The 144,179-nt window shown below is 39.8% G+C and overlaps 1 protein-coding gene across 2 annotated transcripts; it reads right to left on the minus strand.

Annotated features, from left to right (window-relative positions):
* Positions 1–3,660: 3,660 nt before the first annotated feature.
* Positions 3,661–67,078, minus strand: pcdh17 (protocadherin 17). 2 transcript variants are annotated; one of them, XM_075447689.1, is made up of 5 exons: positions 66,359–67,078; positions 62,795–65,591; positions 40,748–40,806; positions 40,137–40,306; positions 3,661–7,612 (listed from the first exon to the last, which is right to left on the minus strand). In XM_075447689.1, exons 2-5 carry the CDS (start codon positions 65,288–65,290, stop codon positions 6,915–6,917), a joined length of 3,423 nt encoding a protein of 1,140 aa, XP_075303804.1. In that variant the 5' UTR covers positions 65,291–65,591; positions 66,359–67,078; the 3' UTR covers positions 3,661–6,914. The 2 variants fall into 2 exon arrangements, with proteins under 2 accessions (XP_075303804.1, XP_075303734.1); XM_075447619.1 differs by having other exon boundaries at positions 40,137–40,309.
* Between the last annotated feature and the right edge of the window lie 77,101 nt (positions 67,079–144,179).

Genomic DNA, 144,179 nt, shown 5'->3' on the forward strand with positions numbered 1-144,179 from the left:
ATGCATTTTAGGTTGATTGATGATTCCAAATGGACCTTATGAGTGAGTGTGAGCGTGCATGGCCATTTGTCTCTGTGTGGCCCTGTGACGGACTGGCGATCTGTCCAGGGTGTACTCTGCCTCTCGCCCGATGGCAGCTGGGATAGACTCCAGCACCAACACGCCCCTGAATTAGAATAAGCGTTATAGAAAATGGACGGTTGGATGGAAAAATCACCAGAAAATACTTTATTTTTTTGTGCATCCCTGTTGTTGTTGAAAAAATTATGTTCCTATAGAACTAAATCAAAAAAGTCTATTTAGGTTTAAAACCATTCATCCAAAAAATATCTGATCTTGCAGAAAAAATATCTAGCAGGACAAACTACAGCATTATCAAACTAACTTTTTATGGTTATATTTAGGCATTTAAAGCACAATGTTAAGGAACAATTTGATACAGAAAACTCCACAATGACTTGATACATCTAGCATTTATTTACAATGAATTAAAAGCACAGTCTTGTCATAACCAACCACATTCTTTGCATGCTAACTCCAGCCTGTCCTGCGCTCTGTACACCTGCCATCCAACCCAACCAACCACTGATAGTTGACTTCAACGCAGCTCATTTATCTGCTTGGCTGAGCCTATAGGGAAAGCAATTTAGTTATATAGGAACATAAAAAGGTTGGGTTGCAAGACTTACATTGAAATTTCCAGTAGCTCTCATGTCTCTTTCATGCAACCACACACACACACACACACACTCATACTTGCTGTTACAGTCATACAGCACGTATTCTAATTTGCTGTACCTTCCTGAACATTATCACAAATGAAAGGAGGATCCTTGTCCTTTAACATTAGAGTATGATGAATACCTTCTTTTCTTCATGTTGAAAAGATCTCTCCCATTTGCCCTTTTTGCCAGCTCAATGCAGAACAGTACTTGATTAAATCCCATCAGTGCAGCTATTTGGATCAAGGACCTTGATTAAAAGGCAGAAATATGTTTTTCTGATCTACTGTTCAGTGGCAGACTTCACCTCAGCTTTGCTGAATCTAAACAACTAAATGAGGGGTAAACTTATTTAGTTGTTTGTACGCCAAAACTTAAAGCATAAAGTTTTGTGCCTCGTTAATAAACATGTACAGTGCACATGATGTTATCATAATTACAGCAATTTCTGTTTCATGTATTGGTGGGATACATGCTCTGAAAATGAATGTGTTGTAAGAAATACACAGTAAAAATTTATGTCTTAACACGTTGGTTGTATTTCACCTTTTGCTGCTACCTAGCATGCAGTCCACCACATCATCTATATTTCACACATTCTTGCAGTTTCAGTAACATGTGGTGCAATCTGTAGAGAACTTGATTGAAGGTATTTGACACGAACAAGGAGATGGACTGTTATTTGCTTGAAGGTATGCTGTGGGTTTAAAGAAATCTCGGACCATTTGGCTGAATGAGACAGGCCGGCATGAACTGGCTTTAGTCCTAGAAGAGGTGTTTTAATGTAAGGCCGCGTCTGCTGTCTATCTAATTAATATCTGCCTCCAGGCAACTAGTCATATTCAAACAGAAAAAGCCCTGGTGCATACCAATGCTCCGTAAATCCAATGTGGGGAGAAAAAACATTCTATCTGGGTTCAAAATGAAAATTCATCTGATTTAGCTCTCTTCAAATGATGAATAATTCCATGAATAAATGAGTTGTTTTGCACTGAATATTTGTACACATAAAGCATTAAGTTGACCGTAGCAGTTAGTTTCAGTACATTTTGCAATTATTCCATAACTAATGTGATATGTATTGAAATAAAAGTCATAATCAGTGATGTTTTTTTAAAAATTGTTTAAATCATTTCAATTTGCCACCTTTAGGTTGAGGAAAGTGTCAGGATGTGATGATTCTGTAAATATTTAGCAGGACTGCAGTCTTTGTAATTACTAACTTTAATATGTAGACAGGAGATTGATGCGTGGAGTCACAATGGGAAACAACCAGATGTACTTCTGCAATTAGGCAGACATGATGGAATAGTTTCTTCAGAAAAATGTATCATTAGCTTCCACTGTCTGTCATTTTGTGTTGGGAAACACTAAAAAAGACATTAAAAACCCATTCAATAGCACCCGTACTTAAAGCACCAGTCAAAGCTAAAGCTGGTCTGTTTTTCGTCTTGGGGAAACTAACCAATTCAAGGAAGGTCACACTTCTAGTGTGTTCCGCTCCCAAGCATCTACCGTCTAACAGGCATAAATTAAGATTCAAGTAAACCAGATTTAAGTGAGCAAATGGGAAGCATATAGTCTATCACTCTAACCAGAGGCGAGTGTTGAGAAGACTTCAAATTGGCCTTTGAATGCAAATATAGCTAAAGGGTACAAAGCAAAATCTTATCTCAGAAGCATTAGTACAGATAATTTCAAGCGCCAATTTATTTGCCTCTAAGCAATTAGGGAAAAAAAAAAAAAAGCATGAGCAGTAATCTTGTGTGGCGAAAATCTGAACTAATGTGATGAATGGAGAATCATAAGCCCAAAGCAACTGAGTGTGTGTGTGTGTGTGTGTGCATACTCAGGCTGGATGTGCTTGCACATGTGCATTTAATTGCTACTGAAAATATTTTGCAATTCATTTTTATCTTTTGCGAAAGTTAGCTGGCACTCGGAAAGTAAACAATGCAATCCTATTTGACAAGGAAAAATTGGTCGCGTGGATGCTTGAGGGAACAGAAGTATCAAGTGTGTATGGTTATCTTTTGGGAGGAGCGAAATTAAATCAGAACCATGACTAACCATCCCTCAACCAACTCATACAAGGACAACAGCAAACATTATTAGTAATTGCTTTTTTATTTGATCTTTTTATTTTTTTTTTCAGATAGATCACAATGAACACAGCCTTTAGACAATAGCAGTTGAAATAATCCATACAAATGAATGTCTCTGGTCTTTTCACCAGCTGCCCATTGTAGCGTGGAGCCCTATGCTATCAGTGTGGGCCTGGGGATGAGGGGACAACACTGACAAACACAGGGTGCTTCTTTTAACTAACCAAAAGGGCATATTGTTTCTATGTGTGTGTGAAGCAGTGACTTTCTGAGTCTGTGTGCACTTGCATCAGTGTGAGTAATAGACCAGAGGTGGTTAGCCACATTCAACAAGGCCCTTTTCTAATCACTTGGTAAAACCAACAGTCTCAAGTGGGCAAAAATATCCCACTCTAGGCTGGAGTAATGCAGTGCCAACGGCGTATGATGCCAGCGTATAATTAGACAGTAACGAGAGGCCTCACATAATGCTCCATCTCTAAACTTCTGAGGCCAAAACTATGTGTTGGCCTCAACAGCAACGTCTGCTCTATTAAACAGCAAATAGCCTGAGAAAGGGGCCATGGCTTTAGAGAATTCCTTCTTTCCACTGGACCCAGCTCATTTCCTTACCCTCAGTTTGTGAGTGTGCAGACGGTGGCCTGGCCCAGGGAACACCATTAGAGGGGACAGGACTTTGAATTGTGACAGTGACCGTTTGCGGCAGCCGGGCTTGGAGTAAAATGACTAAATCCTGGGATAACCTCTGCACTTTTTTTTTGGTAATTAATGGCAAAATAAAGGAAAGACCACAGCAATAGAGGTTTAATGTGAGTTGGATTTAAATATATGGGAAAAATAAACTGAGGAATAAAATAATTGTTTTGTAAAACAATGAGGGCATGAGAGGGAATCGAGCACACACACACACACACACACACACACGCAACCACACACACTCACACCAATGTGGAACATGCCTGTTGTAGCATGAAGACTGAGCAAAATGAAATAAAAAGAAAATAAACCATGAAGACAAGTGTGGAAGACTCACATTTGTCTCGGTAGTGTTTTGCCCTCTCTTTCAGCTTTTATTTTCAGGGGTTATGAATTTCAATGGAAGGCAGTGTGCTGCTGAAGTGCCTTGGTGTTTTAGTGAGTGTGTGCAACGACATTCCTGTTAGGATCAAAGCTGCAGTGCACTTCGAGCAGCATATTTCAACTGTTTGTACTGTTGTGTGTGATGTGAATGTGAGGTTTGCTTGATTCATGTAGATATTTGAGACATAATGGGGAAAAAAAGAAAAGGAAATCTCATTCAAAAAGAACCATAAATATTTTCCTGCTTCATCAAAACCTCCAAGCCACCTCTAAAAACAGCCTCTGTCATCTCTTAGGAAAAGAGCGAGGGTAAACCTAAACCAAATACTTTTCAGAAGAAAGAGAGGAGAAAAGGCAACAGTTACTTTGCCCCTCACAGGCGAGGAAGCAAACAGTCGAAGATGAGAAAAACAAGCAAATGAACAGCAAACTATAAAAAAGAAGGCAGAAGACAGAATGAAAGATTGACAGGAAAATGTTCAAACATGCACCTCAACCAGAAAACGGAGGAAAGAACAGAATGTCTGCAGGAACGGATGTGATAACACGTGCCGGTTCAGCCCTGTGTGGCAGCCGCATGGACGATAAGTCACTGTTCCCTCTTATGGCTGCGTGTTACATACATTTGGTGATTGTGGTCACATTTTCCAAAACACATCTAGTCTAGTAGCCTACTGTTCTGCGTATTCTATTGTTTATTAGAAAAATCACCTCCTGCTATTATTTCAGAGTGGCCGAAATGTGCCAAAATTTTCAAAAATAAATGTCTGTATATTTTTTCTTAAGAAAGCCTGGATGTGAAGACACTTGGTTATATAAACCATGTACCTAAACAGCGAAGACATCAAATCCAATGGATAGAATTTCTGATGCCAAGTCTCTCTGCAAAGTATGAGAATTCTAACATGTATTGAGAAGGAGTATATACATAAACAACACAGACTGCGTAGAAAGAACCTCTTTTGGTCCTTTATAGAAAATGCACATTCTGGTGGACCAGGGCTTTATAAGCAGTCACAAAGCTCCACAGATACAACAAGCTCTCTGCAGAGACAGTAAGGCAGTTTACGATCACCAAGGAAACCACTCCGCTTTCCATATGGCAGGTTTCTTTCATTCTTTTCTTCTTTTTTTTTTTGTTTTTGGAAAGGAAGTAAAAACATAATGAACAGAAAATACTCAGACTAGTTATTGTTAAAGAAAATAGCTGCCCTGTAAAAATCTGCTCAGTAAAAATATTTCTAACTTGTGGTTGTTGCTTTTTGTTATTGGTTTGAATTGTATTCCAGATCAGCTGGCTCATTAAGCTTTCAACAGTTATTGTATTTGATCCAGCTGGATCTCAGGGTAAAAAGAGGCGACATCTCAAAAGCACTGAAGCCAGCCTGCAAAGATGCAGAGAAGAGATGAAAAAAAGAAAACACCAACAAAAACCCAAACTAAAGCAAACTCACAGAGTTCGACAGCTACTAAGGCAACTTTTGCCAAATACAATATAAGCCCATGTATATTGCAACACAACAATATATTAATTTAATAAAATACACAATATAGCTTTTGTACACATAACAATTTGGCTCAAATGCACAGAAATTGCAGTAAAATCAATAAAAATATGTCAGTTTTTTCATGTAAACACATCTAAATTGGATACATATACACATATAATGATATTATGTATAGTGATAATGTGAAGGGACATTTTCTTGTTTATTCATATTTTTGGATATTTGTCTTCAAAACAATGGCAGTGTCCTTTGCAGTTCTTTGAGTTTGTACCCCGCACTGGACCTTAACTCCAGGACACTCTTTGTTGAGATTCCTCATTTCTTTTTTTTCTTACAAAATGTATAAATATTCTGTTAATATTTGGACACTATACATGGATTCATACATACAGTCATCTATATAATTATATAGATATAATTTTTTCACAGTTGAGGAAAAATGTCCCTTTTTATACAACTTGCCGTGATTGCCTTAAGGCATAGTCACACACATGATAATTCACTGTACACAAGGGACTAAAAGCTGATGATGTACATGTATAAAGACAATTCCACAGATGGATTAATTGTGTGTAAGCATTCTTGTGTGTGTTTGTGTGTGGTGGGGCATCAGTGCATGTGAGTGTGTCAGCATATGTATCCGCAAAGTGTAGCGCACATGTGTGAAGTTGGTGCGTGCAACTGCACTGCTCGGCAACATGAACATTTAAATAGAGGTGTGAGACAGACACAGCGTACACACGTAGCTACATATGACAGGTGAAACATGGTTACACTGGTAATAATTCTCCTTCAGTGGAGCACTAAAGCAGCTCCAACTCAAGGTCCATTACAATCCCCTGCAAACACCACCATGATTAACCAATCTCTTCTGATACAAGTCCGGTCTGTCACACGCAGAACACCTACAGTATATTAAATTCAAAAAAGATAAGCTTGTATTGTCTATTTTGGCCTTTCACTGGCCCACACAGATGAGCGTTTTTCTCTGTTTCTGCATCGATTGTCGTGTCTGACCATAAATAGTCCTTTTTTTGTTCAATTTCAATGTCCATCACACACAACAAAAAAATCCACCTACACACGTTTAAGAATGCAGGATTTCACGAGAGACCATGAACACATATATGAGCTGGTGGGCACTTAGATAAGAGCTTGCAAGGTGTCAGAGGGATAAGCCTCTGCAGTTTGCTTAGGAATAAAAAAAAAAAAAAGAAAGAAAAGAAAAGTTTATAAATTCAGAAGAAGTCAGACGTCAGTTCCTGTTTGTTGGTAGGAGTCTAAACATCAAAACTGGTGCCACGTGTCTGACAAAATAAATGTTTGTCTGTCCAGTGTATGTACTTTTCTACAACAGATACAGTGAAAAGAGCCCCAGTCATAAGAGCCATTTAACCTTTTCAAATTGTTTTGGTAACAGTTTTGTCATGAGAGTTTTTGGAATAGCATCCCATTCCTGTCTCTACCTTCCAATTTCTTTTTGTTCCAGCCCTTCTGTGTCACTTTCTGAGTGTGCCAGTCGCCTCACTTCCTCTGCAGTCCTTCAAAAGTTTGTCGATATCCCTCACCACCTGGTCAGCGTCCATTCCATCGTGGTTTGCGTCAGGCTCCACCTGCTCCAGGACACACTCCATTTCACCTGCTGCCTCCTGACTGATCCTGGAGCGAGCTTCTGCAAGCACCTTTGCCACGGGGTCTGAGGAGGACAAGGACGGGTAGATCCCCTGGTCTCTGGTTTGTTTGGTTGGTGACAGGTATTGACCATTAGGAGGTCCGTAGTGACCAGAGCAGGAAGCAGGGGGAGGTATGCCCTCTGCCCCATCAGCTGGGCTTTTGACCGAGGAGCAGGGAGACATAGTGGAGCAGCCCTTGGTAGGGCTGCTAGAAGCTGAGGGTACCTCTTGGAGTAGTGGGCTGAGGGCACGTTTCGCTTTCAAGTAGGGCTTGACGTTGGCAACCAGGATGGTGTGGTCACGCCTTTCTTTGCCAAAGGTACAGAATGTTTTCTTGCCATTGGGGTTGACAGTTTCATAGGTCTCTGTGTCAGGCACAGTCTCCATCCCGGCTGGCACAAACATATTGTTGCGGTAGTCAATGCCCTCCGCCTGGTTTCCACCGGCAGTGAACTGAGGCATCCAGCAGCGATCAGAATGACCCAGTACTCTGCACTCGTCTGTACAATTCAGACAGTCCTCATCTGCAAAAGAAAAAGAGGGAGGGGGTGGATGGAGGAAAGGGTTACTCACGTCAGTTGTGCGCATAAAATAGAGTAAAGGTACACAGTGAGAGGGTAATTGAATCATATTTCTATTATAAAGCTGAACTGAAGTGTATAAGGAGTTGGAGCTTTAAGTTAGGAAAGAAGCAAAGCCTTAAAAATAATGTGAAAAAGGAACAGCCTGCTGAGGATGTCCTATTCTTAACACACGTACAAAATTATGCACATGTGCACACACACATGTACACAGCTTACCAAGGGGACTGGGGGACACCTGCTTGCATTTTTCAGAGCCCAGATCAAGGGGATGGCAGAGCATACAGAAAGATGGGGAGGGAGCGAGAGAAAAACAACAACGGTTGAGGTTTGGCAAAGGCATAGTGCCGTTATCATAAATTCATGTCAGTGGGCTTTGAAGCCCTCCCCAGATAGAGAGGCAATGCCAAATGGCTTGTGCTTCTTTCCCGTGTGTTTGTGCCTATTTATTTGTGCACGCCTTGTTGTTGTCGTGTGTGCGCTGTGCACATGTGTGTGAGAGCCTGTGTTCTCTTCTTTCATCTCCATTCAGAGGGATGCACACTGGCTGATTATGGGAGTATTCATGCCTGTGTCAAATGGTTCCAGAACTTGGTTAAAAAAATCCTAATAACAAAAAAAAAAGAAGCTTATTTAGCACTCTTGAAAATGAGGAGAAAAAAATGTGGGGCAAAAAAAAAGAAAGAGAAAAAAGAAAAGTATTTGTTGCCCGATAAATGGATCTTTTCTGCTCAGGATGGGTAGAACGAAATCAAGAGAGGATACACATAAAGACATGATTTTAACTGTTGTGACTATAAAAATGAAAGCACTGACACTGGTTTCTTTCTTCTCATCCTCATCAATAGATCTGACAGTGGAGACTCCCCTCCCCAAAAAACAAACCTATGGTACATATGCTCATGCAGGCAATAATGATCTTTAATTACAACGACGACTTGATCCACGGCGGAAACCCCAGCTTCATCTGCACAGCTATCGTCGCCGCCTGCTAGCTATTATCTTTGCCTATTGACCTCCATCTCTGCTTGCGAGCCTCCACTTCTGCCTTCTAGCCACCGTCTGTGCCTACAGGCCACTGCTGACTTTCCATTACAAGCTGCCATTTTGCCTGTTGGACATTGGCTCTGTATGCTAACTATCATCTTTGCCTGCTGGACACCATCCTAGCTTGCTACGTTGTCACGACTTTCCTGAACTCCAAGAAAAGTGAAAAGAGGACATGACTCATGGTCAGATAAGTACAATGAGACTCGCTCTGATATTGTTCTTGGGTGTTTGCACCTTTGAAAGTGTACCGGGGTCTTCTGAGGGCTCATGCAACAACTTGGCTTACTCCTTTGGGAATTGCTCCAGATCTGTGACCCTCAACGAGACAATTTGCACCCTTTCAGATTTTATTATTTACTGGCGCTATTTTAACCAAAAACCAATTGAAAATTTAGTTTGTTTAATGTGCTTGTCTGTCCTAAGGAGCTGTTTTGTGTTAAATGAATCATCTCTCTCACATCTTGCTCAGGCAAGGAAAATTGGATTAGGATCAAATACAAATGGTAAAGGGAAAAGACTTATTCTACTTTTACTTTTAATATCAGGTAATGTACAACCGAACCCAGGTCCAATTACAAACAACATTAACACACCAGAGGAATTCAAAACCAGAACAGGTCTTGGTATAATACATATTAACACTCGCAGTTTATTCCCTAAGATAGACCTGGTTAAAATCTGGATTGAGACTACTAATACGGATGTTTTAGTCTTGTCTGAAACATGGCTAAAAAATTCCATTACAAATAAAAATATTTCCTTGGAAGGTTATAATATTTTTCGTTGTGATCGAGTTGGGAAAGGTGGTGGTGTTGCCATCTATGTAAGGAATAACTTCCATGTTACACTTATATCGTCTGTATCCATTCCTAAACAATTCGAATTACTAGCCTTGAAAATTGAATTTGCTAAGGACCAGCATATCACAGTTATAGGGTCTTATCGACCACCTTCTGCTGTCAGTGATGCACTGCCAAATTTGTCCAAATATTTAATTGACCTAAACAAAAATGAATTTGTGTTGTTAGGAGATTTAAATCTAGACTGGTTGAAAGCATCCTCAGATAGCCTAAAAACTGTCTGTGACTCTTTAAATATTACCCAGTTAATAAATTATCCCACCCGACTTAACAACAAATGCCCTCAAAATTCATCACTTCTTGATTTAATTATGACAAATGCTCCGAATAAATATACAGGAATAGGAGTTTTTGCAAATGACCTTAGTGATCATTGTGCTGTAGGCACAGTTAGAAATCTCAAGTTACCTAAACCTAAACCACGTATCTTAACCATAAGAGATTTAAAACGCTTAAATGATCAAGCTTTTGTTCATGACTTGCAATTTTTTAACTGGAATAGAATCTCTCTTTTTGACAATGTTGACCTTGCCTGGCAGTATTTCTATGAAGAGTTTTTAAGACTAATAAATAAACATGCTCCCATACGTAAAATCAGGGTGAAGGGACAAAATAATCCATGGTTTTCCCCAGATATTGGGGCACTCCTTAAACAAAGAAATGCAGCTTGGGCTACAGCAAGGAAATACAATACTGAGGAGAGCTGGCTCTGTTTCAGGAAATTGCGGAATAGGTGTACATCATTAATTAAGAAAGCAAAGTCAAACTATTTTCTTGCAGAAATGACAAAAAATTTAAATGATCCAAAGAAATTTTGGAAAACAGTGAAATTGGCTACTGAACAAGCGCCTCAGAGTGATTTTCCAAATTTTGTTTGGGACAAAAGTAAAATGGTGTCTGATAAATTAGCAATTTTAAATTATTTTAATGATCATTTTATCTCTGTTGGTTCTCTATTCGATGATTTAAATTCATCTGGTGTGAATATAAATACTGATGAACAGTTTTTGAAAAATCATTGTAACGTCACCACTTTCGATTTTTCCCCTATTTGTGCAGCCGAGGTTCTCAGAGAATTGAAAAATTTAGACATAAAGAAATCAGCAGGGCCAGACAATCTGGATCCTTTTTTTCTAAAATTAGCTGCTGAATTTATAGCGGAGCCATTGTCTCATATTTATAATTTAAGTCTAAACTCAAATAAAATCCCTAATGTCTGGAAATCAGCATTTGTTGTGCCTCTATTTAAAGGATAAGACCGGTTTTTTGACATTGGGCCCTTGATTTCACATTATAACATGATGTTCTACTCACCCCTGCTTGTTGTTGAACATTTGGAGCTGTTCCGAAGATATTCGCGAGGCGTCTGGCTGCTCTCTTGAGATATTCGGCCATGAAACGGTTTCCTATGGGCAAGCTTATACAGGCACAAACTATGCTGTTTATAATTTATTAATTACTCTACACTAGCACTGATAACGTGGAGGTGCGTCGCTTACTTAAAAAAATCCGGGTTACTAATTTTGAATTTTAGCCGAATGAATAAATAGGCAGCAGGTCTGTGGGCTGTCTGTGGCAGTAGCACGATGAGGACGTCAGTAACACCCACTTTACGACAAAAAAATCAAAATTACAACAACCCGGATTTTTTTAAGTAAGCGACGCACCTCCACGTTATCAGTGCTAGTGTAGAGTAATTAATAAATTATAAACAGCATAGTTTGTGCCTGTATAAGCTTGCCCATAGGAAACCGTTTCATGGCCGAATATCTCAAGAGAGCAGCCAGACGCCTCGCGAATATCTTCGGAACAGCTCCAAATGTTCAACAACAAGCAGGGGTGAGTAGAACATCATGTTATAATGTGAAATCAAGGGCCCAATGTAAAAAAACCGATCTTATCCTTTAAAGGTGGAGAATCATCACAGGCAAACAATTACAGACCAATTTCTAAACTGTGTATCCTTGCTAAAATTCTTGAGAAATTAGTTGCAGATCAATTAAAGACTTTTTTAGATTGCAATTGTGTTTTACAAACTGCACAATCTGGATTTTGGAAAAAACATAGTACTGTTACTGCCACTTTAAAGGTTATAAATGACTTAATTCAGGCTCTTGATAACAAAAAGCATTGCGTCGCTCTATTTATTGATTAATCAAAGGCATTTGACACAGTAAATCACACGCTTTTAATTGATATTTTACACAAAATCGGGCTCTCACATCAAGCTATCATGTGGGTTGCTGATTACCTGTCAAATAGAACCCAGAAAGTTCAACTGGGCGGCTTCAATTCTTCTATTTGTACGATTTTAAATGGTGTCCCACAGGGCTCAGTTCTTGGGCCACTTTTATTCTCTATTTATATAAATAACTTGTGTGAAAATCTGTCAAATGCTTTTTATCATTTTTATGCCGACGACATGGTAATTTACTGCTATGCTACATCACTGGCACAGGCAATTCAGTATTTGCAGTCTGCATTTAATGTAGTTCAAACCCGCTTACAAACGCTGAAGTTGGTCCTGAATGTGGAAAAAACAAAAGCAATGTTTTTTTCACATTCTAAAAAAATAACAGATGTTCCCCCATTGCTCACCACTACAGCAGGAACACAAATTGAGTTTGTCAGTAATTATAAATATCTTGGCTTTATTTTAGATAAAGAGCTTTCTTTTAAAAGTCATATAGCAAATTTGTGTCGTACACTGAAGATGAAGATTGGGTTTTATTACCGAAATGGGTCCTGTTTTTCTCTTAAAGCTAGAAGTAAATTGGTAGCTGCAACATTTCTGCCGCTCCTGGACTACGGCGATGTTTTATATATGAATGCTTCGACCAAATGTCTTCAATCATTAAATACTGTTTATCATTGTGCTTTAAGATTTGTAACCGGTTGTAGACGTCTCACACATCATTGTGATTTGTATGCTAAAGCTGAATGGCCTCCTCTAAGTGTACGGAGAAACAATCATTTGTTGATCCTGATTTATAAATCTCTGCTTGGCTTGGCACCAGCATACTTACACTCTCTTTTAACTAGATCTGTTAATTCCCATTCTTTACGTTCCAATAACATCTTTCGTTTGCATGTTCCACGCTTCCGAACTGAGAAAGGGAAGCAAGCTTTCAGTGTGATGGCTCCCACTGTCTGGAATCAGCTACAGTCTGAAATCAAGATGACTGAATGGATTTCACTCGATTTATTTCGAGCGATTCTAAAAAACAGGCAACGAGATTCTTTTAAACAGTGTCATTGTTTTTAAATTGTTTTATACTGTTTTATCTCTGTGTATATGTATGTATTAATTTGAATTTTTGTAACCAGGTTGATATGTCCTGCAGATTACTGCCCAGGTCCCCCTTGAAAATGAGATTTCGATCTCAATGGGGTTCACCTGGTTAATTAAAATATGAAAAATTACATTATAAGAATACGTGACCTCTAGTGGTCATCAGTGCAGCTGCATGTAAAGTGAGAAACAGGCTTCAAAATCAAAAGCTTTTTGAGTACAAACAATATCTTTTAGCTGTGACGTCCTTTTGTTCGAACCAAGAAGTTTTGATTTCAAACCCCTAAGCAAGTCATTTTCTTGGCTAAACCCAACCATGAAGTCGGGTTTGGTTGTTTTGACTGGAGGACTTGTTGAACAGTGAATACAAATAAAAGACGATTACAACAAACTTTGACTGAGAAGATATTAAAGCAATGACTGCACCACATTTCAAATTTCTTGTAGCAATGCAAAATATGATAGTAAAAAAGTAGTTCCAGTCACAGAGATTTTATTTCTGTTGACTCAGTCCGTTACCTGTTGGTAGATCAGGGGTCCGTTTCACAAAGCAGGTTCAACCAACTCTGAGTCTATTCCTGATCTCTGAGTTGATCTACTCTGAGATAGAAAACTCTGAGTTTTCGGTTCCAGAAACGCTGATTTGAGTGAGGTTAATCAACTCTGAGTAGGTTCACCTTGAGTTTAGCGCATGCACCACAACTTTAAAAAGCCAGCATCAATGGAGCCCCGATTCGACGAGTCACCTTGGCAACGGGAAAGAGGAGGGGCTACGTTTTTCACCAACCTCGAATTGGAAATCTTAATGCGCTCATACGGCGAGTTTCAATACGTTTTTAGAAATAAGTGCAACACCGCTGCAGCAGCAAAAGTGTAAGTTTAAATGTAGCCTTCTGCAATCACAATAATATTACAGGGAAACTGCTTGAATGGTAGCCCATTCATTTATTTAATTTAGGTGCAATCTCGCGGGGGAGAAGCGCACTTGGCAGCAGTTTAAGATGAAATATAAAAAACATTGTTCAAACAGGTGAGACCTCGGCATGGAGGCTCATTTTGATCATGTTTTACACTGTAAAATAAATATTAAGTGGCTATTTGACTGTGCAGTTATTTTATTCCCAACATAATGCTGTTTTCACACACATAAACTATGTCTTCTCATCTATATCATCCATCCATCCATTATCTATACCGCTGAATCCGTCAGTCGGGTCGCGGGGGGGCTGGAGCCTATCCCAGCGGTCAATGGGCAAGAGGCGGGGTACACCCTGGACAGACCGCCAGTCCATCACAGAGCCACATAGAGACAAACGAGACAAACAACCATACACACTCACAGTCACTCCGAAGGACAATTTAGAGTCATCATCTATATCATGTTCTGTTAAATAATTAAGCCTATTTAAACTAACACAGACTTCTACTGAGCCAACAGAAAGAAGGCAGATGCCCGTAAAACCGGTGCTGCCCAGCACCGCCACCTCTGACGGGAGGGCAGTGGCTGAGGGAGTCCACCCCCAAGACACGACCGCCTTTATAAAATATAATAGGCCTATATATGTCTTTTTTAAGCATATTCATACAAATATTTATTTGTCTTTTATGTCTTTTTTTTCTTTTGTCCCAACACATTCTGATAGTGCCGCTCAAAAAGATAATTGTCTGTAAATGCAAAAATCTATGCGCGGTCTGATAACCATCTCCGACGAATATTTATTTCTCCGCACAATAATGCTGCACCTTCATCCACGGGATCGTTGTCAAAAGGACATGCCATGTTCGTGAAAAAAGTCGCCTCTTACAGTGCCTAAAGGACTTATAGAAGTAGAAAAACTCGCTCTGCTGACTGAATGAATGAGGAAATCAAATGGTGTGTGTGGCTGAAAGAGGGCGGAGACAGAAAGAAACTCGAGGTTTCTTGAATAAAACCTGGTCCCGACCAGGTTAGGTTCAGAGAGTCTGTTACTACGGTAACTGACCGAGAGGTTAAGTTACCTCTCTTTGTGAAACAGGCTAGAGTTACCCCTCTTTCTCGGGGTTGAGTTACCTCCCTTTGTGAAACGGAAAACTCAGGGTTTCCCTCATTTCAGGGTTAACCTACTCAGAGTTTTCACTAAACCTGCTACGTGAAACGGACCTCAGGACTCCAACAACAAAAACATTGTCGCATCCGTATGTCTTTACCATGGTCATTACAGCTTGTTGTCACTTCTTTCACCTCTCCTGCTGAATCCTAGTGATGACTTTTAAAACTTGTCATCCACATGTGCAATCAAAGCGCATTTTAAATCAGTCACCTGTAACAAGCTTGAACAAGCTGGTTGTGGTTGGAAAGAAAAATCTGAAGGTGTAATTTTGGGGGATTTTTCTAACAGGAAGCTTCGAGCTGTTTTCTTCCACCTTGTTTTTAAGGCAACTTTTAATGGAGTTAGAATGAGGCTATTCAGGGCGGTGCATTTCCACTACTATGCTCAACTAAATATGAGAGGACAACATTACTGTTAGAAGCTGTAAAGCTACCCCATCAATTCCATTATGTAATGCACGAACCTCTACAGAACGGTGAGAGTGCTGCTTTAAAGACCACAAACTTAGGGCTAACACAATCTTTCTTTGATGCGAATGAGAAGGCAGAGTGGATGTGCTTGAGTGCACTGGGCTTGGCTGTCTTTGCTGTGTTGCAGGTCAGCAGCCTAGATTCCTGAGAGACTGCCCTCCTAAGCTGTAGAGATGAGCTTAACACTTGTCTGAAGAAGCCAAACTGCCTTGGCTCGGAGAGCCTGACATTTCCCATGTCGAGGCAGTCATCTGAAGAGGAAATAAGGTGAGCTGGAAAGCACAGGCAAGACCAATATGAAACGGACAACATTTAAATGGTGTCGGGGCGAGGTAATGCATCTGCACACAGAGAGGCATCTGTGTATGTGTGTGCAAAAGTGGTTTGAGATTTAAAGCAAGAAAACATGCACAATACGTCAAACCGCAAAGATCGATGATCAAGTCAAAAGGCTGCACATAAAAAATAGAAACCCGACTACAATTTCCAACCTGAACTCACTATTACTGCGAGCCATCACTCAGGCTCAAAGTACAGAGACGATGTCTAACCATGCCTACTGTACCAGCTGACAATTACCACCCAGCTTGCACGAATTTCATACGCAAACAATCAACTGCTCTCAAAGGCAACCTGTGCATATTAAAGAATAAATAATCCATGCAGACATATTTTCTTCTATTTAGTTGGAGGAAACCTCAGATTGATTATTCATGTCTCTGCTGCACGTACAACCTTGAGGCATTCTCCTCATATCTATGGCTAACAATATGACATATGAGAGCAGGGGTGACATTCATCTCCCTCTCTGTTTCTTCGCTGTGGCTCTACCATCTCTCTGGGCTGGGCAGCAGAGGCCTTCACCAAGGACACATTTGCCTAAGATGATTTGGCTACCAGACGGATGCTCTATCTCTCCCCTTTTCAGTTTCCCTCACCACTGCGTATAGTCCAAGATAAATTAAGTTAATAGATCAACTAAAACGTGCAATCATTTGTCATAATTTGATTCACCTCTCGGCCAATGATCCGGTGCAGTACAATGTTAAATCAGACTAATAATCGGCACAATTATCTTTAATACATAGCAAATCATTGATGAAAAGAATCCCATGATCATCTTGACTTCTTTGTTTGAGTGTTTCTGGATTTTGTGTTTAAAAAAACTCATATTAAAAGTTTTGGTGAGGGGAGTCTTCTGGTCATTTCTTATTCTCTTTACTCACACAGAGTGCAGCTGCTGTGTCAGTAACAAACCATAAAAACAACACCGTGCATGTGCAACAAGCTCATACGTGCTGCTCATTCCTCTCTGCCAGTGACCGTACAGAGTAGCAGCAGAGAGGTGTTTCGCTACATTTGTCACAGGGCGTTTTTTACATTTTTTTTATTTTTATTTTAAAAAAGCAGCCTGAAAAGACTAAGCTGCTAAGTTGGCAACAGTGAGCCAACTGAAGCGTGATGTTCACTGTTCATTGTTGAGTTAGAGGGACATCAACCAGGCAAACCAGGATGGTAAATATTTCAAGATTTTTTAAAAGCAATATTCAACACTAAAAACCAAATATCTATTTAGCAAAAAAACAATATTAAAATAGCCAAATGCTAGGTTCGGTCCATCACTGTAGGTCCTCTTTTTGCTGCCCAATCAACTTTGTGATTTTTACATCTATTCTTGAGCTGAAATTCTGTAAAGCTGAAATCTCATGATAGCTATAATATACACAAAGAATTTTCTTCGTTCAGTTTTCACTCATCATGAAAGGTGAAATATTTGGCAGTAATATTATATGGCTAGAAAAAATTGTCTTTTAACTTTACAGACAAGCTTTGAAAATTACACCACACCTTAAAGCAATGGCAGTTATCAAAACTTCTCAGAGATCAGACACACAAGAAGAGGCAAGAAGAGGCCTCTCCTTTAAGAAGAATGTCACGGAAACTTCGATAGAATTGAGGGATCGAGACTCAAGAACAGCTGATGCTTCTATCATTGCAGCTTTGAAGACACTTGACCGGAATCTCTGATTGAAATCTAGTATTACACCTCCAGTGTCAACAAAAAGGCTTAATTAAACTCCACAGACTCTTGAGCACTTCTGGATGCGTTCTTAAATGCGATCAGCACGAGCTATCTTACTACCTCTGGCAGGGTTAATTGCCTTGCTTTAGGGCAGATTTTCAAGACTGGGTAACAATGCCTGAGATAGGACGGCTCTTCAGCTGCCTGTTATCTTTAATGCTAAAAGCACATGAAACCGATATTAAAGTAGCGGTAGGAAATCTTTGAGCACTAGTGAAAAAACACAAAGTGTCAAAGGAATCTTAACCAATTCAGAAAGTAATCTAAATTTGCTTCACCGCAAAAAAGAGTGAGCCTAAGTAAATAATCATGGTTTGCTGTAGTTGTCAACATTAAATATTGCTGTGCCTTGTAAAAAAAAAACCCAGCGTGAGATAGTTCAGTGACAATAAATGAAGTATTACTTACTAAGTACTTAGTCCCAACATCTTTAAAAGGAAGCAGATCTTGCAGAATAAATTATAATCAAGCTGAATAAATCATTTCAGTGTCAATTTCTTTTTAAAAGCAGAGCATCTAAAACAACGTCTGCACAATGTTTTACCATGAGAGGATAGCAAGGACACAGCTAAGAATGGCCTCTATACTAGAGTGAAACTACATATAAAAAGGCTCCACTTGTATGTGTCTGAAAGCATGATAGCGAATGTTAGGGTTCATCTAGCCAGTCACCAATAAACAAAACAAAAAACAACAACACATTTCACAAAGGAGATTTACAACTCATCTGCTCTCGGTTGATTGAGCCAATCTCGAGGGCTTAAAGCACTCAGTCTTTGTTGTGTGTTTTTGGTGGATTTACCAACATGAAAAAAACCAAAACCTTCTAACAATTCTTGATGAGCAGCACGCCGTAACAGATTGGCAAGAAAAAAACACAAAGAAATCAGGAAATTATGTCAAGATGGAATAAACAATCATTTAACAGTCCAAAGTTAATTACCTTTTTTCTATCCAGAATAAGTTGTTTCGAAAATTAACAATTTGTAAATGGAAGGGTAGACCACATGACATCAAGTGTAAGTGGGGGGAAAGGCCCAGCGCTGACCAAAACCAGCAAGCAGCTGGTCACATTTACTGAAATTATGAGCTGTTTTCTTTCAGTCTTGCTTTTGCAGGGTGAAAGTTTACCCTGTCTGGTGTGTGTGAAGTGTGTGCATTGAAACCTCTAAGTGAAAAAGTGCTCTTGTGTATCTGTGTGCGTCATAAAGCATGGCGTGATTTCCCTAAACAGTCTTTTCTCCCTCCTGACGCCTGCCCCCCCCCCCGTGGCCCTTACATGCCCATCCCTCCTCGCTTTATTACCCAGCCCTGTGATTAATGTCCTGCTGTCACATGCTGTGGTTCCCAAGGAGGGAGGGATGAGCCATAAGAGAGCTGTACTCACTGGCTAATGCTAAAAAACAACAGAAGTATAGTTGAACACTGGGCAAACCCATGAAAAGGTAAAATGGTACCTAAGTTAGAAAAGGAGGTAAAAGCTCCAAACAGATAACAGTGGTGACGAACCATCTCACCATGATGCACACCTGGGTAGTCATTAGACAGCTCGGTGAGCTACTAAAGAAGCCTTTGAGGCTGGAGATGATCTGAGATAATGTGTGTGAGTACTGAGGTTGCGCTGTGCTGAATATCCCCCAGCTCACCCAAGGTGGACAGGAGGAGTGGCAGCTGATGAATTGAGCAGAGCATCTGTGACAGACCACGACTGCACCTGTTCACCTGAGGGAGCTCACAGTGTGTGTTTGTGTGCACATAAGTGTGTGTGCATTATTTTGTTTTTAATCTTCTCTCCTACTGCTATCCGGCCCAGCTGATCCCCCACCCTCCTTGCTTTTTTCCTCAGCCAATCAGGTTAACTAAATACGTGAACTGCACAAATGAGAGAGTCTCCACTCTGACTGAACCAAATGTTTATATCATAATATCTTGTGACTTGTCAGGTGGTCGTGCCTTTTCACACTTTGGAAAGCAGTGAAAAGACTAAGCATCAGAAACGGAATATTTCCTTTCTAAAGAGCTCATGTTTACTGTCGTATTATAATCGGGTTTATTTTAGAGGATGCTTAGAATAAGTTTACATTCTTTTGTGTAAAAAAAACAAACAAACATTTATTTATTTTTTTTATATATACTGTTTAGAGCCCCCTCCCATAAAGTCCCAACCCGCTTTGTTCTTCAGCTAATTGGTAAGAAATTGTAAAACACAAGACAGCTGCTCCTCTTCTTGAGCAGAGGAGCAACTGGATAGAAATTATGCAAATGTTTTTTAAGATATCATTCAGTAAAGCAAGAGAAAGCCCCAACTCCAAATGAGAATATATAATTATTTATATATAAATTAGAATGTAGTTCATTATTGCATAAGGAGGACATAATTGTTGAGTTCCTGCATGAGACGTAAAAAGCAGAGCTGTGTTGAGTAAGACGGCTTTTCTTTAGAGTTGAATAGTCAGTTTTGCCAGCATTGTTTTAAGAGGCTGCAATTAAATGGTATTACAATGAAACTGCTGTTTGCCGCACAGTTTGCTGCGGGACCTGGATTCTGTGCCGGTGTGCTGCGCTGCTCCAACCAACAAACAACAGTAAATTGAGCCCATGATGTGATTTAAAACAGTAATTTGAAGCACTGCAGTTCGAATGCACTTGTCCGCTCATTATTTAAACTCCTTTTAATCGGAGGTCTAAGGCTTGACATCCCATCAATTCTCAAACAATACACATTATTGATTAACATACAATTATTCATCTTACGTTTTGCTATCAGTGTAGCCGTGAGTTGAGGGATTGGGCCAGGATTTTTTATTTTTTGGGCAGTAGTAGGCAGTAGGCTTAGCTGAGTGAATGAGAAGTATAGTTCTCTCCAGGAAAATTGATTTTATCACAGTGGGGGGCAGGAGAATACCGATGCTTAGCAGGAACTGCTTGGCAGCAGCGGGTGCACCGGCGGCTGGCAATGCACAGGATGAATCAAGGGCACATATCTTAGCTCAAACACTTCCCCTCTTTAGGTATTTTCCCACAAACTGCAGGTCCCCCTCTGCAGCTAATGCCCTTAGTTGCAAAAAGAACACCCTGAGGAGAGAGTGTTCATGCATAGGAGAGAGAAGGACCAAAACCTTGCAGGAGCATTAGCTCATATTCAAACAAAAACAAACACACAAAGCCTGATCAATGATGAGCAAGCATAGCTGTGTGCTGTGGGCGGAAGGAGGAGGGGTCTGTGGGTTACAGAGACAAGGGTCATCTGGACAGCCAAGTCGATGTTCTCAAACAGCCCTTTCCTGTTAACACAAAGCAGCAGCAAGGTCCTTAAAATGCAGGATGTGCTCTTAAAAAACACATTTATTTGCAAATTACCTGGCTGGTTCTATAAGAACTGGGGCAGGTGACTGCATGGTCACTTGGACTTTCCCAACGTCAGTTTATCTGTAGTTTAAGGGAATATTAGTTGTATTTTTTAATTAACCCTTTATGCACAAATTTATTTCAAACAATAATAGCTGTCCTTATAATTCAGTATGATTTTACATGCTTTATACTTTCACTGCTGAGGCATCATCTCAATAATGAATGATTTCTATCAGCTACAACTGACAACTGTGGGAAAAAGATCTCAACGCTTCCCCCCTTATTTGCTGACAGTCTGACCTGATACTGGGAAAAAAAACCCAACAAACAAGTTCAACGGTAATGAACGGCCATGGGAACCGATCCAAGGCCAAAACGTGCTGAGAACAGGTAAACTGATGTTTATCTGTAACCACATTTGTCATGTGTTACAACATTCCCACTGCTGTTTGAGCAACCTACTCAGCCACCATCAGTTTATCTCTTTGGGATATTTTCATTGCATGAGATAGAAGAACAAAGCTATGAAAAACAAACTGGAGAAGAAACTTTCTCTTTCATTGTGCATTCAGCAGCTCTGAGTCTTCACTGTTGACAGCAGTCAGAGGCTCTCAATAAATATTGCAAGGTCAGTTGCGGGAGATCCTTCCTACAGCCAGTCAAAATACCCGAGCTTCTTTTCCAACCTGTGACTCAAGACCTTCTATAATTCACATTTCCTCTAGGTATGGATTGCTCTTTCTTTCACCCTTAAAGTGTTTTAATGGTGGAGCATTTGCAAGGAAGCAGCCACGGGCAAGCCATTAGATATAGATGTCTGAGAGCAACAAGGCCTTACATCATTCCTGCTGGCATCAAGCTATTTATACTAAGCAAACAGTTAGAAGCTCAAACACAGCATAAAATAAACACTCATAGTTTGGAAGTATATATTATATGATACCCTGTGAATATATTACCTTTGCTTATGGTGTAGGAGTCAAAAGTTTGGACATAGCTACCCAGTCCCAATAAAGATAGATAGACAGACAGAAAGATTAAGCATTGTGGTGAACTTTGGGCAGTTCTGTAAATATAGTCTCAATTGCTTCTGTCTTTTCATTTAATCCCAGACTTGTGTAACAATGTTGAGATCACAGCTCTGTGGGGTCCATGACATCTGTTGCAGGCCTCATTGTTCTTCTCATTGCTAAGGATAGTCCTCTTTGGCTCTGGCTGTGCATTTGGGGCTCACTGTTATGGCGCAGATTGAATCTGGGACCAATTAGATGCTGACCTGACGGTTAATGCAAAATGAAAAAAAGAAACAAAGCGTTTTAAATTTCAAAAACGGCACAGCAGGGTAAATCAAGTTTCGCTGTGTTTTCAGTGCTTTCACAGATGCAGAGATAGACCTCAGAGGAACAAATGCAAACAGAAACAAACTCACGTAAGTATGTGATCCTACATGATACTGATGCAAAAACTCGGTCCAAATGCTGAGTATAAAATGATGAGGAAAGCAAACGAAACAAGTCTGCTTCACAGTCTGCTTTTACAAAGTGATTAGCTGTTGTTGTCTGAGGCACATGTCTTAGCAAATAGGTACAAAAAGAGGCAGAAAGTCACAGGCTGGTGGTATCTTACTACATTTACCTGGAGAGAGACATGGAAGGTGGCACAAAGGCCGACAAGGAAACAAGGAGGGGACTTATTAGAAGATGAGGCGAGAAGCATGGTGAATCGGTGGCTAATCCTCCGTTTCCTCTAAGCCTGTGTAATTAGGACATGGGGGATTGCACCGTGGCAGAGGATGCTTCTGGACTGGCTTTTTTCCCCGCTCTCCTTTGTTTATTTCTTCCCCCTTCAGCCTGGGTTTGTGGCACTTTGTCATCCAAATATAGCAAGCTTATGTGCTCTCTGTCTTTATTGTGTGTGCATCGCAGCTTGTGCACTCATAAGCAACACAAACAGACACAGCATGCTTGCACCATGTTTTACTTCTACTCACTACAACATACTGTGTACAGATGTGGGGAGAATGTACTCTCTATTGCTGCTTTGGTTGCCACATGATGTGCTTAAATCATGTTTGGTCATATTTGTGGAAATTAGATGGGATGTTTCATTCAAACAGCACTTCTCCCCACCACAAAAACAAACAAACACATTGTGTTTGAAGGATGCTGAAGAGCCTTAGGAGAAAGAGAGTCCACAATATGGCCCAGACATTAGATCAGAGACCAGAGAGGCTGATCAGCATCCTTCTGCCTGTTAATAGCCTTAATCTACTTCCTTCCCCCTGTAGATGGCAAAGGAAGTTGCCTTGGCCCATTTAGAGAGACAAGTGAGCTCAATAAATGAAGTAAGAAAGAGAGAGAGAGGGAGAAAAAAAAGGGAGGAGGCAGGGAATTTTTTTTAAATTAAGCCGATAAAATCTATGACTCACCAGCTCATTACGGAAATCCTGGTACTATCCAAGGAGAAAACAGGTTTAAAACAGCCTATTAAAGAAGGAATGAAGGGAAACCTTTTGTTGCTAATTCAGTGAGGGCTGACTTCTGAAGCACTTCACTCCACCAATTTTTTACATTTTAATCATCCTACATTAATAACATTTCTAAAACTTTACAACTGAGGGACCGTTTGTTAGACTGACTAGATTCAGTGCATGGAGCAAGGCGAAACGTGGATGTTTTCTGTACACACCACACATTCATTTCTGTCACATTTATGGAATAAAATCACTTTTATTCTATTGTTTCCCTTTCTCTGTTGCTCTTTTTCAAACAAAGGGGTTTGAACAACTCAGGGTGTCATGGCTTTGTGCAAGTAATCATTCTCATGTGCACTGCTTTAGCAGGATTAGGCAAAGTGCTTCAGATTCTCTCTCTCTCAACAGAGCCCTCTCTGCAATATAACATTATGAATACAGCATGCATACAGCATGCAGTAGAACAGAACTGTCCTTTAGAGTTCTGTGGTTTCAAATTTCCTTGATCATTTCAGCACTAGGGTTGTGCGCTGAAGGAAGCTCTGCTCTGAGCGAAAGGGTGCAATGGAAAAACTGGATATTTAATGTATATTTGACAGCTCGCCTCCACGAGCTATACTTTTGCCTTAGTGTCTGAAATAGCTCAAACTCAATAAAGAGCCAGTAGGTAGACGATATTTTCTGAGAAGACTGACAATCAAGCCTAAAGGAATCTAAGTTTGCAAATCAAACAAAAACAGAAACATTTGAACATATTTTTAAATGATAGGGCTACACAAGTCTGCATAAGTATTTTATAACTTGGAAATCAAAATTGCAGAAAAATATAAGAAATGAAAAAAATATTACTGCAACTCTCCGCGAGAAACGTAGCTTTTCGAATGGTAAGATAGAAACCCCTGTTAGCTTGTTACTTATTTCTGCACAGATAAAGTTCTGCATGGTGGGATGGCAACAGAATTTTTCTTCTCAGTAAGATTTATAGAGATCTGTTGTTTACCTCGCCTGCATTATATCCTGCGTCAAACTAGCAGCACCAATACCTCTGTGGAAATATTATGACTTCAGGCCCGTACCTGATATGACTTCAAACAGCCTAATCTGACAGACCAATTCTGCTTACTAGTGTGTGCAATATGTTTGAATTTTCCTTCTAATTTGACTCAAAAGAGCATATGAAGTCAGACATTTTCCCTGCGTACAATATCTCCGCATTATGAAAGTTCTTTTATATATTTCAAAAATACGCAGAATTTGGTTATGGCTGACACCTTCGTCAATGCACAACATGCACTAAAGTTATTTCACTTTAAGTCATACATGACAGGGACATTCATTTCCAAAACGTAAGTAGCATCATGATCTACTGCGATAAAATGGGCATTTTTTTGCCAAACTGCCTGCTAAACAGTGTGATAGAGCTGCCAAAAGAGGAAGCTGAGCTCCATCTCTACAGCATGCCACCCCTCTACTTTAAATTCATCTTCCTGCACATGTTCTCATGAGACTAATAAGTACAATGAGAAAAATGTACACTTTAGGATGAAGGCATTTGATCAATCGTGCCAATGAGCAACAGTGTAACTCCCCCAAGGATATTGGCGGGTGTTGAACAGAGGCTAAGTGGAAAGGTGGAGTGAGGTGGGTTGAGTCGATGGTGTTGGCTTTCTCAGCCCCGGGGCCTAACACATTTAGAGAGCTAACTGACACACTTTGGATGTAATAGCCACAGTGAGCTCTGCCAGCCTCTCCTCTGCTGCACCACATCCTCCTCCTATCGCCGTCTGTCTGCTACTACAATATCTCCCACCATGCAAAACTCAAGAACAGGCCTAGTGTTTCAGCAGCATTGCTTTAGCATTGATGTTCCTCTGTGCCCCAGCCAAATGGGTGTTTGCCGTCTAGACACTGGTTGCTTATGTCTCTGTATGGATAAATTGGCACACGCAGTAACACTATCACTCATCTGTTTATAAGTATGATTAGATTAAAAGAAACTGACGGAAATGCAATAACAGTCTATTAGTATGGCCGTCGGGGGGGGATAATTATTTCAAATAGAAATGCGTTTTCCATCTCACTATCTAATTTATATTTTTCTTTGCCTCTCCATCTGTTTCCCTCCTGAGACTGCTGTGTTATGAGCACAGGGATTTAAAACAGGCTGGGTTCAAGTCCAGGCTCCGACAATAAAACAAAAACAAATAGAAAAATATATAGCAATAGGCACCTCTCAGACTCCGCTCCAGAGACGGAAAACCCAAAGGCTAGAGGACCCCAGCACTCTGCGACAAATGTATGCATTGAATTTGAAGGTGAGAAAAACAGGTCTCCTCAGTCCATGCTGCCCCATTCTATTCAGCAGTTTAAGATTAGGGTCAAAGATTAGAGGGTTTACACGAGATAAGAATGGGATTAAAAGAGCTCAGAGATGTAAAATTACAGATCAGAGAACTGGTAAAAACACACCTGAATTGTAAACAAACTCATAACACAGCAGCCACCTGTCCTGCTGGACAGCACTGGCGTCATGGGGAGAACACAACAATGCATTCCTGACGAGGAAAAGGCAAGTGAAGCTGCATCCCATATTCCAGAGAGGGATTCAGCACACATCAAAGGCTGCCTCTGCAGCGTGTATGTTAGATTTGGGATTAATGGACTCCAGAGGGGCCTGGACACACACTAACACACACACACACATACGCATGCACACACATAGAAAATCCACCACCTCAACTCTGCCTGATAAGATTCACAACTCAGCTTGCAAAGCACTGCAGTGCAGAGTGAGTATCTATCCCAGTAACTCTCCACAGAAGCCTCTCTACTGCAGTATGATACAGTGTAACAACAAGTCGTAAGTCAGTGAAGGCAGTTTGTGTAATTTCTTAACATTGCAGTCCAGGTCTGGGTCTAGGTAATCAGAGAGCAAGATTTCTGTGGCAGGTTTTTCCAGCCATGTTTATTAGCTTGTTTGGACGATTTTGCTTGTCAAATAACAAAGCACATGCCCAGACACACAAGCAGGCCTGCATGCACACGTGCACAGACAACCGTAAGCTGCCTCCAAGCTCCAATGAGTTCATGCAAACTACATTATGCAAATACTGGTGGTGCGGCTCAGCTGTCCTGTGATGCATTTTGAGAAAACCACAGCAAACGGGGGGAAACGCACTATGAATCTATGTCCTTTAATCTCGACAGACAGAAGGACAGCGTAATCCCAACTCTGACTCCCTTTCCACCCCAGCGCCCAGCTTCTCCCCATTACGCCACCCCCTTCTTGCATCCTATGCCCTCTGGGTTAAAACCACAGGTGCAGGCAAATGCAAACCACTGGGTGGAAAATGCTCGTTGACAGCGTTCTGGTGTGTTTGCGATTGGTCAGTGAACAATGAGGGAGTTTCCCAAATCACTTGTCGTGCTGATGGAACAGCTGGATGCCAACACCAGACACAGATCAGGGTGGGAAGAGATCATGTGGAACAACAGCGAATTTAAGACGAAAATGAGATTGAGTGGAGCTTAAGCTCACTGTCATTACACAAACTATGACTTGGAAAGGAGGAAAAAAAACAACAAACACAAGCGGAACTATGTCACAGTTATTTGGAAGAACTTTCTGAGCTTTGATCATGTGTTGCACTGCAAATGCTTTTCAAGTAAACAGGGTGTAGTTAATGAAACAGTAGTGAACAAAGTAAGCTTACCCAATGAAGGAGGCTGGCTTTTTCAACATATTTAAAGATTTTAACACATGATCGCCAATTTATTCCAGTACGGTTGCATCAGCAAAGAAAGAGGGGGGCATTTTAATGTAAAAAGAAGAAACTAGAAGTCTAGTTTGAATTTTGAGTTGTTCCAGATTAAAAAAAAGCCTTTGCTGTCCAAGAACAAAACAAAACATTGGAATAATATTAGAAGTGGTCAGTAAACATTAAGACAGAGACCAGTCCTTTGATCGAATCAAAGACAAGAGCTGTTTGGCCACAGTAACAGATATTTGGTGCAGAAATTCAGACCAAGGCGCAGTGGAAATGTTCTAGTTTGGGGTTGCATCGCTGCCTCTGGGACTGGGCAGCTTGCAGTCACTGATTCAACTGTGAATTCTGCATCGTATCAAAGAGTGCTTGAAGATAATGCAAGGCCATCTGCCTGAAAGTTGAAATTGAAGTGGGAGTGGGTCTTTCAACAGTATAATGATCCTCTGCACACTAGCAAATCCACCAAGGAATGACTCAAAAAGACGAAATGGAAGTTATGGAAAAGCCAAGTCGCATCCCAGCTTTGAACCACATTGAAATGTTGCAGCAGTATGTGCAAGCAAACCCTCAAACATCTAGCAACTGGAAGAATTTTACACAAGAGATGGGGCAAAATGTTCATTGAGCTAATGTCAGAGACTGACGGACAGTTGTGGAAAAAAAACGAAAAGAAGTTATTTCCACCAACTTTTTAGGTAGGAGGTTTACTCACTTTTTCCAAAGAGATGTATTAAAACTATCGATATTTTTCCTCAACAAATGACAAAAAGGATTACATATCCCCTGCTCTGTTTTTCGTGTTAACCAAATGATCCTGTCTTCGCTTGTCAAAATATGCATAAAGAACTCATAGCGTATGATTTACTGTTTTACATTCATTCCGAGTCATATTTTATCATTTCAAAGCTGAGAGAAAATATAGCAGCAAGCACCTGTTGATAAAAAAATAAGGATTCTGATGTGGATGCCTGGATACAGCTACACAGGGTGTCTTTTCCCTTAGCTTACAGTAGGTGTACTAATCCAAAGGCTCACTCTGATATTGTCTGCCTTTTCTCTCTCGAGCACCAAAGTACATGTGATGTGTGAGCACAAAAAACACCATGATGAGCACGCCCCGACCAGCTCTCATCCACATGATCATCCTGAGCAGCATTATCACAATCTAGGGAACTAGATTATCCCCTGGCTCAAAACTTCATCCTCTTTGATCCTCACTTGGGAGTGGATGAGAGGCGGCACAGGAAAGCATCACCCAGATTTCCCACTTGTTAATCAAGACAGCTTTTGTTCACCTTCAGGGACAGATGGACAACTGTTTTCAAAACATCGCCGCCGAATGGGCGCTTTGTTTTCAAATGAAACTTCGTCCAGCAACAACAGCCCACTAATTCAGCAAAGATCCTGTAATACTCTCAGGACCGCATATTTACGACTGCGTTGTCACTTAAAACATTCAGATAAAAAAAAAACAACAACAACAAAGAATTACTTTATTCTAAAATGATTCCCAATAATATGACACGAAAACATCACTGTATCTGTGAGCAGAATTGGTAAGCTGGTCTTTGACAGACACCTGTAACACATCCATCCGTCTGCATTTCAATGTAGAGTGAGTTTCTGAACCTAAAGAGGAGGAGTAAACACCCCTGCACACGGGAAGAAAATCCATCACACTTAGCTGTTTCACCACAAGCCCTCCAAATCTCCATAATAGATCTTTGTTGTGGTTTGGGGTGGAATGGTGAGGTCAGCTGTTAATTGGAAGTTGGTAATTACAGATGCATCTTAGGCTTGCTGACATTGTCCACAGGGCTTTGCAGACCCTTGCAACTAATTCACCACACAAACAACTACAACGTATGGAAAATGACACAACTCTCATTAATGCAAGCTGAAGCAGCAAAGAAAACTCCTCGTGTTAAGTCTACTCTGGTGTTGAACCCGTCTCGGAGCAACTGTAGGCATTGCATATTAGGCTTATAATACATTAAGTGGCTCATATTTAGATAGATTGGGTGAGAGTTTTTTCACACATTAAAGATAAGATTACCCTGTATTTGCCCTACTGTTATTCATTCTATAGTTCAAATGTGTCATTCTTAAGCTCTTTTATCCTTCACCAGTAGCCATGAGAGCATATTCCCCCTCTGTGGGGCTGCTTCTCGCAGAAGGGAGGCAAAGCAGGGACAATGGCAGCCACCCAATTAAAGCTGTGTTGGCCTCGCAATTCCTCAAGGTATTGCCATGTGACAGTTTAATTAACCAAGGCCGTTATCTTAATTTAGCAGGATCAAAAAGTAACAAACTGAGGTTATCGGGGAAAAACAGTCCCATTCGCCATTCTCACATACTCACGCTTTATATCTCTGCCAGTATGGGAAAGCTTCAGTCTCACATGTGCAACTGTGCCAGCATGGACTGGCACCTACAAAGATACCACAAATAACCATTCACGGGAAAAAAATACATCAGCACATATTTATTACGAATATCTCCAGGAGTTGGCCCCATTACAGCCTTTTTAGCAAAGCCTGCAGGTATGTCCCCTCTGACTGTGACTGGTCTCAGGCATGTCTGAGTACGGTATGTGTCTTCTTTGACGGATTTTTCTTTGGGATTTGTACTGGTGGCTTGCCGACTGTTGGGTGCCAGGCACCATGCTACTTAAACCAGCCTCCCGTGGAGCCTGCCTGCTGTCCTGCCCATCTTCATCCATCCGTCCGTCCGTGCATCGATGAGCTCTTTTTTCTTGTCATGTGACACTATTTTTGAGGTTTTTCAGTCCACTTCTGAAGCTGGATGCATCTCATGAATACAAAAACACCAGTCCCACAGCTATACACTCTTCCAAACATCCCCCTCTCTTTCCCTCCTCTGACATCTCTGATCATTCCATCGACTGTCATCTTATAAACCATATCTGCTGTCTTAGTTTTGAGCATTTCCTCTTCTTCAAATACTCCATTATCTGTAGCACTGCAGGCAGTGAATGAAAGGACATTACTAGTTATGGTTGAACAGAGAAGAAGTCCTGATGCCTTGGACAGGCCAGGGCCATTTGTCTCTAAGGTTCCTGATGCAGTGTAACATGGGGAAACAATGCCCCGGGGCACCACAAATATTCACCCTCATCATCCATGAAAATAGCTCAGACAGATAGACCCTTCTTTTGTATCTTAGTCATTGAAAGTTGTGCTGAATTCACTGTCTAGGGGAATTTTTTACCAGGAAGTTCATTTCCACAAAATCAAAGCTGGGCAATTTCCTCACTTTGTGGCCGACTGCACAGAATTGATCAAGCAATCTGTCATTTGGTGTTATTGTAATTAATAATGTTATGCAATTCAATATAGAACAACTCAGCACAAAATATCATCATATATCACATAAATCAAACTACGGGACTATGAGATCCAAATAAATATGAAAAAAAAATATGAATATGTCAGCTGATTTGGGTCTGCCCCAAGAAATCCATACAAAACCATGACAGAAACACAGCATGTTTATAGATGTTACCTCTGAGCTGCGTCTCAGTTTGAACATAGTCGGACACAAAAATAATGCTGTGCACCAATCAGTTTGCAAAGTCAAATGAGCCACTTAGGTAGAGGAAAAGAGTAATCCACTGCTTCGTCTGTCAATTACTGCAGAAGCTTCAGTGAAAACGACTGCAGCAATGTCTGCAGTGAAATGTGCGAGATAAGAAATAGAGTCACGTGGGAAAAAAAAGATCCCTGCAACCCGTCACCTTGCCTCCCGCTGTACTGTTGCTAGCTGGCTACAGAGTGAGCACATGGGAACTTGAAACGGATGTGAGTTTGTCCTATGTAATACACCACTGCTGCGGTAGTTCATTCGATATCATGCTTTTAGGAGTAAAGTTAAAGTGTAACATAATCATCAGCCCAACGTGGAAAATAATAAAACTCGAGTAGTGATGTGGTTTTAGAATTGTGAAATGAAGATAGAATCTATGTTCATTCCCAATTCAAAGAGATTCCACCGAGCCGAGGTTTTCTCATTTTATCACTGCTCTCTTTATCATTAACTTCATCACAAATATTTGTTTTCTATTTAACGCATAGAAAAATGGCTCCTCACTAAGCTACACCTGCAGATTCTGCAGTGCTACTTCACTACTTTATCATTCTGTGCATTCACAAAGCACTTAGCATTACCCGAAGGTGCTGCTACAGGTCACAGACTCTGACGGGTCACAGAGCTGCTGAAACGTATGTTGAGCAGCGTCGCTCTCCTGATGAAGGTCTTTAATGAAGGGCAAGGGACTTGTCATCCCTTTACGTGCTACAAATTTTATACTTTGGTAAAAATGAATCTACACTATGGAACATTTATGTTAAGGCAGTTCAACATCGGCAGTCAGTCAGTCTTTAAATGAGGCGTCAGAGCTCAACAGCTTTTATTTTACTAAAGTGAAAGTCTATCCAAACGTAAAGGTGAAATGGAAAGACAAAAGGCTGTGAATGGTGCCTCTGCTTTGGTAGAAATCTAAAATGGCTGTAAAGCTGAAATTTTCTCATTGAATGCCAATAAAATACTGCTCACCGTGATCAGTATTATTCAGCCGGGTAATTTATTATCAATTGAATTTACTGTATAGCGATTCGTAGAGGAGCAAAACGAGTTGCTCTTTGCCTATCAGCAGTAAGTATTTGGTGTTTTGTTTTATTGAGATTTCGATTTATTCTCACTTTGAAACCAACACAAAGAAAGGAGCACTGAAAGGAGGATGTGCATGTGAAGATGGGGAGGAAGTAAAAGAGGCTATCAAAGCATATGTAAAAGAGTGTGGTTCGTGTCTAGAATTACATCTGACGTGCACACCCGGGCACACACACACGTACACAAATGCCCGGCTGTCCATGGACAGAGGACAGATGGCTGTGGAGTGGCTCTGATCCAGGGAGTGACGATGTTCTGTATCATTATAATCTGCGCTGTCGTATCCTCCCTACTGCTGTGCGGGACAACATGTTTCACCCACTGAGAGCAGACGCTGGAACAATTCTTCTGCTGCTACTCAACACACACTCCTCGAGAGGTCCGGTGACAACAGACTAACTCTTGTTGTGACTGCTCCTTTGTTGAACTCTTGGACAGTTGGGGGAATATGGGTCATTTCACGCCAAGAATTTCCAATTTCCCTTTGATCCAATACTTTCTTGATGTAGAAAAGAAACAAAGACACTCCGAATGTAACACAGTGGGTGTTCTAACACTCACCAGCCCAGCCGTGCTCACCAGAGTTTCTGCTTTCATTCTGTCCGTTTATCTGACAGACACGGAAAGAGCAACGCGCTGACTGTCCATTAAGCTTTTTTGTTGTTTTCAGTGAAGCCTCACTGGGTGCTACTCATACGCTGAAAAACTGCAGCACAGCATCTCTGCTCTCTGAATTAATTTCCAGAGCTTCTATCTTTAAAATATCTCTGCATCTAAAGTTGAGATAACATCCTAATGGCTTGTGCTGGATTCACCACATTAACAATGTTTGCAGTAAGAGGTTAATTCCTTAAAAAAAAAAAAGGAAGCTGCACTGCCACAGGGTTCTGCCACACCATGTTAATTAATTTCACTTGTAGCACAGACAATGCATCTACGAGCTCGTTGATCATGTGATTACAGAGAACAACTGGGAGCAGAAACATGTCTATGATGATGGCGCCGATAAACACACTGGATTGTCTCTCCTGCTGCTCCGTAGTGGGAATATACTGTATGTCTGTGTAGAAACAAGTTTGGCAGGTCCCCCCCTTTTTTTTGTCAACTCAGCAGAGTGAAACCATACACTGTGGATGATAATGTAGGTTACTAGTGTGTTTACAGTAAGCAAGCTTGTGTGCATGTAGAAACTGTAAACATGAAATATGCAAACTAATCAAACCGCCTCACTTTCCGAGTTCTATTACGCGCAGATGAGGCATTAAAACAAACACATTCAAATGCGTCCACTGGGTGAGGCCAGAACAGTGGCAAAAGCATCTGCAGCAACAGCGTTCAGCACACTGTAGTGGGTTTATAAACCTTCTCACTGAATGGGACTGGAAAAAAACATTTTATAAAATGTAAATAAAAAAAAAAAAAAAAAAAAAAATCATATCACTGGGGTTTAACAGGACCTGACAGTGGATAAAGCTTTAACAGTATGGTCAAAGAGTGATTACCTTTTAATCTCCGTGACTATGGATTAATCCTCATACTCAACGCACATACAGTTTTCAGTGGGCTTTGAGTAACATCTCTACAGTGTTATAGTGGTTTTATGTCTTTTTTTTTGTTTTTTTCAGTGTAGTATAAGGGAATACACAATGTAATAAATCCCAGCCCTGGTCTTATTACAGCAAGCATTGTGTTAGGACAGCAACTTGGGCGTTCGTAACCATCAAGGGTCAGCAGCGCTTGCTCCTGAAAGGCATTCTTATGCAGACTTCTGAAGATGAAAAGTCAAATGATTCAGTCAATTGAGAGGCTATAATGGTGAAATAAGACATGTTCTTACCCACTACTTCCATAAACATGCTGTAATTACTCACATCAGCTGCCGGGGTGAAGGGATAATGTCTGAGATTTACCACCCAAGTGGTAAGAGTCAAAAATATTCATCAATCCTCTCCAACACTGTGGTGCCATAGTGCTGGAGATAGTCTGCACTAGCGGAATGAGGATCAGGAGGTGATCAGCCATGCAGGCGGGCTAAAATCGAACCCCATGTTACACATACCGCCAGCCCAGCCCAAAATTACACACAGCAAGCACAAGAGGAGGGACATGAGTATGGACATTACCCTTCACGAACCACAGTGATAACAATGGAATTTAATAAAACTTTGTGTGGTACAGAAAATAGACTAATCCCTTTAAATCTTCCATAATGAGAGAGAAGAAATCCTCAGACTGTGATAGTTCCCCTCCCTTCACTCCATAAGATTTTAGGCTTTCCACAGGATTCCACGAGCTTAGCCGCAAATCGCCTCACTGCTGTGTGATACGGCCACATCCTCTAAGAATGGGGTGAAACACACGATCTGGCACATGTGTATGTGCACAAAAACACTCACAAATCTTATTTGACTTTGAGTGATGCATCCTGGAGAAATCCAGATTGCTGATGGTTTTTATTTTCCCCACAAGGAGAGTAAGCTGGTGATGTTGCCATGAATCAGGCTATCAGTCCGGCCAGGGACAGGCCATGGGAAGCCGAGGAGATGAGGGGCACGAAAAGATGAAAGTCTCAGAGACAAATCCTCTCTGCCCAATAGCTCGCACAAACAGTACGAAGAAGCATGAGAATATGGCTGTTGTCTTCAAAGGATGCTTGTTTTTCTAATCTACTCCCTAAGGCCATGCTGCAGACTTTTAGATAGATTCTTAAGTAGCTTGATATTAAATCACATAAGGTGACTGATCTCGATTTTTATTTCAATGCTTACTGATGAGCAAAGTTAGCAGGCAAACAGGAGCTCTGCGACACATCTAATCCTGCTCATGCCGGTATGCGAGAGCTCAACGGAATGACGCACTTACCTATCTCCACTAGAGCGACGGATGTAAACCGATGGCCTAAATTACTCATGTTTAAACAGACGGATGTGATGGCATCTCATGAAACCATGACTCCTCCATATGCTACCTGTTTAGAGCAATGTTGGTAAACTCACTAATTACAGTGCCCTCAGATGCAGCTTCTCTCTGAGCAGCTGTTTGTCCATTAACCTGCAGAACAATTACTTTACCATCATGTGAAGTATCACATATTAACATTGCCCTCTCTGCAATAGGGAGTACAACCTTGCAGAGACTTCACACTACTGAAGGCTTTGCTTTTAGTGTTGAAAAACGTATTTTATGCTCAAACATATGGGTTAACTTTGTCTATCATTGCTTTTTAATTTGACAGTTTTATTTAAGTCGGTGACAAATTATTGTTGGTGTAAAAAATTACCTTTATTGCCATATAGCAATAAAGCCACTTGATCCCATGGCAAAAAACGTATGAGAGAAATGATTAAGACATTCCATAATACATATAGGTTTAAGGTTGTATTAATAGTAATAAGAAACAGAAGGTGTCTTAACAAATGTCACCATGCCATCACTTTCCAGATCCTCATAGCAGGGACAGCTATTGCTTTTTAGGTTTTCATCTGATGAGTGAATGCCAAAAAAAAATCAGCTTTCCTGTCCACATGATACGACTGAGTCACACTCTGGCAGTGCCAGGGCTCTAACACAACTCCACTTTTGGATTCAAAGCCCACTGGAAATGTTTCAGATGATGTGCGTCTTCAAGCAGCCTGTCATACAGCAGCCAGATTGCGTGTTGCTTTGTTCGTTTGTCTATTTTTTCTCTTTTAAACCCTTGCGCAGTGTTTTCTTCTTTGCTCAGAATGCCTCTTTGATTGTTTTGCTTGAACTGAAACTTTTATTGTAAACAACAATTTTCGCACAAAAGGAAACCCAAGTAAATTAATCAGAAAGATATGAACTCAGTCATCGTAAATCATTGTTTATCCATCGTAAATTCAATGATTTCCACTGTTTATGCAAATACATGAATAAATGCTGCACTAGTAATGCTTATACCTATGATATGTGTACAGTTTTACCCATATCAATATGATGGCAGAGCCATAATGAAAGCTCTTTATTTCAGTCAGATTATTATGATTCTAAATATAAATACTTGCAAATTACATAGACATGCATTATTAGCTACAGTCAGTATTGCACTTTGTAGTATGCGAAATGCACTATTAGTATAAAAAAAATGGTGTGTCAGTAATGAACCAAAAATATTCTGATCGTGGTGCCTTTTTAATACAAATTCAGAAGCATTCAAATTATAGATGTAAAACACATCTGCTCACCCTGAGAAAATGTGTTTGCATTTATCTTTCCATGAAATATGAATGATGTTGAATGGAATGCCCTTTTCAAACAGTCTGATAAAGGTTTATTGAAGGCCAGAGTGAGCAGGATAGAGGTTACCATGGCTACAAGTGTGAAAAGGGCATCTGATCTGACTTCTGACCAGTCAATTAATCTTACAACTGCAATTTTTTTTTTTTAATCAAAGGTTCGCCCATAATTCAAAATTAACTGCTTCAAAAAAAAGGAAAGACAGAAATTGTGTGCAGTAATGCTGGAGTCTTAAGATTAAGTCTGCCACAAGGGAGGAGGGGTTAATATTTAAGATGGATTAAATTCTGAATATTTGTTTGGTCTCAGTGTGGACTGAAATAGAAAACCTTTCATTCAACAAAGGGACCTCTGACGAATTTTCTCATAATTTTACACATGAACAAATGTAATGTCATGTTCTCCTTTGGCTCAGAAATGTCACATTTGCACGATGAAGACTCAACAAGTCATGAGATGAAATCCTATTTTGTACAAGACATTGTGCTTGTTGTTTCTGGCTACTATCCACGTGAAAATGGTAATGATGAAATAAGTACTAATGTGTGTAAAGGGATAAATGAGAATGCACAGTGTGGTTAAAAAGAAAAGAAAGTCACGACCTGGATTTAACTAAACAAACGATGTGGGGTTGCTTCATGTGGTCAGGTCTAGCTTAATTAAAGTCATGTTCCCAAAAAAGGGGACTTGAGCTAACTTCTCCCCGTAGCTTAAAGGACTTGTCATTTAATTGGTTCCTCAAAGCTTGTAAAAAAATATATGAAGAACTACACTAAACATGTTACAGAGATATCCTCAGTTTTTCATTTTTTATTTTGCAATACTCATTTAATCTGTTAAACAGAGGGCTTAACAGTAGGCAAGATTACATATTTATTAGATGTACTTGGTATAATAAATTACTTAACACCAACAGAGAAGGCAGTCATTGTTAAAATATAGGGCTTCGTGAGTACTAAATATAACACCAACATCATCTTTCATATATGAACTACACCATGTATGTCTTTAAGTGCACACTATCATTGTCACGGTGTGCCTGCGTGTTTGAGAACAATTGACCAAGTATGACATTTCCCTTATTTAGGCTAATCATAAACTGTCTGATAACGCAGGGGCAGGGATTTCTTTCCAGAGCACATCTCATGCTGTCTCCTCAAGTATCCACACTGTCCTTGTAGTATCACATTATCCTTCCACCTCCCCCTCCTCAGTCCCACTCATCCATCCTTTTCTAAAACAAGGCAGGAGGCAGTTTGATCATCATAATCCAGTTGCAGCTAATTAGAATAGGTCAGGTGGTACAGCCAAACACTCTCCATCCCACTCCATGCTTTTCCTCCATCATCTCTCTCTTCCATTTGCTTGGACAGCCCTATCAGTGGGTAACATCTCCCTTCACCACTGCCGCCTGTCTGTTCATGATAGCGACTGTGGCAGTCATCAGCGCAGAGGCGAGCGATGTGTTGCCAGCCACTCCGGCAGAGCCAGACAAGACCGCATTAATGTCTGCTGCAGGCACGTTGGAGCATCAATTAATCGCTGTTTAAAACTGCCGAAAAAAATGCATGTGATATACTTAAGCTTAATTAATATATTGCTTGCAATTTTGCAAGGCTAATTAATCAAATATGGGACTGATCTGTGGTGCTGAGATTTCCCAATTATGTAGTCTGGAAGGAAACCACATTGTACGAGATTCTAGAAGGCAATTTAAGTCACGCCTAACACTGGAGGAGAGCACAAATACAGAAAGTGAGGAGAAGGGAGGGTATTAATAAAGACAAAGCAATGATAAAATAAGAAAGAAAAAAGAGAAAAACACATAACTGTGTAACAACTGTAGGCTATAACCAAGTGACTTTAAAGCTAAGAACTGAGACAGGGCTGGGGATTGATTAGGACTTGAACAACATGCTTTGTGCACTTGTAGTTCTGTTTATACTGAGCCAGTGAAAGAGGCCGCAGTGTTCTGGCAGGAAAGCAGAGAGCTACAAAGTAATTGGGAGGGCTATGCTTAGAGGGAAACAGAGGACTTAAGATAGGATGAAGGAGGGAATGTGGGGGAAAGGAGTGTGGTAGAGAAAGACCTATGAAGTAGATGCTTAGAGCTGAGATGTGAAGAAATTGAGCCTTTAGGAAAAAGAACTCTAGGGACAGTGACCAATGACAAGGTTTCTTTTGCCTTTTTTCAACAGATAAAAGACTGACCAGAGGGTTTATGTGTCCAGTGTTAAGTCCAAGTATGTGCACAGAGGCCAAACCTTCATGTAAAGCAGTACTTTTAGCCATATTTCCCTTAACGGCTCCTTTTATTTTCTGTTTACTAGGCCTTGTTGATAGCTCATATAACAATTCTATTACCTGCACCGGAGTGGGTCAGTTCAAAGAAAGCAGCAGAAGGGGACTATCTGAGATTACTGGCCACAAAGAACCCATCTTACGATTCATCTTAAACAGCAGAAGGACATAAAAATGACCGAAGATAAATTGTCGTTTTCTCTGCCATGTTCTTTTTCAGCTATCATTTTCTCATGTAAAATCTGACTGTGAGACCTTTGAGCATTCAACTAGTATTTTTGCAAGTTAATAAAGATGCATTGGAGTGCCACAGTGACATTCACCACCCCTCATTCCTCATCACCTCTTTTGCACACTGCCCTGGCCTCCTGCTCCTGCCCTCCCCCACAGTTTAGCTAAGCCCACATGTTATTGGCCACTCACATCAGTCGATTTCCACAAAGAACAAGGAGAGGTAGAGAAGTGGAACGAAAGTCATGAAGTGGGGCTGGAAAAAACTTAAAGGCAGATTACAGCCTTTCACTGAGTCTGCAGCACCTCCGTACTTGTCTGCATGCATGTGTGTGAACAATTTCTTGTTCAAGACCTAAATGATACTGCCGCGGGACCACACACAGAGACGTAGATAGACAGCCTGTAGCTGGCACTCGAGCCGGCAGCAGCAAATAACCAACAACGATACTATTTTGGTACAGTTTTAACCAACTGACTGCTGCCCAACACACCCGGAGCTCCATTTGTCATGTGTCTTACTTGTGTAAATGTGATCCTTTTGGTCCCTCATGGACAATTAAATGAGAACATTTTCAAAATGACAAACATATGGAGCTTTTTAATTGGCCAATTTCTCTTGGCAACGTGTGTGGCTTTTTTTCATTCTAAAAACCAATGAAAAGGAAAAAAAAAATGCTATCTAGTCAGACATGCATATTGCAGCACATAGTGTTGCACAAATTGTTGTTGTCCTTCCGCAAGTAGTAAAACAGCCCTTCTGTTCCCTGGATTAATAGCACCATCACAGAGAATCCATGTTCAGCACACGAGGCCATTCTTCTCAGTGAGATGCAAACTTTTAAGTGCAGGTATTTTTGTAAATTTGTGTTTCTGTGGGAATATCTGTTTGCTAAGCAGGTAATGAAGCACTTATCTGGTTGAAGATACATGGAGAGATTTTCCATATCTGCTATATGATGACTTTTCTTGACTCTGTTGCCTCCCCTGACCGTGCACTAATGATGTGAGGTGGCTGGGGGTGACTGCAACAACTCATATCTGGGGAGTTATTGTTCTACACATGTCATGTGTAATCTGCCCGACCCACAGCGCTTGGAATAATTATTCATATTTAATCACCACACTACGAGGCTACATCGTCTGCCGCTCACTAAGTCATTTTCCATGTTCCATTATCAAAGTTTCAGAGACGGGTGCTCAGGGAAGGGGGACTAAATGGAAAGGCTGAAGTAGTTGGGCTTATAAAAACATAATGGGCTTGTCTGCTTTGATAAACTGAGGACGTGTACAGAATGCACACACACCCACACCCTCCAATACAAACACTGCATGCACTTTAAATGAGAAAAGTGCAGAGAACAAAGCAGGGGAAAATAAAGTTGCAGAGTGTAAGTTCAGATTGTGAGCATTCAGGCAAGTAAAAAATGCTCATCATTAATACGAGTAACTGCAGCGCACAAAACAAACTGTGTCATGTGGTCAAAGTGCGCTGGCTCGCACGGCATCTTTAATTTCTTATCCACTCAGATTTGTGAGCGAGGGCTCACCTTGCTCCAAAGGTGGTGGTTTTACGCCCACAGCCTTCAACTTGAGGGCTTCTTTTGCAGACATATCACAGCAGGAGCCTTTGTTGGTGTCTTGGTCGCTGTCAGCCTGGTCGCTGTCGCCATGACCACTGTCTCTGAGGCTGGCTCGCTCCGGGTCTTTGAATGTTGAACTACTAAACAAACAAAAAGACAAATAACCAAGGGTATCAGTCCGCAGTGTGTTGCTGAGAATTTAACCCTTTTTCTTCGACACTTTGTAGAACATCAGGATTAAGATGAATCACTGATAGGCATCCTTCAATACTAAACAAGGAAAAAATAAATTAGGACATGGAATGTTACAGCAAGATCTTATTAAAAACACTGTACCATCCTCGCTTTTTGCTACAAATGAAAGAATGCAGCATCTAGTGGATAATCATACATCTTTGTCATTATAAAGAATGCTGTTTGTAAGTAATTAAATGTGCACGCTCTTTTTCTACTTGTTATAACTCAGTACAAATAACTGTCAGTATAGTTACTGTTGTTATCCGACTGTGCGGGGTGTATTGAAGAATAGGAAACAAAGGTCTGAGATGTAGTGACTGGTTATAGATTCCAACTCTCACCTTTGAACAAACTGTTGTCTGCTACCCATATAATTAGACTCAGTGGGGAAATTGTCCGTCTGTGGAAAAGGGAGAAGAAAGAATGCAGTAAGCTGTACAGAAACGATTCCTGCTGTGCAACAAGAATTCCTAGTGACATATGATTAATTATGCAGAAAAAATGAGCAGAGGACAGATTAGGGGTAAAAATAAATAAAATACTGAAATACTGTGTTCTACATCACCGAGGTTTGAGCATTTCATTAACTACATGAAGCAGGATAATTAGCCACTGGAGAGTAAACCACAGACTTAAACATCATATCAGACAGACATCAGATAATCAATGACTCCGAAGACAGTAGCCTTGATGAAAATAGAAAACTTTGCAATTGCTGTGCCAATCTGTTGGAAAGACCCCTAGAAACCAAATTACAGCAGGATTTGTGCAGAAATTAAAACGCAATTTGCTCCTTGTTCCCGTCAGAAACGGCTGACTCTGAAATTCAACAGCTTTTTTTTCCATTTTTACACACACAAATACTACTTTTAGCAGCTGGGCGGTGCACGTGTTGAACTGGTGAACTGGGCTGGCTGGTGATACAGAAGGGGGCGTCATCATGTCAATAGGACAAAAACATGCACGAAGATGCATTATATTAGTAGTATATATACACTGACATAAAGAAACATGATGTGTGAAAAAAGTAAAGCAGTGTGTTGGAAAAGTGGCACGAAACCCCCTGCATAAACAGCACAAACACTCAGTCCTCAACGCCACCTTACAGACTGGATCAATCGCATCGGCAATGAAGCACTCTGTCTTTCTCCCAGTTGGTCTCATTCTCTTGGTAATTATATCAGTGCACGGTGCACTGGAGGTTTTGATCATGTTAAAGAAGTTAAAAGGTAAAAAAGATCCCAGTGTACTTTCTGGCATGTGCAGAAATACAATACACTATTCTAAATGTTAAATGTAAATCTGAACAGAATTTAATGATCAGGGGGGGATGGCTTTGTAGCTAACAGCACAGAAATAAAGATACTAAACATAAGCTGTGTTTGCTTAGTTAAAAATATTACAGGAATATAAAACATTTCTCTGCCGCACAAAGGCAGGAATGATGGAAACTAATGTCTTAAAGAGAAATTGCTTCCATGCTGTTGTAGCAGTATTCATCACAGCAACACAAATGATTACCCTGTGTTCTGCACAACTCTGTCTTGAGTCTGCAGTGCTAAAATGTCATGTTTAGTGAGTAATGTCTCCTTGTGCCAGGCTTTTTCACATGCACAGCTTGACTCCCAGTCAATAGAGTATTTCAATGTCTTCTATGCACTGCGGTGGCTCAGTATGAAAAAGGGTGTGTGAAGGTCAGACAGGCCACCTCGGTACTTTGACCTTCCGTGCTTTTGCAAACACCTTTAGCTTCGCCTAAACACTTTATTCCACTCCAGCCTTCAACAATATTAAACGAAAACACCCACAGAACATAGCAAAGGCTGGAATCTGACCATAACGCAAGAGAAGAAAGAATGTTTGAAATCGTTTGGCAATGAAATGATAACAGCCACTGACAACAGAGTTTTTACAGCAAAAATGGAGAAGAAAGAAAAGAAATGGAAGTTTTTCAATTGCTGTGCCCCTTCTGTGCTTTTAAGACCAGGGAACCAACCTTGGTCATACTTTTCAATCAACTGCTCATTTAGCTGCCGAGGCTGATCAAGAGAAAGGCCCATTGACAGAAGGTTTATTCTTTATTTTTTATTTATTGTTACATGGCTTAATTAAATCTCTGTACTGACGCAGAGGCAACGTCTTTTTATTACAACAGGTTTAAAAAACAAACACATTTGTTACCCACTGAAGTGTATACTTTAGATGAAATACGCCAAAGTGATACGGTTCTACTGCATGTAAAAAGCTGCTTTTGTAGTGTGTTAAATGGTAAGACACACATCTCATACAAAAGTGTTTGTCTTGTTTATTTTTTCAAAGTACATGTCACACTTTAAGAAGCATGCCTTTTACCCCCCATCCGCCAATAAAAACACATTACACCACTTCATAGAAACCTCTTTCCTGCCAATTAAGAGTCCAGGCTGATCTTAAGCCTCCATCTCTTCCTGTCTGTCTATGCTGCCCAGCCCTTTCACTACAATGGGCCACTTTCCAATTAATGGGTCGATAACGGGCAGTATGAACTGCTTTGTACTGAGCCAGTCAGAGCCCACAATGAATACAGGATCATTTGCGAGAGGGTGATGAACAGTATCATACAGGGCATAAATTCATTTAGTAATATCTGTATCAGATTTTATCCTGCGCTACTTCCTTTCACAAAATAGGATTTATTAATCTGAGCTGAAATGGACTATATGGACTTAACTGAAATGACCAAAAACTGGTTTAAAAATAAGACTCACCGATTGACTGGAGATATGAACCTTCGACCTTAAAGTTTCAGAGAAGTGCTGACCCTATTCAACAGAAGATAAACCCAGCGTTTCTGTGTCAGTCCACCTTGTGTAAGTGTCAGTGGAGGTTCTGTTGTTTGGTGGTGTGGATGGAATTTCCAAAAGCATGTTGCTGAAGTGCACTAAATGATGTGTTGTATCTAGTTCATGAAGCAAGGCCACAAAGGTCACAGAGATACTGAGTACAGTGAGGCCGAGTAAGTGTAAAAAGCTGCACTCTATTTTGAATTCCCGTTGAGGCCCCTAAGACTGACCGCTCAGACAGCAGGCCGATTGAGACAAATGGGACCAGAATATCCGAGTGCTATTCTACTCTCAGGGCATGTTAGTGCATTTTGGGGCAACGTTCATTTCTATAGGGCTACGTTTGTGTATTGTTGCCTTTGTGTGTGTGTGTGTGTTTGATATCTTATGTAGGGATAGTATACGAGGACAAATTGCAGCTTCTCTTTCACCCATCATTGGACAGCTCTCTTGTATTTACAGGAATAAGAGTGCATACGCTTCCTTTGCCCATTCCAGTAGATATGATACATGCATTTGTCCTTTACTATCTTCCAGAAAACATACATAACTCTAATTCTGTTTGTATGAGTGTGAGTGCATTGCTTTAAATGAGATGGTGTGAGCATTTCCAAATAAGCCAGAATCGTGCCACTAAGCCAAACAGATCTGGACATCAGTTCTTAATGCAATAATCCCTGTCTTTGTTAGTGAGAGGCATTACCCACAAAGGGAGGTCTGGAAAGGGATTTTATTTTTTAGTTAAGTTTTAACTGCCTTGAGATGACATTTGTTGTGATTTGGCTCCCTATAAATACAACTGAATATAATTGAATTGAAAACTCTTAATAAAGGAGAAATGGAGAGTTAAGAAGAATGAAAACATGTCGGTGAGGAGAAAGGAAATGAAACAAATGTCACGAGTGATGGGGAATACAAAAAAGGGGGGAAACAGCAGTGAGGGAATGAAAGAGTTAGGAAAAGGGGTAGAAAAACAAGACAATAATTAGACTACATTGATTATCTGGTGGCTGAGGAGCAATTGTAAGTGATCAGATCTAATTAGCATTGAAACATCTTCCTGGAGATAAGAGACTATTGAATCAATGAGCTTAAGTGAACTTAAAGCCAATATACTTCCTCCTAAGTATCTTCCACTATCTTTCAAATAACGTAGAAGATATCTGGTCCAAAGGAATTTTTGACAAGTAAGGCAGTGTTGCTGATAACAGTGAACGAAGACAATATAGATTTCAACTGCACTCAGGTCTTACCGTTCCTGATGGACAACAACGCTAATGATTCTAGACAATACTTAATCAGAGTCTCACTGTTCTGTTTAAAGCACTTTTTCAGACATTAAATGCTTAACATTCATGGCTTCATCATTCTTTTAAAACACACAAACGTCATTTTCCAAACAGCTTCATTGAGACATACCCTCCAAACTTATGTACAGAAACGGTGTGCACACACAATATTTGTCATTTGTGTGAGACTGGGTTATGGTTTAATTTAACTTGCATGAGCATAGCTGTCGGCTGGCAACTTAATCTAGGAACACGGCAGCGATAGCTATGAATAAAAAAAAGTGCAACACCCAAATGAAGGTCTGAAAGACCACTGAGTAATAAAGCTTGGACACTGCTTTTATTTACTGCTGTTTATCACTGAATGTTACATACCGGATTCCTCTGAAATCAATTTAAGACCCACTGCTACCACGTATTGTGTCTGCATGCATTTCAGATGCACATGTTGAAAGTGATGCATTAATGCTGCTGAGTCTGACCCGGTAACACTGCCATCGCTAGTTGATATGGGAAAAACACCACAATGCTCATTCAGACGTGACTCTGACATGTTCAGTTGCTGTCAGATTAAGGAATAGCAGTGTATGTCTCAAAAGAGCTGTGGATACAGGTAAGACTGAAGTGGTTACAGCCATGATCTGAGGACATCAGAACCAAAGCATCAGTGGCCATCCTCATGCCACCGATTCCTTTTAGCCAGCATGTTATTTCAAATCATATATTGGAACGGCACTATGGTGCAATTGTTTGGTTAGTGCAAATAAAGTAAAGACTAAAGGTTAGCATGGGCAGCATAAATAAGACGTCTTCCTGGAGTTATTATTGTGCAATCTAACTGTGAAGGGGAACACAGAGGACATTCTGTACGTGTATGTATGACTAATTCTAGATTATTCATGTTTGCCACTGTCTTTATTCTTTCAAACAATTAAAGCTATTGAAAAGCCAGCAAAAAGAGAAGTGCATCATTTGCAATTATTGTTGCGACAAAAAAGGAAATGCTCTCTGTGATATTCTCTGCTGATTTAAATTCTACTTCATGTCAGCAACACACAAATAAACTCTTATACCACAATTCCAAGGTGCCTGGGTGAGCTGTGTTGTCGACAAAGGTTTAAAATAGCAGTTAAGTTGTATCCCCCAAGTACGAACAAGTGCAGATGCAGAAGACAAGAGGTACAAGAGGCTTGAACCGAGGACACATGCTCAGCAAACCTGAGAAAAGTTAAGAAAAAGCTTAAAAAGATTTTTTTTGTGGTGCTGGGAATCACCAACAAGGGAGCTTTTCACACGAGTTCGATGGGTTCGTCATCTGAACCACAACGCTCACACTGCAACCCTGAAAATCTGTCAGTCTGTCCATTTTGTTAATAATTTCAAAGTAAGATTTACTGGACACAAGTCAATGTTAAGTGCTTTCCAAATTATTACTTATTGCTCTCAGTATCCGAATACGCAATGCTGAGATGCAGGCTCCATCATTCCCTGTTGCTTGGTATCTTTGAGATATATCATTCACTCGCAGTCTCGACCCCATATGCTTTTTTTCCCCCTGGATATACGACAGCATATAGATAAGCAGGCCCTTGCAGCAGGGCTTTCTACAGAAAGATTTGCTGCAGTGAGTCAAAAGCAGAGCTGATTTTTCTCCATACCACAATGTGTTTGTCCCACACTGTGCAATGAGTCATGTGAAGGATCTTTCTTAATGACAGTCTTTTCTCTGCCCCCATCTCTAATTGTAGTGAATTTGACTTGAGTACAAGACATCCAATGCAACCCAGGCTGAATAAGGTTAACATTATGCATGTTAGTGTTGCTGCTGCCTTGAAATAACTTCATTGTGTTTTTAATAAAATTACAACTGGGCTTTTTATAAAATTGCGGGTTTATTATGAAGCAGAAGAATCACACTTTAAAACAACTCAATAATCTCATTTTGTTAACCATCATTTCATAATTCAAACCGACTTGCATAGCTTTTGTGTTTTTTTTAATTTTTCTTTTTTGTGTGTGTGACCGTTCATGTTCTCTTGTTACCAAACGAGTCTCTTTCCTTCATTAAACAGGGGTAAGTGGCACTATGGAGGCTTTCATATAGAATTGTCTCAATAGCACACCCTCTCTATTGCTTATTCATTACTCACCAGCAAAGATTCAATATAAATGATTAATATGCTACCACCCTCATTGATTGACTTGTATTTTGGTTGGCCACAACGTGCCATGATAGCTGTCCATCAGCAGACCGGAGGAAAACTCTAAGACGTCTTAGCAGCATAACTATTATCGAGTTTAGTCTCGAAAAGGAAATGCTTCAAATGGAAAAGAAAAAAAAAAAGATTATAAAAAGAAAAATACCATGAAAAAAGTTGACTTGTTTTTTTATCCACACTATGAAACAGAATAAATCTATAAAAGGTGAAAAAGTAAAACGGATCCCAGGCAGCCTGCGTGGTTACTGATAATCTATTGTTCCATTTGAAAAAGAGCCTGAGCAAGCACAGATATAATTTTCTTCTCCGTCTACAAATTACTACTTTGGTCTCATTTCTGAGGTAGTTTTCTTACGTGCAAGTGAGATAGCTGCATTTTGCCTTTAACTTTGAGAGTCTGCCGGATTTAAGAACTCCTTTTGTGAAGCACATTCATCTATTGGCAATAATGTTTGTCATTTAAACCCGGAGACTAAATTACGTTCAAAGAGCGTGAAAAGAACACTCCGAGGAATAAACACACCCTGAGTCGAAGAGATGGTCAACAGAGCATTGCTAAACGTCTTCTTGAACCTGTCATTATCATCTTGAGATTCAACTCACATAGGATGTAATAAAATGCAAACCCCAAGAGATGGTGAATATACTTGAACTTGCACAAACAGCCCATTCACATAGTATTTCAGGTGATCTTAAGGCCTGGCCTAGTTTATAATGTATGAAAAATCCAGTGATAGGGTAAACTAAATGCAGCCTCAATAAAAGGGCTCAGAAATCTTGTCTTAATGAGCATTTAGTAATACAAGATAATCTGTTTACCACTAATTTAAAAAAGGGAAAAAATTGTTATCTTTATTGCATGTAACTAATTTATTAATGGGCTGATTCATTTGTAATTGAATGAATCATCCTTATCTAACTAAAAAAGAACATTACTCATAAATCATAATGTTGACCAGCATCCCCTCGGGTAAAGATTACAATAAGCTGCCACATTGGAAACTGTCGACATTTTTATTTATTTTTTCTAAATGGAACCAAACAAAAGCAATTTTACTGTGACCCATTTGACAACAAACCTGCTGTTTGAAATTAAATAAATTGTAAACGAATGCTTCAGTCAATAAATCTTAACCTTTGTAACAGAAGAAAAGAAAAAAATGTATTTTGCTGAAAAACAGATTGATTTAATCTTGAGCTCCTTTCAAAGACACACCACTTTACCTTCAATGTGGGGGCATCAGAACATGCTGAATTTTTAACTGAATGTGCACCTTGGTAGCTTCACTGTAAAAGGGTTGACGCCTATCTCAGTCTGTGCTGCATGCAATCACATTGATGGATTAGAGCAACACGAGTAAGAATGGAGTTAATTTGGTGCTTTTAAAAAGATTCATAAAAGACAGGTCGTTAAACTAATTGATAGAGGTGCTGTCCGGTTGTTTTTGACAGCACATGAGCCAAACAAAAAAGGACGAGCTCTACAGAACTTTCTCTAAGACATCTCGATCTCATTTATTTTTGAGTTTCAGCTTCTCCGCTCAGATAGCAAAAAGGCAATGGACACCTTAAAGCCAAGACTTTTTTTTTTTTCTATCAATTACAACCATCACACTGGCTCACTGTAAATGTAAAAAAAAAATGTTAAGGTTTATTACAACAACAGTTAAACAAGTTTAAACACACTGAAAAGGTAAATTTGATGCATGTATGTTTTACTCAACTTCAATGTGCAGATCGGGCAAATATCAGTTCTCACAGCAATATAATAAGTTAAAAAGGTGACCTCATGCATCATGCATATATCAGTTTACGCATTGATCAATCTTGCATGAATGGCAAATATTTCACACATACGATGGCTCGCTCTGTCACCATCGTGGTTGCCTGATTGGGAGCATTATAGTACAAGAAAGCTAACAGAATGCAGTCACTTTAACAGGCTGATTAAGCAACCAATGCTGCAAATTTCAAGCTGAAAAAGTAATAATTTGTAGTGCAGATTTAATGAAATGCCAATCATTACTTATGAACACTGATCAAACTTCAGCATGTCTGAGAGATCCAGAGATCACGGACATAGAGGCATTCTTCAAGGCTGTTCAAGGCTGCAACCCTTTTGTGTTGGCAGTATGTAGTACAGATGTGACGTTTTCACCTTCTTATTCTGCCATTTTCTTTCCATAGCAATGAGGGCTTTGAAGAAAAAAAAAAAATTCCAAATTTTGCCTGATTTTTACAGTTTTGTTTAAGGCCATCTATTCACGTTTTCCGATTTCTGATTTACGTTCAAAAAAAAAAAAAAGACCTAGGGATGCAATTTTGTCAATTTGCACTGCATTACAAGCTGCTGTGCGTTTGTCTTTAGGCAAGCAGACCATGGGATCACCAAAATGCCATGTGATTGTGATAGTCAAGCAGAAAAATTAATTCCAGTTTCATCTGGGTGGCACTGGCACAATGCATAGCCTAACAAGCTGCAAACTAAATTCAAATTGAGTGAATTCATATGACTGACCCTGGGGTTTTGGAGCTGAGTGAGAAGTCTGCCATAATCCTCTTCTGCCAGACCAGGGAATTGGTGTCTACATGTGTGAGAGAATCTCTATATGTGTGTGTGTGTGTGTGTGTGTGTGTGTGTGTGTGTGTGTGGGAGCACGAGCGTGTGTGCATGTTTGGACTTGTATTATTCATACTGTGGAGACATAAATCTGTTTACACAGTCTCATTGTGAGGACCAGCCTTTCTTTTGGGAACAAATGGCTAGTAAACAAAATAAAAATCATTATAGTATCGGATGAAGACGTCTTTAAAGGATGGGCCATGGGGTAGCTTCAATTGAAGGTTAGGGTGTAGGTACTGATATAGACCTGTGGCGGTTAGGGCAAGCACAGGTCTTCGGTAAGACCTATGCAGTAAATATAGCCAGGGTGTGCGGAAGTGTGAATGTCGAGTGGCAGGTGTGCCCTGAATTGACTTCCAAACCAATTGACTTCCTGGATCTACTTCCAAGAAGCCAAATTACTCTCAACAAACCATTCATTTTTACCAGTGAAACATAGTCGAATACAGGACGCATTAATACTTCATTGCATAAAGATGCAAAATGAACGCACCGGTGACTGAGAATGTGCATGTGTTACTCCTGAGCTTGTATTCTGAGCTACTTGCATATCTGTGTGCGGTTCAATAAAAAAAGACAGCATCTTCAAGTCTTGGCAGTAAATGACAACAAACTAAACATTTATTAGACTGGACCAGGACTTCAAATACAAAAGAGCTAAATCACAGTTCTCAATGTAAAGACCGAAAGATGCTGTGATGCATGTTTCTGTAAAAAAAAGTTCTCAAGTTCAACCGGCTGGAAACATTCCTCATTCTAATTTTGCTAAAGAAATAAAAGCTTTGGTAAATTCGCTATGCTATTCATGTTAATGCATATTAATGTTGAATGCTGTCAGTTCCTACCAGCATTATTTTTCGTAAATGCCACAAGACTGGCAACAGTTTCATAGCAAAGTAAATATCAGCTGTCATGTTTGGAGCTTGCTCAGAGGACACTTTTCTGCTCAGTTAAGGAGGGTCGACACTGCACAGCGTGTTTCTAACTCCTATCAGCCCAATAAACATCTGCCGCAGTTTAACCCCAGGTGTAAAAGTGTAGCCGGTGGCACAGATGTTTATTCATCATAACAAACACACACACAGTCACACACACTCCTGAAGAAAAAAACATTTTTTGTTAATTTTATATCGACACATATCATCTTCTGTTTTGTGATTATTTATAAAGCAGAAAGATGTACAATTTTGGGAAAATAGGTGGAGGACTAGGTGTGACGCTAAACTTTGGGGAAAGCATTGAAAAAAGAGAAGGTGACGCAAGTGATCTAGGTGCATGCTAATCATTCACTACTTGCTCATCAATAGTTACAGCTTTGCGGTGAACTGAAGTCTCGTGTCAGCATCGACCTTGCCTCACCCTCATTAATCCAAAGCCAACTCAGCCCAAAAATTCAAAGCTGTTACAGAGGTACATTGCGCCGGTCGTTGCTCAGAAAGAGCTTCTGCCGAATGGAAAGTTGGTGGTTTGATTTCCAGCGTTGCCAGGCACATGTCTAAGGGCCCTTTGGCAAGACACTGAACAACACGCTGGCTTTGATGCAAACTCATAACGACAAAAAAAGCTCTACGTGGCCTATCAAATTGTAGAAACTAAGCAGCGCTGTGAGTGTGCTTTGAGTGGTTAACAAGACGGGAAAAAAAATAATGTCTGCAGTCATCGTACACTAACAGAAGAGATCACCTATGTAAACAGAAGTCTCCAGTTTCAGCTTGGTAAACATGCCTGTTTTCGGTCTTTTTGAGAGTTAGTTTGAATTATAGAAACCACTTCATAGACTGTAAGTAGGAAACTTACACAAAGAGAAATAGAGGTCCCATTTTTGTACACAAAGGTATAGTTGTTGAAAAGGTCTCCTCCTTAGAGTAAATCCTTGGGACCTCCGTTTAATTTCAACGAAAACAAAATCATCACAGGCAACTCAGGGCACATAATTGTACCTTTAACAACCTTAAAGTACAGGCAAATAGATACGCTCAACTTATCTTACTCTGAGATTTTTTAACATCTTCTATTAAACCTAATGGCAGGATTTTTCTCTGTTGTAAAGTGAGTTTGTTAATTCAATCGCTGTGAGATAGTTAAATGTTTTCACTTGTTATCGTACTTACTCCCCATTTTACTTTCTGAATTTTCTAAAAAGCATTTTGACAATTACATTGCTGGGCTCTGTTGGCATTCTTTCTGTTCCTTAATTTTTATTTTTTTTAATTATTTTATTATATACTTATTATACACTTATTTATCCAGTGTTTTTCCTCATGGGGATCTTCCACACCGGGGACTATGCCCACTCGGTCTGTGGGGTCATTACTGTGGGGATCGCCCTGGTTCGGGGTGGCTGGGGGATCCTGCACTGCAGCCCTGGCTGTGGTGTGGATGCCAGCCTGCCCTGATCCGGGCGGGTCCCCGTGGTGGCGGCCTCTGTGGTCATTGGTGGGCTGGCTCCCGGTGTGGACAGATCCCCAAGATACCATTTCCTCACTTCAGCGTCAAGCCAGATTTTAATGTTGATTGTTGTTGATATTAGCCCCTTTCACACTGCGACCCGCTACCTTAGCGGGTCCAAATTGCACCTTCGACCCGCGTCGAGCAATGTGAACGCTTGGCGTGTTGGTGACCCGTGATGCCTGAAGCCGAGTTCAGGGGGCGTTGCCTAGTGGCAGAGCGTCACACGAAACACATAAAATGCTGGGCGTGTACAATGACGTAGGCACAAGCCATGCGTCAGAGGTAGGGTTAAATATACCTTGAGGACTCGTTTTTGCAATTGTATATGCAGTTCATGGAGATGTTATTTTACGGGGTGTGGATGGTTACAACGTGGGATTCCGCCGAAGAACATATGCGGAGAATACAAGAGCACTATACTCCCCGAAATGTGGCGGTAAATAACGTCCCCTGCTCGGAGGCTGAGGAGCTCACGGACCTCCTTGTCTCCCCAGTTGGCCATCTTCAAAAATGTCTCGAACTTGATGTAGGCTAAAACAGAGTGAAACTTGTCCTCACCTGTCACTGTTGTTCTGAATCAGCTGTCCATTCTGTCTTTTACACTCCTCACGTCACGCCACGCCCACGTCTGACCCGTGTCGATTGCGTTCACACCAAACTCGGCTCGGCAAAAAGACTAGGGTCCGACGCGGGTCGAAAGGCGAGTCGAGTTGACGCGGCAGCCCGGGTCGGCAGTGTGAACGCAACAGCGGACACGCTAAATTCGTGGATTAAACACGGGTTATTCGTCAGTGTGAAAGGGGCTATTGATGTTGCTCATGTTGGGGGTGGTGGGGGGGTGTATGTGCAGTGTGGTTGTCGGTGTGATGTTGTGTGTGAGTTTATGCATGAATTGATTTCATTATTGATTTTATTATGTAAAGCACTTTGTGCTGCTTTTTTAGTATGAAAGGTGCTATATAAATAAAGTTTGATTTGATTTGATTATTGTTTTTCTTTTAGTTCTATCTGCCCGTGCAGGGCTGCACCTCACAGCAAAGAGGTGTCTGATTTGAAACTTTCTGTGTGGAATTTTCACGTTGTCCCTGTATCTGAGTGGGTTTTCTCTGTGTTTCCTTCTTTGATTCAGGTCTGTAAATTTAAGGATATTTTTTTTTTTTCTTTCTTTCTTTTTTCCTCTTAAAAGGTTTATTTTTGTACTAGTCACTAGGGATAGAGAATTATTCCTTCACAGGTAGACAAGAAGTTACAAAATGTACTCATTTTGCAGGTGCGAACAAAGTACCACACAAGGGTAGAGCTGGAAAGACAAAGCATCTACCGTTTTGGGACCATTCGTGCACTTTGATATTGTAATGACTATGGTAAAAACAAGTTTCCACTAGATGGGTGGAATTTCTCCATTTTAATTGTTTTGTTTTGTGAACACAACCAGAATGGAACTTTTGTTTGCAGTCTTAATGCTAAGCTAAGCTTAGCTATGAGTCTTTGGATTTGCAGCAAGAAGTGTTGTGAAAGGGGTGCATCTGAAAAAAAAAAACCTGAGGACTTCATTTGTGTGCATTTGGTAACTTATCTGTCACTCAAAAATGTAGCGCTCCATAAATGCATCATTTTAAGTCTTGATATTTAAAAAAGTAATCTTATGGGCAGCTGTCAGGTGTTAAAGTAATTAGTTACAGAGACAAAACACATTTTATTTGTTTATTATTGCTGTAATGTTCATCATCTTAGCAATTAGGTCTATGAGAATTGACTCTTTTAAGGACAGCGTTAACTGGTCAATCAAAGAACTGCACCTTTTCTCACTTCTGATTTGGTTTGTGTTTCACCTATCGCAATCGTAGCTTATCTTTCTACTATTGTCTAGAAATTAAATAGGCACATTTTCCCAAATCAGCAATGACTTCTATCAAGTTACTGATGAAACAAATAACCTTATATGATAAAACCTACCTAAAAAGATTAGCCTAAGTCCCACTTGTGCTCGAAACTTAACTCCATGGGTCATAAAAAAAATCCACTGCCTAAAGTCCTCATTTTGTTTTTCTAATCATGTTTTACACAGTCAAAATGATACATTCGTAAATATTTCAGTGATTTACTTTCAGTAAAAGCAGCAATCAAAATGCAAAATGAAGTTGCAGAAAATCTAATCATTCTCTTTTGTCTACACTGTTTTTTGATGAGGGGTTTATACAAGTAATTATAAATTACCACATAATGCCACATAATGGATCAATATGTCAAAAGAAGCTGGAGCACAAAAGAAGCATTAATCAAATAAACTTAAGAAACAACCATGTCTTTCAGTGTTTGGAATAATATCTAAATAGGCATGTTGTTGGTGAGCATCTAACTTAAGAGTACATTCATTACACTGTCAAATTGATATTATCAAGCCTTCTTATCTAGTACGTTTAAACAAATGTTTCTGAGAAAACAAGTGTTTTATAATCTAGTCGTGAAACAAAACACACACAAATTGTAGCCTTGTTTGTGGATTAAAAAGCTGAGGGCATGTGACTAAAAATATGAAAGAACAAAATGGTTCCATTTGAGCTCATGAGGGAGGAGGCATTCTGTGAATGAAAGGTTTTTAGATGCTTCCTGAACACCCAGAATAACTGCCAGATGCAGATATATAAACCCAAAAATGCAGATGCAGAATGAACCCGTTTGTCTCATGTCGATACATGCGAAAGTGTACATACACACACCTGGGTACTCCCTTCCTTTGTGTCTCTCTCTATACACACACGCACACACACATCGCAGATGGACTATATTTCATATCAAGGTGACCTATCTACTGTAAATGAATCAGGTCAATGGGGGTAAAGTATCTTGGCAAGGGAGGAGCCAGAAAGAGAAGGGATGGAGGAGAGGAAGGAAATGTGTATACACCTGGGTAAAAGCTGACAGAACAGGCTTTAGAATAATGCTCTTTTGTAAAGAGTTGGATGCCACTTTCTCTCAGTCTCTTAAGTGTGTCTATGGTGCATTAAGGATCTGTCAGAGCAGCTTTAGCATTAATCAGCTAGCCGACTGAAGAAACAATCACACATAATCTCAGCCTCTAAACCCTGCTGACCTTCTCTTAAAATGCATATATAAAGTCCCCTTCAAACTTCAGTCTTTCAAAGACACACACAGGCTCTAGCTGCAGCGCTGGTAATTTGTTTCCTTCCCACTCTCCCTCCCGTGTAGTCTATCCGATATGTTCCTCCCTCAGCAGCACCCATCTTTCTCCACCTGCGAGCACATCAACTCAGCTTGTCAGCATGACCTTAGAGAGAGCTGAGGAAAAAAAAGGAGACGAGAGAAAAGAGAAAAGAGGAGAAACGGATTGAGACAAAAAAAACAAGATGAAAATGGAAAAGGCTCCATTCATCATCTCAGCAGCGCTGAGAGTGTATAAATAGCAAGATCTGCTCAGAGTTATCACGGAGCCAACGCTTCCATCGTGGTACTTCATTTATTAGGACTGCGCGCAGATCAATACAGCAGACATATACACCCTGTACTGTTGACAAGATAATCTCATCATTATGAATTTGGCCTGGGTCGTCAGTAACATGAGCAATTGCAACGCTTATCTGAGATGACAAGAGCTGAAAGAAAGAAGGAGAGCCACAAAAGGAGAGCAAAAGGCAGGAAGAGTGCAAGCACTGGGTCTTCTTCCTTCTTTTTGGTTGTTTTTTTCTTTCAAACAATGCTCAGAGAAATAGATAATGAAAAACAGTATTTCAGTTTCAAACAGTTCAAAATCAATACGAAACACAACAAACCAACAATTGATCTGAATGTTAAAGGGCCAAAAAAAAAATTCTCTCCAAGACATAAACCCAGTGAGGGGCCAACTGACTACATCTGTGTAGTACAATAGAAGAAGATGAGAGAGGTTTTCAATATGCCATTAGCACTCAGCTTCACCGCTGCTACCCTTAAGAACAGACCCAGACAATGTCTGATGACAAATCTTGTGTGACCACCACTTAGCTGGCCTTTTGTTTAGGCAATAACAACTCAGAGTGCCGAATCACTCGCCTCTGTTGCCACAAACACATAACAGCCACGGCAAAACACAGTGGCAGTCAATTCCCCTCCCTTAGACACGGGGGTCAGATTTCAAACTGTGCTACAGATATGGGTAGCAACAGAAAAGATGGCAGATCACTCAATTTAGTGTCAAACTCTCAAAAACAGCAAGCACACACATAGGATTACAATAAATGCTGCTCAAATCGCGAAGCAAATCATAGTTTTCTGCTTGTGACCTGACAGTAATGTACTCCAGTGACTGCAAGGGGGGGGGCGGCAGAAGTAATTTTATAGCCGCATGTTTTGACATGTAGTTAGGTGAAATTATAGCAAATGAGATGGTATGCATGGTATGTCCCTCCAAACAATTAATCACATTACTGATGAAGCTGAAGTAGTGCTGAACTGTAAAAGGCAAGGACAAGGAGAGAGGTTCGGGCAGGGGGGGGATAAATCATTTCTCTTATACTAATGAGATAGAAGGTGAGAGCAGATTCACATAATTCATTCTCTGAGCTGTGTGTTGTTTCAACAGCACGTGCCTGGGGGGCACAGTGAAAGAAGATGTGGCAGAAATAAAAGCACTTGCAGGCTGGACCCGTGCCAAGACACAGCAGAGCGAGCTCTACTTTGTTTGACTTTGAGAGTGTTTGATTTACAGCGAGGAGACCTGTCTGCTGGCAGCTCAAAGAATACATCACCATGCCACGTACACCTGTGCGACCCTTTTGTCTGCCGCACATATTACTGTGTGGTCATTCCTATCTATCTATCCTATCTTATGCTGCATCTAAGGCACCCTGCTGCTTAAAACGTTGAGTCTAAAGACCCCGGGAGGGATCTAAAGCCTTCGGGGGGCAGGCAGCCCCGACAGGGAAGCCCATTTCAATCTGAGAGAACCAGCAAGACCTGTGCTTCAGAGCACAGCTGGTGGTAGCACAGGTGCACGTCTGCGTGTGTGTTCGTATGTGTGCACATACGAACACACACGCAGACGCGTGGGCACATGGCAGCTGAATCATAGATTCCTCCACTGTGAAGGTTATGTTTTGTTCTCTTGTTTTTAAAGCCTCTGTTAATGCCAGGTTGGCTTCTTGTGCCTGATTTGTTTGAGCACAATGCCAGCAGCACCAAGGTAACTGGGAGCATGCAGATCTATTTTGTCCCAATCATCCTTTTCCTCCAAAAGATATCAAGTATTGAAAGCGGCTCATGCTAGAAAAGAAAATAGATTACACTGGAAGAGTTGCCAGGTACAAAAAGCCCAGATCCATCTTGTGTAGGCATGTACCTGCAGCATAATAGAAATATGGGCAACTGACAGTCTCAACAAGGTCAGGCAAGCAAGGTACACTGCCACAAAAGACAACAGGCACAAATATAAAAAATTACACCAGTCATGCTCTCAGCAGCCAGAATAGTAAAGTAATTAGTAAGTCAAAATGGGCTTGCCAGCCTGTCTACACAGAGTAAACCAAGCAAATCAACGACTCCTGCTACTCAACGGAGAGACATGAAATTCTGAAGCTCAGGCATGAGTGAATTAGGCAAAGAATCCTGACCCTCCACTTCCCCTCTATCACAAACACACTGAGGCATACACAAACACACAATAATGTGGGAGTCAATGTCTACTGACAAGCCACATTCTTATTATCATGCCCGTGTCATCTCCAATCGGCTGCTTCCAACTGAACTAAGAAGATTGGTTTAATGTGTCCGGCCTATCTGGCTATCATGGAGGTCGACTTGTGTTCTCATTTCCTGTCTCTCTGTCTCTATGCACGCAAAAGATAAATTAATAAATACAATTTCTTTGTTGCCCTGCATTGCTAGGTTGGAGGGTCTGTCAAACTAATGAAATTACGCAGCACAGCAAAGTGCTGTGTCCATAAGAATGAACAACAGCTGGCTGAAAGGATGCCGAGTGGACGACCAGTAAGACTACTCCGTGTCTTCCTACAGTTTGACGCGAGTGGAGTCTGTTTTAAGTTACACGGGGAAGTTGTGTGTAGTGGTGAGCATAGCCTGGAACCTACGGATCAATTATTCAGTAGGGTTACTTGGATTTTTGAAAACTTGCACTAAATACAATATTCACTTCCACAGCTGCCTGAAATCTCAAGCAAACTTTCTGGTTACCTATAATATCATCATATGTAATGAAGCAGTTAGTGCATATATATTTGAACAACTGTACTGAGTTTCTTGCCTCTGCCAGTTTAGTATTTTCTGGTAAATGAAAACATTAGAAATAAGTGGGAAGATAAAAGCAGTGGATGTGTGTTTTGCAATCAGACCTAATATCCTTGGTTTTTATCTTTTATAAAAACTCAAAAACATAATAGCCAAATTGGCAGGAGAGCATGAAATGAATAGGCCATTTAAGAGGTTACCGCAGTCATCTCCACTCTCTCCTTCATGCTGCCTCGAACTGCAAACAGACCCGGGAAAAACAAATGAATGTTCAAATTCCGTTTATATCAGATAGTAAGTAGCTTGTTTTCCCACTTACCCTGCGTTCAGCCATCCTCTTCCGCTCGTGTTCATAAATATGTAGCAAGAGACCTCAGATGTTTATCATGACATCTCCCGCTTTTCCTCTGATTTGTTAAACGTTATGACTTATTAATGAAACAGGGTGCAAATATAGCTTGTGCTGTGCCTTACACAGTTGCTACAGATTCAAGACATTATGATGCCTCTATATGGAAGCAAGCACCTCTGCAAAGACCGCAGATAACACATCAGTGATGGTAGCTCATAAACAAAGCATTTAATACAAGGCTCTATGTTCAAATGAGAGATAAAAACAATTTGTTCTTAGTCCCTCAAGCAACACTTTGTGGTCTGACTGCACTTCCTCTCAGCTGTATCTATCATATCAGCTTTTTTATTGGGGGGGGGCTCATTAATAATTTAGAATTTCAGCGTGTTGTGTTATGTACAGTACAGGGGCAAGTTTATTTGAGGAAATCTGAAAATACACCCTGAGGCGAGATAATATTTCTTATGTACTGGCAAGCTCAAATGAAACAAATCTGGCCTAGTGACTCGGAGGCTCCACGGGGGACAAAATGTACACATATTGGAGGTTTCTTGAGCTGTCTCTCATTGTATTTACTGTTTGTGCACCTAGTTGCCGAGCTGCAAAATCCTGTCTGCATACAGGCTTCAATGCGAACAGGTTTGGCAAACTTGTTCCATAGGAAGCTCCACAGGGAAAGCAGTTATCTAAAGATGGAGGAATAGAAATATAATAAAGAGTGCTTTTCTATTCATTGGCTCAGTAGCCAGTGAATTGTTGAAGCAATTTCAATACAATATTCAGCTCAGGCTTTATAAGACTTTTCGGTGAATCCTTAAAAACAGCCCAACATGTGCATCTTTGTGTTTGTGTACAATTGTGTTTGTGCGTGTGTTTGTGCGTGTGTGTGTGTGTGTGTTTTTCAGAGGAAGGGTGTTTCAAGGTTCGGACAAACGCAAGATTGTCACGCTCATAAAAGAGAGGGGCTCTGTCACAGAGCCTGCCAGCTAAAGGCTTAAATCACATGCCTGGAATACACAATGATGTTACACCCCCCCCCCCACACACACACACAATCTCCCTAAATTATGCAGAGTAAGACCGTTCTTAGAAGCATCCTTTCTCAACATCTGCTCCAGCTAAATTGTTGGCATGCATATTCTCAACCTAAAAAGATCAAAAGATTGAAAATCCCCTGTTTAGTAAACACGCTGCTTAAATGATCACAGTCACACCTCTTAACAGCTTTTTTTCATCAGTCTTTATATTCAATGAATAGGATTATGGCCACCAGTCATTTTGAAAAAACCCTCCAAAATCCTTTCATTGTAAATTCTCAAGATGTTTTCTCTAATTCATATGTGGTACTAAGAGAACCATAACTACCAAGGATACAGGGCAGTTTCTAAATTCAATGATTGTCATTCAGAGCTGCTAAGAAATGCTCAGAGAGAGGCAGTTCCTGGAAAAAAACATACTATATTTCACGTCTCCGTGTTTGGCACTTTTCATTAGAGCAGAAGGAGCCTTCTTACAAAGTGACAACTGACAAGAGACTGGAGCCCCCTTTCTCCTTGCCACTCTCATCTCTGTGCCACCCCACATAAGGCAGAATGGCGCCACCTAAAGGCAGCTTTTGTAGCCTTTCAGACACCCCTTAATTATTGCACCACTAGTACCTTAATAACATTGGCTGTCTTACACAAAGACAGGACTGTTTAATTGGGTTGGATTATAGAAATAACAAGAGGTTTTACTTGAATAAAATTACAATCCTCACAAGTAATGGGTGTATAACTCCAATTTTTGGGTAATTTAAATTTGGGTAATTTGGGTAGTTATGACAAAAAAAATGTTGATGTTTTGTTACAAAAATGCATCTTAAATAACAAACCAAAAGGGCAACTTCTGAACCAGTCAGCAGACCCCATTTGGGCAAAGCTACAGCTGCTGAGGCTGTATTCATGAAATGTAAAAACACAGGCTTACTCTTTGGAGCAAAATACAGCAATCCTTTTGTCCTGAACATTAAGGATTTTTTTTTTAGGTAGATTGCTTTCTAATATTGATTCCAGAGTGAGTAATTCCCTTCAACGCCTTCAGCGGAATTATGCATCATTACATATCATCAATCTCCTTATCCCAGAAATTCTCTTTACAAATGAAATAAAGCTCTCCACTGAACCGGGTCTTGGAAGGGTGGTGACAATGATAAGGCCAACAGAGCTCTGCTGATATGTTCATATCATTCCCCTCTCCAAGCTAGAAACAAAGCCTACCACGTCTGCCAGAGCACCACAATAAAGTATTACAGGCAGCCAGCTGTATGCAGAAAGACTAGTTGCAGAAAGTTGCAGACATTCAGTTGCTCCACAGGGCACGATGAAGACAGTAACACTAAGGTGCCCTTGTGAATCTGAGCAGGCAATATGTTCTTCCACATTATCCATCTCTTTATTTATTTTTCCTACCACTGTGACAACTGTAGTGACAGATGGGCTGAGAGGCCTCGGGATCGATGGAAGGGGAATTCTGTCTTTGTTTCCTGACATTTTTCCCATATACACTCTCCTGACTCAGGTTACTTACTGTCCACAAGAACGAAGAGAGGAGGATGGAGTAGGGAGGAGGGAGGAGGGAGGAAAGTGATACGATTCTGTATGGCTTCTGAAGAAACTTAATGCCTTGGGCCATCTCCCTCAACACAGGTTTCTGTTGAATAATACAACAGAGCACCCATGCACGCCTGACACGTCCAGGAGACCCTTTGTACACAACAGACTATGGAATGTGTTGCTGATGCTGCTGCTTGTATTTTTTTTCCTTTGGCAGTCTGAAGGGAGAGAAAAGGGAAGTTTACAAATGGATGCGTGACAGCCTAATGCAGTCCAATTCATCATCACCAGATTAGTAGAGAAACCGCCTGTGGAATGGGCCAGCAATTACTCTGTCCCTCTGATTAGGAAGCCTCAACGGTCTTTGTGCTGACCCCTGCCCCATGCAGCTGGTTCATAATAGAAGCAGGGCAAAGACTGAGAGAGAGAACAACAGACATTTGCTTTTTCCTCCCTAGTGGGAACATGTCACATGTGATCACAGTCATCATCACATCTACGTCTAGTAAAAATATCGAGGTACAAAAGACAAGACAGCTTAATGTAGACACTAATAGTTGAAGTCCATAGGGATATTATTTTTGTCTCAAACAACCTAAAGCCATAAAATATTAAAATAAAAGTTGCTTAAAGTCTTTATTATTTCTACTAATTAAATTAATAACATGAAATGTGTTCTCTTAATGTGTATCATCTTGAGGAACCCAGCATTTTCCTTTTGAGTAAGCATTTGGTGACGGTGGAGGGAGAAAAACAATCTCTCTTTTAGGAGGAGGAAACATCCACCAGAACCAGACTTAGGGTGGGTGGCCTTATGCCTCAACAGGAACAACAGGGAAACAGGAAAACTGAACAATGGTAAACTTTGCCATGACTGGCCGTTATATATTGTGTTACATAGCACCGTCTTAAGCAGACTTAATTCCTCATCTGCCACGACAGACTTTTAATGGGCTTAAGGCCAAAGACATAGAGAAGTTGTAATGTTAGAGGCTTATACAACCAAGTACTCCGCAAAAAGATGCATAAAGTAGCCGTGAAAATAAGTCCAATCTCCTTATCTCTAGGAATTAAAACCACAAGAGTAAATCACAAAGAGCTGTAGAATTTCATGACAAACCAAACACATAGAAGTCAGTGCTTGGAGTAAATTTACTCAAATTATAAGCTGTTGCTTTTATCATGATAACATACAGGTAAGTAGAAGAAATATATGTCTTAATCTAATTATTCGATTATAAAATCAAATGGCTGGAATAGTTGGGTAGCTTTAAATGTTATTGGTACCACAAAGAAACAGCTTCTAAATCAGCTACAGGCTACATTTCTTTCTGTTCATACAAATAAAATGATAACGACAGAATTGTCGTTGACAATGTTGTCACTGACATCCAGAACACTAATGCGCACTGTAGCATTGCTCTCTAGGTGTGGAAATCCTGCATCTTTAGTTTGTCACATGGGAGAGTGACAAACCACACATGACTACAATAAAACTGATTTAAAAAAACCTGCTAAAATGACATATTTCGGCACAGCTGATAAGTGTTGATGTCACTGGCTCTGTTCTATGAGAGCACTAGAGTGACTGTTTAATCCCTCTAATGCTCATCCCTCCCATTCTTCTCTTTCTTTGAGTGCTTGTGGGCCTCTCTGCTACTGCCTGTCCTTGCCATGTTTTTCTTTCATTTTAAAAAACAAAGGGGCAAATGTTGATGTAGGAAATGGGAGCTTTGTCAGGGTTGTAGCGTAAAAAACGTGGCATAGCAGTGAAGGAGAGGAGTGCAATTTCTCTTACCTGTATGATGGACATGCGGTTAGTAGGTGTGTCTGTAGTGCTGGTGACTGGGCCTGTGAAGCTGGTGTGACATCCCACGTGGCCTTGGGGCACGCTGAGGTTATTGGCAGTGGGCTTGAGGTACATTACCTCTGACCTTGGTGAGCTGAGTGGCAGGCGTGTCTGGTAGTCAAAGTACATGGGAGAGGTGGCCAAGGAAGGGCTGCTTACCACATTCATCACATTCATGGCATCCCGCTCCTCCACTTCGCTCTGCACCAGCATGATGTCGTTTTTGTTAATCTTCTTCTTCTTGCCTTTCCCCAGCTGAGGATGCGAGTACTCTGCAATGCGACAGTTATAAGTACGGATCTCCTTGTTTTCCCGCTTGCACTTGATCGCTATGGTCACCATGGCAGCCAGAAGAAGGATAGATATGATGCTTAAAGTCACAATAAGAGGCAGAGACATGTCCCAGTTCTGATTGTCTTTCATGTGTGGCAGCCCATCAGGAGGACGTCCATTGGAAGCCTTGATGATAAGTCTGGCAGCAGCAGTTAGAGTTGGCTTACCATGGTCTGACACTCGAATGATAAGTTCCACAAGGGGGCTTACGTCGTCCCAGAATGGGTGGGCTGTTCGCACCTCCCCAGTCACTGGATCGATCTCAAAGAGGTGCTCTTCATTGCCATCTGAGATCTCATAGGTGAGCCTCCCACTCTCACCATAGTCATTATCCACCGCCCTCACTGTTGTAACAATGTAGCCAACACCGACATTTCGTGGAACATGAATTTCAGCTGTATCATTTTGGAGAAGTGGTAAAACTATGACAGGAATGTTGTCATTGACATCCAGAACACTAATGCGCACTGTAGCATTGCTCTCTAGGTGTGGAGATCCTGCATCTTTAGCAAGAACTTTGAAGTCAAAATACTTTATTTGCTCATAGTTAAAAGATCTCACAGCATAAATGGCTCCATTAGCTGCGTTTACATTTACATAGGTGTTGACATCACCCCCACTCACATTGGAGTTGATTATACTGTAGTAAACTGTGCCGTTCTGGCCAAGGTCTGGGTCATGTGCCAAAACTGAACCTAGGTACTCTCCAGGGATGTTGTTTTCAGGGATCTGAAGGAGGTAGGCTGACTTGGTGAAGCGAGGAACATTGTCATTCTCATCCAGAATCTTGACAGTGAAAGATTTTGTGGAGTTTAGAGGAGGAATGCCATTGTCTTTGGCCACAATGGTGACATTGTACTCATCCTGCACCTCCCTGTCCAGAGGCCTGTCAGTTACCACTGTGTAGAAGTTATCATAGTTCTCCTCAAGTTTAAAAGGGACGTTACCCAGAACTCTGCATTGAAGCTGTCCATTTCTGCCTGAGTCCTTGTCTGTGACACGGACCAGAGCAATGACGGTGCCTGGGGGTGCTGCCTCGCTGATGGCTCCCTGTCTCACAGACACAAAGCCTATTGATGGCCAGTTATCATTCCTGTCGAGCACTTTTACAGTGACTTTACAGTGGCCTGGGATTGGATTGGGACCTAGATCCTTTGCCTGGACGTCAATTTCAATAACTGGGCTCTCTTCGTAGTCAATTTCACCTTGAATCTTTATGACCCCTGTTCTGGAATCTATGGAGAAAAGCTCCCGTATTCTCTCTGGGGCATAACCACTAAAAGAATAGACTATTTGCCCATTGTTTCCCTCATCAGGGTCAGTGGCATTTAAATCAATCAAGACTTTACCAGGAGTTGAATTTTCAGGAATTTCCACAACATATGTTGGCTGATCAAACACTGGACTGTTATCATTAGAATCTATAACTTTAACATTTATCTGCATGGTACCTGACCTAGGATATTCGCCGCCATCAGTGGCAGACAAAATAAGGGTGTGATGGCTACGTTCTTCTCGGTCCAGTGGTCGTTGAATAACTAATTCTGGGAATTTGGTCCCGTCCCCTCGGGATTTTACCTCTAAAGAAAAGAGATTGTAATCATCGCGTGTTATTTGATACGTTTTCAAGCCGTTTTCCCCTGCATCTGGGTCATGTGCACTAGTCAGGGGGAAGCGTGTTCCTGGTACTGCATTTTCAGAAATGTCAATGTCAATCTGATCAGAAGGAAAAATAGGTGAGTTGTCATTAATGTCCTGAATATCTATTTTTATCATACATATCTCCTTGTCATTGGCAAACACCTCCATGGAAAGCTGGCACTTGGGGTTTCTCTTACACAATGTTTCCCTGTCAATGCGCTGCTTTGTGTACAGGAGTCCACTTTGGGGGTCCACATCAATGAGATGAGGGGCTGAGTTCTCCAGCACCCTAAAGTTGGCTTTTTTACCCTGTCCTCCCTGCCCAGTCTGTTCAATTCCAAGCCTGGCATCTTTGGCAATGTTCCCAATCACTGTCCCTGGACCCTGTTCCTCCGGGACAGAGTAATTCAAGTTTTTCAATGTCAGGGCTTGAGCCCACAAGAGGAGGAAAAAGAAAATAGAAAGATGCATCTCCACTCAGTAAAAGCGGCTTAAATCTGTGCAGTGGTTTTGTTTCTTATGACCTGTTGATACTTAGTTCAAATTCGGTGTTTCTATTATTCCAGATGAAATAAAGAGTTCTGTTCATCATGCGAGGTCTTGACATTTGTCTTTGAAGATTGTCTTTGCTTTGTCGCTTTCTTCCTCTGCAAGCAATCTGTGGTGCTGAACACCTAATTTATATTCAGCTGAGCACCCAGACTCATCTAAACAATAATCGCGATCCGGTCTCCAAACAGAATAGTCATTGTTAAGTGCTTACTCATACCACCTAAAAAAGAAAGCAGAAAAAATATATATTATATATAAATCAATTTGTGAGCTGAATGAACACAAAATCAACTAGAGAAGCTCTACTGCCAGTAAGAAATCAGATCTACTGCCAAGCCGAAATGAAACACAGCTCATGTGTAATTCATCTCCACAATTATGGGGAAGCTTGTCAGTTAGTTAACCTTGGGAAGACACTCGGCAGCCCAGATCTACTGGCAATTAGTGATTCTCCTTGTAGATTATTCACCAGATATATCAAAAAGAAGATTCTTGCATATTAGACACAAGATTCTGAGTGGAGTTTTTAATCTATCTCTGCTGTGTGCTGCGCTACCTGACCCCAGCAAAATAATGCCCCAATCCCATGTTGAGGATGCCGAACTGTAATAGAGCAACTTTAATAATATGGTTACAACGCGGACATAAAACTGAGGATGGCCTATTGTGGCGGCTGTGTGAATAAGTGAGTATAAAATGAGCCTCTTACACGCATTAACAAATTCGCATAATCCGGATATTTAAAATGAGCCCTATAAAAATTCAGAAATGAGCTGCCAACATCTCAGCACAGCCGTGTAATTCACTGCACTGATGCTCTCTGCCTTTTTTTTTTCTTTCTGTGAGACTCAACAGTCCTTGGAAGAAGCTGTTGCATCCGCATGCATGGGGATGGTAGAGAAATAACATTCGCTTGGAAATGAGCAGCGGACATAAGGATGGTTATGAAAACAGAGAGCTTGTAAAGAATATAAAATACAATCTTACCAAGGGCAGCAGCTCCAATTCGTTCAGAAATATAACAGCAAAAGATAAATAAAAGGGAAGAAAGAAAGAAAACAGTCAATTCCAGTGGGGTTCAGGGAGTTTTATTTCCCCCTAACCACTTCTCGAGGTACCACCCGTGTCCTCCTTCCCGTCTCTGTGCAGGAAAAAAAATCCACAAGCCTCCGATGTACACGCAGCGCAGTGGGGGGAAAAAAAGAAGAAAAAAAAAAGTGCTCCAAAGTATGACTGTAATGTCAATGAGCTGAAGTCCTCTCCGCTGTCTGATTAGGATGCAGCGGCTCGCCTTCTGCCTGCAGTGAGTCACCGTTCTTCAGGATGAAAAACTGATAGGTGAATTACTCTCTGTGGAAAGAGAGGAGAAAAAAAAAATCCAGATGTTTGGGAAGGTAGCTCCAAAGTGGCTATCAAATGACAATCAGTTGTTTTTCCCTTCGTCCGAGACGGCACAGAGTTACTGTTTCCCGTAGTGGCATTTTGTCCTTGTCCGTCGTCCCGGTCAAAGTCCGCACAGACAGACAGACAGACAGCTGTGGAGGTGATCAGCAACAATGCCGCATTCTGCTCTAAGTCTGCCTGTGGCCGGTAAGACGGAATGTGATGTTTTTTAAATGTACAACCCAAACTCGTTACTTACTATTTTCTGCACGTAGCACAGCTCTAAGCACAGAGAGCGCTTCCTCTCACTGACTGAACTCCGGACACCGCATGGTGCATTAAACATTGTCGCTGCTCCTGTGGCAGCCAATGAATTTGAAGAGGTGGGAAGAGGAGGAGGGATTCAAAAGCCGCTGTGGGTCCAGACTACAAATGATTGGTGGCTCGCAGCTCACCGGTGGCGGATCTGTCTTTTTTCAAATATCACACTTCATTGTTGCTCGGGCTTCAATAAAGGAAACGGTGCGTTGGACACGGTCACCAACGGATGTACTGGGGTCCGGGCCAAAGTGGTTTGAAATTTTCAGTTGGAGCCGAACAAAGAAACAACAACAGATGAGCTCGAGCTCAGAGAATGTGAAATAAGTTACTGGTTAATTGAATGAAAGATCTCATTTCAGATTAAAGATATTCCTTCATCTAAAAAAAAAAAGAGAAAAAGCATTTGATATAACGTTATGTAAATGTGAACCGCAGGATTAGGATTGGACAACAGTCTGTTGATCTGTTTCAGCTCTCATTCAGGGGTATTTGTTTTTGTTATTTTGCAGCCAATAATAGGATTTTGTTTGACTTAGATTTATAGTTCTGCTGTAAAAGAAATAAAAAAAAATAAGGACAAAACATTCTGAACTACACGCAAGATAGAAAGGAACTTTATGAATCTACGAAGTGTTACACCGCCTTTGAGGCGTGTAGAAGCCTAAAAGTGCCAAATATCAAGGAAACCGTGGGATGGAAATCTATGAGTTCAGGGATTTGAAGACAATACAGCTTGTGAAAGTGTCACAAAGCATAAGCTACCGATTAGTGTTCTTCGATACAACATTGTCTTTTTTTTTTTTATAGACATGGACACGGAAAACATTTTATGCGAGAGAGCAGCCTTGTCGCCTTCTCTGAAATTGTCCCAAAATAAATATTTCTGAAATTTATCAGGTTTGGGGGGGGTGGGGTATACATGCAGGCTGGAGGGTGTTGGTAGATACGTTGCATAAACAACTTTGATCTGGAGCTGCTTTCACACATTAACACTGAGAATGACTGGAGAACATGCAAAGAACAGGGCAGACTTTCACCGGTGTTCACACATTCACTTCACAGCATGAAATGTTCCACTGCTTTCTCACAACAACAACAAAAAAAGAATAAAGACTCCAGAGTGATGCCCTGGGTTAGCGCGCAGAAGGCAGCAAATGAAGAAAAAAAAGCATGCTGTGGAAATCAAAGTGTTGTATTTACTCCAGGTAAATCTGCCAAGGTGAATGCTTTGGTGTGTACATAAATATTACATATATGAGGAAGTATCCATAATAAGTGGAAAGGAACACATAGGTCAGCAGTGAAGAGCAGTCACTTGTGACTGTAAATTTCCTCCTGCATTCACACATAATCTCATTCAATCGGTTTGAAGAGGGGGTTTTTTCTGGGTAACTGGTTTTTAATCTCCACAAGAAGACCAATGTGAACAATGCAGACATTTGTGTTCTTGCGAGCAGCCCTTCCGAATCATGCCCTGAATACATTAAGACTGTTGCGCATGTTTGAAAACAGCTTAGGAAATCCTGTTTAGTCTTTTTTTTTATTACTGTCTTAAAATTTACTATTGGGATGTGCATTTAGGGTTGGGCAAATCATTTTGACAACATCTACCCTGTGTCAGAATTATTATTTTTTTTTGTAGGTTGCTGGTGACGGGTCCCCTCACACACTGACCTTTGCACCCATTTCACAATTTACCATGAAACCGTGGAAGACAGTGAGATCTTAGCTCGTGTTTTTCAGGTATACTCAAGAAATAGTAGTTTGAAAGCTTGTTCTCATCCTGTCTTTGACAGATACATTTCCTTCATTGTGTTTTTTGTTTGTTTTTTTTTCTCAGCGGTGGAAGTAAAACTAACATCCTCAGTTGTGGCCAACATTTTTTCTTTCCGTTTCACAACTATTTTAATAATGAGGCTCATTTGATCAATGTGATAGTCAGCTGAAAATATCTGTTATATATTCTATTTTCCTCCCTCAGCATCTTCCAAAACACACATTTAACTTCAATTCTCTTGAGATTACATGCATGTATGAATGAAAATCTTTCATTACTGTCATAAATTGGCAAAAAAGGATGTGTAGAAAGCTAGACGAATAAGCTATTATGCTTAAGATCATGAAAACCTTTTTTTATCAACTTACTATTTATGTTTAGCTTTGTTTCAAATAAAGTTAAACAAGTGCAAATAGTCGTCTTTTTATCACTTCATCATAGAGGTACATTACACTGAGAGTTTAACCAAGCCTTCCATTTGAAGTTGCTATTTAAACACGTCAGCTCTATTCAGTATAATCATCTATAAACATGGGTCTTAACCTCTTTGACTTTCCCACTGACCTTTCCATATGACAGGAGCGAATGACAAGAGTGTCAGATTCGTGCAGTCAGATGGCGACCAAAGCTCATTATCAAACAGCAGGTTTGATGTACTAATGTCAAGATGTTGATAACTGATGAAGGTAAATGTCACATCACTGTCTCCATCTGTATTGTGTGCATGTGCGTCTATTCAAATGCGATCCACATTTTGCTCAGTCATCGTGCATTCCTTTGCATTTCCAGAATTAAAGAGCCCAAGATGAACCGCTTTCCGGTAAAAAGCCAAATGTTTTGATTTCAAAGGTGATTTTCAAAATATGACTTTGCAGCATGTGTGTGAACAATTTGAAAACTATTCATTCTGCTCTTGAATGAAACTGAATTAACAATTTTCCTCAGGACCACACTGTTCCCAGCACCGTTTTTCATGATTTGCCCAAGTAGCTTCTGTCGCTCCTTTTATTTTTATTTTCTGCTGTGAAATGCACTGGGTTTAAACAATGCCCGGAAAATCACCTGCCTTGATGAAATGTCACCAGCGCTTCCAGAGATAAAGCCAGCCATTAGCAGCTTTCTTCATTAGCCCAATTAAATGGCCCTCAGGAAATGCACTGACAGAAAGAGTATTTGGAATGGGCTGCTGGTGAACAGCTGCATTAAAACCCTATTTCGTAAATTAAATTTCAATCTAATGGCAATGGCCTTTCTTCAGGTGGTAATAAGAGAGAGGAGGCCTCTTTCTGCCTAGACTATTTAACCCATTTCTGAGTTCGCTTTTCCACCCTAAGTTCATTTCTTCTTTCCCCCAGCAGTAAAGAGTCTCTCACTCTTCCTCCAGATAGAAATTTAAGCCATGAAAATGGAACTTGTGGAGTCTTTTCCTCTACTGTTGCTGTGAGGAAAAAAAGAGAAGAAAATCAGAGTCGACATTTACACGTGGAGAAATTTCCCAGCAACAAACTGTCACCTTTTTCACGACAACTTTTTTACTTGCCTGTGGTTTGCCTCCCACATAGATTTTTACTACCTTCCCAGAAACTGTGCCTCTGTTCTTCCTTAGTGTTTCATTCTTTGCTATGTCACAGGGAGTGAGGTGTGGCACCTTATTAAGTACTTTACTTTGCCGTAGTTTCCTAAAGCGGCATCAGCTTTGACTGTTATAAGCTCATTAAAAGTCTGTCATGGGGTTAGTGGAGTGAGTAATTCCTCTAATTCTTCTGTCTTTGCTTATGATATTTCCAAGTATATGAGCCTTTCTTTATTCTCCAAAGATATAAGATTTTTTTTAGAGCAACCACAAATAATGTCCCCTGACTGCTCTAAGCTATTGTTATTAATAGTTTTGATTCAGGTTCATACTATGATCTGCTCTAGTAAAAAAAGTTGGTCCAACCTACAATTTACCCATTGCACTGTATAGTTTGCTGGTTAATCCAGTTAGGTTAATTAAAGCTGTTGTTAATGGCACACCATAGAGGAAAACCTTTCATAAATCAAAAGTGCCTAATTAATCTGGAAATGTGGAGAACAGTGGGGACTTTTAGAGAGCATGTGTTGTTCACATGAAAAAAACAACAGAGGTTGTTTACAGAATGAGAAAATGCACATCGTGTGAAAGCTAAAGTGTTCATTAGTGTCATTTAATCCCTTACTAATTGTTCATTTTTTTGACACCAAAACTGAACTGTGGCCAAACTGCATTTTAACAGTCGGATCAGGAGGAGAGTTGGGATGCCAAGTCAGATGTCAATACATTGATCCATTCAGAAAGACTGCAAGTGAAGGTTTAACCCATTTAACAAGGGAATCATGTCATGGGAATCGGTCTGACTACAGTATACGTTCTCTATGCAGCCTTTCTTTGCAACAGAACAGCTCCCTAACCTGGTGTGGGACATGTCCTCAAGCCTCAAGAACAATAATGCTTTTTTTAAATAGATTGATTGACAAATGACTTCCCCAAATAAACTGTCTAATGTGTCGATTATTTGATTTCTAATTGATCTTCACAAAGACTGCAGGAAATGAATGCATCTTTCGTAAAGATTTTCAAAAGGATGTGTTTATGGGCCAAGTAGAATTTGTATATGTATTCCGGTGCATTGTTCCATCCATCCATCCATTTTCTATACTCGGTTAATCCGTCGGTCGGGTCGCGGGGGGCTGGAGCCTATCCCAGCGGTCATTTGGCGAGAGGCGGGCTACATCCTGGACAGGTCGCCAGTCCATCACAGGGCCACACAGAGACAAACAACTACACACGCTCACACTCACTCCTAAGGACAATTTTTAGAGACACCAATTAACCTAACATGCATGTTTTTGGACAGTGGGAGGAAGTCGGAGTACCCGGAGAGAACCCGCGCCTACACAGGGAGAACATGCAAACTCCACACAGGAAGATCCCAGCCGGGAGTTGAACCTGGAACCCTCTTACTGTGAGGCTACGGTGCTAACCCCGGTGCATTGTTGAGTCGGCCAAATGTTCATGGTTTGCCAAAAAAAATTTCCTGATCAGTTCAGATTCTGCCGCACCAGTGAGAAGGTTTTAGTCCATTGTGTGAGGTATCTGAAAGCAGACCTGCTTGTGCACAGCAGAGATTTAGTCAGGTGTGGTTATTCACATGTAAATAGCACGAAAAGCTTTTCTTCGACATGCCGCAAATGAAAAACTTGTGTTGGATGCATATAATGAAGAGCTTGGACTGCTTTAGTGGAACAACCACTTTATTGTAATTACTGCCCATAGTTTCTTAGCAACACCTATTGCTCACACAGAGCTTAAGCTCGTTTGTTCAGCTGACAGTCAGTGGGGTTACATGGCACTGAAAGAATCGGATTAATGGCTAAATTACAATAAAACTGAGTTATTAAGTTCAGTATACACCTTAGTTTGACTAAACATTGGATCGGATCGGGTTACTCGCAGTCAGATTAAGACCCCGAGATAACGCGGTTGAAAGTCAAATTAAACGTGCTTGTAGACATAAGAAGCACGTGGTGAATTGGACTTTGCGTTCTGCGCATGCTCAAGATTTTTCCCGGGGTCGTGACCCGGAAGTCAAAGGACACGATATTACTGTGATTGTCGCCGCCGTCGGAAAGAAACAAACAACGCAATGGAGAATGCGCCGTTGTGCATCGTGTTTGTGCAATAAGCATGCTCATCACAAACGAAATGTAGAGGGACGTAGCTTCATCTTGTTCTTCGTTCGCCATCTTTCTCGAATACCTGAGTTTGTTGTTGTTGTTGGTGGTGAAGCGGTCAACCGGAAGTGGCTCTATTAGTAATAGTTGAAATGGGTACAGCGCCACCTATTGTACCGGGGTATGGCAAGCTTTGTGCCAATGATTCGATCCATTCACCGCCATATATCCAAGGATAATTACACTTGCTCAAAAAAGGAGCATAATCCAACTATAGCTATAATCGAATGAATCTCACCATGTAGACCCACTGAATGAACACAGACATTTTTTACAGTAATGTGAGGCGTCCTCCTGGTTATTGACCCATCCCACGTGACGTCACAACAAAAGCGTCAGCCATTTTGGACGTGAAAACAAGTAGTCTACCACAGCCAACAACGGAGGAGCGAGGAACATTCAAAGGAAAATATCGATTAGATCAGTAAGGTTTACATCATGCCGGCATATTGTTGCGCAACTGGGTGTACCAACAGTCAGCAGACGAGGAAAGATTTGTCTTTTTACCGGATCCCCACTGATCTTGAGCGACGGAGAAGATGAGTCGCGGCGATCAATAGGAAAGACTGGCAAACTTCAGTATACCAGCTGTTGTGTAGTGACCACTTTGTTGGAGGTAAGTGTCGAATAAAGATATATAACATATACATATACATGCAAAATAAAGATAAAGTCTGAGAGGGATTTTCCACGGCACACCAGATGATCTCTCACAGCACACTAGTGTTCCCCTGTGCCATTTCAGGGTTGCCTTTCTACTAGATAAAACATAACACAGCGCCTTTAGTAAAGCACTACGACTTGGTCATTGCAATTCTCGTAATAGCAAGATTATAACACCGTGTCAACGGGTTTACATGTCGTTTATCCTGGTGAACAACGTTAAATGAAAAATGTAAACAAACCTTAGCTGTAAAAAGATGGCGCCCACCGGCTCCAGGGACGATCCACTGGTAAAAGGCAGGTCACATAGCCCGACACAAAATATTTGTAGGCATCCAAACTCTTGTATGCCTTTAGATCCTTTCCCGTGTATGGCGATGGGTTTTTTACAACATAAATATAAAGGTCGTGGGGGCCGTAGTCGGGTAAAGACGAGGCGGTGGCATGCTGTCGGAAGTCTGTAAACAGCCCTAGTGGAAGCAAGTACACGTCGTTTTCTAAACCTCCAATTTTCAGCTTCTCCAAATACCTCTCCCTCTGCTGGCCCTCTAAATGCCCGACCTCGCTGGATAGTGGAGTTTTTTTCTGCATCTTGTTCTTTCTTCTTTTATTCAATTTTCAGTCTGTCTGTATCATTACTGTTACTATCGTTACTCGCAAATCGTTGTCTTCTATACGTCCAAAATGGCGGTTGCTTTACGAAAGTCACGTGACTGGGAAGGGTCAATACCTCCAGAATGATTCCTTTTCACGCTAAGGTGCAAATAATTACTTGTCCTCGTAGAGCCTGACACCATGCTGAGAAAAGGAGATGAGGTCAGCATTGAGGAATTTTTAAATGTTAGTCTAACATAAAATTACACACCAGCACACTATTATAAGTTGTCCATTAATAGCCTCCCAGTTCTACAAAGATTTAAAGCTAGGTGAAGAACTAAAGCTGGCATGCACAAGATAAAGCAACAAACAGAAATTTAGGGAGGATCATAATGGGTTCACCAAAGTGATAGAAGACCCCCTTGAGAAGCAAAATACAGACAATACTTTTTCTTGGCTGTCTGTGTAAAATTACTCTGCTTCATAGATGTTCAGACACAAGAGTGATCAATGTATGGCATGAGCACAACAATGGAAATGGTAAATACCATCAAGCATGATTGAAATGTTTACACAAATGGTCCAATCCATGAAATGCATTTGTTGACTCGTGTGAGGAATAATCTTAAAAGTGTGACATTGCCTTAAACTGGTCAACATCCAAACTTCTGAAAGGTTAAATCAATCAAAGCGCAAATCCGACTTGAAAATATTTAACTTGTTTTCTTAAGTCCTCTCTAATCTAAAAAAGTGCACATACAGTATGTGAAGAATTTTGATTAAAAGCAGCAGACCTCTTGGTCACTTCAAGAGGTCTTCGCTTTCAGGTCCTGTACCTACATTAGCTTTGCCATGGCTTGTCCACAGCCATCTTTAGGATAGGTCAGATGATGCTAATTCCAAAGCTTTATATCTTATGTCTTTATGTCTCAACATTTGGCAGCCAAGAGATTGCAGAGCAGGAGAAAACCATAATAAGATCATTAGTATGTGATGTATTTATAAAATGTTATTAACAGCATTAATAGAGGTCAAGTTGAAGAAAGATTTCCAAGAGATCTTGAGCTAAAAATTATAATGTCAAAAGGGAAATCTAAATAATTTACCTGTAAATGATTGAGCTTTGGGACGATTTAGCAGACCACAGAGGGAACTGTTTTACTGTGAAGCCACACATGCACAAAGATGACCTTCAGGAGGCATCTTAAAAGAAATAAATAAAACGTTTTATGCATCATCACCTCACAATTCAGTTTATGATTTAACTAATTAAATTATACCTATGATTATACACATAACAAAACAAACAAGCTAAAACATGTTTTAGAAACAAGTCCCTTAGACACAATGTTAAAATAGAACTTCCCTGCAAAGCGTTAACATGGATTTGTGGACTTTAAAGACGGGAACACCCTCTAGAGCAGTGAGACTGGATCGATCATGTTTTTAGCATGTGTTGTAGCCAGGTGCACGAGGAAAATTTCATGAGCAGATTAAAATGACATAACAATAAATGCTATCAGTGAAGTATGGTTGGCGGAAAAAAACAAACAAATGAGGTTTCGACATCAGAATGATAACCATCAGATCTTTGACCTCTAAAGAGCAATATAACAGAAGTAGATGATTTGTACTTGAAAAATAAGTGCAAAAACTTTGGATTTAGATCATTTTCCTTTTAATCTAAGTTTGATTTTAATCCATAAAACAAATTTTAAGCAAGGATATCCATAAGTTTGCATGTGACTGTATGCAGAAAAATTTCAATGCAAAAACACGGAGCCACATGATGAAAAGTTTAACAAAGACAACTGCAATGCTAATGAAACCTGCTGCCTCACAGACCTTGTCCCTCAAGTGACTGGCATCGCATCTTCTCAATCTGAAACCTACCATCTGCTCTGTTCATAACATGGCTCTGCCGAGGAAGTGTGAGCATACCAAGAATATTAAACAGCAAGGACACTGTAAAATACTATTAATATAGGTGACTAACTTTAGTTATGTGCATAAATTTAGGAGGATGATTTAGTCCGCAAGGAGGATGAACAATTGCGTTTGATATCATTGGATAAGCAGATGATCTGCTACACCACAAACAGAGCACACAGCCTTCTTGTGCTCTGTTTGTACTATTTGTACAACAGACTCCAAGTCATGATTTAATACTTTGATTAACCTGCCAGTGATGAATAATAGGGCCGAGAAAAAGAGAGGGAGACAGCTATTTCACATCTAAAGATGCAATGCAAAAAGTAATTTTTTGTCAAAAGCCCAATCTTTTCCTGGAATATACCCTAATGATAAAAACAACAACGCTTTAAGATTTAAGATTTAATTCCCTTGACCCTTACTTGCAGTGAGACGAGTTGGAATGGCCCCGTATAATTTCTGTACTGTACATGCATATGTCCACCCGTCCCTGTCCTTCAACTGCTCCATTCCTTTACGTGATAAAGGCCAGAAATAAGAACATGGACTACTTTACATCGAAATAGGTCAAAGTGATTTTCTACAGAGGAGATAGAATCACATGGGTCACTGCATTATTTCTGGCAATTCAGAAAGAACAAGTGTTGTAGGACTGTAGAAAATTACCTACCAATTTTATATAGGTGACCCAGTAGAGTGTCTATATTTGTCTAACATTGAGTTTATTGTATGTGGAAGGAGTAGATTTGTCTCTCCCTCTATTTCACATCCCGTCTCACTTTATCTTGACTTTATCACCTCTGTTCTCTGTCACTGTTCATTGCAGAGTGGCTGCCCGTGTCTGTCAAGGCTGAATGGCTGCAAAGCCACCATAATCTTTTTATTTTGAAAAGCATTAAAGTGTCACATATTTTAATTTGATAGTTTATGGTTCTCTGGTAGAGTATTAGATAGCAATGGATGTATGGAATTCTCAATCATGCATGACATTAAACCACCATTCCTAAAATGATTCCCAAGTTCTTGATCATTTTACGTAGTCCAACAACACTTGTGAGAAGTTATTGTCATTTTGGTTTGGTTTGACTTGGACTAAACTGGGCCAGCTCAGTCTGCCGGTTCAGTTTTGCTCAGTTTGGCGATTTTGACTCTAGAGATGGTCACAGACTCACCCCAGTAGCTTGGCATGTCTGTCTCTTTTAACCCCCACCATTCATTGTTTATTTTCTATCTTTATGGGGTCACTTTCTGTAAAGCGATATACTACACCCTAAACAGATATCTCCTCCATTCTCTGTCTGTGCACTTGTTCAACCACTGCTCCTTCTCTTTTTCGTCTCTGTGACCTCTGTCTCAGTCACCCTGTAGTGAACAGGTGTATCTGTCCGTCTCCTGATGAGTATATTACTCTGAAGAGGCTCTGTAGTCCCCGTGGACCCCCTGCCTCCTAATACGCTTAGCCCTCACAGCTTATGTCAGCCAGAGTGGGTGGTCTGATAACGCTCCACTTGATCAAGCCATCCCCATCAGAGTCCATCTGGTCTGCAGTCACTTCAGTCATCTCTTACGGCAGGGAGTTGACACACAGACAGACAAACATATGAGCAACCTTCCCTGTCCCATTAAAAGTGATGTGACTGACAATGCTGCGTGGTTTCATTGTGGCCAGTGTTTCAGACCTTGGGACATTTCTTGATTTCTTTGTTCTGTCTGTGAACCAGTATGGAGAACCTCAAATTGAGATTGAGATGAGGTTCACGGCACCTACAGCATGCAGAGTGGCAAATTCTCAGTTTGATGAATCTCAGATTAAATTGGGTAAAGTTTTAATACTCACCATCTAAAAGGAAAAAGATACAGTGTCTCCACTTCAAACTGTTTGAAAAAAAAAACTAGAAAATATTCTGCCCAAATGTGGCCCGTAAGTGAGCCATAAGCGCCCAAAAGTGCCCCAAATTAAATACAAACGAGTCTGCTATCTACTTGTTATCAGTAATAGAGCGTGTATAAATCATATTTCATTAGAAGTAATTGAGATAATGTTATTGTACATGACTAAGACCCATTCCACATGAATACAGATATTTTAAATCAGAGATTTTTTTTTTATGCATTTGCACCTATTGTCCAAATGCTTTATCCTTTGTAAATTTATATTTTGAAAATATTTAAAAAAAAACTTAGCTTACATTGTCGTCATGTGAGTAGACAGGATATCACTTGCCATGTAAGATCATGCAGCACTGACTTGGTTTGATGTCAGAATAAGTGCCATTCTCTATGTTGACACATCAATTGGTGACACTGGACTATAGCAACAAGCTACTGCCTGTTATAATCTTGTTAACGGGAGTTTTTACACGTCTTAACAGAACTGATCAGTTACCTACTGACAGTATCTAAGAACAGAGGCATGAGAATGTGATACAGAAGTGCTTTTATAAAACTTTTGCAAGCATCACATTTTTAAACACATCTAGTTGCTGGAAAAATGAGGTGTAATTGCTGCAGAACAATGAAATAAGTTTCACTGTTGTCTTTGAGTGAGCTGCTTTGCACGCATATTGAGGAAAAGACAGCTGCAATAGGATCACCTGCCAGTGTTGACAGAAAACCTGCACACTGTAAAATCTGGCTGGCAAGAGGAGATAATGTATGTAAGTAAATGCATTTGGATTGGATGACTAGAATGTGTATAAAAAGTTATCTATCACTGTGGAACTTGAGTTGCTCTTTGTTTGTCCATATGGACAGAGATGGGTTTTTTTCTCAGTTTGTCATTATATGACTGTGTGTGGACTGGGCCTAAATTTAGTCTGGAAAAAACTCAATTGGTTACATGACTTCTTTGTAAACATGATTACCAAAGACGGTATTTTTCAAACATCCATCCATCCATCAATTTTCTGGACCCGCTGAATCTGTCGGTGGGGTTGCGGGGGGACTGGAGCCTATCCCAGCGGTCATCGGGCGAGAGGCGGGAAACATCCTGGACAGGCCGCCTGTCCATCACAGCACCACACAGAGACAAACGGGACAAACAACCACACACACACGCTCACTCCTAGGGACAATTTTAGAGACACCAATTAACCTAACATGCATGTTTTTGAACAGTGGGAGTACCTGGAGAGAACCCACGCATACACGGGGAGAATCATTTTCAAACATACATTTTCTTTTTTTCCCCATAAAAAACAACTACATGCTAGCTGCATCTCAAAACAGCCTGTGAGTTCAGTAGAATTAAAACAATGAGCCAAACATGAAAAGTTGCTCCAAAAAGCTCAGAACTGCAGAGTTAGGTGATCATATTGTGTACCCTCACTATGACAAGGGAGCACTTTGAAATTACGCAGACATTTGAAACATTTTTAATATGAGACATATTGATTAAAAATGCTGGGGAAAAAATGAAAAAGTGTGGCAAAGAAGACACTGATGATTCAGGGGTCAGGATAACATGTCACTAGATGCAATTACAAACTCTCAAGGTTCATAATGTGGTTTCCCGAGTTCTATATTTACAGTAACAGGAAGATGAGACTATCTTCTTTTCATTCTTGATGTCATCCTTTACCGTTTCTTACACACAGCACAGTGTATAAATAACAGCAAGCAGACATATTTACTCAGTAATCCATTGCGGCTTCATGCTATGATGCTGGACAGCAGAGGCAAAGCAGGAGGTCATTTCTTTTTTACTTCTCTTAAATTATCCCACCGTATTTCCATTGCTATCTCTTTCTCTATTTCTCTCCCACTTTTATATTTTTTATTTTGTCTTCCTCTTGCAAATCCCTGCCCTTCTACCTTCCAACCAGGAGATATCAAAGGGGTTGAGAGCAAAACAAAGACTTCAACCCATCCCTACAGAGCAGTGTTGTGCCTGCACTCAGATGTGCATCACGCTAAAGTGCAGAACCTGATTCCCTCAGAACTGATGGAAGTCTTTGTAGACTCTCAAGGCCTTGAAGTATTCATATCGGTTGTGTTCATCATGAACAGACAACGGCTGGAGACAACGTTCTAACTTCATAAAGACCCTACAGGGTTTAATTACATTAACATGTAAGTATTTACAAATGTAAATGGCACAATTTCAATGCATTTAATTGTGCCATTTGCCTTATCCTGTCCCAGTGTTTTCCTCATTCACATTATTCATATATAATGCTAATAAAATAGATAAAAACTAAATTAATACTCTCTATACTTTTCACCTTTATTTTAAAGTCAGGTGTCCATGGCAACCACATGCTCATTTTTCTCTCTCCTTGTTTGTTGTTAAAGCACACACAAAAAAGCAACAAGTACTGAATACAGTGTTCTCCTTTGTGTTCTTACTTCAATTTGAAATTCGTCAATGACATTTTAAATGATCATAATTAATTTATTCATATAACCCTGAGGGCTTATTATCATAAATAGAACATCAATCTGCTGAGAAACACAGGCTGGCAAACACATTAGCACCATCTAGTGGTGAGATTAGAAGAGCCTTTATGTTCTATTGCATGAGCTCAGGTGTATACTGGAATTCATCTATCTATATATCTATCTATCTACCCAGAGTTCAAACTAGACACGGTGAAGCAGCTTTTAGCTGTTATGCTTGTCAGGGTGAGGGTGTGGAAGGGTGGACACGGATGCGGACTTCCAAAAAAAAGGTAGATTTATTAATTCACAAAACAAAAGAAGTCCAAACAAAGCGCGGCTGAGCCGGATATAAAAAATGAGACTGAGACCAAACCATGAATATAACTGTGACTAACGAAAACAAAAGTCTTGACATGAGACATGAAAAACACTTAGCTTAGTCGTGGAAACGTGGCATGACATCTAACAGCAACAACAACAAAGATCCGGCAAAACTGAAAGGGGAGGCAGGAAACTAAATAGGGAGTGAGAGTGATTGGGGAGTGAGTGCAGCTGAGGGAAAAAACACAGGTGAAGTGAGTGAACTAATAAACAGAGTGCAGGGAAACTAAAGCATGACAAAAAACCTAAACCTGGACTGAAAAACAAACATAACCTAAACATGAAAACTAAAAACAAGAGTCTCTGGGCGTGACAATGCTGCACAAAACTGGAACAAACTACCAGCAGAACAGAAATCAGCCACAACTGTAAGGCACTTTTAAATCCAGGCTAAAAACATTTCTCTTTCGGTGTGCGTATGGTTGAGTTTATATCTTTCTTTTTCCCCTCTTCTTTGATTGCTTTTAACTGTGTTTTTAATTTTTATTCCATTTTTTTTCTCTTTAAATTGCTGCTTTATACTGTTCTTTTAAATGCCTTGTCTTTATGTAAAGCACATTGAGTTGCCTGTGGTATGAAATGCGCTATATAAATAAAGATGCCTTGCCTTGCCTTGCCTATCTATCTATCTATCTATCTTTTTTAAGTCCCGGTAAATTTATGAATTTGTATAATCTGATACATTTATTATGCCTTGTAGATCTAGTTTTCCAATTAAGAGAACTCTCAAACTGCAGCTAATTAGCCTGATAATAAAGAATTCTGAATGTCAAGTAACTCATGAATTAACTTCCAGCGTTTTCGTGCAATTATCTTCAAATGTGTCCTTTTAAAATCCCCCTTTTACCTGTTTGAAAGCGCCAGGGCTCCGTGTTCATAAAATAGATCAACTATTTGCCTGGGCACTTAGAGACTCCTAATAAGCCTCACTCATGAAAGTCATGAACCCATCTCTAAACCATAAAAACATCAATGCATATAACCAGTATTTCTGCATGCAAGCCATGCTCTCTCTGTGATTTGTCTTTGTCCCAATCATGTAGATGTTTATTATAATGGGGAACTAATTCCATTTGAGGGTTTACATATAAAGAGCTGGAAGGTAGCAGTAGAATAAATGTCACACTTACACTAACTAATTTATCTTTTATCAACACTAGATAACTTAAAGATCTACATTTTGATACTTTTAAGATGCAGCATAGTCACGGAACACGTGAAACTGAACAAGTGACTTTGCATGTTTTTATGAGGCCTTTTATTACTTCATTATTCTTACAGTCACGAACAATGCATAAAACAGTAGTTATAACTTTGTTATATAAAAAAATACAAGTTTATTTTTTCATAGTTTTATAGAGTTAAGGGATAATGTGACTCAGAACATCAAATAAATGTGCTGTTCAGGAACATGTTTTATAATGCAGATCTGTGGATATTTTTCTGTATTCATGGTCTCAACTTTATGATGGTCACAAAATATGGCAAACTATAGTTTTGCTCAAATGGCATCTCAAAAGAGAGGATTAGCCATGCTTGATTTCAGAATATACCTGCCAATCCAAACACATACCAAAAAAGTAAGAAAATAGTGTGCACAGTGTACATGCAGGTGTACGAAAGGAAAAATCCATTACACAATGCACTGCAGACCTCCCTTTAACTAATGTTGTCATGAAGCTGAGATTCAGGAAAGAAAGATGTTGCCTCTTATAACCAATGTCACATGCCTAGCCATATTAGCATGTCTAACCGCCCCAAATCCCCATTTGACTCAGATCTCAATCCCTCGCTTCCAAAGCACCTTCTTTTTGATACTTTCTTTCCTATTTACATTACAGGAACCAAGGAGCCAACAGCTCCCAAATGGTAACCCCAATCTGAGTCTCGCTCCATGATTTCTCCTTGTTGGAAATTCATTATGTTTTTCAGCCTCTTTCGTCCAGTCGGCTCGACCCCCTACTTGCCCTCAGATTCAGTCATAAATAAATTACTTTACATCCTCATTGCTTGGTCTTGTTAATGAAATACTTACTGAACGGTTTACTTAATTATGTTGTGGAGAGCTATATTTTTACCCTTCATTCAGTCAATTTCATCTTATTATTGATTGACAATTCACCCTTGCATAAGGTAAGGGCCTTGAAAGAGACACAGTCAGTTGTGGCTGTTTCCAGAGAGCCCTGTCCAAAGAGTTCAGGTTGCTTTCATCTGCTGCTGCCATGAATACAATCTGCTAAAATGCAAATCAAACAGACTAAAAATTGAATTTGTCCCAGCTGCTTTTGCTCTTTTAAATCAATTAAGTATGATTTTGATTTGATTATTTCAATATGATGTCATTCTGCGTAGAACTTTTTCAAATTTTCTGTTACATTTTATCTATCTATCATTCCCTTGATGGTTTTGTGAGCACTGCTGGCTGTAAAACAGACAGCCCTGGGGATAAGGATAATATCCTTGATCCTAGATGTCTGTATACTTGCACAATGGATTAAGGAACAGTGGGTCATGTTCTTTTGCGCTTTACAAGATAGAAAAATCTGGACATACCAGACTTAGTATGTCATCGAACTCATGGTACAGGCCACGATTACTTGTTGCGCCAACAACAAAGATATTCTCCTGGCTGTTCTCCTGGCATGCACATTGAGACCACTGCAGATGGTCCAGAATGTAGTTGCTCGTCTGGTGTTCAATCAACCAAAAAGGGCACATGTCACTCTACTGAACTCCACATGGCTGCCTGAATCAAATTTAAGTCACGCATGCTTGCCTACAAAGAGGCTTCTGGGTCTTCACCAAGCCAATTAAACTAAATCATACAGGTTTATGCTCCTTCTCCACAACTGCACTCGTCTCAGGATTGTCACCTGGTACTGCTGCCCCTACAAACAAAGCAGTCCCTGTCCAGACTGTTCCCATCTGTGGTTCATCAATGGTGGAATGAGCTACTAAATGTTGTCAGAGCAGAGATCTCTTCTAATTCCCTTTATATGCCTTACTCAAAATTACTTTAGACTTCTTAATCTGTTCTATTTTTCTTCTGAATGCCCATTCAAGATTTCTCCTATTACAGAGGCATGAATGTTTGAAAAGTTTAAACTTGAAAAAAACTTGAAAGTTTAGGTTTCTATGGACAAACATGTCTGCTAAATGCCTAAATCTGAATCTAATGTAATGTATGACAGAATTTACCATATTCATATATTTAAAAAAAAAAAAAATCCTATTATGTAACTTTCTCTTGTTTAACTTGGAGCTTTCAGTATTTTAATTTTTTTGAGACGTCGCAGCGGCTCTGTCCATGGTGCTGATAGTGCAAGTGGGACCTGCTTCGAGGCTGTGTGTGCTGCCGTCACCACCAAACTCACAACAGTAGGAAGACTACTGCCAGCAGGATGTTCGATTAGTCTGTACTAGTATTTATCAAAAAGTGGCTAAACTTTGGCCATGCTAAGATGTGTTGCATTTTGATTACGATCTTGCAAATCTTGGTTAAATGGCATCTTGGCATCTAATATTACTGTTGCTGGGGCATCAAAGTACATGTTATATCTCAGAGACGCCAGAGGATTTGACAAAATGACTGTATGTATTTGATTCTCTGGGATGAGAACAAGTTGGATTATATATCTATATATGTTTATTTTTGAAATTCTGTAAACATTTCACTGTTGGGATTGAGTTATACCGATATTTCTTGCTCTTCCTTCTTGTTCTAAAAAATGCACATATCAAGAGAATAATGAGATATCTATAATTCTAACTATGATGAACATTCACATTTGTTTAATAGCTTTGTGGGAAATCAGGATAATGCCATATTAATTAAGATATTTTGTAAATATACATACTGTACATTGATAATTCAAGATACATTCCACTGTGTTACATAAAAAAGTTTTAAGAGTTTCTTGATTTATTTGAAAAAAGAAATTTGATCATATATCTTATATATCTGTGTATGTCTATGAAGAGATAGAGCATTTTATTCAAATAAATTTAAAACTTGTAACCGCTACACAGCTGAAATCTTAAAGACAGTAAAATGTATCTTGAATGATTATGCATCTCTCTCTCTATGTATATATATATATATGTGTGTGTGTGTGTGTGTGTATACACACAGTTGTATACAATTGATTGATGAAATGTTGATACATAACTGTAATCTTTTGAAAGCATACAAGAAGAACTTAACAGTCTTAACGGTTTAACAGTAGAAGAATAGAATTATCTGTTGATAATAGAAGAAATCATAAAAGGAACATCTATTGACATATATCGACTGATGAACAGTTTCAGATCAGTTTCTGAGAAGTTAGATTGCAGAGAAGCTCTAATAACACTAAAATGATCATCATTGTTATTTGTCTAAATGTGTTAATTCTGTTTAAGTTTGATCATTTTTCACTTTGATTGAAATTATTAGATGAGATTATTTGATTGAAATTAGAGCAACAAAGTTAAATCAGAAAAAAATAACTGTTCGATGAGCTATTTTTTAAAAACCTTTCTTCCCGCCCTCACTATGTTTAATGAAACTTTGACTTTAGAATAGTCTTTTAGAATATTTAGAAAATGATAAAAACAGATATTATAAAAATAAACAAATGAAACATTTGATATAGAATATAACACAACTCTAGCAATGGAGTCACTAATTGTAGGTGTATGTGTTTGAAAGTGAACACGTTAGTATAGTCCTTTACATTATCATGATTGCTTATTGCAAAGAGGCAAAATTCGACTCAAATCATAAAATTAAAGAATACACTCTCACCCCCCTTATTCATGCTCAACTTAATTCTTCTATGAAGAGTTTCAAAAATCGTTTCTGACTTTAACAAAATCCTGAAAAGGATTTTTATGTTGATCCTTCACTCTGCTTGTTTATTCTGATGGTCTGCCAGACAGTTCCTTAGCAACCAAAACGCACATTATCCCTCAACTGCATCATCCTTTCACACTCCCACCACAGTCTTGACAAACACACGCACACGCACTTCTTCAGCATCTGTTTCACCAGGTTTCCCGCTAAAGAGGCAGAAAATGAGGCTTCTCTTTGATGTTGGAAACAGCACCATTAATACTGTATACTACAGTAATAATGGAGAACAAAGCCCAAAGAGGTGAGCAGTGGTGACCCTTGACTTTTCCATCCTCCTTTACCTTTCTTAATATAACCATTTACAATCACTAGAAATTCTCATTAAAGGGCACCTCTGATTAGAATGAGTCAGTACTTCAGAGTCTCTGGCTACAAAGAGATTTCAGCCCCACACTGTATTTATTAAGTCTTCTCTTTTCTTTCCTCCATTAACTTTCATATTTCTTACTAACAACACCAGCAGGCCTGAAAAAAAGAAAAAGAAAAGAAATGTAAATTATCATACACATGGAGAAGGTGGGCCAGGCACCTGCGGATAGTCTAATAGAGGTTAGACATAATCTAATAGAGGCGTAGACAAAGGTATTGATTCATTGAAAGATTTTGGTCAACAAAATAAACAAACATCAAAGATGAATCTTGTCAAAGTTGCCTGCTGGTTGAATCAGAGACACCAGAGATGCTTTTGAGTACAAATTCAGTTATACGCTGCACAGATGGTCTCAAAAGCAATCACAGGAAACTTTCAGGTAACTGCCAAAAACAACATTTTAATGGCTGTGCAAAGTATTTACACAAAGCCTTTTCTAATGACTAAGCTAAACAGAAAATGTTATCTAAATTCATAAATCACAATCTTCTGTATAGATATAATATACACAAGTTAAATTTGATTTAACTTAAATGATTGATGTGATGCTGTATGACCATCATGTTACCCACTTTCACAAATTTCCAATCCTGGGACAATTGTCTGGAACAGGTTTTACCAGCCTGGGGTTTGGACCCTCAAAGAATCCCATCAACCTACTGTCTACAGTATATGTTCAGTAAAGTTTTTTGCAATTTAAGTCACACTCACTCTAGCTGCCACTCATGCAGCTTTATGTTTATGATTTTGAAATCCCTGTCATCTACCACAATTTCTAAGAATGTAAAAGCCTCACAACTGCAGCAAATTAAACACAAGCACCTCAAGTTGGAGATAGGGCCTTCTGTTCAACTGCCCCTACCCTATGGAACAATCTGCCACTTCACATCCGTTCTGCCCCCTCTCTACTACAGTTAAAAAATAATCTAAAAGCACATCTCTTCTCCATGTCCTACTCTTCTTAAACCCACCCCTCCGGCCCTACCCTTCCCCCCTTCTTTTCTTTTGTTAAGCGACCTTGGGTACCTTGAAAGGCACTATATAAGTCCAAGTTATTATTATTATTATTATTATTATTATTATTATTATTATTATTATTATCAAGTTCAAGTCCATGATTAAAAGGTTCAATAATGTAAATTTATTACACCAGTCTAGACAGTATCGATGAGTATGACAACAAAAGAGCTGCTTAAATGAGTATCTTAACTGATTTATGGCTTCTCCCACAATGAGTGGCCAGGTGTTTGGATTGCAGTAATCCTTGTCTTTGACAAAAGCAGAGGCGCTTTGCTGCAAAGATGGCCTCTTAGCCCACATAGGCCTTTACTGGATTACCTCTGTTTTTAAAAATGTGGTGTTGTAGGATTTTTAACCCAGGTTGGTTCTTGTAACAGCTTTATTTATTTTTGTCTCTCCAGAAACTCTGAACCAACCGATTTGTGTCATGGAATTCTGTGTATATGTCAACACATGAAACACATGAAGTCCTTGAAGAAAAGAATAAAATCAATAGAGGACATGTTGATAATATGGCTCAACATGAGCTATTCATTACTGTGAGAATATTACCACCATGTTTAGGAAATGGAACTCACTCAAGGAAAAAAACTGAAAGACTTTCAGCAGTAATGTAATGTATATTCTTACGCACTGATTTTGATGTGAGTGTTTCCCTGCTCAAAGAAGGTTGTTTACACTAAACAAGATCTTCTTGTATCTGGAGCAATCCACATATTATGTTCTCGTGTAATTAGAGATCTCACAGGGTCACTTCCACTTTCTTCAGCACTGCAGAGATATTTTTGGAATTACAGTAGGGCTATATTTGTCATGCTTCAGGCAACGATGGACTCTGAGACTGAGCAGTAGAATAAACAGATTATCTTTTATTATGTTTTTCAGACAAAAGGGAATCCAGGCAATCCAGGTCAGACAGGTAAGGGAAAAGGTCCAGGTAATCCAGCATGCTACTCAGGAACAAGGAGAGGTTGGAGACTGTGGGAGAGAGGACAAACAGGTTTCAATGCTGGGACAAGGGAACTGACAAAACTGGCCTGTGTGCATTACCACAGTTGGCGAAACAACAATCTGGCGCTGTATAGGAGGAAGCACGGTTCTTAAGTAGTAGCAACTGGGAATAAAGATAATGAGGATAAGGTGTGCAGGTAGTCACATCTCTTCAGCAGACGTGACAAGTCCCCCCACCTCAAGGTGCGCCTCAGGACGGACCATGTTGACTGCATTGCCTTTGGAAGTCCTTGATGAGCCGTGGATCCACGATAGCGGATCGAGACACCCAACAGCGCTCCTCTGGGCCATACACCTCCCAATCTACCAGGTACTGTAGACCTCGCCCCCGACGGCAAACATCCAGGAGGTGATGCACCACCCAGAAGTTGACGGTCGGCCATGATGGAGGAACCCCCCTCCACCCATAAGGGGGACACAGCAGACTGACAGATACAGGTTTAATTTGAGAGATGTGAAAAGACGGATGAATCCTCATTGTCTGGGGAAGTTTTAAACGAACAGTCCCAGGATTGATTATTTTGTCAATAGTAAATGATCTAGGTGAGAGTTTCTTACAGTCTGTCTTTAGGGGAATGTCTTTGGTGGATAGCCACACCTTTTGGCCAGGTCGATAACAAGGAGCAGGGATCCTGTGATGGTTGGCCAGGTGGCGATTACGCTCTGCAGTTCTGGATAGGGCTTCCCGAATCTACCATCACATGCTATGGCACCAGCGAAGGTGTTATTGAATGAAGGGGATGGACAGTTCCTGTGAAGGAAACAGTGGTGGCTGGTAGCCCAAGGAGGCCTAAAAAGGTGATACACCTGTAGGTCGGCCAGGTGGTGCAGATTTGATTTTTTTCCTTCCCCCTTGTCCTGTCCAGCATCATGGCAGCAGAAATGTAATCTGAATACCGTTTATGTCAAACTCATTTGCATTGCTGGTTATGGAATTGTGAGCTAATGAATGTGTGTGTGTGTGTATGTGTGTGTGCGAATGAACAAGCGATACACATGGCACAGGTCCAATAGGATAACCGTGCTCAATTATGAGTGTATAAGTGTATGAAGCCATGATCCACAGCATTCCCTAGCAATCAGAAGCAGGCTGAGAGGGCCCAAAGACCCAGGCCTCCAGCAGCCCCCACGGAGCACAGAATCCGGGAATCCCACCGCAGGGACAACCACTCATCCACCCAGAAGACTACAGAGGAAGCCCCCGGACAGAGCCCCCACATCCATAGGGCAGAGGTCCCTCGGGAATTTGGGGGGCGACAGCCCACTGGCCCCGCCAGGCCTCCGCCAGGCTTGTTGTGCATGAACCATTGCAAAAGCCTTGAATGCCCACCCTCTGGTACAAATAAGCAGTTGGGAGGACAGTTACTTGGAACAGGTTGGTTATGTTAAGCCTGTCTGACCAAACTTTCGATTTCCCAAGTGAGGATGGCCACAATGCAGGAAGAGGGTAGAACACTTTTGGGGGCCTTTTCTGGTGACTATGGGTCAAATAGATGGGATAACGCATTTGGTTTGGCATTCTTGGAGCCCGGTCTGGCAATCAAGACAAAGTTGAAACAGGAGAAAAACAAAGACTTCTGGGCATGACGTGGGTTTAGTTATTTGGCTGACAGAATGTAGGTAATGTTTTTGTGGTCAGTCCAGACCACAAAAGGTTGTTCAGAACCTTGGTCAGTTGGTCGGCTAACAACATCATTTCCGGAATCACTTTTCCGGTTTAGCTCCTTCCTCTCAGAACAACAACACCGCCATTTTTGTAAGAGTTTACTGTGTGCCGGTCAACAATTATTTGCATTTCAATTTCAACAAGCTCCAACTACAACAACAGTCTTTTTCTCTCGGTCGCCATCGTTCACTGTGAGGAGTGGAACGGAGCCGGAAGGTAAACAATCAATCAACGACTTTCACGATAGACGTTGTGAGATTGGGTCGTCTAACGTAGTGGGAGGTGAATTTCCTTGCGTATCCGACATCCTGACGGAGAACTTCGAAAGGTTTAGGGACCACGGAGTCGGATTGACGGATAGCAACGGAGAAGCATACCAAGGCCTTTAGGGAGACCACACGGCATGACTTGGTACTCGAAGTGGCCTATGGGTGTTTTAAAGGCCGTCTTCCACTCATCACCCTCACGGATGAAAACAAGGTGATAAGCGTTCCTTAAGTCCAGTTTTGTGAAAATGGTTGTGCCATGAAGTAGTTCAAAAGTAGTGATCCTCTTCAGCTCACTATAATTGATACAGGGGCATAATGAACCATCTTTCTTGCCAACAAAGAAGAAACCAGCTCCCAAAGGGGATGAAGAGCAACGAATGATGCCAGCAGCTAGGGAGTCATTACATATATACAGTACATATGTATATGTGTCCATGCCCTCACCGTCCTGTTTAGATATACTGTAAAGACGAAGTGGAGACTAAGGCAGGAATTCAATGGCACAGTCATACGGCAGTAATGAGAGAGCTTGAGACTTACTAAATACCTCAGCCAAGTTGTGATATTCTCACGGCACAAGAGAGAGATATCAGGTGGATCGTGGCTTTTGCTGGTGGTAGGGCTATTATCTGGCTGAGCAGAACGAAGGCAATTATTAGAACAGGATAAGCCCCAGCTAACAATTTTACCTGAAATCCAGTTGATGTGGCGATTGAGAGTTCTAAGCCATGGGTGGACTAGTACCACTGGGAACTGGGAGTGGAGATAATCTTGAACTTGGCATTGGGAAAGATATTAGTCCCTGCCTACATTTTCATCATCTTCTTAGGTTTCAGACATTTTGTTTTTAAAATGTAGCTACTATTATGCATTTTAGAGTAGCTACTCTAAAATGCCTTTCAAAAAGGGAAAATGTTTGAAATGACCAACATTCTTCGTAGAGCTGTCCATTCGAACTGAGTATGCAGGGACAAAGAACCTTGGTTAGGGAGGTAATCAACAAGTTAGGTTAATGGTGATTGAATGAGATCTGTGTTTATGGAGGGTGGAGAACCTCACTTAATGACGTTGTTGCAGCAGTTCATCAATTAGAGCTTTTATGCTGGAGTAGAAAAAACATCTGTTCCAGTAGCTCCAGTAACTTGTAACTAGAAGCATTTTCAAGGTGTTTTTAAAAATGGATAGATTAGATAAAACAAGTCAATTGTTGGTAGCAGTGTGTTTACCACCTGTACACTGTATGATATATTCACATATGTCCACTCACTACCTCTACCTCTCAAGAGCCTATAAGCTCCAAGAACATAAAGATAGCAATACACTATCTTAAAAGCTTCAGAGGACCACATTTTCTGATAATTACGACTTTCTGAGATAATTTACTGCATTGATTATTTTTGACTGCACTGCAGACATTAACCCCGTACAGCAGGACTTAGAATTAACTGTTTTAAGACAGGAAAAATCAGTTGATCTCATCTCTAGCTCCTGCTTTCAGTTTCAGCACCTTCATGTGAGATGTTGCTGTGGGAAAACAAAACAGCTGAAATAAGCACCTGTGTCCCAATATTGTTTTCGCAGTAATGCCGATCAGAGCCTGAGCTGAGAAATACTTGTACTATTGTAGTGTCAACTAACTTGTTGACACAACAACTTGTAAATGCTGATTAAACCCTTTCCTATCACACTCCAAAGCCAGGTGTTTGAAAGTTTTTAACAAGTTGGAGAGTAATTTTAAAGTCACATGGCAGCCTGCAGAGAATTGCCCAAAGATAACAAGGGACTCTCAGACCAAGAGAAGAAAAATCTTCTGATCAGTTGAAACAAAGAAATAACAAATTTTAAAAAACAAATAAAACAAATTTTATCAGCATTTTTTGAAGAAAAGGATTAATTCCATCACGACAGTAAAACATGATGATGGCAGCATCATTTTGTGGTAATGTATTTCACAGTAGCTACTGGAAGAGAAAGACGATGGGTTCAGAAGAACATGGAGTAATCCTAGGTGAAAGCCTTTTTCAGAGTGGTCAGGATTTCAGGCTTGGGCGAAAGTATATTTTCAACAGCACAATAGCCTGAGGCATACCACCAAGAAAAAGCAGGAATGGTTTCAAGAAAATTTAAAAAAATCCTGGGGTAAAACATACACTCTGCAAAAGTAATTTATGCAGTGAGACACTCATATCATATGATATGATATCATATATAGTATCATAAGCACATGTGAATTTGTCTTGTCAACCATCTTCTGTTGCTCAGTTTGTTGATGTCTGGACAGAGTACAAATTGATTTGTACTGCCAGGACCCAAAGAAACCTTAACCTACAAACAAATTCTAGAGACTCCATCGGTTCTACTATTATTGGAGCACAAGCATGTCCAGAGAAATGCTGCTGGAATCCTACCATCACTGGTTTAGACCAGCTGCTGATTGTGAAGCAAAAGCAGGATTAGTTCCATTGGTATCAGTCTAGCATGATCAAATGCAGGAGAAACTGACCAGAGTCACTTCCACATTTAACAAACATTTAATTAGTGAAAAGAGATCTTCAAAATTGTGTATCTAATTTAAAAGCATTTTGTCAATAGCACCCAGGCTAAATTACATTTGGTTCCAAAATTATCTGTTATCTGCAGCAAGACAACTAACATATAGGGATAAATTTAACCTCTTTTTCTAACTTGTAACTCAGCTTTATCCCTCTTATTCATCATTAGCAATCATGGTAATGATTAATATAAAATGGGGCTTGTAATAGGTGAAATCAACTAAATGAAAATTACATCAGTCTTAAAGAATAATTATAATTACATATATCAAATTCACTGCGGACCATGTTAATAGATGAATGTTTGATATTTGTAATTCAAAACACACCTCTGTCTTAAAAATTATCGACTTATTATTATTTAACATTTTGCCATGTAGTGCCTCAGCCAAATAAAAGCTACTTTTTTGCAGACATTTGAGAAATACATATGAGCCGTCTTTCCAGTGACAATTGAGAGTAAAGCTCTAGTTTAATAAAGCTAATTTAAAAACAAAGGGCCTGACTCTTCAGGGGCAAAGTCGGTTATCCTGTCAGATGCTGATTGATTCAGATTCATTTGAAGGACAGGGCTCACCTCACCATGAGTTCATGTTTGTGTGCAACGCACTGAGTCTGAGTTGCATTCTAAAGAAAGTTTGATTTCTCATGGACTCATGTCAGAGGTATTTGCATGCAAAGCTCACACTTGCTTCTCCATGCTCAAACTGACTGACAGAAAGTGATTTTCTTTTGGTACAACCCTGTGTACAGACTCACTTCAATCTTCTCAGGTCCTTTTGTGCCTTTATGTAACCCTGTGCACTGAATGCTATTAGCCATTTTAATTAGGTGACATAAATTAGTATGGTTAGCAGTAAATTCTGACACAACTATGTCAGAGGTGGTTTTGCTGCCTCTTCACCCTATTTGACTTATCTTGTTACAGTGGTGGGAAACTTTTGTTCTTGGCATTGATAAGGATGTTACTTTATCACATACCCCCCATCTCAACATTGCTGCAGACGAAACACATGTCCCATGACAAAGATAATATTCAGTGGGGTACTGCAAGAGTAGCTGAAGTGTTTTTTTTACTATTTGACTTAAGTACCCTGCAAAACCAGATATACTGTCCAGCTAAAACATCCATCCATCCATCCATCCATTATCTTCCGCTGGTCCGGGGATCGGGTCGCGGGGGCAGCAGCTTGAGCAAAGAGACCCAGACGTCCCTGTCCCCGGCCACTTCCTCCAGCTCTTCTGGGGGGACCCCGAGGCATTCCCAGGCCAGCCGAGAGACATAGTCTCTCCAACGTGTCCTGGGTCTTCCCCGGGGCCTCCTCCCAGTGGGACGGGCCCGGAACACCTCACCGGGGAGGCGTCCAGGAGGCATCCTCACCAGATGCCCGAGCCACCTCATCTGACTCCTCTCGATGCGGAGGAGCAGCGGTTCTACTCCGAGCCCCTCCCGGATGACCGAGCTTCTCACCCTATCTCTAAGGGAGAGCCCAGACACCCTGCGGAGGAAACTCATTTCGGCCACTTGTATTCGCGATCTCGTTCTTTCGGTCACTACCCACAGCTCGTGACCATAGGTGAGGGTAGGAACATAGATTGACCGGTAAATCGAGAGCTTCGCCTTCTGGCTCAGCTCCTTCTTCACCACGACGGGCCGGTGCAGAGCCCGCATCACTGCAGACGCCGCACCAATCCGTCTGTCAATCTCCTGTTCCATTCGTCCCTTACTCGTGAACAAGACCCCGAGATACTTGAACTCCTCCACTTGGGGAAGGATCTCATTCCCGACCCGAAGAGAGCATTCCACCCTTTTCCGCTAAAACAATGACAGGTAAAGTCAAACAGATTAACACCGATTATCTACAGACCTAGCACACTCCCCATGGCAAAAATATTCTTCAACAGACGAGGCATGCTGCAAAAACCTCTCAGAAATGGATCAAGAAATAAAACAAAAAGTCAAAGGTGCTAATCTATTCTCCAAACAACCTAAAATCCAAATTCCCATGTGCTAGAAAAAGCTAAACACACTGAGTGGTTTTCTCACCCTCGTCTTTAAATACGTATAAAATACTGGCATTATAACTGCCTCGTTATCATTACTTGATAGTTTAGCCTGTGTAGATTTATCTCTCGAAGGGACAGCATTTAAAGCGATACAATGTAACTTCTCAAAAAGCCCACTCTGGAGCTCCCCCTACAGGCTTGGAGGTAATGTACGGTTACACTGTCGTAAATACAACACCCTTTCACTTTTCACGTTTGTTGACGAACCGGCGAGGAGTTAGAAGGTGCAAGCTATGTCGACCAAGAAGGTAAGAGTAATCAAATGTACCTGGGAGCGTGAGAGGGGTCTATTTGTTTTTGCGGTAGGTGTGCCAGAAAGCAAGTCAAAGTACTTCCGCTCAGCTCCCGGGCCGGTCCAGCAAAGTTACACAGCGCAGTTTTTCCAACTCAGACCCCCGAAGGGCATAGGAGACAGGCCAATCGTAATATTTAAACTCATTCTAGCCACACAAATTTTTTCAAGCTGTTATTTTAAGGTAGAAATGTTACATAGTATTGCTTTAAAGGGGAAGTTTGTTTTATTTGAATCTGGACCTTATTTCTGGAATAAAATACGTTCAGCTACTCACCAATAACAGTTTAGTGAAAGTCGGCGTCCTTCGGAAGATATTTAGATTACTCGAGATCAGCGTATGTCCAAATAACGGGAAAGAACAGGGCATTGATAATACAGCCTTTAAATAAGGCATTATCTGTCTTTCTTTCACCAATACTTTAACACGAATGAATTACTGAACGCGTACTATTGCACTGTTAGTTCATAGCTGCCGTGTTGTTGTTATTGGGGGCTATCAGGGGGCTTAAGGGATCTTTCTACACACCTGTCTAGTGGGATGACTTCACCAACATGCGACGCTGCCAGAAATGAGGTCCATGTTTAAAATAAAACAAACTTCTCCTTTAACTGATATGCTTTGTACACATGAAATATTTAGTAAACATCCAAACATCAATAAAGCCATTAATTTAGCTTTCTTCTTCTCACTGGTTCTGAATGATGTGTAGATGACATTTTTGTGTGTAATGCATAATTTCAACTAATTCAATTTACAACAGTGTTGAACAAACAGCAACACCTGCAGAACAAGTATTTGGAATATTTACCATCTCTGCAAACCAAAGATCTCACCATTCTTTAACCAAAACAGTCCGGCTTAAATTCCAATTTGTAATTTATCAGGAACATGCAGAGTTGTGAAATTCTGCATTTTAGAAAAATGCTAGAGAAGTTTGTGATCCTTAAAACTATGTGCCTCTGGCTCATTTTAAAGTACAATGACTTTTGTTATGCGCATTCTTGGGCCTGAAACTGCCCTAGGGTGCCTGGAAACTGAGATACAATAGTTGTGACATTTTAGACTTATTTTTACAATATGAGTGTCAGAGAAAGAGAAATCATCTTCAATCATATTTCAATAATAGGAAAAGCAGTCTCACTGGAGCACAGAAAATTAGCAAAGACATTCCTAATTACAAAAGCTACATAAGCATGAACCTGCCTACCTGTTGAGTTTTTATTCTTATAAATTATTAATATTCAGGATGCGCTCTTTGGCTCCAATCGAAAGACTTTTTGACAGCATTACTTTGATAGATAAACTCATCCATGAGTAGAAGATTTAACTCTTTATTTTTGTTTCGGACGACACAGTTTCATACGCATCTGTGACAATTCCTGCCGCTTGACGAGATGCTGCCTAACACCAAACAACTGCAACTACCATGTACTGGCTATTTTAGTTTTTGTTCTGAGACTGAGTGGCTATGTAGCTAATCTGTGAGAATTTCACCAAAATTAAAGATTTTAAATGTATATATGTTCTATGCAAATCCACAACTACAAGCTAATCTTTCTCCTTTAAGGACTGTGAATAGCCTGGTTGTCGCTAACCTGTTGTAATTTGGTTGGAAGTATCACAGAACTTAACACTATTATTGGTAGCAGGAAAAAACTGCTGTCAATTTGCTGAAGGTCGATTGTAGGTCTTTCACCAAGGAGTGTTAATCATTGTGCTACATATTACCAGGCATAATGCTGTTAGTGTTTGTATTGTGAGCGGTAAAGAAATGCAATGGACTGATTTTATTATCGGGCTGCACGGTGGTGTGGTGGTTAGCACCGTCGCCTCACAGCGAGATGTTCTCCCCGTGTATGCGTGGGTTCTCTCCGGGTACTCCGACTTCCTCCCACTGTCCAAAAACATGCATGTTATGTTAATTGCTGTCTCTAAAATTGTCCTTAGAAGTGAGTGTGTGGTTGTTTGTCTCTGTGTGGCCCTGTGATGGACTGGCGACCTGTCCAGGGTGTACCCCACCTCTCGCCCAATGACTGCTGGGACAGGCTTCAGCCCCCCCACGACCCGATCGTACTGATTTAGCAGGTATATTAAAAAAAAAAAAAAAAAAAAAAGATTTTATTATCACTTCTTTTAAAGAGACAAATATTTGAACAGTGTTATCGTGAAATTTTTAGGTGCAGATAAAGTTGACTTTCTTTCTAATTTTGAAATTTTGTTGGCATCTCTGTGATAAGTGATCATTGAATTATTACTCAGCTTTAAAAAGTGGCTGCTTTTATGTAGGTGATGTTTTTAAAATCAGCAAACAGTGTGGATTTTTCTTTCCCAAAAATCTACAATAGTATATAGACCTTAGTGTTTTTGAAAAAGCTGCTATTGTTAATTGAGAAACGAGCAGAGGTAGAAGATGCAAATAGATCCAAGGCTTGCAGGGTTATTAAAGGTTTAACACTGATCATTTCTCTTTTGGCTCCCCATTCTCAGCTCCCACCAGCAACCCATACCCCAACAATCAACACATCCTATTATGCTGAGAGAAAAGAAAAAGCTTTTTTTTCTGCCTTTGTTATCATCAAAATTTAATGTACCCTTTGTTAAAGTTGTACTGGAAGCAATTGGAAGGTAAAACATTATTATGTACTAGAGACAAAGCTACACAATTTAGGAAATGGTGCCTTCAGACATCTCATCAACATTCATCTTGATTACCCAACAAAATTTGAGGGAAGATGAGAGTCAAGAACTGGAATGGAAAACGGAGGCAGACAGCAGGTATATTAGAAGACTTCTGCATTCACTTTGGGTTAAACATCACCACCAGCCCCCTCCACCCATCCTCGAATTAATCCACAAAGCTTGTGCATGACTGAAATGCACATTGTACAAGGTGCCTTTATTAAACAGCTTGTTACTCAGTCAAAACAATTAGGACTGTGCATTACAGAAGTGGTATCCTGGCAACAGCTAATGACAGTGCAGAAAACTAAGAGACACAAGAGAGAGAGACATGGAGAACGAGGCCCTAAAACGCTGCCAGAACTCATTTCTTAAATATGACTATGTAATAGTTGATGTAGTTTTTTATTTTTGCTTCCAAGTCATCTGCAGTTGCGGTAAGGATGTAGTTAGTTTGTGATGAGACGATTTGTCCAAGTTCCAAGCAGAGGCTCCACTGTGAGTCCAACCCACAGGCTGTTCATAAAGCCATGCAGCGCTACAGGGACTTGCTACAAAAGATCATTTTGACAGTGGCTCGAGGGCTTTCCCCTACAGTTCCCCCACAATTTAGTATTTCCAAAAAATACACGCAAAACTTCTTTAACATGTGAAGGCTGTACTTCTTACTACCTATCCCATACATTCATACATACAAACGTTATTCCCACACAAAACAAATATTCATGAACACACTGACACCAAAAACCACGGGCTTCCCAAGAGAAGAGATTGGTTCCTTTTTGATGTGGAGTGTGGCCCTGACAATGAAGTACAATAAGGTAACATACTTTTTCAAAAAGACTTGCATTTTGCTGTGTAGCTAGAAGTTTTTAAAAAAAACACATAGGCATGCAGATTAGTGTACATATGAGTAGAGACACTTGTGAAATATTAAAAGCATCCTTTATAAAGATAATTTTGTGTCATGGTCCCCTTGCCCTCTCAGGTGCTGACCCTCCTTCAACCTTGTCTGCCTTACCTGCTCTATCTTTCCTCCCTCTGTCATGTGTGTGGGCGCGAGCACCAACTCTGTTTACCCCTCCCAGAACCAGGCGTGGCTGCCCCAGTTTCTTCTGCACACCTGACCATCATCATTGATCCTCTCCAGTATTTAACCTGGACTCTCCTTCCACTCATCGCCTGATTGTTTATCTACTCTGTATGACCCAACTCCGGTGTGCCTGTTGGCGTGCTCTCAGAGAAATCCTGTTGTGCTCTTGCCTTCAAATAACACTCTTCGACCCACACTACCTCCCTGGCCTTATCCCCAAGGACCTCTAGTAGAATTAAAGACACTTATAGTAAAATTTCTTTGTGTGTCCAGCATTTGAGTCCTTCGCACCCACATTGTGACATTTTTTAACTGACATGGGGAAACACTACATCTCATTCAAGATACATGGGATGAGTAGCAACTACACATCCTAACTTCAGAGTTTTGATGAACAACTGCCGCTAAACAAACACAGCACTTACTCCTTCAGGCTAAAGAAGACTATCTATCAGCATGAACATGTAATCTAATATGATATACAGCATAAATGGGTGGCTTGCTCATGAAATGGAAGAAGTGGTGCACACTTAACAACATTATTTGGTCATTATTTAGATTATTCTTGTGTTCTGACCTTAACCAAAGGGTTAAAATAGATTAGATTTATATTAGGTGGTTAATGGACAATGTCTTTATTGCAAAACTAAATGAAAACACATTAAAAATGACACCCACAGATGTAATGGTGCCCAAGCACTCAACATGTGCACATACACACACACACAAACAACCCCACAGACATGCCACTTTAAGATACACATCATTAGTCACAGCAGGTTTTAAAGTGGCAGTTTAAGATGACTTGTCACCCACTCTGCTGCCTCCACCTTGCTGCACTCAAGGCTGCTAGGCCAGTAACAGCAAGAGTAGCGGCACTCTACGCTAACAGCTAAGCAGAACATAAGGTGACATTGACACAGTCATTGCACCAGCTCTGCTTCTGCCCATGACGTCAATGTCCTTCGAGAAGGAGCACAAGGGATGTGAGCTAACTGAACCATGTGATCAGCCATCCCTATCTCTATTTGTCAGCACCTCGGCTGTAACATACCTTGCTGTATATCGGGAAGGGGGATTGATACATGAGGCACTGCGCACTACATGTACTGTCCAAAGAGAAAAGGATAGATATAGGCAAGCAGAGAGAGAAAGAGAGCTGTTGTCTTGTTGTAGGACCTGAACGAAAGCACTGTGGCTTCATGCCATCAGTCATGAAGCATCCATAAACCAAGCAGAGATAAGGTTAAACAGCATTTAAACCACATGGTTATAAATGGCTGACCATGACCTAAAAGTCTCAAGAGAGGGGGAAAAAAAAAAGAAAGGAGACAAGTAGGAAGAAAGAAATCACAAGTAAAATGCTGAAGTAGTAAATATAAAAAAAAAACTAAAGGACAAAAAAGAAAAAGTTTGATATAAAAGAATGTTTCAAACTTACTATCTGGATGGAAGTGCAGTGATAAAGAGAGTGTCAAATCGATAATAGTGTCTATAAAAAGGTTAATAGGAAGCATAAGCAAGGACAAGAAAAGGTAAATGAAAAGATAGTTGACTGGGTATCTTGGTTTTGTATTGCATTTTCTCTACAGAGAATTATTCAAGGATCTTTTCACATGAATGTAACACCAATAGGTTCTTTTGACCTTCCACATACAGGAACAAAACATCCCAGAATAAATCAAATGAAAAAAGAGCTGTTTTTTTATGTATGCAATTGTTATTTCTTTCTCTATGCTTTATTTGAAATGGATAAATAATGCAGAATTCCAACATCCCTCCATTTTCACCTGTATTTGTCTGAGTCAAATACAATGTCAAAGCTAATTGAGTTGCAAAGCCACTTTCACAAGCAGTTGCGATTGGGGGTGAATGCTGAGCTGCGACCATGCTTGTCAATAAAACCACATTAAAATGAACACATCATAATTACTGCCTCTATTATCCTTCAAGATCTAGGACAGAGGCGCCCGCTCGTAATTGGCTGACTAACTTCCCCACATGGGCACGGACAATAGAAATAATTGTCCTTGTCTGTGGAGCTGACATGTTAACACAGTCATATCACAGTTTGTAACTAAAACAATCACTTCCAAGGTGCTTCCAACCAACAGATTCCTATTGGCAATTATTGGCTCAGTGCACAGAGTGGTGCAAACATCATTAACAAAGTGCTGCATTGTGGAAACAACACAGCATGTTCATAGATCTGCTCCAGCTAAGTTTAATAATTAAAATAAAAACAGCCTCTCAGGATTCATTCCCTTTTAACAGTGAAAAAGGCTGGGAGTAGCACCTGTTTATCATTACATCGACAGCACTGACAGCCCGGCAATCAGTAAACACTAAGAGTTGTTTGGGTTGTTCCAAATAAATTATGCACAGTATCAATAAAACACAATCCTCTCATACATTTGATAAACAAGCAAAAGTGGACTCTTTCAGATATGGCTTTCACTGCAATCTTGCCACATATATAATCTGCTTGAGCAGATTTGATTTATTCAACATCTTAACTTTCTGAGTGGTTGTGGCTTAATTTCAACACTTCTGCTGCCACACACAAAAAAGAAGAGATTAGGAGAGTAATGCTTTTAGAACAAAGTGAGGCTGCCAGTCTGTTGTGAGCTTTGACACAATGGAGTTTTAAATCTGCAGAAATGAAGAGCTTACAGAGGTAAAGATGTAGTAATTCTCTCATCTCCTAAAGGATTTAAAACCCTGATGATGAAGGGGAAAATGAATCTTTGATTAATAGTTTGGGTAGGGCTATGCACAGATGTAGATAACATCTTCCTAATCTCTTCCTCTAATGTGTTACTCCCCCCGCTTTTTCTTTCACTTGTGTGTGCAGAATAGGCATAAAAAGGCGCGATGGATTGGCGGATGTTTGAGGATAGATTGTTTTGGAAGCCAGCTGCGAAACAGGGATGATGTCCTGAATAACTCACATACTCGGATCAGGCCCCAAAGCTTGCCAAAAAAGACGTGGTTCAATCCCTGATCTTCTCCAGCTTCTAAAAAGATTACAGTTTCTCGATATTGAGTGCTCTTTCCTTTCTTTACTTCAAAAACAATCTCGCTTTAAAGTTTTATCTTCAGGCATTGACCTTTCTACCAGAGACTTTTCTCATAATATTTCTGTTATTCATTGTGGCCTCAACGCCCCGGCCTGTGATTTTAGTGTGTCTTCAGACATAAATGTAAAATGTTAGCTGAATTTTCCCTCCGTTTATGGAAGCTTTAGATAATCTCTTGATGCAATCAGACAAAAGGGACAATGACATTTATGAAGACAGTTTCCCTTTCCAAACAGGCCTTTGAATAAACAGAACTATTTGGAAGAATTTTTGGAAGAATGTAGACACACCATCATTGTGTCACAATGGTACTCGCAAAAGGAGCATTCAACTTAAATTTGATCCAATTATGAATAGCTGCTGTTCCTAAAAACCTAATCCAACATCGAGGTAAAATCCTGTCTTTCTCCGTGTGAACTGTTCATCATTGATTCGGCTTAGTTTGATTAAAACAGGTCTAAAAGGTGGACGGAATGAGCCATTAATAGCTTAACCATGCTTCCTTCCAGTTGATTTCTGTTATTCGCTTTCAAAGTGTATGCCACGCAATGCTCTTCTCTTTTCTTCATAGATCTTTAGGATTGTTAAGCACAAAACTACTATAGTGTACATATTTGTGCACAGATAAAGGCTTTCCTGTTTTAGATGATAACATACTTGAAGACTGTAACCCACAAACCTTCTTATAAACATCACATTTATTTCTTTTTTGTACATGAACTCCAATAAAAAAAAGGATGCTATGTAAAACACTTAATAATAACTAAAACATATGCAAAGATTTGCGAATCTCATAAGCCAATATTTCAAATGTTCACCATAAAACGGAAAGTATATAAATAGTTGAAAGTGGGAAGAGTGTGGAAAGTTTTTTTGCACATTGCTAAACCTCTGCCTTTCTTTATTTCCTAATGTCTCTGCCTCCCGAAGGTGATTTCTTCACATCCAATCATGTGGATATGTTTTTTATGTCTTCTTGTGAGTAAAATATTAATTAATGAGATTTCCAAATCATTGCATCCTGTTTTTATGTGTATTTTATATACATTTTAGTTTCTTATTGCTTTGTCTTTGGAGCATACTCTGTAATCAACTTTTTACTGTCTGACTTTGACGTAAATCAGATGTTCTCAAGATTTTGGTTATGCACATTGTAATTTATGTTTGAAGAAAAGGCAGACACTGTGTATTTTCGTGCGTTTTACTGTTTACATACTGTGGTTCAGTAAATGGGCGGCCCAGCGATAGAAGCTCATCAACTGAATGATTATCTAATTATTGTTTCAGACAAAGATAGACGGGGCCATGTTACAAAATACATGAGTTTTAATTCAGACCATAAAACTACACAAATAATTGAGGCTCTTGAAAGACATCTGAATTTTGATTCATGTATATTTGTTGTTGCAGCCCTGAAATGGAGTCCATTACATCATTCTAGGCATGCCAGCCTTTTGACAAACTGAGCGGCCGTCAAAAAGAAACTATGAGACAAATTGTGGTATCATTGCCGTATGTGATTAAAAGCAAAAAAAAAAAGTAAATGGTAAATATAAAAAAAAATCTAAAGGACAAAAAAGAAAAAGTTTGATATAAAAGAATGTTTCAAACTTACTATCTGGAGTGAAGTGCAGTGATAAAGAGAGTGTCAAACCGATAATAGTGTCTATAAAAAGGTTAATAGGAAGCATAAGCAAGGACAAGAAAAGGTAAATGAAAAGATACTTAACTGGGTATCTTGGTTTTGTATTGCATTTTCTCTACAGAGAATTATTCAAGGATCTTTTCACATGAATGTAACACCAATAGGTTCTTTTGACCTTCCACCTACAGGAACAAAACATCCCAGAATAAATCAAATGAAAAAAGAGCTGTTTTTTTATGTAGGCAATTGTTATTTCTTTCTCTATGATTTATTTGAAATGGATAAATAATGCAGTAAAAAGTGTGTCATTTTGAGAGTTACTGGAAAGTGGTGACAGATGTGGTTGCTGCCAATGACAGACAGTGCTCCTTGACTTCTACTTTTGTTTCTGCCCAAAACGTGTTTATATACAGTATCATCTCATGTTATTTAATATTAGAGCGGTTTCACTAGGATGGAGAGAGGTAAAATCCCATTTGTAATTGTACCATTTGCATATGAGCAAATCAATGCTGATTTTGAAGATGTGCAGAAATGATTACTGTTTTTCTCATGTGAGACAGCATTTTCATACCCTCTGACCTCTGGAAAGAGATGGTTGTGTGTCTTCTCTCGAATGTGCGTTGCAGAATTGCAGTCTGACAGCTGAAGGCCTCCACGGACTGATAATTGGATTTCTTTTTTAAATAAATTGCAACCCTGTAAGGTCATTTTAATCAATTCTTGTAATTACAAATTACAAATCACTGTATGCCCAGGGAGCTTTGAGACATGGCTGCTGTAGAGGGGTCTCAAGGCAGTGGATCAGCTTCACGCCGTCTATGTCACTGTGGTAGAAAAGAAATGCTTTAGAATGTCTCTAAGTTTGAGTTCCATTTATGGACCACTTGTCAGGTCATTTACTCTGATTAATTAGATTAGTCATAGCTTAATTGAGAATGTTAATGTGTTGTAAATTGACACCACAGTTTTCTGATCTGACAGAGCAAGAAGGCTTGCTTGAAGGAACTTAATTTTTGTTGTTGTACTGTGTATTATTGCACTCAAGCCTAGACTTACAGAAAAACAGGGAATAGTCACAAAATAGAAAATTGATCTTATATTATTTTTTGGTGCCACTAGCATGACTTTTAATGTAACGTATTTGAGACATGTGGTTCTTGTTTCCAGTATGTTTTGCGGTAACTGGGTTGGAGTGGGAAAACAGTAATTCGAGAAAAATATGTTCCCATATGAATTGATCTAATTTCAATTAGCATGAACAAACTGACAATATCACATTTTGCTTCAAGACTGGACTGGTCGGAGATATGAATATACTCATTTATAAAATGCTTCAGAATATAAAAAGAAAAACGTTTTAGTAGAGTTCAGCTGCTACCCAGGCTTAAAGTATAGACAAAAAAAATCATTTTGAGAAAATTGCCTTTAAAGATACTGACTGTGGGCTGCACAGTGGTGTGGTGTTTAGCACCGTCGCCCACCAAGTTGGGGCCTTTCTGTGGAGTTTGCATGTTCCCCCCAGTGTATGCATGGGTTCTCTCCGGGTACTCCGAGTTCCTCCCACCATCCAAAAACATGGATGTTAGGTTAATTGGTGTCTCTAAATTGTCCCTAGGAGTGAGTGTGAGTGTGGTCCTTTGTCTCTATGTGCCCCTGTGATGGAAGTGACCTGTCCAGGGTGTACTCTGCCTCTCACTTAATGTTGGTTGGGATAGGCTCCAGCCCCCCCACGACCCTACAGTTGGATTACACGGGTATAGAAAATGGATGGATGGATATAGACTGTGAATTTCAATGAACAGCTGCATAATAAGGAAACAAATATAGATACAACTATTAAATTTCCTTCCTAAATAAATTACATTGAGACTTTATTTTATGTTTTCTGATATCTTTCTATTATCTTTTTTTGCAATTAGGCATTTCTGATTAAATATGAATGATTTCTTACTCCTAGTCTAAAAGAAGTTGAGTGACTGAACAGCCAGCTTTACCCATGGTTCTTTGCCATAAAAGGCATCATAATAAACTAATGTTTAAGTTGTGTGACTTGATTGGTGAAGGTGAAATCAAGATAAATATAAAAGTGAAAATGGAGAAAACTGTAATATCCTTTGGAACAGCCAATCATTTCAAATGTAAAATAAAGCAGATAAAAGAGCAGACTGCACTGAGATGTCTAGAAGAGAAATCAATCTTTTAGTTATTTTTCAAATTATTTGAGGTGCTTGAGGTAAATAGTTAAAATGATGTCTTATACTGCTTTGTTATGGAGACAGGCGTTTGGATCCAAATCTGTGGTCCTGTTCCCTCAACAATAATGCAACAATAGGACAGAAGTTTTTTCTTTTTCTTTAATGAATTAAGAGATGATTGAATGAGCTAAAGTGGTTTACTAGGGTGAGCTTAGGCCTATGAATGAACAAGGGTGAGCTTAGATCCTTATAGTTAGCAGCCAGATGCAGAATAGCAGGTAACTGATTAAGAAACCAATTTGTAAAAGCAAAAGGGTGCAAAATTAGATTATCAGTCAGGTGTGTCCAGTGAGTGCTCCGAAGCCCACTGGTACGCAAGTACATGGCGACATAACTACATCAACACATTCTTTCTTTTATTGTAAAAAAAAATCAAAAAGGGACATAATTTTGCCAAGCAGATTGTCTCTATCTTTCACTTTTATCATTCATGTTTCAATCATTATAAACAGCCAAATCCCACATATTATCTGAAATAGTGGATTTTTAGTTCGGTTTACGTTTGAGATATGTTTGCTTAATGCCGTGATGCAGAAAAACAAAATTCTGCCATAGTATAAACGTCTCAAATTGCTACCATAAATATAACAAGCAGGTACGACATGCAGAGGTCATGTGAGTGTGGAATTGCCTGCAGAGCTCAAGGCCAACAGAAATCCATCTTCCAGCTGTCTCTCACTGCTCTCTCCTGCTTGCAAGTCTGCAATAGAAGCTGTTATTTCTCCTCCAGTAACTCTTTTCTACAAATCTTCCCCACTCTACACCTTCGCGTCTTTCTCAGTTGTACAGCTTCTTAGCTTTTTAAACCCAACTATATTCTCCGAGTGTCTTGTTGACATCTTCAAAGAATATAATTGTGCTGTTGAGACAACAGCTCATCTGTTGTCTTTCTCATATCCACTGCCCATCTCCTTCTCCTGCTGCTCCATCTCTTCCACTTCTGAGCAGACAGAAGCCCATTTTAGATGGAGTGTCCTTTTTTGTCACGCACCTTTCTCATCAGCGAGAACAGGGTTTTTTCACATATCCTACAAGGCCCTCTCACCCTCAGATTTATTGTCAGTGTTGAGGCTGAAGTTGACTGCATCCTCTCTGTGATGTATTTTCATTGATGCCCTGACACTCTGGAGTGTAGAGATGAGCTTTTACCATCAATAAAATGCACTTTTGTTGGTGTACACATACAGGTAGATCAGTGGGTGCAACAAGACGTGTTCAGAATTGAGTGAACAAGTAAAGTTGGGAGGCTTTATTGCCTGAATCTGCAGTGAAGGCAGTGAATATGTGAATTAGTTTATGCTGTGTGCTGCTGGTGTTGATCCTAAATGTTGTGCTGCACATCACGTCGAATATTTTTCTACTTTTCTATCATATTCATTGTTTTGTTTCCAGCATAATTTTCTCCTCTCCACCCCTTCTCATTCCCCATTTACCTGTCCTCATTAACCCCCCCTCTCTCTCATCATTCTCTAACTCTTCCAGCTGTCATCCTTGCATCCATTGGATGGCTGTGTCCTTCACCTTGCCCTCATCTAGGGAGAAGATCAATAGAGGCTGAGCGAGGCCAAGCATCACTCTTTCAGCAATTCCCCCTTTCCTCTGGATTTGGTTGCATGAGCATGTACAGATTCCTGCACACTGACAAATTTGTCTGGCACTGCTCCATGAGCTATTTTAGGCTCAAACTAGGGTTGTCTAATTCTTTGTTTCGATTAAATTCAAATACTGAATCACTTTGGTAAATATTGAAATGTCTGTCATCATGACATTATTCAGATTTTCTCTTTTTGTATATGTTCTATTAACCCATAAACTTTTTTTTAATCTCTTGCTTCACCAAAAACCTTTAATTGAAACTGGACTGAAGAGAAAAAAACTCACAGCTGTGCCACCAAAGGGCATCTGACAGTCTATCCAATTGTCCACATTTACGGAACTCTATTAAATTGTTTTGAGTTAAAATTCTTGAAAATGTCTCTCTGAAAAATGCATCTTACCTCTGCCTAACCATTGGCGCACATAGACATACATGGTGTTTCACAATATCTAATGGGTGCTAGACATTTTTAGAATAAGTCACAAATAAGAAATGTGGATTTATGTATATAGTTTATGTATATTGTGGCAATTTAAAACAAAACTAATCTCAGGGTATTATAATTAAATGGGTTTAATTCCAATCAAATACACTCCTATTCAATATAAGTATAATCCAATTCATTTTCAGTTTAGTTCAATACAGTCCAATGCAGTATGATGAGGTTTATAGATTACCAGTTTGTAAAAAAGTGGACTAGCCAAGGAAAGCAAAGGATCACACCAAATGTTCAATCCCATCCTGACCATGAATGGGTCAGCAGGAGATAATAGAGAGGAAAAACTTCCTTTTATCAGGAAAAGACTTCCAGCAGAACCAGACTTGGCTGCGATGAACAGTTGGAGGGTGAGTATTTTACATTCAGCTCAAAGAGGACCCAAATACAGAACACAGATGGAAAGAAATACAAGGGGTTTGCTTCATGAACAATAAAACCCAAGAAACCCAAAGATTGATTAATAAATGTAAGAGCAAGTCAAGGACAAAAATCAGAAGTCAACACAAGATGTAAAAGGCTAGACTGGCAGCAGACTGAAGTAACAAGAGAGTACAGCTAAAAAAATCCCCCAAAAATAGGCAAAAATGAAAGCAAAGAATACTCAAACTAATAGCCAAAAGAGGTAGAAACTAGACTATATGTATACACATAAGGCTGACTGGGTGAAACACACAAGTAAAACTAATAAAACCAAAGCAAGGATCAATGGAAATGGAAAAACACTCAAAGAGAGAAAAAAAACCATCAGAGAGACACATGGAATAAAACATTGAATGACTACAAGTAGTTATAAAAGTCCAAATGTTGAAAAAGCAGCTGGTGAGAGGAAGGCTGCTGGATGGAGCAATAAGACAGGATCTACGGGTGTATCCTTTGCTGAAATTGTCTTGTAAGCAGTAATTTATAAAAAGATGGTAAATTGAACCATCCACTAAAAAAGGAAGACAGTCTAATACTCACAAAGTATCACATACTCCTTGGCTTTAGGGATATACAGTATGTTTTGGGATATATACTATATTTCTCAAATTCATTCAAAGACTAAAAATGTAATATGAAACTGAGACATGCATTTATCCACATACACAAAAACAGGACAGCAGAAGTTTACAGTAAAATGGTAAATGTAAGGCTTACAAGGTTTTTTGACTTTTCAAGTGCTTTTAACACAATCCAGTCCGCTATCCTGAAAGACAAGCTGGAAGAAATGGATGTACCTCCTTCCATCACCTCCTGATTTGTTTGTTAGGCTGGGAAATTGTGTCTCTGGGACGGTGGTGAGCAATAGTGGGGCTCCACAAGGGACTGTCCTTGCTCCTTTCCTGTTCACTCTATAGACTGCTGATTTCAAACAGAATACCTACAAATACCTGGGTTGCGCACCTGGACAACAGGATGGATTGGTCTACACACACACAGACATGGCCTATCGGATGGTGCAGAGCCAGCTCTGCTTTCTTCGGAGGCTCAGGTCATTTAACTCAGGTCCTTTGACGTGTGCAGTGAAATGCTATATATGTTTTATCAGTTGGTAGTTGCGAGTGGCATTTTCTTTTCTGCTGTCTGCTGGGGAGGCAGCAGACTGGATAAGCTCATCTTGCTGCGTTGCCGGACAGAACGGTTCATGAGGTCTTTTGTCCCCACAGCCATCAGGCTTTTTGATCACTTCCAGTAATACTTGGTTATGTGAATTTTATAAACTGCAGTATTTATTTACTCATTTATTTATCACTATGACACACTTTTACTAATTTTGGGTTCTTACCGCATCTGCCCTGTCCATCGTTTTTATGCTGTTATAATCACTGATTCTGTTATTCACTCAGCATAATCATGATGTTTGCTCTTTGGAAGCAAAACATAAAGAAATGAGGTGTAGTTTCACACCTTTGCAGTAGCACTGTAGATGTAGCACCTCCTCATTAAAAATCAGATAAAGTAACAATATTATTTGATTTCAATTTTTGCAATTGCGAATCATTATTAATAAGACAACAAGAATCTACTTGTCATTCTAGCCATTAGGACAGCGACTCATAATACAAACACAACATTGCACCAAGCTTATGGACATGAATAACTCACAGTAAACAGGAGTCTGTTATCAAAACAGGCACATATGTTAGAAATAAGATAAATAGCAGCAACACATTTCTGTTGTGGCTATTTGCGTGGCTATATATGGGGTTAATTAAATTGTTGTGATGCCTGTAAAACTGGAGACTTGATTAAATTTTAATCACCCCAACTGAGAATTTTTCATGACCCCTCTAGAACAATTTCAAAGAGGGTGTGACCTTGCCCCCAGCAAATAAATATTAATGACACAATAAATGCTGAAATTATATCTTAAGGCCATGGTGAGTTTTTGCGTTTGGGCTGCTATATCAAGAAGCTATAAGGCCGTATAAGATAATGTAAATCTTTTAATAATGAATTCACAATGTTAGATATTTGAAGACATTTAATGAAAAAAAGAAAAATCCTCACATGACCTGTTATTTAACCATTACATATAGTCTGCGTTCGTCATCTTGGTTTAATTGCCTGTTTACATTTTTGTACAGGTGAACATGCCATGCCAGTCATTTAATTTGGGTACCTCTAGATTATCTTTGGATACTTCAATCAGTTTATGACTAGTTTTAAGGAGAGTTTTTGGGTGAAGCCTCAACCTGCTAAAGTATCTTCTGATTGGTCTAATTCCTGGAGGTTTGATGAGGAGTTTTTTTTTTTTTTTTTTTTTATTGAAAGAAACAGCTGGTACAATTGCAACATGAATTAACCAACATACCAATACATGCAGATTATTTGCAATGTTGGCAAATGTATAAAGATACACAGATATAGAATGAACAGGAACATACTAGAGGTGGTTACGAATATTGAAAATAATACATTCTAAACGAGTATCAATAGCTTTAGGACAAATAGAGTGATCAATGGAAGATAAATAATGTTTTAAATCTTTCTTGAAAATGAAAAATAAGGGTTTTCTTTTTTGAAATTTACATTTGTGAATAAAGAATTTTGCCAAAAAAAGAAAAAGGTTTATAAGATAGTCCCGGTTTGTTGTAGTGTTCGTGTCCTCTGGAGCACCAAAATACATGACCTGCATGGTCATAGCAAAGTCTTTGTCGATGAGTTCATTAATAAAGTCAGCAAAAAAGATCCAGAAAACTTTTGAGTGGTTACAGCTCCAAAATAAATGATCAACAGTTTCAGGGTGAGAAAGACAGAAAGAGCAATCAGGAGATACAGGGGAGAATTTTGACAACCTATAGTTACAAGGGTAACACTTATGTATAATCTTGAGAGAGACTTCAGATACTTTATTTGTGATCATAAATTGTTTCCTGAGAGACCAAAATCTTAACCAATCGATATTTTCAAAGCGATTATTCCAGTAACTAATACAAGCAGGGGTGGATATACTGTGTTTAAGCAGCCTATATCTTATTTTTTTATTAGTAAACTTATTGCTAATAAAAAGATCACCATCAATAAAGAGAGAGGAAGAATTAAGGTCTGGAGGAGACTGACAGAGACCTTTAGGGCAGGTGTCAAGAAGAAATCTGACACCAGATGGGATCCCATCAAAGATTATAGCATATTCTTTAGGTGGTACAGGAAAAGAAAACTTATCCATAAAGTCTCTATATGTATATAATACACCATTCTCATCAAACAGTTGTGAAACTACAATGATATTTTTGTCAAACCAAGAATGATAAAATAAAGTTTTGTTCTTGTAAGTGATATCCTTATTATTCCATATAAAATATGAGTGTGGTGAGAAATTGTGATTGTACATTAGAGACCAACAGGAAAGCATTTGCTTGTGGAAGTTTGCTAGGGCCAAAGGAAGCTTAGATATGTTATAATTACAACGAGTAAGGAAACCGAATCCTCCCACAGATTTAAAAAGATGGTTAGGGATACAGTTCCAAATGGAAGAAGGATATTTTAGGAGTAGCTTTGCCCATTTTATTTTAAACGAGTTGTTAAGTAAAGAAAAGTCGATGAGATTGAAACCCCCTGAAGAGTGATCAGCCATCATAACATTCTTTTTTATTAAGTGAGATCTAGATCTCCACACAAAATCTACTATTAATCTATCTAACTTACTGCAAAAATCTTGTGGGACATCTAGAACCATAGCTGGATAAATCACTCGGGATAAGGCTTCAGTTTTTGCAAGTAAAACTCTTCCAGTGATAGATAGATCCCGCTGCAACCATGAATTCAGTTTTTTTTAAATTATTGGAATGAGAGGGTCAAAGTTTAATAGTGTTCTTCTTTTTTGATCCCTGCATAAAATGATGCCCAAATATTTTACCTCACTTTTCACCGGTATATTGTAAATTGAATCAATTGTTGAAGGTTTCAGAGCAAAGATTTCACATTTAGAGAGGTTAAGGGTCAAGCCTGAGGCATCTGAAAAATTTGATGAGGAGTTGGGCGAGGGGATGACAGATGAATGCGCACCTGAATATCAAAGACAGCAGCGTGATGAACCTTCACAACAAAGATTGACGTAAGATGTCTATGTCTGGTGAATATGCTCAGTACAAGCAATTGTGCTTTTGCTTGTATGAATAACTGTGTTACTGAGCAATTTTGGAAGCAACAATGGATACGTTAAGTTGTCTTGTGTTTAGGTTAATCAACAAAAACTACTATTAGCCCCTTTCGCTGCCTTTTCACTCAGCATAACCACGATGTTTGTACTCAAATCCGTTCATACGCCTAATGCCAACACACCACAGACATTTGAAACAGTTTCATTAACTACTTGCGGTTAAAGGAGAATTCCGGCTATTTTACAAACATATCCCATCTGTTGGAGACCCAGGAAAGTTTGCCAAAGGGAAAAACCACGAGAAATTTTCATGCCCGCTGCGCAAAGTTGTCCAATTGCGCTGATTTCCATGAAAGCAGGCTCTATCGGGCAAGCTTTTAACCTTTCCTGAGGCTCTTAACGTGTATCAAAATACTTTTTACCGAATTGGCCGTGGTGTCAGTAGCAATACAATTCAACCCAGGGGCTAACCATACCATTAGCTAGCACAGACATTATACATTTTGAGATTTCAAAAACAGCGCACCTCTCTCAGCTTCCATGTTCCACAAGCGTGCGCACAAATCGATCGCCGAAGTCATACACTATAGTATTCCAAAACTGTCTTTTTGTCCACCAAAAACGACCCTCGGGAACCGAACTACACATTACCATGTTTGTTATTGTTTTCTATCGAACAGCTGACTCGTTTCAACACCCATTTTCGACGTGATGTCATGACGTGTCACATGACTGCTTGAAGGAGCGCACCTTCGCCCATTATTCAGCTGCGGGAGATAAGAACCCTCGGGATTTTATTGGAAGCACGTCCTGGACTTGAACAGTTGAGAAAATGAGAGTGTGTGCCTTTCCAAATTGCGGCAACATAATGAGCAGGTATTTGGCCTTGAGTTTTCATCGCCTTCCCGTCCGCAACCGGCAGACGCCTGTGGAACACGGAAGCTGAGAGAGGTAGGTGCGCTGTTTTTGAAATCTAAAAATGTATAATGTCTGTGCTAGCTAACATGGTAAAGTGTAGTTTGGTTCCCGAGGATCGTTTTTGGTGGACAAAAAGACAGTTTTGGAATACTATAGTGTATGACTTCGGCGATCGATTTGTGCGCACGCTTGTGGAACACGGAAGGTGAGAGAGGTGCGCTGTTTTTGAAATCTCAAAATGTATAATGTCTGTGCTAGCTAATGGTATGGTTAGCTCCTGGGTTGAATTGTATTGCTACTGACACCACGGCCAATTCGGTAAAAAGTATTTTGATACACGTTAAGAGCCTCAGCAAAGGTTAAAAGCTTGCCCGATAGAGCCCGCTTTCATGGAAATCAGCGCAATTGGACAACTTTGCGCAGCGGGCATGAAATTTTCTCGCGTTTTTCCCTTTGGCCAACTTTCCTGGGTCTCCAAGATATGGGATATGTTTGTAAAATAGCCGGAAGACTTGTGCTCTTTCAGTGATGGAACAGCCTTGACTTTCAGATTCAGTCTCCTTGCAAAGCCATCGTCATGCTGACTATTGTTCATAAAACTGTCATATGTGAAGTGTAGCGAACAAATCTAAACCTAATCCAATAAAAAAAGGCTTGTGTGCAAGAGTTTGAAAGACTGGACAAAATAAGTTTCTTCGACGTGAAAATGCAAAAAAATGTGTTTTCTCCTTCTTTTGGATTTCAGGCTATGTTCAAGGTGATAATGCATCATTTTAACACTGCAGATATGACATGAGACATTTTAGTTCAAACTGAATAACTAATGAATAACTTATTCCTGGCCCTCTGTGGTACTGTGCCAACATTATGCACGCCCTAACTTATGGGAGTCGCTGGTAGCGTGCATATATAACACTACTTTTGTACTGTGTTTTGAAGCTTGCAGCGCGTTTCTCTCTTGCATGTGTTTTGAAGTTTGTGTCGCGTGTGGTCTGGTCGTTCTTGTGATTGCCGCATTTTTCTCTTGCAGTGTTTTACTGTTGGATTTGTTTTGCCGTTTGCAATGCGTTTGCACGTGTCGGCCACCGTAGTTATGTACTATAGTAATTTCATGGGGTTGAAACTCCCCCAGGTAGCATAGTTGAGTAACCCCCCCGTAACCTCTTTGTGCTCCCGCCACACTAATATAATGGCTTTAATGGTAGATGTAGACAATGTTTAACACACTGTGGTAGACATTCTTTTGCTTTGGCAAACTAAGCACGAGTCTTTATTCAAAAGTCAAATATTCCAAATAGATAACCTCTCAGTTATGTCACCTAAAGTTGAGTTGAAGTGGATGTTTCTGTCACCTTTGTAAGCTGTGTATATTTGTTAGCTTTCTTTCGTAAAATAGAAAAAAAAAATTGTGTTCGTGCGTGGGTTTTTATTTGGGATTGAGGCTGAGGAGGTGGGAGTTCCCATAGTTGACGAGTGTGAAGCAGCAGGCCATGGCAGACTTTCAGATGTGCTGTTTAGCCCCCACCCTCTGCCAAAAATATTCTTCATTTTCATAACTAATTGAAAATAAACCATCAGTCCTAATGTTTAATCTCATTTTCCTCTGGATCTGCTGAGAGATTACTAAACCCAATTTGACTACAGCAAATAACATATAAAACTGACCCTTGACCTTATATGCATATCAAATTGGTAGGGATTTAATTTCTTTGAATACAAAAAATAAAACTAATAAGTCACACACCCACATGGTTTAAAATGGAAACTGGGCAAATTGTGTCAAAACCAAACAAAATAAAGTATTGATTGTCCAGAACCAACAGCTCCAAAAGAGAGAACAAAACAAATAAATTATACCAAAAGACTAAATACCACCTGCTCTATAAAAATGTTTGCTATACAAATGTTAATTCAATCAAAGTAACCAAAAGAATGGCAGAGATAAAACAAGCAGGTAGAATAATGGAAACAAATCATTAAACAACTACAACTCAAAAATAAACAAAATTAGGATAAACAAAATAAAATAGACATAGCCAACATAAAATAGCACCGCAGAGCCAGCCACCGGGTTCCCACCAGGCCCCGCGAGCCTAGGGCAGCAGTGGTCAGCTGATTGTGACGTCACTCCAGTCACAGTTCGATCAGCCAGGTTGTTAGTGTTATCTAATAGAACAAAGTTTGGCGCTATTATCAAGGAGCTTGAAATGATGCGTTTAAGAATTGCAATTGAAACATACCTTGTTGCCGGATTGAATGCATGCACACAGCAAGCGGGAGAGGGAGAGAGAGCGACCCACCTTGCTGCCAGTATTTACCTGTGACCACGTTAGTGTTAGCTGAGAGAGATGTGGGAGGTAACTGCCACATTTATAGTCCATCCCACCTGGCCGCCATTTAGGGCCGCCATTTAGGGCCGGCATTATGCTTAAGATGCGAAAGGATCTATGCTGCTACACCAGGAAAACTGGAAATAAATGAAGTAATAGAGTCAAACATACGAAAACATAAATGGAATTACAATGTATGAGGAAATAACAGAAATGGTACGATTATGATAAGCGTGAAAGTCAATATTTGTTATGACCACCTTCCCAGATAGCAAACTAAATCCGGACCGGATCCGTTCCGGATTTAGGGTAGGCTCAGGAACGGATCCGCAAAACGGACCCGGATCGGAGTCCACTTGCACACCAGAACGGATCTGGAACAGATCCAGATCACGGATCCACTCCTTAAGTGCCACATCCGGCCCGGATCCGTTTATAGAACACATCATCCGTCCGGATCAGTTTTGGATCCATTCGTGTGGCTCAGTGGTTAGAGTCGGTCGTCCAATAACCGGAAGGTTGGCGGTTTGATTCCCACTCTCGCTTGGTGGAACTGATAGCTGGAGGGGTGTCAGTCCACCTCCTTGTCATGGCTGAGGTGCCCTTGAGCAAGGCACCGTACCCCCATGCTCTCCGGGCGCTTTCATGGCTGCCCACCGCTCCAGGTTGGCATCTGTCTCTGAGTGTGTGACCCTGTGCATGTGTGTCAACAGGTGCCAACCTGGATGGGTTAAAAGTGGAGGACCAAATCTACCTTCGGTTATAAATAAAGTCACTTAACTTAACTAACATCATCTGGCCCGGAGCTGTTTCGGATCCGTTTATGATACTTATAACGGAGGTGGACTCATTTGGTCCAGAACCTTTATTTATTATGAATTTATTAACAAAATTAGATACAGATAAACTTGCTTACCAACTAGAAATGACTCCATAAAAATCCCACCAGTTTAGCCTTATACACCTGAAAATGATTTATTGTGAAGCTGCAAAAGACCTAATTTGGGTTATTATTACGAGTAAATCTACAGTTTTGAGGCTGCACAGTGGTGCAGTTGGTAGCACTGTTGGAGGTGTTAGAATCCAGCCAGGGGTCTTTCTGTATGTGGTTTGCATGTTCTCCCTGTACATGCATGGGTTCTCTCTGGACACTTCATCTCATCTGCTATCCATTGTGCTGTACTGCTCTCCCTGCCTCCCTCATCCTACCAGGATAGTAACCTCCACCAACCTCCCAGGAGATATATGAGACATTATAGTATGAGCCTTGTGATCATATGATTGGTTGGATACAACCAATTAAGTGGAATTGAGTTCACTTAAAAGAGCTGGCACAAACACCAGATTGACCAACACATCACTACAAGTGGCTAAGAAGATAATGGACACACATGATGGAAATTCTTAAATGTATTTTTTAATACTCACACACTCATTTACATGAACAATAAAAAAAAAAATAAACAAGAACTGGCATAACATGTGATGTGCTGTGCTTAGACATCATCAGCAGGGTGAACCTCGTGTGTACTGCGTCTCCTTGAGGTTCCCCTATCTGCTGCCAAGTTGAACCACCGGATAGCATGCTTGCAGACATCATGTTCAGTGGAAGCACGAGCGACAGGATTTTTTCTGACAGAATCTGTAATCACAAAATAAGATTTTCAATTAAGTTATCATCCTCCGCCATCATAATCACAATTTGTAATGTGACAGGATACACATAGTGATGCACTCCAAAATAGACAATCTGTCACATACTTCAGACATAGAATTTCTAAATATAGGAATGCAGTTTAAGAGTAACAAAAATAACCTGTGTATCGTCAACTTAGATGAATGAGTGATGAGTGAATGATATAGTGACCACAACTACCAGGGTTAACTCAAATCTACATTACCTACCGGCAATATGCTATGTGAGCTAGCTAACCACGCTCGCTATGCTGTATGCTATATCGCTATGCTATACTACAAAGTTAAAAGTTAAATCATAGAGACAGATTCACCCGCTTTCCATCTGCATAAACAAGCACATATTAACAGTTTTAACAGTTTACTTACAGTGTACGATCTGTCAAAGGAGACGTTTCGCTGTTGCTTTCGAACTTCCAACTTCGAATGATGTTGTAACAAAGAATGGTGCGGATCCACCTAGAGTGTGCAGCACTTCCGCTGTTTCAGAGTACATTTTTGGAGGCGGGGCGTGTCGCTGCTCAACTCCGAATGCAGTTGAAGCCGAGGTTTGAAAATAGTGCGTACAATGTGCAGATCCGCCTTGAGTCCGCAAGGGGTCCTATAACACTGTGTGGAGGCGGGGAGAGCGGTTGATCAGGACGGCGGACCTGCCCAGCTTGAGGGCGGATCCGCCCTGGAGTCCATTGCTATCTGGATTTACTCTTCAACACAGCCTGAATACTTTCATAAAGCTAGAACTAGGGATGGGAATTGGTAAGAATTAGCAACACTTTTACAAGAGTGATTCTTTCCTTCAGATAAGTGCCTTTTTTCACACTAAATTGATTTGTAGAACAGGGTTAAGTGGCTGACAAACAAACCAAAAAGGCATTCTGTGAAAATGGTCAGTTACAACAGCTGGACTGAAAAATGAGTGAAAAAGCAATGTTAAGTGGAAAAGTTTAAAAGATCTTTAGTAAATCCAGGATTATTGCTTGAGACCTGTTTACAAGATTTCAAGGTTTGGCTCTTTGGAAGCAAAACATAAAGAAATGTTTGACACTTTTGCAGTAGCACTGTAGATGTAGCACCTCCTCATTAAAAATCAGATAAAGTAACAATATTATTTGATTCCAATTTTTGCAATTGCGAGTCATCATTAATAAGAAAACAAGAATCCACTTGTCATTCTAACCATAGGACAGCGACTCATAATACAAAACACAGCATTGCACCAAGCTTATGGACATGAATAACTCACAGTAAACAGGAGTCTGTTATCAAAACAGGCACATATGTTAGAAATAAGATAAATAGCAGCAACACATTTCTGTTGTGGCTATTTGCGTGGCTATATATGGGGTTAATTAAATTGTTGTGATGCCTGTAAAACTGGAGACTTGATTAAATTTTAATCACCCCGACTGAGAATTTTTCAGGACCCCTCTAGAACAATTTCAAAGAGGAAGTGACCTTGCCCCCAGCAAATAAAATTTAATGACACAATAAATGCTGAATTATATCTTAGAGCTATGGTGAGCTTTTGCGTTTGGGCTGCTGTATCAAGAAGCTAAGGCCGTATAAGTTAATGTAAGTCTTTTATTAATGAATTCCCAATATTAAATATTTGTGTTTGACAAATTTGAAGACATTTAATGCAAAAAAGAAAATCCTCATATGACCTGTGTTCGTCATCTTGGTTTAATTGCCTGTATTTACAGTTTTCCATTTTTGTCAACAGTGACAAATAAATCAAGGCTTTTTTTTCCTTTGAAAGGTTTCATTGCACCTTGGGAGAGGTTACCTTCCTCAAAGTCAATATCAGGGACTGCAAAAGTAGATGATTAGCCTTCTTAAAATGAGCTCTATCCCATTTTATGAGGATTTCCATTAAAATTCTGATTCACGTTCTTTCATTAGTAATGAGAGATGAAAGAGCAGCCGCTGCATACAGGGCAGGCTTTTACTTTTACCCATCCTGAAATGGTTTTTATTGGTGACATCAGATGATGGATTATGCAGAACAGTAGCTTGAAGGTATGTCGAATCTATATTTACATGTGTTTGGATTATTAATGTTCTGACGTTTCTTGTTTTTGGAAGTGTGTTTGCTATACTTTGCATTTTGATTAACTAATCTACACTGTAACCTTTAAAAGTCTCTATCATTCGAACATGAAACATGTAGCTGTTATTCATATCAGTGTGCCAACCTGTTCAAAACCAGGAATCTACAGCAAGTAAATGGAATTGTTCAATATTTTTATTCATAAGAACTTTGCTTTTACCACATTGCTGGTGTTCATTATGTAACTCTGCATGTGTTGTAGTGGTTTTACTTTTGAATTTTCTCAGCTTTTTTATTTTCTATTGAATATTACAGATATACTCAATTTTCAGTGAAAGCTTCAATTTCGTTCAGTGATGACTTGGAAAGACACTTGTACTTCTTCAACATGAAGTTACTTCTAAGCTGACAAATGCTATCATATGCTGCACGATGATTTTAATATAACTTCTCATTAGACGAGGACCCTGTGGTGTCAGTGTGTCTGTCTTATGTTAGTGCTTATTAAATAAGCTGACCAAAACTAAAGAGACACTACAGACTCAAAAAGTCTGAAGAATTTGGAAACATGATGTGCCCAAAGATCCAAAATATTCAGGCAAGCTCTCAAAAATAAGCTATATTCATTTTACCATGGCTGTGTTGCAATGGTGAGAAGCAGCCTATTTGACAAGCAACTCTGTATAAAAGCAGATATTTTGAAACGTATGAAAAAAAAGCGTATGTTCCCAGTTCTGTCAGAACCACTCTCGTCAAAACGAGACGAGAAACAGAGATGAATTTCAGAAGCTTATTCTGAATGCATACAATTATGTTTGGCGGTATGGCTCTGTTCGGAGGAAGTTCCCGACTTTTCCATGAGCTCCATGGAAGCCAAGACAGGGAACAGCAGCATCCTCAGGTGGAGTGCCTTCCATTTGCTGTAAAGGCAACAAACCCCCTAGAACAGAGCAAGCAACAATGAACCACAGTATGACATTGTTTGGCAATGAGAAGTCGGTGGAGCAGGGGAGGTGGTGGGTGCAAGCAGAGAGCAAAAAAAAGCAGTGACAGCAAACCAAGTTTAAATGAAGTGCCCCAAATGCCAGCATCCAATTGCGAGCAGCAGCTGATTACCCATTGAGCGCAGCTGGCCATAAGGGTTGGGTCGGTGTCAGCCAATAGGCAAAGGGCGCGTTGACTACGTGGTCTGCCAGAACTAACGCGATGCTCCATTTGTCTTTGTTATAATTCAGGATTTAATAAATTATAATTTCTCGAATTCCAGTCATCGAAGTGGAAGACAACACAATGGAAATATTTTCTTTTTCTGTAAGAATCTGAATTTTTTGTAAAAAGATTTAAGAAAATGATGCAATATGGATGATAGGAAAATAAAGGAACTCTAAAGATTAAATATCAAAGACTATAGCTGTTTGGAATGACTTCAGACAACACTTTGATTTCTCTTAAAAGTACAGCCTCTGGCTTCTCTTTAACTCTTTCGGGTACCTACTGATCCCATTCCATTTCTTACTTATATTTCAGGATTTGGGCTTAGTGGGCTGGGAGTCTTAGCAAGGGAATTTTCCTTCAAATGTTTTCCAGCTTATGTCATTGCATCATCATTATTATGATGAATAATTCTGCAGTTTGTTTTATATAACGGCCTGACTGAAGTCCCTCTTTTTCTCCTTCCGTCTCACACATAGTTGTGACAAACAACAGAGTGACAACAGAATAATCTCTTAATGCACACCAGGAAAGATTCACCTCTTCTCAAGTGAACCTGGTTATTTAACACATTGTGCATCTTTGTTCATACATGCACTCCACAGCCCCACTCACATTAATGCAACCCACATACTGTAGTGGATTGCTACTAGTAGGAGTCGTGATAACAATGATTCATGTGTTTATACTCCTGCATCTACTCTCAACTGAGTGGACTGATAATTGTTTGTTGCTGATACTACCCTTCATGAATTCTCTAAATGGTTATATGTACCATCCAAATGACAAAGAGCCACAGGTCTTTAAACAAACAAACAAAAAAGAAAAAAAGGGAATTTTTAAAATGATTCAGTGCATAACAAGTCCATACTTCTCTCGTGCCCTGTTGTTCCTTCTATTCAGTGCAGGTACAAAAGCATGCATTAAGCAAACAAAAATAGAAAAGCTATTTCAGTTATAAAGTAAAGCTTGATTTGTTTCTGATGTTACTATGGTTTATTCCATCTAGTGGAAAACAGTAGATAAGGAATGTTAGGCTTTGGCCATTAAAATAACATCTTGGGAGTTACAATGGGGCTGCACGGTGGTGTGGTGGTTAGCACCGTCGCCTTACAGCAAGAAGGTTCCAGGTTCAACACCCAGCTGGGGCCTTTCTGTGTGGAGTTTGGATGGATGGATGGATGGAGTCACAATTTCCCAAACGGATAACATAAACAGCACAGTTTCACTAGAAATTGTAAAACAGGATGGTTTTAGGCCACACATCCAATACATATTCTTGATGTATGCACATAGTATGTCCATGCTATTTACATGCATATACATTGTAGTTTCACTAATACGTATTAAACATGTCACTTCTGACCCCAACCATTACCAGATAGGAGCAAGATAGATTCGCAAGTAAGGATGGGGGTTGAACACCACGCTGTAATTCCTCCTTCCCCCGACATGGTATTTTTTACCGCTATTCAGCAGTGACAGCTGCTGACGTCAACACATTGCAAGGTTATTACATGGCGTGGAAATGTCATCAGTTGTGCAACACTGGCTGTATCGCAGTATAGAGCTGAGGAAGGAAAATGTAGCTACCGTACATTTCTTTTTAGCCTTTATTTTGAAAATTGGTACATATTTTTCTGTGGACCAATATACGTATTTCACAGTCTGTCATGAAACCGTGTTGACACGCAACTCCTGTTTCATCGATATACAATGAGAGTGCCCGTTTATCCCAAACCTGCTCAATTTCTCCAGCTCCAAAAATTCACATAACAACAGTTGGAAACTATTAATTGCTTTTGATGACTCAATATGTTGTTGAATGTTACATCTGACTTTTAGAGTTGTCAGGTTGAGTAAAACTGCAACTTTTTTTCATGGATTAACACTCAAATGATAATTAATAATGACAAAATATTTCAATCAGAAAATGTTAATTATGCATAATATGAATACTTTCCAAGTATCCAATTATCTGTTCTCTATGCTCACCCTTTTGTATTTCAGTCCAGTTTCAAGGAAAAACTTCTAATATGTAACAGAAAACTTTGCATTCGTGCTGATGGAGACAAGAAGACAATTCTGTTTTTTGTTTTTTTGTGCCATCCAGCATGACTTTCAAAATGCTATATTTAATAGGTTTTCTGTGTTCAGCATGTTTTGTGTGTCTAGGCAAGGGATGGAAAATAACTCATGAAAAAGATATTTTGATGGGAAACATTATCACTGTATCAATTCCTGCCCTGATGTTTTCCAAACCTTAACCATCTAATTTTAATTATCTAACCTTGTTGTTTATATTGTGGAAAAAAGTGACAGAAGAGCATGTGAAAGAACAAGGAAACCGTGATTGAATGCGAAAATGACAGTTCAAAGCAAGGTTTCTCGAAGGCACGAATGGTCAAAACAGGACTTGAACCCGACTCTTCAACTTAGCATTCAGGTGTGCCATCACGACTTTGTCGCCTAGTAAATGTAAAGCGACAGTCAAAATATGACTATTTAATTAAATGCTGTCTATGGAGATATTTCTGTGTCCATTGGCACAAAACAAATACAGGAATTGTGTCTGTTGACACGAATCAGTAGATTATATGTATGTTACTATTTCACATTTTGCTGTGAAACCCTCCATATCATTCAACAGCACCTCCATCACACTTGAGGACGGTGAATGAGAAAAAACGGTTATGTCACAGTGCAATAAAATCCTTTTTTTCTGGTGTTCACTCAGAATTTCCATTTATTCATTGGATGTCATTGTGAGCTAGGAACTTTTCCAGTGCAATTTTCTCATCTTTTCTTTTCCTTCCAATGTCACTTTGTCTCCATTGTCTTCTACTGTATTTTCCATGTGATTAGGTCTCCATTGGTCATGTGGTTTGTATTGCCTTCTTATCATACCTTCATCTTGAACTGCCATCTTAATTCCTTTCTGTCTATTAACTTTAACATGGCATCCATCCCTCCAGTTCTCCTCTAATACTGCTACAGTGCTGTGACAAACTGCATGGCTGGGGTATGAGGAGGTTAAATGACTTGCCTCTGAGACAATGAGTTCATCACCGCATCTGCTCTATAATGAAGGTAAAGGATTGCTGGCCTGTTCACCTCTGGGGAACGAAAATTAGCACCTTCCAAGTGCTCTGCAGTATGAGTTACTTTCCCTGAAATGGCAATGTGATCCCTGGAGCCTTTTATACATAATATTCTTATGATCTTACGAAGCAGAATATTAGTGTTTGCTTACGAAATTCCAATAGGCTGATGCTTTATAACTTAGATAGCAGATATTGATCAAGGCAAATAATTGACCAGAAACTGATAAGAAAACCCTTAAAATCATATAACTTTTGGATGTAAAATCACACTTTGTTTAAATAAAAAAGGTAATTCTGACAGATTAAATCTGTTCATGGAGGTAAAAGTTGACATTTTTTAATCCTGACTATTTGGCCTCCAGAACTTACATTGCATTAGGTTCACATTATTTATACTGTGTTGAATAAGGCACATTTTGTGTCTGAAGAAGTTGCCGCTGCCAGTCCATCACTCTAAAGTTCTCCTGCTGTCATCAGAATTGTTTGCTGCCCAAAGTTTATCAGGAAGTCATAACTTCCCTTCAGGCTTGGGGATATTGGCTACAGAATATACAGCTCTTTCATTGTTCTTAAGTAATACATAAGATCTGAGTTTTCATAAATGTTTGAAATTCACATTGATGTTTTCAGATTTACAAAGACTCCAAAACATTGAACTATACCGTTGAGTTTTCTGAACTATTTCAAGCATCACAGCAAAAACAATAGCCAATACAACTGTTAAAGCTTCTAAATCACGACGCTGTCCTTCTCTAAATAAAAGGCCATGGGTCATTTCTTCATGCACACCAAAATAAACCATAATGTGTTTTAAGAATATGCAACCTGTTGTAATTGTCAGAAAGACTGCATGTGTATTATAAAAATGGCATCCATCAAGGTAACAGAGGACTTGTAAAAATAATCTATTTAGTCCTAACGACAGTTGTTTCCAAATCCTAACCAAGTAGTTTTAAACGAGTGCTGCAATTACCTACCGGGAGGTGACAAAAGCCTTTTAAGTCCCTTTTATATATGGGTTGCAGCTTATCTGTGTAGAAAAGACTTTGTTCTAGCCTGAAGCTGTTTTTCTTTGATAGTGCACACATGCCAAACAGCGTCTGCCCAGCCCCCTTTTGCTGTGTGCTTATATACATAGAGCTGATAGTGATGACAGTGTCACTGCTTACAGGTGAGTGTTTCACGTTATCAACCAGCACTTACACACATAACATCTTTCTCCTTTTTTACTACCTTGTTGTCAACTCATCCAACATTGAACATTTGCTCCATTATTGACTAATGAATGCCAAAAAAGCAAAGGGAAACATTTAAAATGTATTTAGAGGTTAACAGATGTTAAAAAATGTAGATACTACTGAACAAATGATCTGTCTCTCATGTCAACAAATCCTAATTTTTAGTCAGCTACAGTTTAAAGCCTGCAATATTTAAATGTAGGCATAAGAGATTTGGAGTTTCAGTGATTGTAAAACAGAAATCCCTCCTAATTTCTCAGATAATTCAGTACCAACTTCTTTTAATGATTTGAGAATTAATTTACATTAAGGAAGTGCATTTTCTCTGCATCTTCTATACAAACTTTCTCAAAAAAGTTTCAGTTTCACAGTTGTTTAAATCTAATTAGGATTCTTACTAATACAAATGCTGGACATGAGCAATGATGTAATATTTTCATAACACACACTCTCTCATGCATGCTATTCATGCATATTTAACCTTTCTACAGTAATAACTGTTTCAAAACTTATAATAGATTATTCCAGCAATTTACAATTTTCTCAAGGAAGAAAGGATCAGACATGATACATGCATTCATTCACACAGTCTGCATATGGTAAGTAAAGTTGTAAGTGTCACAAGAACACAGAGAACACGAGTGCAATGAGTGTTGGATGTGTCTCATTACAAGGCAACATTGTATTTGACAGCCTAATTTAATAATGTAACTTTGTAAAAGCAAAACTAACTAAATGTAAACAAACCACCAGAGAGAGGCAAGAACATGGAGCTTATTGTTTGTCAAATCATACAGACCATTTTCATCTAGTCAGCCTTAAACTAAAGTAGTAATATTCAAAAGACATTTAATACATTTCTGTTGAACGTCTGTCTTTTGACGTTCAACAGGACTCCAAAAAGGGTGGGTACTCTGAACTGCTGTTCGGTGCATAAGCACAAACAACAGTCAGGACCCATCCCCCCACCCTAAGGCGGAGGGAGGCTACCCTCTCGTCTACCGGGGTGAACCCCAATGTACAGGCGCACAGCCGGGGGGCAATAAGTATGCCCACACCTGCTCTACGCCTCTCACCGCGGGCAACTCCAGAGTGGAAGAGAGTCCAACCCCTCTCGAGGAGGCTGGTTCCGGAGCCCAAGCCATGCGTCGAGGTGAGTCTGACTATATCTAGCCGGAACCGCTCAGCCTCGCGCACCAGCTCAGGCTCCTTCCCCAGCAGAGAGGTGACGTTCCACGTCCCAAGAGCCAGCTTCTGTAGCCAAGGATCAGACCGCCAAGGTCCCCGCCTTCGGCTGCCGCCCAGCTCACACTGCACCCGACCCCCATGGCCCCTCCCACGGGTGGTGAGCCTGTCGGAAGGGGGACCCGTGTCGTTTCTTCGGGCTGTGCCCGACCGAGCCCCACAGGCACAGACCCGGCCACCAGGCGCTCGCCGGCGGGCCCCACCCCTGGGCCTGGCTCCAGGGGGAGGCCCCGGTGACCCGCGTCCGGGCAAGGGAACACGGTGTCCATTTTCTTTAATCATCATGGGGGTTCTTGTGAGCTGTTCTTTGTCTTGTCCCTCATCTAGGATCTGTTTGCCATGGGTGACCCTACCAGGGGCTTAAAGCCCCAGACAACATAGCTCCCAGACTCATTGGGGCACGCAAACCCCCCCACCATGGTAAGGTGACAGCTCAAGGGGAGGGTACATCAACATGTTTTTTCCACAGAACCGCAGAGAACATCAAGTTTCTCTGGTTCCGTAATTAACATAGTTTTGCCCACTTTTATTATTATAATGACCCCAAGCTGACTCGAACCATTTTTGTGCTCTAGGCGAGATTATGGTCGGCGCCGACAGGATTCAGCATACATATATCTTATTACCGTAACTCAGAAATTGTTGGTGCAATCAAAACAATTCAAACAGTTTCTGAAAGTAGAAAATGAGACCATTCCGATGATGTATGGTATGATAGACTAGACATTAAAGCAAGGAGATGCGGTGCAAGGATATCTAATAATTGGTCATAAGAGGGTTGTTTTGTTTTTTTGACGGCTTGCAGCAGCACCCCCTTCAGCAGTTGGCGCCCACGGCAACCTGTAGCCTATGCCAAGAGCTGGCTCTGTAAGGACCCATTATCAATGCATACATAAAATCTATTGCTTTTAGAATGTGAAGTTTCACTGGTCAAAATAATAAAACTACTTAAATTTAAACAAAAAATAGACAAAATTAATTCTTATGAAGTCTTTAGAACAAGACTGGAAATCCGATCCTACTTAGATGATGTTCTGTCAGAGACAATCCTGTCAACAGTCACAATGCTAAAGGGCAAATTTGGTTTTATATGCTATTTGGTGTTCATTTTGGTCTGATGGTAATACATCAGTGTAAAGCTTTTATTGTCCAAAACAGATGGCCAACCATTAATATTATGCATTTAATGCAGCTTACATGTACAGGAAATATACTTTTAGATCATCATAGTCATGTGATGTTCCTGTTCATAAATGGATTGGAGATGGTGCACCACCGAATAAATCAAATTTAATTGTTTGCAGTAAATAGTGATTTAAACATGGGGGTGTGTGCCGCTGTTATGTTAAACATTTACAGTTTTCTTGTACATTTAAACAATATTCTTAAAATGCTCTCTAAAACCGAACTATGTCCAGATGAGAAAATCCTGGCCAATGTCAGTTAAACGTTGAAATGACATTTCGTGCTCAGTGGGGAAGAACTCAGTACTTGTTATTTTTTTTTTCTTTTCTTGGAGCTTCAAAAATTTACTAAAGATCAAGACCGTTAATCACTAGGAGCTTTCTTTGAAACCTAAATTACTTGCCCTCGTCTTTTTACTATCTCCTTGACACAAAATGTTCTGGAGACCCTTTCACATTTAGCCCTGGCCATTTCTAATGCTGGGCTTTAAACTCTTACGCATTTCATATTAACTTTGAGGGTGAGATATTACTGGCTTAATTTTCTACCTTCTTCATCCTAAAAGTAAGCTGTTACTAAAAGGCAATGAAATACAGTCTGACAGGACCACATTTTATTGGAAAGTACAATGCATTACGTACTGTGTGGGTATTCCTAAGTGCACCAGCTATTTTATATCTTGTAGGTGCAGCTAGTACAAAAAGGCTGTTTGAACTAGAATACAAATTGGATGTGATGATTGATGAATTCCATCTTAATCAGTCATAGTACTGATTTCATCACTTTGAAACAGTTATACCAATCATTTGAGCCTAACGACAATATCTCAACAAGTGGAAGATGGCCTTTTAGGAAATGATCTTACTGTGTGACTAGCTGCATGACGAGCTGAACACTACACCTTAAAATCTGAAGGCACAGGGAGATGGTGCTTTTTTCTTATTTAACTTGGTTAATCATGAAAGACAAATAACATAAAAATATTGATTATGCTTGATTATGACCTCATCAGTGTCAGCTATTTCAGTTTTATTTCTTCTGCAGCCCCTTCATAAATGGTCACATCAGACCATAAAATGTGGAATAACAGCAATGACACAGGATTGATGAGCCGCTGTGACATATCTTTTCCCACATAAGAAGACCCTGAGTCATACCATACTAGTCTGATGCATTATGATTTGAATAAAGTTATTTTGTAGCACACTGGTGTGGCTTGCATGTGGTTTGCAAAGAGTGAATACAGTGGATCATTCAGAAGAATCAAATAAAGTAAAGGGGTATAGCAGTTGTGGACAACAGAATCTGCAAGAGTCACCTCTGCTACTGTCATTTGGATCAATTAGATTAGATCCTGTTAGATCAATGCACTCTGATGTCCCTTCTTCAATGACAATAAATGTGAATGTTTTCTGCTTTAGAAGCATCTACCAGCTGCAGAGTCATTATAATATTTACATTTTTAAGCACAACCCTGTTATTGCGGCCCGTTTGCCCAGAGAATACAAAGTAGCAGCAGACTGATGTTGCACAGGAAGCAGCTCTGGTTTTGAGATGCCCATTCTCTTGTGAACGAGAGATATTTACCACCAATATAAAACATAGTATAAGTCTTTGTTACATCAAAATTAAGGGAAAGTCCTCCCTCACCCTGCCTGTTCACCAAACACACTGTGCTTTGCTCCAAAAATATTGCAGAAAGTGAATTTCAAGGTTAGGTAATAATAAAACTTTCAGAGCTATGCTTCCACTTAACCCGCACGCACAAACACAAAACATTGCAGGACTTGAGATTTTTGCCCAAATATCCCACATTCATCACCAGCAAAGAACATTATAGAAGAGATGTAAAAGTTAACTGAAAAAGCTATGGTGAATAACTGAAAATGGCTTGAGGGAACTTAAAAAAAAACCAAGCTGCCTGTCTCTTAACTCTGTAAACAAGGCTGATGTTATTAGTGTGTGTGAGCATTACCAACCCGCAAATTAAGTTTATGAATTATTTAGCCTGCATGCTAGCCTTTAGCTGTAAAATTAGTCACTCTGAAGTGCTACACCTGAATAAACTTGAATTGCCATAACTTCTCAGTGTTATATAAATTAGCAAAATGACCTGGCATGAAAATAATCTCAGAAAAATAAAAACAAAGCAAAGACATCCACTTGATGGGATTCGGTTGTATCAGTGGTATCTCCTGAGGCGAAGCCAATTCTTGTTCAACAAGTCAATATAACAATAAGTGCTCCAGTATAATTAGGTGAGGAGGAATTTGCAATAAAGTCAATTAATCAAGATGGATACTCCATTCGTTATTCTTTAGCATTCCCAGTGATTCTTTTATTCAATTGTGCATAGAAGAATCTTCACCAGAGGCTTTTTTGAAATATTGAAGGTGACTTCCAGAATTGATGTATGAATGGAATCTATGGCAGTAATAAACTGCCATAGAATTGTACGTCATTTCTTGTTTGAACCCATGTCCTCTGAAGCTTTTGTTTGGAAACATCTAGGGAACAGGAGGGGTGATGTTGATTAGACTCAGCACAGCAAATGATATTGTTCAGGTATCTATTTCCTAATGATGAGACTAAATGCAAAGGGATTTTGTCAAATTGATGCAGCTGGCTCCTTATTAGTGTTGCACCCAGAAGTGAATGTTCTTCATAAGTTATGTAGTTTCCCTTATAATTTGTTAATCATGAATATGATTTATATGCTCAACAGAACTGATCTATTAAGGTGCTCGTGTGCTTTCTAATGTATGTCTGTAGATGTCTAAATAGGTAAAATGAGATTTAACTGTTGTATGTAACTGCCCTTTAGACAGAAGGGGAGTATTTGTGTGTCAACATTTTTTTTTTGATTAATTGCCAATCTGTGCAAGCTCATATACAAAATGTAATAGTTCATTATCATGAATCAGCATAGCAAGGTTTATTTTAATGAAGTAGTTAATGCTTGGTGCATACTATTGCATGCTGGCAAAATATAAAATAATTATACGTAGCTGTAATAGAGAGAGTTGTGACTAAGAAGACATTCTTATATATGAGCAATGTGTTTGTGATGTTCAGCTGTGATGTGGCATTTATGGATCAGGGTTTTTTTTACATGCAGCATGGTACTGCCATATACAAAACAACTCACTAAGGAATTGTTGTCATCTCACAATTGCAAATAATGGTTTGAGATTCTGCTACATTTTGAACATGTGGACACAGACTATTCACAAGTACTCATAACTTCATACACCCTACTTGAAAATATAGTAGATGGTGTTCATAGTGCTATGCAGCCACTCTTTCATAAATCTATCTTAAAAATGTATCCCATGCAGTCAATGAAGGCCAACAGGCCAAGTAAATATACTAGGCTGATCTTATCTACTGTGAAAGCAATTAAATTTTGATTGAATTTGATTTTCTCCATACAATACAAAATCACAACTAAACCACCTCAGGGCACTTTACATAGTAAGTTCAAGACTTTAAAATGATAAGGAGCAATGACAGAGGGAGAACCCCAACAATTCCAGCTTCAGCTAGCATTTGGCCACTCTGAGGTCCCCTCTTGTCAAAAATGAATTTCCTCAGACAGAAAAAGGCTCAGGGTGGTCTGCTTTCACCAGTTGTGGTGAGAGGAGACTGCAGTGAGAGAAGATGAACACTTAAAAAACACTGAGCCGTTTGTTGTAGGCAAGAAGACAGAAGAAAAAGCACAAACTATGGGGTGAGAGAGAGGACAAAAAACTAATAATATGCAATAGAGGCATGATGCATAAGAGATGAGTGAAGGAGAGGTGCATCATTGCAGGTCAACCACGATCTTAGGCCTATAGCAGCATAACTCAGGGTAAGTCAAATGTAACCTGAGCCTGAACTGACAATAAGATTCATTGACGTTCAAGGTGAGGCTGCGTTTCAGTTTTATGCCCCTAAAATCTGGAACAGTCTTCCAGAAGATGTGAGACAGGCCTCAACTCTGACAATGTTTAAATCCAGGCTGAAAACAGTTCTATTTAGCTGTGCATATGACACCTGAAAGTATTTTATCTGCATTCTTCACTTTTTAATTAATTAATTAATGATTATTTTTAATGGGTTTTTTATTTTTTATTTCTTTTTAATGATTTTATTGCCTTCTTGTGATTTTATGTAGCTGTAAAGCACTTTGAATTACCTTGTGTACGAATTGTGCTCTATGAATAAAATTGCCTTGCCTTGTCTTGAATAGATAGCATGGCACCTGAACCCAAACTGAAAGGTGGTTAAGGTTCGAGGAGCCTGGTAGGTGCAGACTGTACCTCCTTCTACCTTGGGAACCTCTGCTAACCAACCAAAAGCCTGCATTTTGAGAGTAAGTGTTCCGTTAGGTTAATGTGGTACTTTTAGGTTATGAGAGATATGGATCGAACTTGGTCATTAAAAGGTGTTTATGTGGAGATAAGGTTGTTGTTGTTTTTTTTTAAATCAATCACCTTAGCATCCACGACTTCACCCTGAAAGAGTGGTGGCTGCAACAAACATGAAAGTCTCACTGAAGAGCCAGTAACTGGGTTGTCCTTTCTGGGTTACAATTGAAACATTGTAACCCAGAAAACATTGTAACTCACTCTAAAGTAACAAAAAAATAAATAAATCAGAAAATCTCATTTTTATAACACAAATGAAAACTTTGTTTTATAGTATTTCTGAAAATGGCCAAGAAGTCTTGAACTTTAAACAACTTTTGTTGTGCTAATGCATACACTATTTGCCAAACTAAAGGGAAATTTAAATACTAAAGAGAAGCTGAAATATAGATCAGAATTTGTTATTCAACTGGATCATGTTTAGGGCTATAAAGAAAAGTTGTTGTTTTTTGTCCTGTTCTTTTGGTTCTTTCCAGAGTTTTCAGGGTTTTTTTTTGCTTTTATTCCCTTTTCCTTCTTTTTACTGATAATCTAGGCATTTTTCAAGATAACTGTGACAACTGTAGCTTAAACTGCACATCTTTCTCTGGAGCATGGTGTGTTCAGAGTTTCTGAATCAAAATTGCTGTAAAGAGAGCCATCGTTCCACTGATTCGTTTCATGACGTTATTCTAAATTCAGCTATGCACTGAAGTTGTTCACGCATATCTTTAATTGCATAGAAATATCAGACCTTAATGCACAAAATACAGTTCTTGAGTGTCATGTATTCAAATGGGACATTTGGAGCTTTAATATGCAGATGCGTTGAGAGAACCTACTTTAGCGGTAAATTGTATTTTTTGCTTACTAATCTAGATCATCAAACGTTAAGACATTTTTAGTGAAGAAAATTCTTCACAATCTTGTTTAAAACAACCTGTTTGCCTGAGGGAGGAGGCACAAGATCAATGCACCTTGTGCAGACACTCAAACAACGATTTTTTGGTTTAAAATAACATCTTACCAGATCCATAGATGTCTCGGCTAATATTGGTCTAAATATGGTTTAAAGATTAAAGTTCAGTAGATGTCTAAGTTTATTTGAAGACACTGATAAAACATTTACTGACATTTTACCAGGACTGGCAATATGAAAAGAAATTGAATAGCGGGAGCAAACTCATGAACTTCAGCTTATTTGCACCCCTAAAAAATTCCCTTATCTAAGTATCGACACAGGACACAACCACATAGCTTGAATATGGGGAATAAATTCTGCCAAGTAGTTAAAGATGTAATTCCTATATCCTGATGAATGACTACCCTTTTTTTTCTTTTTTAACAATCTTCTGGAAGCATCATGTTGGCAGCACAAAGCCTGTATATGTAGTTCCAAATCAATAGGAGTTTTCACAAAACATTGAATGTGTTGAAATTACATCTTTGAGTGTATTATATTTCATTTCCAAGTGAATTATAGGTTTGGAAAACTATCTTCATATGAAATAAAATACAGGGTGAAAAAAAGTTCTTTGACATTTGGATGGCAAAGCAAACAAATTTTAGTCAGAAATCAGCTTAGATTGGTCAATGTTTTCTGGGATTCTGGCATCATACAGACTTCCGTTGTGCATCCTTACATACATACGTATTTACAGTAGTTTTTATACTCATGGCTAAATGAGGGTTCATGACTAGACACAATGCTGAAAGCATGTCTAGTGCTCTGTGGCATTATTACAGAGCCCTCACAAGAATACCAAGGTTAACAAAGAAAGTTGATAATCACTGACCAGCCACTGCAAAAGAAAGCTTGGCTATGTTTATGTTGCTTTTGCAGTACATTCTCCCTGTTTATGTGTGCTATGTGGTGCGAGCATGGCACTTCCTTCCTGCTGCTGAGCAACGACCTGTTGGCACACATCAATTACTGTATATTTACTACAGTTTCTTTCAGTCTTTGCCCCCCTTTTTCCCCCCAACCAGCTTGTGAGCAGATGCTTTTTGGCCATTTTTTAACAACTTAATTAATTCTAAACAAGTCATTTTCTCCCTAATAACTGATTGCTCTCTGTGCCCAAGGTTCCACTCTGCCTGCTCGCCTGGTTGCCTGTGTCATCAGTTCATCAGCCTGCTTACCTATGCTCCACCTGCGACACACACAAACACACATGCATGCAAACGAACACACACATACACGAAAATGTGAGAACCTGCCAGATTTGGCTGCATCTTCATCATCTGTAAGTAAGCCACCTCTGCCTTCACGCTAACATATCTCCTTAGTCAGCCCTAAATTCACCATCATTAACAACTTGTCCCATGCATGTCCCATGCATTACTTCTGGGTTCAGTGTGTGCTGAAACTTAACACCTGTGAGATATACTCAGTTAATAGAGATGGATTGATCAGATTTGATTAGGAAATGTTTATTAAGGTTAAGACATTCTGGAGAAGTATAGCTGGGATGGGATCTAAAAGACATTCTGCTGGAGTAAGTTCATACAGATCAACAGGAGAAAAGTAATCTAAACAAAAATACTTGTGAGGTCATGAAGTCATTACCGTTGAAAAATGAGAAAAAAAGTGGCTCATGACTCCATGGCACCCTGCCTGTAGTGCAGAAAATAAACCTTGATGATGCTTAATTTGAGGTTCCCTCTTTACAGAATGCAGAATTTTCCACTAATTTTTCTAAATTAGTGGAGCGCGACTTCCTTTCCAACATTCGATGTCTGCTTTAAAGTGCACCTTTGCAAACTAGCCTCCTATATCATTGCCAAGTGTCGTTTGTCGCTGCTGCACTGTTACGAGGATAATCTACTTCTGCGAGAGTTAACTTGAGGTAGAAGACTTCTATTCTATTAACACATGAAGCAATGAAGTGAGAAATGATGGAATCACTTCAATTTCCTTAAAGCATTATCATAAAATGAGCAAGAATATTTGTGGCTGTCTGAAAAAAATGTTTGGTGCTCCAATAGTCTTTTAAAATGGAAAAAAAATTCTCTTTTATCTGACCATTTGGAAACAAAACAATTAAGCAGCTGATCATTTATAGACTAATCCATTTATAGCTGATCATTTATGTCATTGATGCTAAAATCATGATTTGCAATATGCCATGAAAACTGTATGTAGCTGTTACATCTAGATTTTGCACAAATGTGTTCATAGAAACTATTACTGAATACTGAAATACAACATGTAGTACACAACACAGCAGATATTCCTTTACTTCAGGAAATAACTTATTTACAGTTTTGTGTGGGTTTGGTCTTTTTGTGTTGGGAAAAAGTTGAAGCAGGATTGATTATCATTTTATAAAGGTTATATGCTTCATTTGGAATGCAAGTCATTCTCACTGACAAATGTCACACTGGGCGTTTCACATTGTTTGGTGACAGCATTAGGATGCTCGCCATAGTCATTCAGAGTCTCCTCACACAAAAAAAAACTCCAATAAAAGGTTGTCTCTTAGTATTTACATTATTTATCTATGGGCTGTCACCTCTGAGGTCCAGATTGTTTTTCAGACCCTCAGGCCACAACTGAGATATTTCATTCATTTCAGCTCAAGGTGCATTGGTGATAAAGTTCCAGTATACCACCTATATCTTAGGCTGTCAATGTTTCATGCCTAATATAAATAGAGCATGGGAGTTTATTGCATATCCTCAATGTTAGCCTAAGGATAAAGAATGTTCCATGTATAAATTGGTTATCTAGCTAGCAATCTAATAACCACTTATTGTCTTGGCATTTGTAATTTATGTATTAAATGTTTTTTGTGTCATTGTATGAATGATGATTTCAAGAAGGTGTGTGTTGCAGGTTATTTTTCAATCCATTTAGAATGCTAATGTGCTGTTCTATTGTTCCAAACATGCCCGCTTGAACTTGTTCTCTTCAGGAAGCTGTGCGTTGACATAGGGCAGCTACTCATTGATGTTATTGTTTACGACTATGATCAAATCAATAAGTTCTTCAACATTTTTTTACAGTCACTGAATGCCGTTTAATGTTTCTTTTCACAGTCTTCTCATATGCACAGCATGAGTGAATGGAGCCATCCCCACACATATAGCATAGCAGCTGAAATGAGCTTTCTTCAGAGGATGGCTGGGCTCAGACACAGGGTGAGGAACTTCACCATCCTCGGGGAGCTTGAAGTAGATCTGCTGCTCCTTTGCATTGAAAGGTGTTAGCTGAGGTAGTCCAGGCATCCCCTTGGAGAATTTTCAGGCACATCCAACTTTGATGATAAAATACTAACAATTTTCTAAATAATAAATGCAGACATTAAATATATCACATACAAGAACAACACCTAGTGGCAAAAATATCAACAATAGAGTACTAGATGTGAGTACTTGACCTGAGAGATTATTATAAATTCAGAAGTCTAATGGCTTCAGGGAAAAAACTTTCGCAGAACCTGGCTGTCCTGCACCAAATGCTCCAGAGGTTCCTACTGGAAGGCAAAATGGCAACAACTGGGACGGGTGGAGTCACTGACCATCCCAATAGCCTCGTTTCAGCATCATGTTTCAGCAACGCTCCCAATGGGATCCCAATGAACATCTCTGCTGATCTCCTTCCATCTTCCAGTTTTCTTACCAGACAGAAATGCCGCCAGTCCTTCGTTGAAAAAAAAGTTTGGAGTTGTTGGGATCTTTTCATCAGGGTTTACATGTATGCAGAACAGGACAGATTTGCACTTGTCAGCACCCCCAGAAACGTCTTAACAGTCTCCACACCAGTGCCATTAAATAAACAGTAAGTATGTATTGTTTGGTGATATTGTGAGGTGATTCAGGTATTTTTCAAAAAAGCTCATGATTTGTACCACCTGTCTTTCCTCCACCTTCTTTTGACAAATGTGTGTCAGTTTTTACTGTTACCAATCAACAATTCTGTATGTCATTGTGGTTGTGACGAGAGGCCACTACAAACATTTGTCTTACTTTTGAAGGGACTGCTTGTTCAACCAAGTGACCTTCTGTCAGTCTTACCTGATCTCTAAGACCCACGGGAGTCAGAATATTGCATTTGACAGCTTTTCCTTAAGTTGTTCTACTTGAGAGAAAAAGCTATCATGCTCTGTATTTGACAAACATGCAAGTGAGTGATCTGTGCACACCATGTCTCGATACATTTAAATGCATGCTGGCGCTAATCAAAGCTTCAACTTCTACTGCTTTGATGTGGCAGTGGTTATATGTGATGTTCACTGATGAGTGAACATGTATCATAACAGATTTGTCAGGACTTTGTTGATGTAACCACTTTATTCCAAAAAAGGCAGAGGATGAGGCTAAAAGTACAGTGTGAACAGCCTTTGGTTGAAAGAAGTGATAAATCCGAGTGAGATGTCAAAAGTAGCTTACCATCACCTTTTTCATTGTCTTTCTTTTTTTTCTTATCTTGGGTTACTAGAAATAAAAGCTAACAGCCCAGTGGGCACATTTATCCTCGTGTACTTGTGAACTGGTGCAACCCTAACGTCTTCCTCCTATGGACAGTCTGTGTTGGAGAGTAACATATTATGTGGTAACAGTTTATTACCAGTCATGCCATTACTTTTTTTTAGTAACAAGTAGTGAAAGAAAATATTATTTGGAATTGATTAATTACAATCACTTGCCCCAGTAATGCCCTGCTTCACATGATTGCTGGTCATGTTGGGAGATTATGCAGGGTTGACGTCAGCTTGCTGTTTGTGTTCCGCGGCAGACTGATTGGGATTAGGTTGACATCTCTGCCAATGTAGCAGAAATGTAACTTCACCTTTTCTAAATATGTGATTTCATTCAGCAGAAATATCAAAAATTAGTCACCCCTTTTTAGAGCTGCTGAACATTCTGAGGCCAGGACTTTTAGAGAGCTATTTGTCATTCGGGATGAGGCGATGGAATTGTGAGTGTATTCCTTCTTTTTTATTTTCTACAAGAGGCAACATTATTCCACATGAATGTGGATGATTTTTAATTTGTTTGTAAAATAATTACTTTTCAGAGTGGCCATTTCATATTCCTGGAAAGTATTTATACAAATTATCTTAATCTTCAGACAAGCATCCCTTCAGAAATACTCCAGAAAAGACTCAATGTGACCAAACAGATGTGCAACATGAGCCAACATTCAGAGCTGCAGTGAAAAGTTGGAGACCCTATACACTAATTGAATAACTCATAACTTTCATCATGGAAACTGAAAAATGACTCTACTGAGCTTTTAGACAGACAGTTTGAACCTCCCAAAAGTCCATCCATCCATCCATTATCTTCCGCTGGTCCGGGGATCGGGTCGCGGGGGCAGCAGCTTGAGCAAAGAGACCCAGACGTCCCTGTCCCCGGCCACTTCCTCCAGCTCTTCTGGGGGGACCCCGAGGTGTTCCCAGGCCAGCCGAGAGACATAGTCTCTCCAACGTGTCCTGGGTCTTCCCCGGGGCCTCCTCCCAGTGGGACGGGCCCGGAACACCTCACCGGGGAGGCGTCCAGGAGGCATTCTCACCAGATGCCCGAGCCACCTCATCTGACTCCTCTCGATGCGGAGGAGCAGCGGTTCTACTCCGAGCCCCTCCCGGATGACCGAGCTTCTCACCCTATCTCTAAGGGAGAGCCCAGACACCCTGCGGAGGAAACTCATTTCGGCCGCTTGTATTCGCGATCTCGTTCTTTCGGTCACTACCCACAGCTCGTGACCATAGGTGAGGGTAGGAACATAGATTGACCGGTAAATCGAGAGCTTCGCCTTCTGGCTCAGCTCCTTCTTCACCACGACGGGCCGGTGCAGAGCCCGCATCACTGCAGACGCCGCACCGATCCGCCTGTCAATCTCCTGTTCCATTCGTCCCTCACTCGTGAACAAGACCCCGGAGATACTTGAACTCCTCCACTTGGGGAAGGATCTCATTCCCGACCCGAAGAGAGCATTCCACCCTTTTCCGGCCGAAGACCTCCCAAAAGTCTTTTGAACTTATTTTTGAGCATATGAATTACCAAATAAATAGCAACTACAGTGTTGGATTAAATGAGTTTGAGAATTTGGTCAGATGTCAGCTGAATGACAATAAACTAGACTTTCAAAAAACTGTTGTTTTTTTTAGCTCAGTCCATTAAGTTGCAAGCCAGGAATAGGAGGATTTTGAGTGTGAATCTGTCTCATATCTGTTCGTTTGTCTTTACTGACCCCAGTGAAATATTGACTGAATAGGATTGTTATGTCAGTATGTTTAATCAGTATGTGAAATAACTTAATTCATGACCCCTTCTGACCAATGACCAAAGCCATACACTTTAGTTTGTTTGAAGTTAACAGAACTAGAGACTAGGAACTCATTAAATAATTAATTGTACTGGTCTGTGCTTGCCCAGTGCTATTAATCAGTGAGACTGTGACAAGTTCACAGCTTCTACCTTATTATCCCAGGTATGCAGCGACCTTGAAAGCTGGCAGTATCTTGCATCATCAGGTCCTTGACCATTTTAAAACAGGCCGATGTAATAAGAGAAGCAAGGCAATAAAGAAAGTGTGAACATGATGAAGGATAATCATGAAAACCCAAGTTCTATGAAAACATGTAGCCGACTTTACCTCAAACCTTCTGTAGTTACAAACTTTGAAGTATGACAGGCATTAATATAGAAAGTACTGGGTAGATGGGTTTGTGCTGATTTGCAAAGAAAATGCAAATATTAGAACACCAGCAGCTCTGTGTAGAATTCACCGATGCTCGAATTACACTGCATGATATAGCTTTATTTTCACAGGTCACTCTTACATCAAAAACATAGTCTATAACTAATAGGCTTAATTGACAATGAGTCATTACATTGTGCTGTTCAACAATTAATAAGAGACATACCACACGATAGACAGAAGAAACAAAGACAGTTAACCAAAATGGAATTGAGAAAGTCTGCAGTCTCATAGGTCACAATTTATGAGCACATCTCAACATTTATGTTTATAAAAAGTAAAAACTATTATCTCTTTTTTACTTTAAAGACCATCCTCTCCTAGCCCTCAAAAACAGTAGAAGATACACTCTTATGTATCCCTGCGTCTGTGTAACTCCCAGAGGCACACAAAGAACACAGAGGCCATCATTTATTACTTGGAAAAAGACAGAGTTCCCATCAATGCCAGGCACAACAGGGGATTAAATGAAATGATTAATACCCTTAACAAATGTCATATAATCCCCTCTTCCAATTGTTTGTCAAAAAACTGCTGCATGTTCTGTATAACAAGTTTGTTGGGAGAGTTTCAAAGGATCTGAGAAAAGCAGAATATTTTACAATAACAGAGCTTTGTGTGAGCTTCCAGTTCATTATATCAGCAGTGACTTACCAATGAGCCCTCTGCAAGCTGCATTTTTCCCCCAAGAGTACAGAAGAGAAGCGATTGCAAAGGGACTGGGGGAGGTTTTGGAAGAGATTGTACAGCAGGACAGAATGCATTAGTGGACTGGACATTTGTTTGTCCAACAGTGTGATGGCATTATTGTGTAAACAGGGCAAATACTTTGAACATGGATGTATATTTACTCTTACTGTTAATTGGTTTTGTGAAAATCGACAATGGAGCTTGTTGGTCAGCCACAACATTCATCAATTCACAAAGACCCCATTCCCCAAAGTTCACATGATCAATTGCTGATGTACCAGTACCAAATACTCCTGAATGCCCTAAGATGGTCTTTGTCTGAGGCCGGACAGGTCAGAGAACTTTTGGGGGCATTTGTGCGACGTAGTGAATGTCAGGCAGGTCATGTTATGATGCTATTACTTATTGGTGTATATACAATTTACATCTGTGCTTATATTGTACCTTACCCACAAACCGGTGATATGTAAAAGGCAATATTCCTCATCCAGAAAATATTCTTCATACTTTCATGTTCACCACATGAGCGAAACATACTTCCACAACCGCCTCTCTTGGCCCCACCACTCGATTGTTATATAAATATATATTTTTTTTTTACACGTTTTGTGGAATACCTGTGAATTTTAATTGCTTCGCACGTGAGAGAAATTTGTTAACTGAATAAAGTTATACAATTAATGTGAGCTTGAAACTGAATTTTGTTTCAAAACAACTATAGCTCACCTCAAACAAATACTCAATGCAAAATGAGCCAAGAACAACAAGGTAAACCCCAAGGTTAACATCGAAAATAATCATTAATATTTATTTATGCTTCAACGAAAAAATAATACAAACACATCCAAGGGTTTTGTTATTCAGTTATGATACCATATCATACAAGCAAACAAACCATACCATATGGTATGGTCATCATCTAGATGATAGGTTAAACATAAGTCAAATTAGTCCAGTTAATTGTGACAAATTTAGGCATTTATTAGTATATTTTTGCATGTTGTACAAATTGAATCCTTAATGTGTCAATGTTATATAGTCAGCGGCAGGCCGTGGATTAATACTTTTTGCAATAAATCATCTACTAATCTCAGAATCAGAACAGCACTGTATTAATTTCCCTTTTGTCCAAAAAGCTGGAAAGAAATGGTAAAAGTTTTATTGGCAGAGCCACAGTTTGGGGATGGCTGCCAGTGTCCAGGCCAATTTCATTTCACCAGACTTATTAATATTGTCTAAGGATCCCTTTCAAAGGATGTGTGTATATATGGTAAGTGTGTGTCTGGGTGTCTATGTGAACTCGAGCACGCTAATATTAGAAGCTCCTCTTTTGGAAAGCTGCCAGTTGAGAGAGTAACCAACACAGCACGGGGAAGATAGAGAGAAGAACAAAGTAAACAAGGTACACCGGAGAGAATTGTGATGCGGGTGCAGCATCAGGACATACACAGCTACAGTACACATGTGAAAACTCCCACACTCATGAATATATCCTACCTCCAAGCAAGCACATGTTCCCACATCCAGTGCATTTTTTTCCACACTTCTCTTTCATTGTTTCTCGAACACATATAGGGGGAGATTTATTATTTCTGTAGGGCTGTTTCAAAGAGTTCAGCTTTTGATCCTTAGCTACTTCAGCTTTCGATATACACCACTCATCTGTCAGTCAGAAATACTCCAGCCATAATAATGCAAGTGGAAAAAGATTTGTTTATTTTGATGGTTGAGCAAGACAGTTGTAAATGAGACCAGTAAAACAAAGAACTTACAACAATCTAAATGATTTCTACACGTGTAAATAATAGCAAACAAACCTTAACTGCTATAATAGGTGCACCTGCCAACCCTTAAATGGATTTGAATATTTTTTACAAAAATAACTAAAGTGCAACTAGCACCCAACAGATGCATGGAAGTAGTCAGCGAATGTATCGTACAGAGATGAAGCATAAAAAAATGGCACAAATAGAGTAGTCTATACTGCTCAGCTCATTAATTACAGTCATAATTTAAGACAATATGAGTATATGTAGCTGGGTCAGAACGTACAGTGGCAGGTTACGCCATTGAGCCAGAGCCATGAGGGTAAACAATCAACAGCAATTGAAGAAACAGCTCAATCGGCTTTCTGACCAAACACATAGAAGACTAAACCTGTTGATTGCTGGAAGGTCTGCAACAAAAATCAGAAACAAAGGTGAAAGAGAGAGTGAGGAAGTTAAAGGGAAAAATTGTATTCTCCTTTCCAGACTACCCAATGCCAAGGATACCATACAGTTAATAATGCAACAGGTATTCTTCATTGGTGATCTCACACATACATAATCTTTGACCAAGATCTTTCTCTGGCTATTCTTTGAAAGTTTGATAAAAATCCCAAGATGCATGACCCAGAGCTGTTTTCCCAACAAAAACTTAGAAATGTAGTGTTTGGTGGAGTTTTGTAAAGCTTTAAAGGGCTTCTGTTGCAACTGAACTCTACCATGGTCCAATGATGGCATCTTACACGGAATACAGCAGGAGGTTAGTTATCAAATTTTAACCTGTTTCAATGCATGCACATTCCCAATGTGTGGGAAATATATTGTTCTTTTTGTTCTTTCCATTTTTTCTTAATCTTCAGAATCAAGATAAATTATGTCCTTCCTTAGCAACACATCCTGCCCCTTCAATTGCTGCTTGAACACCCTATTTTCTCTGTCCTCAGCACCTGATAATATTGCTTTGACAGTATGCTGTTTGATTTCTATTAATTACTTCACAATGAATGACAGTTTGACAGAGCCTGTAATTGGCTGCCTGGTCTAGTCAGTCACCAAGTAAATAATAGATTTTATGATGAGAGACAATCTTTGCATGTCGATTCATTAAGGAAACACATATTTTTATGACTTTTTATGACTTTTCTTTCATTAGTCTTCCATTAGTTTAATTTGGTGGGTTGTTAAACAGTTTTAAGGACTGGGTGGATATCCAGATGATGGACCCTGTGGACTTGGTGCACAGCAATTTGCACACTATCAAGGTGTGTAACAGATCGACCATGGTAGTCATTGTAATATTTGGCTCAAGCTGCTTAAGCCTTAGAGCTGTGAAAACACTTGTCTGGGGTTTACAGTTATGTCTGTGTGAATGTAAGCAAAAAGACAATTAGCTAAAAGATATTTAAAATATAAGGTGAATCATAGTCTTTATTTGTGTGCATGAGATCAGCCAATACACAGAATCAGCACAGCAGACCGAACATTCACTGCCACACGCATTGAAAGAAGCTTGGTTCTTCTTAATAAGACATTAATTCTCCTGAAATTGGGATTCATACATTTTTGAGGGAGAGGGGGGGGGTCCAAAATATTAACAGTAATATAATATAATATAATGTAATGCATTTTTTTTTCATGAGCCACAGTAAAATCACCAGTAAAATGTAAGAAAAAAACTCATATTTATACAAAACCAATGAAAGCAAAATTTCAATTCATCATTGTTATTGAGGTAGTAAACGTGAAAATATAGCTGCCAGTCAACCAAAGTCAGCAAAGAAGCAATATTTCATCTGTAAATCTGTAATTTAAACCAAAAAGTAACTAAACATTGCAAATTGACTAAATATTCGACATGAACAGCTGATGACTTCAAAGGAGAAGTGAAATAAGACTGCCTTAGAGTACTGCCCAGCTCATGGAGATACAGACCTCCTTCAAATTGATCATGCAAATGCATCTAGAGCCTGCCCACACCTTAGTCTATCAAAATGATAAATTGTGTAGTTGAAATGATTCTACAGAGTTCATAGTTGTCATAACTGTCTTCATTCACTCGTATAAAATGAAAAACAAAGTCAGATGAAACAAAAATATTTGCAAATTGTACTATTTAATACAATTTAATGGACTTGAGTTACTGGCTGATGGAGCGGATGCCTTTTTGATGACATCAGTGTGTCATGTCCCTGTCCTCTGTTATGGACACGTCATATTTATTATGTTGAAATATTTGCTTAAAAAGCCTAAAAGGCAAACAGACATACATGTATTTCTCTAATTCATGTGTTCATTTCAAATAAATGGAAGTTATTCTTTAAAGAATTTATATGAGTTATTAAATCATTAGTAGGCTTATAGTATATTAATGGCATAATAGTGTGTGAGGCGATTAAATTGTTAATAACAATGATTTGTATGATAAATCATCCTCTACAGAATTGAATAATCGTGACAAACTAACCCGGAGCTCGTGTCATGAATGCAAAAAGTTCACTAGTTTTCAATAAA

Source organism: Odontesthes bonariensis, chromosome 1 (assembly GCF_027942865.1).
Source record: "Odontesthes bonariensis isolate fOdoBon6 chromosome 1, fOdoBon6.hap1, whole genome shotgun sequence".
NCBI classification, from domain to species: domain Eukaryota; kingdom Metazoa; phylum Chordata; class Actinopteri; order Atheriniformes; family Atherinopsidae; genus Odontesthes; species Odontesthes bonariensis.

Coding starts and splice junctions, on each gene's coding strand:
- pcdh17 (XM_075447619.1), bottom strand. CDS start 65,290: ATGCATCTTTCTATTTTCTTTTTCCTCCTCTTGTGGGCTCAAGCCCTG. Junction 40,310..40,747: donor AGACAACAGTTTGTTCAAAG/GTGAGAGTTGGA, acceptor TTGTTTGTTTAG/TAGTTCAACATTCAAAGACC. Junction 7,613..40,136: donor ACCACCACCTTTGGAGCAAG/GTGAGCCCTCGC, acceptor TTTCTTTTGCAG/ATGAGGACTGTCTGAATTGT.